The 144179-nt window shown below is 37.9% G+C and overlaps 1 protein-coding gene across 1 annotated transcript; it reads left to right on the forward strand.

Moving 5' to 3' along the window:
- Positions 1-1497: 1497 nt before the first annotated feature.
- RSPH1 (radial spoke head component 1) lies at positions 1498-48700 on the forward strand. The gene is made up of 9 exons (XM_072615096.1): positions 1498-1838; positions 9671-9784; positions 9865-9970; positions 15300-15390; positions 26054-26189; positions 32165-32236; positions 36235-36397; positions 36536-36655; positions 48532-48700. The coding sequence occupies exons 1-9, from the start codon at positions 1785-1787 to the stop codon at positions 48564-48566; spliced, it is 891 nt and encodes a 296-aa protein (XP_072471197.1). The 5' UTR covers positions 1498-1784; the 3' UTR covers positions 48567-48700.
- Positions 48701-144179: the final 95479 nt, after the last annotated feature.

Below are 144179 nucleotides of genomic sequence, written 5' to 3' on the forward strand. Positions count from 1 at the left end.
ACAGACCCAGAGAGTCCAATAGAGATGGCATGCCTAGAAAGGAGCTGACCTAGTGACAGAAGTGTAGTGATACCATCAGAAGGTGTCAGGGGTCCTACACTGTAGGAGGTTTGAGTTGCCCTGCACATATATGCCCCATGTGTACAATCATATGAATGCATGATCACTTTCCCCACTGATGATGTGTATATTTGTGTACCATAGGTTTAGGAGGGGAATGTTCTTTTGTAGATCTTTCTAGGCAAATTCATTAAGTAATTTTGCTCTGAAAAAATTCTGTTTTCTAGGTAAGGAAAAAAGTAAATACCTTACTGAGGAATTATAAGCTATTGTTCTGAGTGGATTTGGACCCATAGAGTACTTTGAATTTGGAGATCTGGAATTGGAAAATTGGAAAATGAGATTCCATATGCACCATAATTAGTATTTATAAATAGTGTTCAGCATTAAACACAGTAAGCAAAATTTTTGATGATCAACTATGACTGATTTAGCTCTTCTCAGCAATATAATGATCAAATACAATTCCAAAAGACTCATGAAGGAAAATGTTATCCACATCCAGAGCAAGAACTGATGGAACCTGGATGCAGATCAACACATGCTATTTCTACTTTATTTTTCCCCATGTTTTTTCTCCTCTTTTGTTCTGTTTCTTCTTGTACAAGATAACTAATGTGGAAATGTTTTAGATGATTGAACATGTATAACCTACTATATCCAGCGGCTTGCTGTCTTGAGGAGCTGGCAGGGGAGGGAGGAAAAAAATTTGGAACTGAAAATCTAATAAAAAGTGAATATTGAAAGTTGTCTTTATAATTAATAATAATAAAATTAGTTATTATACCTAATTATTAATAATTAAAATAAAATACTATTTACATGAAAAAAATTAGTGTTCAGAACCAGAAAAGTAAAATTCTGTCCTGCTCAAAATACATGTAGATTATTGTCTTTTATTTTAGGTTCCAAATATTAGGATGAACATTGACAAATGAGAGCATACAAAGGTAGAGCAGTCAAGTGACAGAACTGGAGACTATGTTATATAGGATGCACTAGGGATTTAGGGACTAGGGCTGTTTGGTCTGGAGAATAGAATATTTGGAGGTACCATGATAAATGTCTTTTAAGTATTTTGAAGGGTTGTCTTATGTGGAAAACAGGTTAGATTTGTTTTGCTTGATTCTGGAGAGCAGAACCTGGAATCGTGGATGGAAGTTACAGAGGCAGATTTAGGCTCCATGTAAGAACAATTTCCTAATAACTAGGGCTGCCCCAAATCTGTTGTTGGTCTGGGAGGGAGTTTACAATAGTTTCGGGGGGAGTCAAGACAAGTCTCGGTATCCACCTCCAAGAATCCGTTCTGTTTCTGAGTCTACACAGGTTTTCGATTCTTTCTTTGCGCTGTCCACTTCCCTCCCTATTTGGCTTCCTTTGGGGCAGTCAGGAAAATAAGACCTGTCTCCGTTGCCATGGCAACCGCTGTGTTTCCATCACTGCCTCCTTCTCCCAGCCAACCACACTCCCTTTCCTCCCCCACTTTGTGTATCCATTGTTCTCTTTCAACCCCTCGGTTTTGGCCACGCCTCTTCTCACCTCTCACTACAAGCACTCTCTTCCCCTCCCCAGGAAAGGAGATCCAGAGGTTTAGGGGGTGCCTAGCCCCGGGGTGAAGGCGCGAGCCTCCTCATCCTCACGGCGAGGTGACTGTTAACAGAAGAGTGTCGGTCAGCAGGGACTAAACCCGCAGGAGGCAGGACTGTGGTGGTGGTGTTGGAGTCATGTCGGATCTGGGCTCTGAGGAGATAGAGGAGGAGAGGGAGAATTATCTCGGGGTGAGGATGAGGATTATGGCTTCAGGGTGAGGGAAGAGGCTGGGTCGGGGAAGGAAGGTGCGGACGTTTGGGCCGGTCCTGCTTTGGACAATACCCCTGCCCCTTTCTCTTGGATTCTCCCGGGGCTTTTGTAACAGGGTTAATAACACCGTTAGGCGTCCAGCTCTGCTTTGCCTCCTGCCTTTCTGACAACTCCCCCTCTACTTCTTCATCCTTTCTGCAACATCAGCTCTTGTCCGCACTCATGTGTGCGTGTGCCCACATGATCTCTCTTTGAATCTTTCTGTCAACCCTCCCTTGGTGATCTCAGCTCCAATGGATTCAATTTTCTGTGTGGAGAAGGAAATAGTGCTGAACTTTGCCCCTCAGCTGCGAGTGTGGAGGTTTGAATTTTTATGGGCCATTTGAGAGTGTATGCTGAGCTGGTTCTCCCTGTGTAAGACCCACCCTTTGGAAGCCCCCTTTAACCATTAGTGACAGAGGGTGGTGGAATGTGTGATAGTCCACCTGCGGAGCCCCCTTTAACGTCTCCAAAAAGCCAACGATTGCCACTCACTTCTTTCTCTTAGCCTCTCCTTACTTTCTCCCAATCCCTCTTCCCTTTTCTTCCTAAGCAAAACCCATTTTAGGCAAAACTTTTAAATTTTGCATTCAGAGTTTCTCATCATATGTTTCCAGTAATACTTTCTATTTCCTTAATGCTTTAAAGTTTATAAAATGCAGTTAAAGTTAGCATTTTCTTTTTCCTCAAATTATATGTAAAAACAACTTTAACATTCTTTTTTCCCAAAATTTTGAGTTCCAAATTCTCTCCCTCCCTCCACATTGAGAAGGCAAGCAATTTGATATAGGTTATACATGTGCAGTCATGCAAAACATATTTCCACATAAGTAATGTTGTGAAAGAAAACACAGACAAAAAAAAACCACCAAGAAAAATAAAGAAATTCTTGAAAGTATGCTTCGACCTGCATTCAGATTCCATCAGTTCTTTCTTTGGAGATGGATATCATTTTTCATCATAAAGCCTTCAGAATTGTCTTGCATCATTGTATTGCTGAGAATAGCTAAGTTATTCAGTTGATCATCATACAACATTCTTGTTACCGTATACAATGTTCTCCTAGTTCTGCTCTTTTCATTTTGTGTCACTCTATGTTAACTGTTGCAGGATTTTCTAAGAGTATCTTGCTTGTCATTTCTTATAGAATGATAACATTCCATCACAATCATATACAACTTGTGCGGCCATTCCCCAATGGATGAGCATCCAATGAATTTCCAATTCTTTGCCACCACTAAAAGAGTGACTATATATATTTTTGTACATACAGGTCCTTTTCCTTTCTGTTTTTTTTTTAAATGTCTTTTTAAAATAGACCTAATAGTGACATTGCTGGGTCAAAGACTATGCATGGTTTTATAGCCCTTTGGGAATAGTTCCCAATTGCCCTCCAGAATGATTGTATCAATTCACAACTCCACCAACAGTGCATTAGGGTTCCAATTTTCCCATATCTCCTCCAACAAAAATGGCACATATCTAATCAATATCTAAAGCACAAAGGGATAAAGGAAAGAAAGGGAACTTTACACCAATATTTTTGATAGTCATTTAAGAATTTTAAATAAAATGACTATAGCTATTTATCCCAAAAAATCATTTACTACGATCAAGTTGCATTTTTACCAGGGGTGCAAAAATGGTTCATAATGCTTGACATATTATAGAGACTTAATAAATGCTTAATGACTTGAATTCCCAAAGCCAATATGTGCCAGACCTGGTACTTACACCCACATTTCCTGAATCTCAAGTTAAGATCAATGTTGCAAGCTATTCCCCTTCTCTGAATTTATGCTTGAACAAACTAGATTACTCTTCTCCAAGAATATTTCTTATTATCTCCCTGCCTTTGTTTACAACATTCCCTAGATTCAGAATGTCGTTCAGAATATGCCTACAACTTAAGCTTATCTGTCCTTCAAGACCAAGAACAAATGTAATCTTCCTGTTGTGACAATATTATAAGGTTGAAAGAGAATTGGACATGGACCTAGACACAGACAACAATGCCAGACTCATTTTCCTCATTTATAAAATAGGAATGATTCTCTTACCATGTACCTCCAAAATGAAAGCGTTGTATAACTGTAAACTATTATTTTGTGCTAGAGTTATTGGTGAATATCTTACCTCCTTGTAATGGTAAGGGAATTTGAAGATCTGCCTTGCCCTTTAATAGGCCCAGGTGACCTGCTTTCAGCTCTGGCCCAGCTCATAGCCTGAGTCACATGGAGCCAATGATGGGAGGAGCAGGAAGGGTGGAGCTGAGAGAGAATGAGGCAGAGCGGGGAGAGAGTGAGACAGAGCAGAGGCAGAGCAGCTAGTGTGAGTGAGAGAGGGAGGAATTTTGCCTAGGGGAGCTTGTTTGTGGGGAGGCCTAACAGAGGGAAGGCTTGGGAATGGTGTAACTCCCTATATTAGTAATGTGTACAAACTTTGTTGTTACCATGGTGGAACTGACTTTCTGGTATCTGAATAAATATCTTAGTTTTGTCTTTGAGGAAGAGCGTTTATTAACCCTGGAAATAACTATGCATGTCCATGGCAGCTGCTGTGGGTACCACACTGGTATTATAGTCTTTTACTACAAAGCAGGGATCATGTAAAGGAGGATTTAATATGGTTGATCAACAAGCATTGATTAGGTGCCTACTGTGTTCCAGGCACAATGCTAAACACTTGGGAATAAAAAGAAAGGTAAAAAACTTCCTGTCCTCAAGAAGCTCACAGTTCCATGGGGGAGACAACAAGCATACAACTATATGCAAACAAAATATATACAGGATACATTGGAGATGATCTGCAGAGGGAAGGCACTCTTACTGAACATTATGAAAGGTTTCTTGTAGAAGGTGAGATTTTAACTGGAACTAACCAAACCACTCCCAAGCCTGCTATCTACTTAGACTCTCTGTCTGACCCCTGATGATAATAGAAGGCAAAAGAGACATATGTGTCACCTCCACATATTAGAATGTAAGCAATTTATCCTTGTTTTGTCCTTTACTATTGTACAGCTGTGTTTACCTTTCTCTGTTTCTCTTCACTTCTGTGTTCAAATTTCAAAGTTTCTCCAAAGCTCTGATGTTTTAATCAGGAATGCTTGGAAGTCACCTATTTAATTAAAAATATATTTTTTTTGCCCTGAAGAATTATATTCAGTTTTGTTTGGTAAGTTATTCTTGGTGTTAAGCCAATATATACTTTGCCTTCTGGAATATTGTATCTCAAATTCTCCATTTCTGTACAGTAGTGACTGCTAAATCATATATGATTCCAACTGTGGGTTTTGTCTGAAATGTTCCTGAATGTTTCCTTTTTGGGGTTTCAGGAGGTAACTGGTGGATTCTTTGAATTTCTACTTTGTTCTTTGGTTTTAAGAAATCCTGGCAGTTTTCTTTTAAGAGTTTTTTGAAATATGATATCTAGGTAATATCATTCAAGTAGTGCAATGATTCTTAAATTTTTTCTCCTTGATTAGTTTTCCAGGTCAGATGTTTTTGCTTTTTTTTTAGTCTTTTGACTTTGTTTTAATATTGTTTGTTGTCTCCTTGTTTCACTGCCTTTTATTTGGTCCATTCTAATTCTATTTGGAATTTGTTACTTGATCAAAGTTTTGTATCTTTTGTGCCATGCTGTTAATTCCCTCTCCAATTTTTTCTTCCACGTCTCTAATTTTCATTGTTCCCCTCTAGCACTCTCATTTCATTTATAAAAAAAATTTTAAACTGCTTCTTTTTAAACTCTTGCTTCATCTCTTCCAGGAATTCTAGTCAAATTTTGTGTTGTTTTTGGAGGCTTTGCACATATTAGTTTGAAAATTATTCTCTTCCTCCAGATTTATGTCTTGAGTGTCCCTATCACTGTAACAGCTCTTTACTATGGGATTTCACCCCCTCTTCCACCCCAACACTTCACTTCACTTTGAGTTTTTCCAAACTACTTCTTACTTGATGTTAGGGCTAGGTTTCTGAGCGTTTCTGAAGGGAAAGTCTGGCCTGGTCATGTAAGTGTTTTCTTGGGGTACAGAGTATTGTGTTACTCCAGGATCTCAGGGCCAGCTCAAGTTGGGTGACCTGCACACTTTCAGTGTTTCCAAAATGGTCTGACCCAGGGCAGGTCTGACAGCTTCCCTCCCGATCTGATATTTGCAAGTCTTTGACCTGGTTTTGGGTCAGTAGACTTCTGTTAGTCTCAGCCCCTGTCAATCAGTTGGTTCAGCAAGATGGAACTGGTGGTCTGGGATTTCCTTCTCTGGTTATCTCTCTGCAGGCTTCAGACTGGGTTAGAAGCTGAAACTGAGACCCTCCTTGGCTCCAGGGATATGAGCCACATTACTGATGTTTGCTTCTGAACGTTTTCATCTCTTGGTACATAGGCTCTCATAGACTTGCTTATGGTTCCTTATCCCTGAATACCACCCTGGGTAAGTTTCTTTCCTTAGTCTATCCCAGATCTATGATCCACAACTAAGTAGTGAGTGACAAAGTTGCCAGATGGTACCCATTCCCAGTACACAGACTTTCCTATCGGAATGCTTTGAGGTCCTTGTCAGACCCTCTTTCCAGTGCACACAAACTTATCTGTCTTCCTATTTTGACCTGGGATAAAACAAAATTATTCATTTTGACTTTTTCATAGATTTCTAAGTCAAAATTAAGTCTGATGAATTTTCTAGCTCTGTTTGGAGGAATTTTGTTAGTGGGGAGCTAAGAGGGACTCACTGTAATTTTTTCTGCTGCTTTGGCTTACAAAGCACTTTTAATGACTCCTAACTTAACCTCGGAAGAACTCATTTAAAAAATACCGATATTCTACTGGTTGTACTGCCAGTCTCCTGTATCCAATGAAAATCATTCAAAGGGCAATAGAGATATGCATTTTGGATGTGGTAAATTGCAACACATCCTAACTCTGAAGAACTAAAGACTAGAATCTTTACTGGTAGAAAATGATGACTCAGTCACTTGGTGAGACTGAAGGATGGGCAGCTTTTGTGCTCCACGGAAATGCTTTCAACCTAGAGAAAGTCGTGAAAGGCCTCAGCACATTGGGTAAATCTCATTTGGCACCTGTAAGGTAAGCTGTATACATAGGTCACAAAAAATGGGCAGAAATGAATATACTGTGCTCTGTATCATGGGAAGAAACATCTACACTGATGTATTTTAGTCATCTTTCAGCTGTATGTAGGATGAATTGGAGGAAAGACTAAACATTTTTTTCCATGCTTCTCTTTTAAAAGTACATCACAGAATTAATTAATTAAGTTAATTAAGCATTATCATGCTTAATGGTGGCAGGAGTGGCTAGGGCTGTGTTTCTATGGGTGATCATGCTCAAAAAGAGTCCAAGGTGCTAGCTGTGCTCTGGGAGCTGTCCCGGTTGGTGTTCCCTGCTTAAATGTGTATGGGATCTCATTGATTTGGAAACTCCCTCTAATGTTGTAAATTCCTGGTTTGATAGCAGGATGAATAGAAATAGGACTGACCTTCAGAGAATGGTGGGATCATGGATACTAAGCCATGGATCTAGAATAATCTTTAGATAGAGATGTTCATAACATTCCAACGGTGCTGAACTAGATGTTGACAGGTTCAGACGTCTAGGAACTTTGTTGTCTCCAAGTAGAAGCAACATGTATATTTACTAAAAAAAAACCAATTATGTCCCTATAAATCAGACTTCCACGTTCCTCTCCTCAATGTCCTTAATTTTAATTTTAATTTTTTAAAAGCATCATAATTTTTAGGTTGAAAGTAAGTTCAGATTGTTGTGAAGAGGAGATGGTCCTTTACTAGCTTTGTTTTGTTTTTGTAATCTAGAGGCCACTGTTGGGAATTCCTGGGACTTTTCAGATGGGAGATGATATTTCTATCTGGTTTTGATCTAACCTTAGAAGGAAGGTAGAAGATGATCTACATTTTTACCTAATAGTTTGGAAGACTTTTGGACAAGATAGCCCATTGGAAGAGGGGACAAGTACAACTTAAGGATTTGGTTCTGACACTTTTCATAAATGTTTATTTTTATTGAGACATGAAAAAAAGTTGAGATTCTCAGAGACTCAAATACTTAACAACTAGGTGGTTGTTGCTTGTCTTTCATTTTTGAAGCAGACCAATCACATCATGGGGTGATGTCTTGACTTATGTGTGAATTGGATTGAAGTGAGGCAGAGTTGCCCAAAGTCATCAGTCTCACTCTCTCTTCGAGTCATCATAGTCCAGTGGCAGGACAAAAGTCAAGACAGCTGGTGATGGCCCAGGATGTAGTTAATGGCCTTGGTGTCTTCAGTGTCTGACCAAGCTAGTCACTCCATAGTATCTCCTTCAGCTGCCTTCATGACCTTTGGAACAAATTGTTCTTATCCATTGCACTGGGGGCAGTCTTCCCATGCTTGGGGTAGATGCTCCCCTGACTGAATGAAGGGTTATGTGGGTCAGTTACCCTCTACCCTATCTTAGTCTGCCAAGATGGTTCACTGGGGTGTGGCTGCAGCACATGCTCCAGCTTCTTGTAAGTGAGAGTTGTGTGCCAGGTAGACACCAAAGGCAGATGAGCCGGCCAGACTCACACCAGAGGCGTCTTCAGACGCTGCACACACCCTTAACAACTAGTGAGTAAGTGTCAAAAGAGGGATTTGAACCAGATCTTCCTGACTCCAAATTCAGCACATATTTCATTATATTTTATTGACTTTGGGGTTCCCCATTGGTCATATGCTGGTGGTAGTCTATTCCCTTTCACATTCCAGTGGATTTCATAAAATATATTTTGTAGTGTTCCAGGAATTACTTTGATTAGTGCAATTTTATCTTTTAATGTGAGTAATCTTATCATTTTTTTTTGTCATAGGATAAGTAGTAGATCTGGGGGTCAAATCCAGGTTCTGTGACTCCATATTCAGGGCATTTTTTTCTTTTACACCTCTCATTTTCCATGACATTAGTCAATACCTTAGATAAGCATAGGTCTTCTTGTTTTGTGTCTTATTTAACACTGAAACTAAATAGGTGATTAGGTAAAGTTATTTCTGTGATTCTGGATTGTATAATTTCTATACATTTTGTACATGGAGTCATATAATTTTTTCATGTGTGAGAGACCCCTTGTCTGAGTAAAGTCTTCAAGTTTGTCTTTTGTTCTACTGTTAAATGCTTTTTGAAAACCAGTTAAACATGAAACTGTTTTGCATTACTGCACATGTATAATCTGTATATAATTGTTTGCTTTCTGAAAGGGGCAAGGGAATGCAGGGAGAGAATTTGGAACTCCAAATTTTAAAAAACAAATGTTAAAATCTTTTGTTTACATGTAACTGAGAAAAAAAAATAAAAATTAGAAAAAGAAAACCAGTTAAATGCATTTAGTAAATGAGAGATATTGCAAAAATCTTATATCACTGTACTTCACTCACGTGTACTTATTTTCAGGAAAAGATCTGAGATGAGTTACCTATACTTAAAAGTGAGTGTAATACACTGTGTTACCTCTGGGTCCAGATTAGTCTTTATTTCTGATCATGGAATAAAAAAAGACTTTATTAATTAAAAGAAATTTCAGATCAGTTTGCATGTGAGGTTATTTTGGAGAATGAGAGATTTCAGAAGTTCTCTGAAATTATACATCATAAGCTCCTTTTTCTACCAGTCTTGCTAATATTTTACATAGTCAATGCTTTAAAAATACTTTTTAATAACTTAGTCTTCATTAATTCATTCATTTTATAAATCAATTCACTTTGCTTGTCTCATTCCTTAAGGAATATGAAGGAGAACGCAACGAGGCAGGTGAACGACATGGAAAAGGGAAAGCAATGTTGCCCAATGGGGATGTGTACGATGGACAGTATGAATTCGGTAAAAGACATGGTCAGGTAACAATGAATGTATTTCCTATTTTTTTTAAAGTGTTCTTTGAAGTAAACTTAGAAATGACAAGAACAATATATTTCAGGGGATGTACAGATTTAAGAATGGTGCTCGATACATTGGAGAATATCAACAAAATAAAAAACATGGGCAAGGCTTGTTTATCTATCCAGATGGATCAAAATATGAAGGTAAAATTGTATTGTTACATATTACTGTTTCAAGACAATCAGTTCAATTTTTCTTCTGGTGACTGAGCTTATCTGTGAATATTGAAGTGCATGGAAACTTCAAATTTTTCAGTTTAGTCAGTCAAAAGTAATTTACTGAATACCTATAATATACAATATCTGTTGTGGGAGTAGATAAAAATATAATTCCTTCCCTCAGTGACTTAATCTAGTCAGTGAGATAGGACCTTTAAATATAAAAGGATAGCCAGCAAGATAAAGTAATATTTAATAAATACCATAAAAAAATAATTGCTTTAAGAATTCATTTTGGGGTTGTGTGTTCAGAGAAGTAAAGAGAAGGACCCAAGCCCCAAGTGAGGGAAATGACATGAGCAAAGGGTTAGTTGGAGACATTAAAATTATATTTGGAGAGCAGTCTAGCTATGGTAGAGTGATTATGTTATGAAATAATCAGAGAAAAAGTTAGAAAGATAAGGTCTAGCTTGGGCCCTTGAATGCCAGGCTAAGGAGTTTGGGACTTCATATAGTAGGTAGTAAGGAACAGATGACAGATTTTGATCAGGTGATTGACATCCTGTAGGAAGAGAAGGCTGATTCAAGGCAACTGTGGAGAAAGTGAATGATGAGTTTCTAATATGCCAAAAGTTGGTACCGAGGCATGAGAGTTTGTGTGAGAATACTACAAGCTATTTATGCTGGAGGTTTCTTTCTCCCATAAGAAAAGCATGTGATAAATTCTTATCTTCTTGATAATTTCATCTTTATTGTAGAAGGTAGAGAAAGTATAAGGGAAATTACATTCTAAATGTAATATTGATCTACAAAGAACTAGTTGGTGAAGGAATATCAAGAAACATGAAAGGAAATAACTGCTACTTTTAAACTCAACATGACCAAAATATAGCTCAATATCTTGCCTCTCAACCCTACTTCTCTTCCTAATTCCCCTGTTTTATTAAGGATAGTAATTTTTTTCTGGGTCTGCAAGTTTGTAGCCTTAGAGTAATTCTTAATATTTCTCAATATTAACAATTAACATCTTAACAATTCTTAATCTCCCTCCTCACACATATTGCTATACCTTGTGGATCCTGCTTCCTCATTTCATATCAGTCCCCTTTTTTTGACTTACCTAAACTATTACAACAGCCTCCTGATTGGTGTCCTTTATGAAAGTCCCCCTCCTTTTCAAGTCATCCTTCTCAATGAAACACAGTCCCCCCAAGGTAATGTTTCCAAAGCATAGGTCTGATCATGTCTGCCCCTTGCTCAGGAAGCTGCAGGTTTTCTATTCCTACCAGGATCAAATATAAGGTCTCATGTTTTGCATTTAAAGCTGTTTGCAAGCTACATCTAGTCTGCCATTGCTGTCTCATTACATGTCAGTCCCCTTCAAGACCTCAGTCTTCCAGTCAAAGTGGTCTTTTGTCTGTTTCGTACAGAGACTGTTCCATCTTACTCTCTCTATGCCCCTTCTATATCTCGGAGGTACACTCTTTTCATCTCCACTTCCTGGAATCAAAGAATCAAAATTCAGCTCAAGTTCCATTTCCTACATGACACCTTTACTGGAACTCTCTCCCCTTCAATCCCTCTTCCCCCACAACTTGCTAATGCCTCCCACCTCTGCCTTATATTTACTTTATGCATTTGTGTGCATAGTATATAATTATATGTGTGCATGTTTTTTCCTTTAAAATTTTAATTGGTATCTTTTGTTTTTATACCACCCTCATTTCTTTCTTTTTAAATATTATTTTTATTTTTCAAGTAACAGGAACTTTTTTATTAATCTGTCCATTCTATGAACACTAACCCTAGCACCCAATAAGCAAATTAAAAAAAAAATCACTGCCACCTCCCCCAAATCTCTCAATATATAGCTGTATAGCCCATGAAGACAATGAGCAATATTTGAAAATGTGTGTTTCTTTTTGTGTTTTAAGTTCATTGCCTCTATCAAGAATGAGTTCCATGTTTCATCTTCATTCTTTTGGACTCTTGATTTATCAGAGGCCTAAAATCTTTCAGAATTTTTTTTCTCTCTAACGTTATAATTCTATAAACTACTTCAATAATTCTCACTTTGCTCTGCATCATTCAATAGAAGTTTCCCCAATTCCATTTGAAATTGTCAATTTCGTCATTTCTTATTGCATATGCATACCAGTCACTTAATAGGCACTTATTAAGCACTTACTGTTTGCCAGACATTGTGCTAAGCAATGAAGATTCAAAGGAAGGTAGAGTTTCAGATAAGGCTACTCTATAAATATGAATAAGACAAAGAGATAAGCAGGGGAATTTTATTATGTTTAAATAAATAACAGACAAATTAATACTAATACTTAATATATGTACACTTAAAGACATATTTAAATAAATACTTAAAGCAAAAGTTAATTAAATTGGAGGGAGAAACAGTAAAACTATAGTAGTGGGGAGAACTTAATTTGTTCTTTCAGAATAAATCTAACCAAAAGACAGACAAAATAGAATTTGAATATCTGCATAGAACTTTAGAAAAATTAGCTATGATAGATCTCCAGAAATTTCTGAATTGGAATAGAAAAATTGTATGTACTTCTCACCTACACGTGATAACTTGACAAAAATTGACAAGGTATTGGGGCATAAAGATCGTACCCCAAAATGCAGAAAAGTAGAAGTATTTAACATATTATCATAATGCAATAAAAATTATGTTCTGGTCAAATACAAGCAGAAAAAGATAACAATCACCACTCACACATCTAAGTATGAGTCATTCCAGATCACTAGCAATAAAAAGCCAATTCAATTCAACATATTCCTCTTATGTACAAGTGAGAAACAGTGTGGCCTAGTGGAGAGAGAACTAGGGCCACAGAGATGGCAGAGGAGTGCTAGAATGGTCCATGCTTCTGGCTGGACCCTGTCTCCACTGTCTGTCTCCCTGAGCTGTTCTGGGCTGGGAAAAATGTCTTGGTTTTCCCAATCAGAATTTGGTGTGGTGCACTTTTTAGATCATTGTCAAAGGAGACATGCTGGTTGAACTGGGCTAAAATGCTGCCTCTCATTCCACCATCTTGACTTTGTCTCCATCAAAAGCTTAGCATTACAAATGGCCACCACCAAGTTCATGGAAAGTGAAAAGACAAATTCTTGCACTTGACCCCCTTCATTGATTACTTTTTTGCCAGTTTAAAATTGCGTTTATAGAGGTATCTGAATTCTGAATTCATTGTCAGGCTTGTACTGTCTCATCAATTTGCTTCCAAGTTCAGTGAAAACCAAATAAGGATAGGATAAGAGCTGCACTCTCTTTTAGCCTCTCTCTGTTATCATTAAATAAACACACTCAGTGCCTAACATTTCTGAAGGCTAATAAGGTTTTATGCTAGGTAAATGAAATCTAAATGGAAAGTAACAGATAAAGGTTTTTTTTTTTGGTATCAAATAGCTCTGAGAAGGATTTAGTATCCAGGATACCTATATAACAGAAACATATATCAAAAGCCATTCCTGAGAAGATAAGTGTCCAAGGATATGAACAGTTTTCAAAAAAAGAATTGCAAACTATTAACCACCATAGGAAAAGGTGACCCAAATTGCTAAGTAAGTCAAAACAACCCTGAAGTTTCACCTCCCACTAAAAAGATGGGAACAGTCAACGATGGAGGAGTTGGGGAAAGACATGCATTGGAACCAGAGCAGTAAATCAATATGACCATTCTGGAAAACAATTAGGAGTTAGAGTATACAAATAATGCCACAGAAGTGTCCATACTGGGTGACCTAGAGATTCCACTAATAGGTACAGGGTTATTAACAAGAAGAAAAATTCCATATTCACCAAAGTTTTTAGTATTCATAGTGAATGCCAATAGTAATTGTTTCTCTTTTGACCAGCAACCCTGAGGATCTTTCCCTCCCTGTCTGATTTTGTTTTTAATTATGGGGCCATCCCTTGACTCACTTCTTAAAAAGGTCTATTCCCTGAATGGGTGTAACCTCACTCAAAGTGAGAACCTGAAAAGACCTTCTTAGCCTAAAAGAGCCAGCATCTCTCATAGCATTCTAAGCCATCTTCAGTCATCCTGATAAATATCTGGCCACTGGACCCAGATGGCTCAGGAGGAGAAAGTGAAGCTGGTGACCTTGCACAGTCCACCCTCCCTCACATCAAAGTCAACTGCAAGTCATGTCATCATTTCCCTGATGTCACAGTCAAAGGACAAACACAATATAGTAATACTTTTATGGTAGCGAAGAGCTCGAAAAAAGGCAGAACCCCATTTATTAAGGAATGATTAAAGAAATTGTATTATATGAATGTAACGAAATAGTACTCTGCTGTAAAAATTGAAGAGAAGTACAGAAAAACCCTACATGAACTGATACAAAGTGAAGTAAGCAGAGACAGGAAAACAATGTACACAATTACTGCAACAATGTAAATGGAAAAAATAATTACCACAAAGAAACAAAAAATAAATGTTGCACAATTTTAAAGTACTGTTTTGGTAGAAGATATAAGAGATATATAAGAAGAAACATAAGAAGGTACCTTCTCCTTGCCCCGCACTTCTTTAGAAGGGGGTAATGCCAGATTTTCTAATATGGGATATTATATAACATACAGGATATCTAATATGGGATAAATTTACATTTAGGGGATGTAGAAACAAAATACCAAATAAAATTTATTAAAAAGCATACAAGGCACAAGCAAGTCTGCATACCCAGTTAATTGGAAAAGAGACTTCACTATGTGACAGAGGTTGCTAGATCTGCCCTATTCCTTGGCTGGCTCTCGTTGCCCAGGAGCTGAGAATTCCTGATGCCATTATGCTATAGCACAGGTTCAGCCCAGGTCTTCTAACAGTCCCTCACAGCCTACTTATCTCTTGGAAGTGGTCCTTCTCCATGTGTCTGTGCTCACTTCTCTTCATCCTTCCTTGTAAAACTCTTCTATCTCCAATGTCTTTCATCTTCTCCCTACACATTCTTTTCCTAAAGGTGAGAGATTTAGGCTTAGGAGTCAAAGCAATTGTCAGTGCATTGGTCCTTCCTTCAAGGTTTTGTTTTGTTTTTTCTCCCAGAGTCAAGTTACAGTTACAAAGGAAGGTTTTTTGAATGGTGTTTTATTAAGAATAGACCATGGTGTAAAAATGAAAAGCATTGATAAAATATTTTAAAAGTAGCCTTATTTCACTTTCTGAGGGTATTTCCTCTGTGTGTGTGTGTGTGCGTGTGTATAAATAACATAGTAAATTGAAAACATTTAAAGACAGTCTAAATTGGATTGCTTATGCTGGCATTGTTTTTGAATTGTTAATTTTAGGAAACTGGGCAGATGACCAAAGGCATGGCCATGGAGTTTATTACTATGTAAATAATGATACATATACTGGAGACTGGTTTGCTCACCAAAGGTTTGTTTTTTACTGTTTCTTTAGTCTTATATTTTTAATTAGGCAAGCTAAAGGTCCTGTTATATCTTTAGAGTGATTACTCATTAAGAAAGAAAATTTAGAATAATAAAATCTACAAAACTAATTGCAAACTATTCTTGAATTAAAAATAAAGCATTGTGAAAAATATTCACTTCCATATGAATCTATGGTATCTGTATCAAAAGCCCAGTTTCATGATAATTTATTAAGGCATCCTTCCATAGGTTTATGCAGGAGAAGTTTTCATCATACAACTGGAGAAGGTAGCATGTGTATGCTACTCTCATTATCCACTGGGTACAAAAGAATCAAGTTAGTCAATGAACATTTATTAAGCACCTACTATGATAAGTGCTGGGACACAAATGTGAAAAAGATAGGACCTGCCCTTAAGCAACTTACAATGGAGTGAAAAAAGACTACACACAAAAGAAAACTGAAAAGGAGAGATAGAAGAGATGGGACCTGGCATGGGGGCATGGTGGAGAAATAAAAGAAATTCAAAATGAGTGCAGTTGGGTGGGAAATGAGTTGTCTGAGGAAAGAAGAATATAGATGCAGCATGGCATAGGGATAGAAAACTAGAACCAGATTAAACGGACACATAATTAGGTCAGTGTGATCAGTGTTTTGCTTCAGGTGCTAAAATTTGGAGGGTGCTCACAGCACTTATATACCTTCCACAACGTAGGAAAAACTGAACTTAGGACCTGGTTAAAAAAACAATTAGGAAAAATAGGACGCTATGAGATGGAATGTGTTTTCTCTTCAAACCCCAGATAGCATAGAGTGGCCATCACTGGTTCCTCCATTTTGTAAAACTTTCCCTGAAGGCAAAATGCTAGTTAGATCTCTGAATAGGCTGTGAATGGTATCCTCTGATAACTTAAGTCTGTGATCAGGGATGAATCATTTAGCCTCTTTAAAATCTTTAAAATCTGTAAAATGAGAACAGATAACATATATAATAGTTTTCTTATAGTGGTGTTTTGAGTCTTAAATAAAGTAAATAAATAACTTTGTAAATCTTAACATGCTGCACAAAATATTTTGTACTGGAGTTTGTCTCTAATAGTTAGCTTGAGGATAAAATTGGCTAAAACCAAAGGCATTTCCTTGAGAAAGATAGTAATAAAGCACCTTCTCCATGACTTGGCTTACGCTATACATACAAAGCATTTGGAAGAGTAGAATTCATACAGAAGTCCCAAGTAGAGAGGCACACATGTAGGAACCATGAGCAGCCAGGAGGGTGACTCATGCCTTTGATACTAGATCCAGCTGTTTCTTGTTGACCGTGGTTTCATAGCTACCACAAAATGTTGCCCAATTAATGATTTATCAGATGATGTCATACTGTTGCTGTTGTTTGTCCTTCATTTGAAGATCAATGACATCAGGAAGGTGAGGTTATGACTTACAAGTGAATTGGATTTAAGTGAGGCAGGGCTGTGCAAGGTCATCAGCCCCATTATCTCCAGAACTATCTGGGTCCAGTGGCAAGAGATAGATCAGGATGACCGGAGACAGCCTGGATTCAGTGGGAGACCTTGACATTTTTAAACTAAGGTCTTTCCCCTGTCTCAGTATGTCTAAGGCAATGCCCATTCAGTGATTAAGGCTAGGTAAGAAATGAAGTAAAAAAATGTCCTCTTTTGCCTAGCAAAAAACTATCAATGTGGGAGGTGAAGACCCTCAGGGTTTCTGGCCAAAACAGAAACAATTAATATTTAAACTCACTCTAAAACATCAAAACCCAAACAATGACCAAGTGAGGCTTGGGTTGGGACCTATTGTTGACCCATCAATGAGAGCCAGAGTGATTTGGATTTAAAGCATGGTGAAGTAGATCCATCTGAAATCCCATTGGATATTATCAAAGCCCAGATCTCCAATGCTGTATTTCAAGAAGTCATAAATGAAACTACATAGGGCAAAGGAGTCTATCATCCCAGTGTTTTCTTTCATCAAAAATGATGAGATAAATAAGTAGGGGAGAAAAAAAAGAAATCTAGCCTATAAACTTCAAGATAACCTGTGAGGGTTCAGTGATCAAAATCTATATTCCTTTGGGTAGAATACCCACAGGCAAGGGTATGATTTTCCTATGTGGACAGGGGGAGAGGAGGGAGAAGAGGAAGGTAGGAAGGAAGGAAAGAAGAAAAGAAGAAAGGAAAGAAAGGATGGGGGAAAGAGAGAAGGAGCTGCATTGTCTAACTGAAACCGACCAGTTGGGTCCCCAGTAAGGAAACTACTACTGCTCACAGATTGTTTGTCATTTGTTCTTGAAAAGGACCAATCACACCAGGAAGGTGATGTCTTGACTTGCAAGTGAATTGGTTTTAAGTGTATTGCACAGGAGTGTGCAAAGTTACCAGCCTCACTCTCTCCTCAGGAGTCATCTGGTTCCAGCGGCAAGATATAGATCCGGACAACTGGAGATGGCCTTGCTACTCTCAAGCACTTCTGTACTGGATGCAGTCAATTGCGCATCTGATACATGCCACTTTACTGATTGCTTATCTTCACAAATTCCTTCAGCTTTGGTCCCAGGGTACTGCCATAGACTTTTGGGAAAAACTGGATCACACGCCATGTCTCCAGGGTCTACTGTCTTCTGAGCTTGTGTTTAGGCAACTCCCAACTCCAGGTGGCCAACTCTATTCCAACCCAAAGAAAATTGGGAAAGCAAAAGAGAATGATAAAGGAAAAATGACCTTGCACTCCCAGAGGGACTATCTGGTCCCAGATGAGCTCCCAGAACACTGAGGTCTCTTCCAACAGGGATAGGGACCAAGAAGTAACTGAAGGTTGCCTTTCATCTTTAAATGAGAATCAAACTATCCTGCATGAAAATTCTTCTAATGGGCCTTTTTATTTAGTCCATATTTTCTCCAGTGGTTCCTTGCAAAAAATTGACATCTGGGCAAAAATTTCTCCAAAGAGTATCTGAACAAATAGAGGGCATTTGAAATTTTTCCAGTGGATCCCAGCAATACATAAGATAATTCATTATTTTTTATTCTTCCTTATCTAGTCTATTCCGTTGATCCACTTTTTAATAAAAATCAAGTGATTTTTATGACTGCTACTTTATAAATATAACTTGAGGTCTGAAATTACTTTAGACCTAAATTCCCTTTAGCCCTATATATTTTTCATTATTTCCCTTGATATTCTAGATCTTTTGTTTCTCCAAATGAATTTTGCTATTATCAAGTTCTACAAAATATCCCTCAGACTGTTTGATTGACATAGCATTAAAACTTCAAATCAACTTTTAGTGTTAATTATTTTATGATATTGGCATGGCCTACCCATGAGCACTGAATATTCCTTGGTCTATTTAAGATGTTCTTTATTTCTGTAAGAAATACTTGGTAATTGAATCTATGCAAGTATTTTGTATGCTTTGGTAAACTGACTCCCAAATACTTTATGCATTTTCTACTTATTTTCAATGGATTTTCCCTTTATAGTATTGTCTCTTGGATTTTATTATTACATTAAAATGTTTATTTTTATGGGTTTATTTTGTAACCTACACCTTTTTTTTGGAAGCTACTAATTGCCTTTATTAGTCTTTTTGCTAATTCTCTAGGATTTTCCAAATAAATCATCATGTCATCAGCAAATAGGGATAGTTTTTTCTCTTCTGTACCTACTTTTACTCTTTCCTTTGTCCCACTGCTATTACTAGAATTTCTGGAACTATGTCAAATAATGTTAGAGAGACAGGACATCATTACTCTTATATTTATTGGAAAAGTTCATCCCCATTACATTTAATGTTTGATTTTGGTTCTATAGAACACTTTTTATGATATTAAAAAGGTCCCTCTATGCCTTTACTTTGTAGGATTTTAGCACACACACACATATATACATATACATGTATTATAGAGAGTTCTTCCAAAGGCTTTTTTGTGCCTCTATTGAGATAATACATGGATTTAGATGTTTTTGTTTTTAGCATGATTAATCATGTTATTGATTATTTTCCTAATGTTTAAACACAGTTGCATACTTGGTCATAATGAATGATTTCATGGATGAATTATTGTACTCTGACAATTCATTAAAATGTTTTGAATCAGTACTCATTAATGATACCAGTCTCTAGTTCTCCTTCTGCGCTTTATGCTTCCCTAGTTTAGATATCAGGACTATTTTTGTATCACAAAAGGAGTCTGTTAGAATCCCTTTTCCCCTCATTGTTTTTGGATAGTATTAGTGTAGTATAGTATAGGATAGTATAATGCTAATTTTTCTTTAATATTTTGATAGAATTCTTGTGAATCCACCAGGACAGGAAGTTTTTCTCCTGAACTTTTCCAGCTTTGGTGGTTCCCTTACAAGTATTTGTATTTCCTTTTTGGAAATTGGAATATATAAGATTTCTATTTGGTTTTCAGTTAGTTTGGGCATTTCATATTTTTAAAAGTATTCTTTTATCTCTTTCATATTCTCAGTTTTTTTTAAAAGCATATAACTGCATAGTAGATTCTCACAGTTCTGGCTTTGTTGTGACTTCACCTGGGCTTTTGCTATTTTGTTGATTTGATTTTCTACCTTCCTTTTAATGAGGCTGGCTAAAGATTCATCATTTTTGTTAGTCTTTTCAAAGATCCAATTTTAGTTTTGTCATTTCTATAGTATTTTTAGTTTCTAATTTTTTTCTATTTTTTCCCTCTAATTTTGAACGTTTCCTCTGCTTATTTTGTGTTTGCTGGCTTTCTAAATTTAAAAAGGATGTAGTTCAGTTACTCAATCCTCTCTCTCTCTATTTGGTTATTGTATATTTTGGTGATAGACTTTTTCCCTAGCTGCAAGCCAGACATTTTGGCATGCTGCTTTATCATTAAATTTTCTTTCAGAAAATTACAAATTATTTCAATGATTAGTTCTTTGGCAACTCACTATTTAGGATTTTGTTCTGAAGTCTCTCTCTGGGTCTATGTCTTTTGTCTGTACTGTAAACTGATTACCTTTTTATTTGTGTGAGGGTCTGTAAATCCTACTATCTATCTGCAATATTGCTGCGCTGTAACACCTCATCAATTTTTGTAAAACTTATATTTGGTCCTCAGAAATATGTATATTTTTTATAAGCCTCATCTAGAAGACGCCATAAGACTTTTAACTTTTATTTCTCGAGCAGTTTGCTCATTTCTATAATTTTCCTTTTACTTATAGTTGTGTTACATTTGTCCAGAACTGAGAGAGAAATAAAAGTTACCTAATACTACAGTTTTACTATCTATATCTTTTCATAGTTCAGTTCAATTTTCCTTTATGAATTTAGATTCTAAAGTATGTGGAGCTTATGAGTTTACTGTTAATATTGGTTTGGTCTATAGTTCCTTTCACCAGAATGTGGTTTCCTTGTTTATGCTTTTTTATGTTGTAAAGTTTTGATTTGCTTTGAAGTATGTCTTCACTTTTCAGGTGTCCCCTTTGTGCCACTCCTAATTATAGATCTGTTATTAAATCAATTATTTTATTTATCTGGAAAAACATTCCACTCTCCTATGGCTCTGCTCACTAATCCTGTACTTTTCAAAACCAAAATATCCCTTCCAGGGCACCACTTTCCTTTATGTATTGTTTCCTCTTATTAGAATGTAAGTTCTTTGAAGTCAGTCACTATTTTTTGCTTTTACATTTCCATCCCCAGTCCTTAGCACAGAGCTTTAAAAATGCCTTTTCACTCATTCATTCATTCATTCATTCATTCATTCATTCATTCATTCATTCATTGCCATCATGGAGAGTGAGTGAGGAGAGAGAAGTCTCACCCTCTAGCTTTAACTCTCTGAGAGGCACAAGATAAAGGGTAAAGGATGATTTCTTAAACATATCAAGAATTGGTTTTGTCTGTATGGATGACTGTCTTTACTGACTTTGCAATTCATTTGTTAGCAGGATCAGGTCCTGTATTTTAAATTCTCATATCCTTCCTATGTACCCACATCACTGGAGGCAGAGAAAAGGGCCCTGAGGTGGATACCTTCTCTTTGTTAGTATTTAGGTTCAGTTTTTTTTTTTTGGCAACATCACCCACTAGTCTGGGCATAAGCTCTTAAATCTCAAAAAACAGTGTTGTTGTGGAAATTGGCTCCATGAGAGTATACCTCTTTCAGACATCAGAATAAAAGCCATAAGGGCAAGGACAGAAACACTGAGATGTAAGGGTGTGAGTCTACATCTTTTAATGAATCTGAGATTTTCAGTAACTCAATGGTATAGGAAAAAGCCAGCAGAGATGATGAAATATCATAGACTGCCTCACCATCTTTTCATAAGCCACCTAGTTGTATAGGCTGACTGGAGAAACCCCAGAGTCATTTGGCTATGATTATGTAAATGACCATTGATTTCTTGGTTATAGTTGAAGATTTATAAAATCGTGCTCATAAATTTGGGTGAAGTCTCTCACTAAGGGGACCCATCCTGAACCACAGAGTTGTAAAAGGAAAGACTGAACCTGAGGATTGCTGCTGATCCTGAAGCTGGAGGTGTCAAGTTTTCCATGAGGAGAAAGCCCAGCAGACAGACCTATCTAGCACAGATGTTATGCCTTGTGAACAACATGTGGAGTGATCTACCTGGGAGAAACACTGCACTGAAATGTAGCTGCAGGAAGATTCTAGAAACCAAGGACTTCAAGGTCATGAAATAAGAAGAGCTAGAATTACTCTTTGCCATACATGAATCTTACGTGTGTTCAAGCATACCATTTTACACTAATTCTGAACTCACTTTTCCCATGATGCTTCCCATGATACTTGTCCCATTATGGGAGAGTATACTTCAGACTTATGGGGGAATGTTTTTTTTTTAATCAAATTTTCTTAATATACCATCTTAATAAATCCCCTTGGTAAAAGTTAATTGTTTACTTTCTGATAGCTAATGGGAAGACTAGTGGTGGGGACTCAGAAACTATCATACTTGGAGCAGCCATCCACAAATTTAGTCCTGGAACCCAAAGTAGCAGACATATCTGTTTGCACCCACACCATGCCAAACCAAGTTGAGGGAATGATAGAAGGAAAGTTTTACTGTGTGGGTTTCATCTGAAATATATTTAGGTGTCCTTCACATTTGCAGGTCCCCTGGAGAGATTTTCTATCTGTAGCTCTCCTACTTGAATACCATACTTTTGTAGGGATCCATTACAGAAAAATCAGAATTTTTTCTCTTTTGTTTAGACTGATATTGAACAGTGTATTTTCTGGTGTTTCCTTTTCATGTCTAAACAGTTCTGTTGAGATTTTGTTTTCCAGTACTGATAGTCAAATGAATGAAGCATTTATTAAGCACTTACTACATGCAAAGCACTGTGCTCAGTCCTGGGGATACAGATAGTCTCTTATCTGAAGGAACTAACATTTTAATGAAGGAAACAACACATGGAAAGTTTCAGCTGTAAGTTGTATTCTTGCATCCATTACAAGTATGGTGGCTGAGATATGCATATTGCATACTTAAAATGCCTATCAAAACCCCTAGAGTCACACAGAAGACTCCTCGTGGAAGCAGTACCACAGAGATGAGGATACTGAGAGTTGATATACTATCAGTATTTTGAGAGAAATATGAAGTACTAATTAGGAATCTGTAAATCACTAGAAAATAGAGAGTGTTCTCAAATTCTTGATGAATCTCTGTGATCACTAACAGGGTCATGGGGTCCTTGGGAAATTGATGATATATGGATCATGGAATTTTAGAGATACACAATAGGGAAAGATCTAGGGAAATTTAATTTTGGTGGCTCTGTGTTGCATTAAAAATGCAAGACCAGTTGAGTGATCATCTTAGTAGAAGAAGGTGTTTTTGTTGTAAAAGTAGAATGTGGGAGGTATCCAATGAACAATTCACAGAATCCACATCATAGACCCCAGGACTTTTCAAGATGACTCATAGAAGATTCCTCTTTTTTGTGATAGGTTGCTTAACTGACCATACTTCTTACAGGCCACAGATGAATCAAACAATTAGACTTCCTGGGTTTGTTCCTTGATGGCAGCTGAAGTCTCCACCATCTACTTCAAAGCAGCTACAATGCTATGTATTTTCAGAAACTGCAGAGAAGGACTTTCAATTAGCTCAGCAGAGTGCTTGAGAGCAGAATAGCAGCAAGGCTGAAAAGAAGACCAGACTGAGTAACATCCACAGAAAGAAACTGCATTAAGGGAAGAGAGAGAGACAGAGAGAGACAAAGAGAGAGACAGAGAGAGACAGACAGAGAGAGATAGACAGAGAGACAGAGAGAGAGAGAGAGACAAAGAGAGAGAGAGACAGGAGAGAGAGAGAGAGAGAGAGAGAGAGAGAGAGAGAGAGAGAGAGAGAGACAGAGAGACAGAGAGAGACAGAGAGAGAGAGAGACAAAGAGAGAGAGACAGAGAGAGAGAGAGAGAGAAAGAAACTAGGAATTTAAAAACAATAGCAAAAGACTCCAGTGAGAAAAGCCCAGCCTAGAACTATGGACACAGATGCCTTCCAGCATGTAGAGCATGGATTTTAAAGTTGTGTGCTTAGTAGCATTGTGATTAGAGTTTGAATCAGGGATACCTGGAGACTTCAACTGTCTTACTCTGACCCTTGACTGGCACAGCTCATACCAGGAGGACAGCAATCAAACCATGCCCTAGATAAGATTACTTAAGGAACGAAACATCTTTTTACCTGCTTGCACTAAATGTGTGAAGTCCCTGAAGAACGCTGCACTTCAAACCCAGAGGAAGCAATTGCAAGATCTAAGATAGCATAAACTGGGGTCAAATAAAGCCCCAGTATTCCCTCTGGAGGAATTCAAAGTCACTCTAACACAAAGTCCTTATTAAGGAAGTAAGGCTAGAAAAATTAGTAAATAGAAGAAGGCACTGACCATAAAAAGGTCATCCAAGGATGTATGAGATAAAAATTCAGGAAAAAATTGAGAACATCTATATAAATAAAAGGATTGCTTTGCCACAAGCTTCAGTGAAATCCCTGGAAGAAATGATGCAAAAGTTTAAAAATAATATTACAAATTAAATGAAAGCTCCAGGGAAAAGAATTTAAAATAAAATGAAAGCTTCAGAGGAAAGAATAAGAAGGATAATAAATAGCTTAGTATAGGACATGCAAAAGTCACATCTTGCCAAAGTCACATCTTCCCTGAAAGTTAGAATGGGCCAAATAGAAATCAGTGACTCCTTGAACAAGATATACTAAAACAAAACCAGAAAGAGTGGAGATCCTTAGGATTGGCAGGAGTCTTTCCCATTCTACTCTTTCTGAACCAAAAAAAAAATGTAATCTAGACTGAAAGATATGGAATTTTTATAGACATGTTGTAAATTATCTATTTTAGCAAAATATTTGGCAAAATCTCTTGCATTGCTCTTGTGCATTTAGGCTAGAAATTAGTTTGTTTGATGGATCTGGGACCATTTGAATGACTGTAATCAAAGATTAATTGTTAAAAGCTAATGTCAAGTTGGAGGCAAAGTCAAGATGGTAGAGTGAAGGGTTGCAACTGCTACACTTCCTCCAGAAACTATCCTATGAGATGGGCACAGAAAATGTCAAGTCAAATTCGGAGCAGAAAAGTCAAGAAAAGTTAGAATAAATCACTGTTCTGGCCCAGGACAACTTGCATAGACAGACAGAGAGCCCTGCAGACACCAGGGTGGGCAAGAAGCTGGGGTCCTTGAAACTGTAGTATCAACAGCAGGAATATGGGGTATGTTCAATGCACAGGTAAGTAACTGAATAGCTGTCAGAGATGGCAGGAAGCTCCTGTGCTAGCCCTGGGCACAGGACCTGGCACCATTTGGCAGCCATGTGGCCTGTTAGCTATGGATAGCAAAGCTGGGGCAGAGAGGAATGATCACAGTTACAAGGGAGCATGATTCTTGCCTGGTAAGGACCAAAGAGAGCAGGAGGGCAGTAACTAGATCCCTCCATAGATCACACCACCTTGGAACCACTCAACACTATAGGCTCCCCTGCAGAAACTCAGGCCAGCTATCCATCTTACAGGTAAGCAGAGCCCATCCCTAACATAAAGTCCAGAAGTAGGCTGAATAAATGAGCACACAATAACAAAAAAGAACTTGACAGGGAAGCTCAAGATACAAACTCAGAAAAAGACAATGACTTGAAAACATCTACAAGCAAATCCTTAAAGAGAAACTTTGATTAGACACAAGCCCAAGAAAAATACCTAGAAAAGCTAAAGGAAGGGTTTTTTTTTTCAAAGAGCAAAAAAATGATTTTAAAGATCAAATTAGAACGATAGAGAGGAAAATGGGAAAAGAAATGAGAGCAATAAAGAAAATTATAAAAAGAGAAAATAAGCCCACTTACTGTGTAGATTAGAGCAGCCTGCTGGTCCCACAAATGCAAAATGATGAGGTTGGACCAGGTGATCAACAAGGTCCCTTTAAGGTTTAAATCTACAATGATTTGCCCAAGGTCACACAATAAATAGCAGAGCCAGGAAATTGCCCCAAATCATTTGACTCCCTTGGAAGTTGACTTTATTTTGGATTTTTTTTAACTTGTAAAAATTTATTTTCCAACCAGTTTTTAAAAATTCATTAAATTTTAACCTATGCAAAATTAAAACCTTTTCAATCTTAAACAGGCAGGGGCAAGGAACATATGTCTATGCTGAGACTGGCTCTCAGTATGTTGGTACTTGGATAAATGGACAACAGGAGGGTTCGGGAGAATTCATTCACCTCAACCACAGATACCAGGGCAAGTTTGTAAATAAAAATGTAAGTAATTTTAAAAGTGCAGCTTTTTAATAAGTGCATTAAAATACTCTCATTAAGAATCCTTCAATGTATAAAAATTACAAAATAAAAATACTGAAAACCAAAAACATTTTTTTAAAACATGGAGGTTTTCTATGAAATGGCAGTTTGGTATAATGTATGAGAACATTAAAACTTTCTGCCTCACTTTGTGAATCATTATCTTGCCAATTCTATTCTTATTATCAACTGAGGAGAAAGATGTGGATGGAGTAAGATTTTTTCTATGAGTATCTCAATAACATTTTTTCTCTCACATCTCTTTTCTTGTTATTTCATTGTACTTCTCCAAAAATATTAGTCATCATATTTTTTATAAATGTTCATTTCTCAAAAATTGGGAAATCAAATGTTTATTCTTCATAAAAGACTCTTACATACATATCATATGATTATAAGTAAACTTTTGGCCCTCATTCTTTCAAATTCAGCACTTCTCCGGGATATTCCCAATGTATTACAGACTGAGTACATCAAAATAAAACACCCCAACATTTCCACCTCAGAACAATATGAAATTCACCAAATAAAGTAATCAAAGAAAAAGAAATTATAGGAAACACCTCCATACAAAGTCTTTTGAAATAGCAGCAGAGGACTTGATTGTGATCTCACTCCCCTTCTTGTACCCAGTACATCTAACTCTTCCTTTTACCTTTGGCTGAGAATGTCTTCAGTCTTGTTCCCTCTTGACAGTGACTCAGACTGATCTTTTATGCTCACTTCTTAATGGAGGAAGTACAATGAACTTGGCCAGCTTTGAGGTGGAGAAAGAAACCAACTGAGGTTGGAGAAAAGATTGAACAATAAAAGAAGTGAAGATGTCTACAGAGATGTGACCAACTCCCTCCATTTGAAATTTCCCTGTAGCATGGACCCATGTAGAACCTGTACCGACTTCATAATGAAGTCTTTGAAGATGTCTACCCTCTATAGTATGGACAGGAGAAAATGAATAGTACTGGATGTGGAAGGCACCAAAGAGCAAAGGGTCAAGAACTGCTGTTGCATGAAATGGAAAAGGCACAAGAGAAGAAGAGGAAGGTTAGATAATAAACCCAGCTGCATGCAGCTAAACCACTAATGAAATTCACAAAGAGGGAAAATAAGGAAGCAATCTGGAAGAGTTCATGATAGAATCAATATGCAATGAAAGATGAAAACCTTCAATGCAAAAAAAAGGTAAGAGCATAATACTTTGTGGTATGCCCTGAAGTGAAACAATAACAAGAAACCATATTGGTTCAGGCTAGAAAAAAAAGGATTTCAAAGAAGAAAAAAGGATGAAATTAATGCAGAAAACAAACTCATCAAAAAAAATCAGTAAATAAACAAGAAAGCAGAAAATTTGAAACACTCCAAGAAGAATATCTTCAAAAGTAGATGGTTTTTGAAAAAGAGAATGGCAGATTTGAAATTCTAAAATCCAGGAATGGAGGAAAATTTGAACAGAATCAAAAGATATTAGGGGAAAATGTGATCTCTTTAGCCACAAAAAAACTGAACTTTGAAAGTAGAATGTATAGCGGTAACTGAAGGATCATAGATAACCTGGAAAAATACAGTAAGTACTCTGAATATCACACTGCAAGAAATAATACAAGAAAATTCCTCAAAAGTATTAGAAGTAGGGGAGAAGTAGAGATCAATAGAATCTATACCTCAACAAAAGAGGAAAACTCAAATTTGTATCCATAAAGATTGTATTACAGGGGGCGGAGCCAAGATGGCGGAGTAGAAAGATGCACTTACGCTAGCTCCGAACCCACATCCCATAGAATATCTGTAAAAAAGAACTCCTGGTGAATTCTGGAGCAGCAGAGGCCACAGAACAATGGAGCGGAGGAAATTTCTGCTCCAGAGAGCCTGAAAACCTCTTGCAAAAGGTCCGTCACACTGCAGAAGCGGAGCAGAGCCCAGCCCTGCCTTGGCGGCACGGCGCTGAAAGGAGCGGATCTGAGCAGTCTTCAGGGACGGAATCTCCAGCAGCCGCGTGGGTTCCCCCACCCACAGGTGACAAGGGTCGGTCAGAGGGTCTCTTTGGTGGGTCTAGAGGGGAGTGGGGTGCCCCCATAACTCAGGCCCCCTCGGGAGGCAGCAGCGGAGGCAGGAGCAGACCAGGGCTCCCCAAGCAGGCAGGAGCCTGGATCCATTGTTGAAGGTCTCTGCATAAACCCCCTGAGGGAACTGAGCCTGAGAGGCGGCCCTGCCCCGACCTCAGCACCTGAACTTAATCTCACACTGAATAGCAGCCCCACCCCTGCCAAAGCCCTGAGGCTGGGAAGCAGCATTTGAATCTCAGACCCCAAGCGCTGGCTGGGAGGATCTGGAGGCCAAGTGGGTGTGAAGAGAATATTCAGAAGTCAATTCACTGGCTGGGAAAATGCCTAGAAAAGGGAAAAAAAATAAGACTATAGAAGGTTACTTTCTTGGTGAACAGGTATTTCCTCCCTCCCTTTCTGATGAGGAAGAACAATGCTTACCATCAGGGAAAGGCACAGAAATTAAGGCTTCTGTATCCCAGCCCACTCAATGGGCTCAGGCCATGGAAGAGCTCAAAAAGGATTTTGAAAATCAAGTTAGAGAGGTGAAGGAAAAACTGGGAAGAGAAATGAGTGACATGCAAGGAAAGCATGAAAAACAAGTAAACAACCTGCTAAAGGAGACCCAAAAAAAATGCCGAAGAAGATAACACCTTGAAAAATAGGCTAACTCAACTGGCAAAAGAGGTTCAAGAAGCCAATGAGGAGAAGAATGCTTTCAAAAGCAGAATTAGCCAAATGGAAAAGGAGATTCAAAAGCTCACTGAGGAAAATAATTCTTTCAAAATTAAAATGGAACAGATGGAGGCTAATGACTTTATGAGAAACCAAGAAATCACAAAACAAAACCAAAAGAATGAAAAAATGGAAGATAATGTGAAATATCTCATTGGAAAAACAACTGACCTGGAGAATAGATCCAGGAGAGACAATTTAAAAATTATGGGCCTACCTGAAAGCCAGGATCAAAAAAAGAGCCTAGACATCATCTTTCATGAAATTATCAAGGAAAACTGCCCTGAGATTCTAGAACCAGAGGGCAAAATAAGTATTCAAGGAATCCACCAATCACCGCCTGAAAGAGATCCAAAAAGAGAAACTCCTAGGAACATTGTGGCCAAATTCCAGAGTTCCCAGGTCAAGGAGAAAATACTGCAAGCAGCTAGAAAGAAACAATTCAAGTATTGTGGAAATACAATCAGGATAACACAAGATCTAGCAGCTTCTACATTAAGGGATTGAAGGGCGTGGAATAGGATATTCCAGAAGTCAAAGGAACTAGGACTAAAACTAAGAGTCACTTACCCAGCAAAACTGAGTATAATACTTCAGGGGAAAAATTGGTCTTTCAATGAAATAGAGGACTTTCAAGATTGTATTAGTTAAATGCTAGAATTTCAGTGTTATTCAATACAGTTTTTGGGAAGTCAAGAGGAAGACCTTCAACTGTCATGGAAATCAACTGGGAGAGTCCAGGATTTTTCTTTGTTATTAAAGAAAATGATATGATATTCCAAAATGCAAAGGGAAAATAGGTACATCAATTTTGGTAGGATCATTTTTATTATATTGGCCCAGTTCAACCATGAGAAATTAAAACATCCTTCCATCGTACTTCAGACATAATTTTGATTAGTCAGAGACTGCATTATTCCATGAAATGGCATCTAGAATACTGGTGTCAAAAAGATTGGAGTTTGTTTATAGAGAAATTTGGAGTCATGGAAATGAGATTGCTTCTTTCCTTCTATTAAGTTTTGGTCCTAGCTACATTCTAAGACATATATGATGTATAAATAGATCAATTTAATGGGTAGATCCATCCACCAATGTAGCATAGTCTGGACATTTGACATCCAGTACATTTCTTCTGTGTAGGTGGTGTAGTTGTGAATTTCCAGTTAGGAAGATTTGCATTTTTCTGGGTCTCAATTTAATCAAATCAAAGTTATCCCTAAACAGATTATCTACAGTGCCTCACTATTTAAATCCTCTTTTATGTGGATTTCACGTAAGCTGTCTTCCATCACGAGAACCTTCTTCCTGTTTTGTGCCCCACATGATACTAATCAGAATGTCATTAAACAAAGTTACTTTTGTCATTAAATCTACGATCCTGACATTTACTTGGGAAGCATCCTGTTGGAGAGTCTTTAAGTGAGCATTTTGTTCCAATCACACGTGGAATCAAACACTTTTTAACAGTCAAAAGGCAATGAATACAACTTGATCTTGTGCTTTATGTACCTTTCAGTGATTTGTACAATTCTAAAAATATTTTTAGAGTTTAGCTATAGAATTTCATTGTGAAAAGCTGTCTGTTTTCTTCTTATATTGTTTATCTATCATGATATATATGTACGCCTGTGTCTGTGTATATAATACAAACATATGTACATACACACTTACATGAGTAGATCATTCTCATCAATACTTTTTAGAGGTGAGAAAGCAGGTATTAATCAATAATTGATTTCTTTTTGATCACCTTTTCATAAATTTCAAAATCATCCGTGATCTTCTTCACCCCAGTTTACTATTTTCCTCTCTTTTCCTCCTCAACTTCCTTAGTATTAAGTCACCTCAAGCACAGACCTCCACTGTGTACTTGGTCCAATCTAGTTAATAGTCTCATTTTTGTTTTCTTTAGTGTCATTGATACTATTTCATATAATATTTATAATAGCAAATTTTATATGGTGCTTTACTTTATACAAATTATTTCATTTGATTGTATTCAGCTGTGATGTTATAGTTTAAAAGTTGCTTATGTCTCCATTGTTATTGATAAAGAAAACGTTGATGGACGTATTAACAAATCTTTTATACCTTTTTGTTTATTTTTCTCCATCTAGTTTCATGTTTAGATGCTCTTGGGGGTGATCTGTCCTATCTGGATCTCATAAAAATTCAGATAAAATTCTTTACAGATAATATATGTCTAAATCCTTTCCTGACTTAAAAAATAAGTGTAGAAAAATTATGTCTATTGAGTGGTTATAATATAATGATGATGAGGAAAGCCAGCATTTATATAACACTTTAAGGTTTGCATTGCAAAATAATAAATATTTCATTATATTCTCACAAAGACCTTGGGAGGCAGGTGCTATTATTATCTGCATAATGTTTAATAAAGAATACTTATATTGTATCATTTGTTGTAATATTGTTTTTCAAGTGTCTTAAAATACACTTGGCATTTAGTATTTTGTGCATTTTTTCCCTTTTTCTTTTAGATTTTGAATTTCAATGTAAAATGCAGAAAACCTTATTAATTCTGAACCTCTTAGTCTGGAAATCATGGTCATTTGATCAGGGGATAAAACTGAACTTTACAGTCAGTTAGTTACAGAAAGAATTTCCTAAGAAAATCAATGGTATCAAGATTACTTAGGAAACATCCCACTTACTTGATAAAGCTGTCTGTTGAAATCCTCTTAAAATGAATGTAAATTAGTTTTATCTACTCACTTTATAAGGAGCTCTACTTTGCAACAATCATTAATTCATAAAAGTATCCAATAGCTAAGATTGTCCCTCCCCCAGTTGTCCCAGATTGTTAAACTTATGCTATGGTATGCTTTAGGAGAGGCACTGTGATATAATGGATAGAAAGGGTCAACCTTGTAATTAGGATGTCCAGGGCTCAAGGTCTGCCTTTTACACAAACTGATGGCATGAACATGGATAAGTCACTTAATCCGTTGCTGCCTCTGGCAACTTTCTAAGACTATAAGTTACAGACAAAATGCTGATCTACATTGATGGAGGAAGTTTCTACACTGAAGAAATTACAGGTCAGGGGGAAAAATGTTGTAAACCATACTCTATTTGTATTACAATTTGAACCATCATAATTGGAGGAAACATTTTATTTCTTTTTTTGCATAGCCATTGGGAGTTGGAAAGTATATTTTTGATATTGGATGTGAACAGCACGGTGAATATAAACTTGCAGATATGGTAAGTTGTATAATAGAATGTAATTAATCAGTACATTTGTAACACAGAATGTCTAGTTATATTGCTGCTATAAAGTTAGAAGTGATATGATTAAAAAACTTAAGACAGCTTTGGGAAATAGTCTACTTCTTAGTTTTATTTGTGTTCAGAAATAGAAAATTGAAATATGGATGATGTTAGAAAATTAAAATGTATCATATCTGTTGATTATTGTTAAGATCTAATCTGTCTTGCATGTTAAAATTAAACAGTTAATAGTTATCAGGAAAAGTTTGGGAATTAAGTCTTTGAAAACTCAAATGAGTTTTATAACATCATTACTCTGTAAATTACTACTAATCATTTCAAGAATTTGAGTGATGATATATCAAAACATTCTTTTGTTTTTCATATTAGTAAACATTAGCCAGACTGATGCAGCTGATAATTAAAATTAGCTAGCTAATATTACAATTTTTTTCAAAATTAAATTTTCCTGGTATGTTGTGTGCATACTATATTTACTATAATTCATATCTACCATGTCTTGGGACCATATTGATAATTTTTGCAGTCTTTTGATATTTTCATTTAACTAATGCCACTAAATTGATTATCCAGTCAATACAACAAGGGAAGGTAGTACTTACAGTGGAGATAAACTGGAAAGTCCTTTCAGTAAGATGAAGGATGTCTATTATTGACACATTTTTAGAGGCAGATCTAAAACCAGTAATTTCTCATAGTTCTGGTTAGATTTTTTTGATAAAATGAGCCACTTATAGATCATTGAACAGTAATTGAAATGGAAATTTGCTTTGTCATAACACATTAAGGATGTAAGACAAAAATACAGGAGCAATTTGGTACACTTGGTCTCTCTTACCTCCTTATGGAAATGTGTCTGGGAGAGTAAGACATAGTGACTTCCATGATCTTGGGCACCCACCAAGTATAAGAAGGCTAAGGTCTGATTAGCCTTTTTATGCTCTTAGATGAGTAGGAAACTTTATCAGGAAATCCCGACCAATCGGAACCCTGCAGCAATTTTGTCATCTTTTAGGGAAAGTGAATATCTACCAATACAGCAAAGGAGGAAGAGCCTGGATTTACCTCATATTGCTTTTATATATTCTATCATATCACTACTGCTGATATATGTAACTAGGAATATTGGATATAGCAGTAAGATATAAGAGAAATTGAAGGAATACATATAGGCAAAGAGAAAATAAGCAGCAATATGGCTCAGTGTATACAGTGTCAGTCCTGGAGTCAGGAAAACCTGAATTCAAATCTGGCCTCAGACATTTACTAGCTGTGTGATCCTGGGCAAGTCACTTAATCCTGTTTGCCTGTTTTCTCATCTGTAAAATAAGCTGGAGAAGGAAATGACAAATTGCTCTAGTATCTTTGCCAAGAAAACCTCAAATGGGGTCACGAAGAGTCAGGCACGACTAATTGGTTAAGCAATAAAAGAGAAAACAGTTATTGCTTTTTTCAGATGATAGTTTACTTAGAGAACCCTAGGGAGTCAACCAAGATTGATTAAAACAATTTCAGCATACAAAACAAATCCTTTAAATCATTAGCATTTCTGTATCTTGTCCACAAAACCCAGCAGGAAGAAATACAAAGAGCAATTCCATTTAAAATAATTACAGAATGTATAAAATACTTACCAACTAACACATAGGAACTATGTAAATACAACTACAGTATACTCTTTACACAAATAAAGACAGACTTAAATAACTGAAGAATTATTAATTGCTTATGGGTAGACAAAGTAAATATAATAATCATGACAATATTACTTAAATTAATTTGCTTATCCAGTGCCAAATAGAGCAAACTACCCAAGGATTATTTTGAAATTATGAAAAATGATAACAGAATTCATTTGTAGAAACAAAAGATAAAATTATCTCAAGGAAAATAATGAAAAAAAATTGTAGAAAGGGAACTTAGCCATACCAGGTCTCAAATAATACTACAAAGTGTTAATCATCAAAATGATTTGATCCCTGTTTAAAAAATAGTGAGATTAATATGGGGAACAGATAAGACATAAAATGTGTAGAAGCAAACTAACATAGTATTGTAATGTTTGATAATCCCAACACCTCAGTACTGTAGTAGGTATTAATTTGACAAAAACTACTGGGAAAACTGGTGTGACAGAAATTAGGTCAGCTACTACATACTTCTGTATGCCAAGTTAAATGATAAGCACATATGTAATCTAGACATCATAAAAAAATTAGATGAACAAAGGAAAAAAATGACTTTTCCTCTCTATGACTTGAAGATCTCATGACAAATAAAAGGTATGGAGAAAATCACAGGATGTTAAAATGGATAATATTAATTAAAAATAACATGCTTTTCCCAAACAAAATCAATGCAACTAAAAGAACAAGGAAAACAGTTAACTGGGAAACAATCTTTGCAGCAAGTTTCTCTGATCAAGTTCTCATTTCCAAGAAACATAAAGAATGGATTTATTCAAACTCATAAAATCATTCAGGAGTCAGGAAAACCTAAGTTAGAATCCAACCCCAGACACATGTTAGCTTTGTGACCCTGGGCAAGTCATTTAACCTGTGTCTGCCACAGTTTCTTCATCTGCAAAGTACAGATAATAATAACACCTCCTGTGATTATTGGGAGGAAAAGATTAATATTTATAATGTGCTTTGGAAACTTTAAAATATTATATTAATGCTAAAGATTTATTGTTATTATTCTAGAATTGAAAAATGGTCAAAGGATATGAATAGGCAACGCCATTTTCCAAATTTTAAAAAAAGAAAAAAAGCTTTCTTGTGCCAAATAATCCCCATCAAATAATACAAATCCTTACATTAATCATGTTAAAAAATCATATTCTCTCACTTAACATATCATGTCCATTACCTTTTTTGTTAGAGGGTGGTTAACATGTTTTGTCCTCTGGAGTTGTAGTTAGTCATTGCATTGATCATGGTTCTTAAATCTTAAATCTTTCAAAGTTGTTTTTCTTTATACTATTCTAGTTATATAGTATGTGGTTATGTTCTCCTAGTTCTACTCATTTTTTTCTGAATCAGTTAGTACTAGTTTTTCTGTTTCCCTGAATTCCATCACTTTTTTCATTTCTTACTATAACATTCCTCTACATATGCCTAACATAATTTATTTAATAGTTCTTCAATTAACTGCTATCCCCTTATTTTTCAGTTCCTCATTATAAAAAAAGTGCTGCTATGTATATTTTTGTGTATATCTTTGATATGTTATTATCCACATAATTGTTCCACATATATTATATTCTACATAATTCCACATATATTCCACATAAATTATCCACATATTGTTCCACATATAATAGAAATTTTTAATAGGAATATTAATCATCAATTCATCTTTGATCTTTTGGGAAGTATGAAGCTGGCAAAGACACCTCATTCAAAGGGGATGCACAATATTCCAGATTGCTTTTAGAATGAATGCACTATTTCATAGCTCCATTAGCACATCCCTTCCAACAATTTCTATTTTCCATTTTTGCCTTTGCCAATCTGATGAGCGTGAGGTATAACCTTAAAGAATTGTGAAAGAAAAGAAACTAAAAATAATAAAAATAATGAAAAACAACACAACTTTACTTTCACAAATATTTTTCTGCCATGGCTAAGTAGAATTTTCTAGAATTAAAAATATCAGCATTTATAAAAAATAATAATTTTAAAAATTTCCCTTGTGATCTTCCTTCCCTTTCCTTGACCCTTTTACTTACAATTATCTAAACTCTGTGGCCTCATTCCTTAGTAATGTCATAAAATTCTATGAGATCAACTACCTAAAATTTTGCCATTTTTGTTTCTTTTCTAAGATGATATTTATTTTTATTTTCCTTTTTTTCAATAACAACTTGTTGGCATTACTTTGGTGGGCTGTAGGGAGGAAAGAGAACTATTATCTTTTTTCCCCAAACCTTATACTTTGCAGATAAAACATATTTCCATTTAAAATAGGAAAGAGTGGAAGAGGAAGAGGAAGAAGAAGCTTCAACTGCTATTCCAAAATGGAAAGCTCATAAAATTACCCCATTAGAACTCTGGACACCAACTCCTGATGAAGAACCACCCCAGCTTGATGTGCCACAAGAGCCAGAAGAGCCACAAGCTTCCTCGGAAAGTATGTAGTGTTCCTGGATTATTCAAGTTAGGGAAACAGTTTTCAAACATCTCAAGAATCCATTAAAATCCTCTAGCCTGCTATAAAGAGCAGCATGATTGGGTTTTATATCTCATATTTTCTGTCATTTTATTTCAGTTGATGATGTGATTGAGGATATTCAACCTCTTCCTGGTTATTCAGAAATAGAAGACCTTGAAGCACTAATGAAACAGGCAGAAGAAATTGAAGAAACAAGAGGTGAAAGCAGAGAGGAAGGTAGAGTTGAAATAAATTATAACATAGATTGGGGGAGGAGGTAATTCCTATAGACCAGGGGTAGAGAACCTATGACTTTGAGGCCACATGTGACTTGCCCAGGGTCACACAGCTAGTAATTGTCAAATGTCTGAGGCCAAATTTGAACTCAGGTCTTCCTGACTCCAGGGATGGTGCTCTATCCAGTGTGTCACCTAGCTGCTCCATGGGTGAGGATTTTTATTTCCCACAGGGGGCTGCTTCTGTTGCCCTACCTTCTTTACTTTTAACACCAGTCTCTCCACTTAGCTCGGGATACTGGCTCTATTTATCAGCTTCATTTCAACCAAATCAAATTTCCCATCTGAGAAAGGCGAATTCCCCTGCTCTAATCTATATAACTAAACATTAAGTAAAATACAACAATTTGGCTTTCTCTTGGCCAAAAGTTTTATCAGATTTTAAGTCTTAGAATTGCAAGTCCCTTTCTGTCTTTCTAAGACTGTCAAATGTAAAAGAAAAGTAGGGATTTTAATGTTAACTGTTAATGTGCAATATATTTTGCTTCTAGGGGTGGGGAGGTGGGTGGGAGAGAAGGGAAGAAAAGGTGTCATGCTTTCTTTTCTTAGCTCATACTTAAGCAACAGTGAAGATACTTCCCAATTCATAGTTCATATTATGATCTTCTCTTTCCTTTTGAGCTCAGGAATCATAGCCACTTGAGTTAGCATAACCTCAGGCATCTCATGAGGTTCTTTTCTCCAGTTCTTCCTCACAAGTTTTGCTAACATTTTTAGTACAGTATTGAATAGTAGTGGTGATAATGGGTATCCTTGCTATACCCTTGATTTTCTTGGGATGGTTTCTAGCTTATCTTCATTACAGATAATACTTGTTGATGGTTTTAGAAATATATTACTTATCATTTTAAGGCAAGTTCCATTCATTCCTGTTTCCTCCAGTGTTTTTAATAGGAATAAGTGCTATACTTTGCAAAAAGCTTTTTCTACGTCAATTGAGATTATCATATGATTTCTGTTGGTTTTGTTATTGATATGGTCAATTACTCGGACAGTTTTCCTCATAGGAACCAGCCTTGAATTCCTGGTATAAATTCCACCTGGCTATAGTGTGTGAACCTTGTGATATAGTGCTGCAATCTCCTTCCTAGTATTTAAAATTTATGCTTCAATATCTATTAGAGAAATCGGTCTATAGTTTTCTTTCTCTGTCTTTGCTCTTCCTGGTTTTGGTATTAGTACTATATTGGTGTCATGATAGGAATTTGGTAGCACTTCTTCTTTGCCTCTTTTTCCAAATAGTTTATGTAGTATTGGAATTAACTGTTCTTTAAATGCTTTGTAGAAGTCACTTGTGAATCCATCCGCCCCTGGGGATTTTTTTTTCCTTAGAGAGTTCTTTGATGACTTGTCCACTTTCTTTTTCTAAGATGGTGTTATTTAAGTATCCTATTACCTCATTTGTTAATCTGGGCAGTTTCTATTTTTTGGAAATATTTGTCCATTTTGCTTAGATTTGCAGATTTATTGGCATATAATTGCTCCTGATAATTGTTTTAATTTCTTCTTCATTGGTGGTAAATTCACCCCTTTCATTTCTGATATTGGTAATTTGGTTTTGTTCTTTTAAAAATCAAATTATCCAGTGATTTATCTATTTTATTGTTTTTCCCCAATAAACCAGAATCTAGTTTTAATTATCAGATCAATGATTTTTTATTTCCAATTTTATTAATTTCTCCTTTGGCTATATCTCATAAATTTTGATGTGTTGTCTCATTGTTGCCATTCTCTTTAATGAAATTATTGTTTCTATTGCTTGTTGGTTAGATTTATCTAGTTCTGAGAGGGGACAGTTGAGGTCCCCCACTAGAATGGTTTTATTACTTATTTCCTCCTATAACTCATCACTTTTGACCACTACCTCCCCCAATCAGCCCTACCTTCTATCAGTACCTTTCTTCCTCCCCTTTCTCTTATCCCTGCCTCTCTTTACTTTCATATAGGGTAAGATAGATTCCTATGTACACCTGACTATGCGTATTATTACTTCTTGAGCCAATATTGGTAAGAGTAAGGTTCAAACATTGCTTGTATTTTCCCCTCCACTGTAATAACTCTTTCATGCCTCTCTTATTTGTGATATTTTACCCCATTTTATTTCCTCCTTCTTCTCCCAGTGCAATCTTCTTTCTCACCCCTTAATTTTTAAAAATATTGTCCCATCATATTAATTCACATGCACACCCTCTGTCTATGTATGCTCCTTCTGATTGCCCTTTTAGTGATAAACTTCTTAAGAGTTACAAACATCTTGCCATATAGGAATATAAACAGTTTAGCCTTATTGAATTGCTTATGTTTTCTTTTCTTGTTTCTTGTTTCTTTTTGTATATTTCTCTTGAATCTTATGTTTGAAGATCAAATTTTTTATTCAGCTCTGGTCTTTTAATTAAGAGTACTTGAAAGTCTTCTATTTCATTAAATATCTTTTCCCCTCCTGAGCAATTATACTCAGTTTTGCTGGGTAGGTGATTCTTGATTGGAATCCTATTTCCTTTGCCTTCCAGAATGGCATATTTCAAGCCCTCTGGTTCTTTAGAAGTTGCTAAATGCTGTGTAGTCCTGACTCTGGCTCCATGATATTTGAATTGTTTCTTTCTGACTGTCTGCAGTATTTTCTCCTTGTTCTGAGAGCTCTGGAATTTGTCTGTGATATTCCTGGGAATTTTCATGTTGAGATGTCTTTCAGATAGATAGATTCTTTAGTTACTACTTTGCTCTCTGGTTCTGGGATATTGGGATATGAGCTCTCTGGTTCTGGGATATTAGTTTTCCTTGATAAGATATTTCTTGAAATATGATGTCTAAGCCCTTATTTTAAAAAAATCATGGCTTTCAGGGAATTGTATAATTCTTAAATGATCTCTCAAGAATCTATTTTCCAGGTCAGTTGTTTTTTCAATGAGAAATTTCACATTTTCTTCTATTTTTTCATTCTTTTGATTTTGTTTTATCATTTCTTAATGTCTCATGGAGTCATTAGCTTCCAGTTGCCCAGTTCTAATTTTCAAGGAATTATTTTTTTAGTGAGCTTTTGTATTTAATTTTTTATTTGGTCAATTGTATTTTTAAGGAGATGCTTTCTTTAGTGAATTTTAATCCATCTTTTTTTATTTTTTGGGCTCTTTTACCAACCTGTTGATTCTTTTTTCCCATGATTCTCTTGCATTACTCTCACTTCTTTTCCTGATTTTTCTTCTACTTTTCTTATCTGCTTTTAAAAATTCTTTTTTGAGTTCTTCCTGTAGTTCTTTTTGGGCCTGAGACTAATTTACATTTTCCTTTGAGGTTTCACATGTAGCCACTATTGTCCTCTTACAAATTTGTGTCTTGATCCTCCCTGTCACCATAGTAACTTTGCATGGTCAATTTGCTGTTTTTTTTTCTCATTTTCCTACCTATTTTGTGACTTTGTACTTTCATGTATGAGTTGGGCTCTGCTCTTGCATTGTCCCGAGCTTTTTGTGCCAGGGCTCACAGACTTTCTGGTGGTTTGCACTGGAGGGGAGGCCTTCCTGCTGGCTTGCTGTAGGGATAGAGCCTTGTTGTTGGCCAGACCTAGGAGTTGGGTTTAGCTGCTAGCCTGCTCCAGGGTCAGAGCTTTGCTGCTGGCTTGCTCCAGGAGGTGGGGTTTTGCTTCTGGCCAGCAATGGAGGTGGGGTCTTGCTGGTAGCCTGCACTGGGGGTGGAGCCTCATTGTGTTGCCAATCTGCATGGAGTGCTGGCTTGGGGATGGGGGTGGAATAAGGGGAGTCAAGGCCTCATTGGCGTGTTGCCTCACTGACTAGCTGCAAGCACCTGGGGTGTCGCCTACTGTTGTTTCTCACCAACTGCACTCCCCCTCTATCCCAGTGAGATAGGCCTTTCCTGATGACTCTCCAAGTTGTCCTGGGCTGGTAAGTTGCTACTCCTAAACTGATTCTGAGGCATTTTTCAAGGTTGTTTAGAGAGGGCTTTGGGGAGTTTCTGCCTCACTCCACCATCTTGGCCCCTGGAAGTCTGCATTGTTTATTTTTAAAAAAAGTTGCAATCTCTACTTTGTGTATGTCATCTCACTATCAGGTGGTAGGCAATATGTCTCATCATTAGTCCCCTGGAATCATATTTGGCCTTTGGGGTAATCAGAGTTCTTAAGTCTTTCAAAATTATTTACCTTTACAATACTCTTGTTATTGTATGTCATTCTCCTGGTTCTGTTCACTTCACTCTATTTCAGTTCATAGAAGTCTTTCCAGGTTTCTCTGAGACTATCTCCTTTATTATTTTTTGTAGCACAATGGTATTCAATCACATTGATATACTAAAACTTGGTCAGCTATTTTCCAGTTGATGGGTACCCCCTCAGTTTCCAATTCTTTGATATCACAAAAAGAACTTCAACATTTCTTGAACATATTGTCCTTTCTCTCAGTTCTCCCTCCCTCCCTCCCTCTTTCCCTCTCTCTCTTTCGGGGTATAGATTTAGTAGTGATATTTCTGGGTTCAATAATTTTTTGGGCATAGTTCCAAATTACTTTTCAGAATGATAGAACCAATTCACAGCTCCATCAGCAATGTATTAATGTACCAGTATCTCCACAGCCCTTCAAGTATTTGTCATTTTCCCTTCTTGTCAACTCTGACACTTTGATAATGGGTGTGAAGGGGTACCTCAGAATTGTTTTAGTTTTTCATTTCTCTAATCATTAGTGATTTAGAACATTATTTCGTATGACTTTGGGTAGCTTGAATTTCTTTTCTTCTGACACTACGTATTCACATCCTTTGGCAATTTATTAATGATATAATGGATCTTATATCCTTTATTCTTATATCCTTTATTCTTATAAATCTGAATTAATTTTCTGCATGTCATCAAAATTAGATATCAGAGAAACTTCTTGCTGATTCTTACCTCCTCCAGTTATCTGCTTCTTGTCCTTTTTTTCTTTTCTCTTTTAAAATGATTTTATTCATTTTGAACTTAAATACAAAAAGATTTTTTAAAAAAAGTACATTTCCATATACGTAGCACAACATAAATAGAAAATTAAATATAAAACCATGAATGTCTATTTCAGACTGTTAACTTTTTTAAGAACTATGTAATGAATACTACACATTATTTTCAAAGTTACCCTACTTTTCTGTGCTTTCTTCTAACTTTTCTTTTGCTCTCTACTGCCTTTATCTGAAAGACTGTCTACAAACTTTCCCCAGTTTTCCTTCTAATCTTGGCTGCATTGGTTTAATTGTACAAAATCTTTTTTATTTAATGCAATTGAAATTATCCATTTTACACCTCACAATGCTCTATCTCATATTTATTCACAAATTGTTCTTCTATCCCTAAATCTGATAGGAATATGGTCCATGTTCTTTTCATTTTCTTGTGTTATCTCCCTTTATATCTAGATCATTAAACTTATCTTGGTACATGATTTAAGATATTGGCCTATACCCAAATTCTGCCAGTCTGCTTTCCAGCTTTCCCAACAATTTTTACCAAATAATCATTTCTTATTCCCAAATTTAAGTCTTCACATTTGTCAAACAAAAGGTTATTATAATAATTTTCTACTGTGTATTACATGTCTATTCTGTTCCACTTGTTTATCTTTCTGTTTCTTAGCCAGTACCAGACAGTTTTAATAAGTACTGCCTTATTATATAATTTAAGATCTGGTATTGGAAAAAATCTCCTTCCTTTACATTTTTTTCATCAATTTCTTTGAATTCTCAATCTTTTATTCTTTCAAGTGAATTTTATTATTTTTTTCTAACTCAGTAAAATTCTTTTTTTGGTAATTTAGTTGAGATAGGATCAAATAAATAAATTAGGTAAAATTGTCATTTTTGTTATATTGGCTTTGCCTACTCATGAGCAATGTTTCTTCAAATTTTATTAAAATTTAACTTTAACTGTATAAAGAGTGCTTTATAATTATGTTCATATTTCATATAGTTCATGGGTCTGTTTGGGCAGGTATACTCCCAGGTATTTTATATTGTCTACAATTATTTTAAATAGGATATCTCTTACTATCTCTTCTTCAGGTTGCTGTTAGTGATATATAAAAATACTGATAATTTATGTGGGTTTATTTTAAATCCTACTACTGTGCTAAAATTACTAATTGTTTCAACTGATCTTTCAGTTGAATCTTTAGGATTTTCCAAATATATCATCATATGGTCTTCAAAAAGAGATATGTTATTACCTCATTTCCCAGTCTGATTCCTTCAATTTCTTTTGATAGCATTTCTAAAATTATATTGAATAATTCTGGTGACACAGAGTACAGTTTCCCTATTATTCTTTTAATTACATCTATTTTAACTTTACCTTTGTCTGAGATTATGATTGCTATCCCTGATATTTTTTTACATCAGCTGAAGTATAATAAATTCTACTCCATGTGTATCTCTCATCTTAAAATGTGTTTTTTTGTAAAGAATGTATTGTCAGTTCTAGAATATATAGAGAACTGACCCAAATGTATAATCATACAAGTCATTCCCCAATTGATAAATGGTCAAAGGATATGAACAGGCAATTTTCAGAGGAAGAAATTAAAGCTATCTATAATCATATGAAAAAATGCTCTAAATCACTATTGGTTAGAGAGATGCAAATCAAAACAACTCTGAGGTACCACATCACACCTATAAGATTGGCAAACATGACAGAACAAGAAAATGATAAATGCTGGAGAGGATGTGGGAGAGTTGGAACACTAATTCATTGTTGGTGGAGCTGTGAGCGCATCCAACCATTCTGGAGAGCAATTTGGAACTATGCCCAAAGGGCTACAAAAATGTGCATACCCTTTGACCCAGCAATATCGCTACTAGGACTATATCCCCAAGAGATCATAAAAATGGGAAAGGGTCCCACATGTACAAAAATATTTATAGCAGCACTCTATGTAGTTGCCAAAAACTGGAAGTCAGGGAGATGTCCATCAATTGGGGAATGGCTGAATAAATTATGGTATATGAATGTAATGGAGTACTATTGTGCCATAAGAAATGATGAACAAGAAGACTTCAGAGAGGCCTGGAAGGACTTATATGACCTGATGCTGAGTGAAAGGAGCAGAACCAGGAGAACTTTATGCACAGCAACAACCACAGTGTGTGAGAGTTTTTTCTGGTAGACTTAGATTTTTGTAGTAACACAAGAACTTCTGAAAAAAAAAAATCCCAATGGTGGACCTCAAGGCAAAATGCCTTCCACACTCAGAGAGAGAAATATGGAAGTCACTCACATAATGTAGCAGATCATGTTTGTGTATGTGTATCTGTTTGTGTATCATGTTCTGATTTGTTATACGGATTCTTTCATTTATCTTAGTCTGACTACACAGCATGACTATAGTGAAAATATACTCAATAGGAAAGTAAAAAAAAAAAAAAAAAAAAAGAATGTATTGTCAGATTTTGACTTTTTAATCCATTCTTATATCCATTTCCATTTTATAGGTAAGTTGATTCCATTCACATTCAAAATTATAATTACTAGTTGTGTATTTCCCTCCATCACATTTTCCTCATTATATTATATTAATATAATTAATTATATTATTATATTATTATTTCCTCCTCACCTTATTTACTCTATCCCTCCTCACATATCTTATTTACTTCTAACCACTACTTTGACCTCCTATTCCTTAATCTTCCTACTCTTCTAAGAGTCTCTCCCTTATCCTTTTCCCCATCCTCCTGTTTCTTCATCTACATACCCTTCTAAAAGTCCCTCCCTCATCCTATCCCCTTGCCCTCCTATTTCTTTATCAATTTTGACTGTCATATCTTTCTAAATTTATATCTTATTCCATCTTTAGCCCAGTTCCAACATGAGATTTCAGTACTACCAGCCCTCCACTCCAACCTGCTTCCACTACAGCAGTTCTTCCATTCATGTTTTGTTTGCATATTACTCCATTTTATCTCTCCCTATCCAGTTTTCTTTTTTAAAATCATCCTATTATAGTTAACTCAGTCCCAAGCCTTTTATCCATACATGACCTTGCAAACTACCCAAGTAATGAAAATAGTCTTAAAACTACAGATAACATTTTCCCATATATGAAGGAAAAAGTTCAATCTATTGGGTCCCTTATAATTGGTCTTTAAAATTTACCTCATGTTTCTCCTTGATCTTATATGTCAAATTTTCCATTGAGTCCTGTTCTTTCTGTCATGAATAGCTGAAAGTCTTTCAATTAGTTAAAGTTTCATTTTTTTTTTTCCATTCAGTATTAAACTCAGCTTGGGTAAATTATTCTTGGTTACAAACCTAGTTCCTTTGCTCTTTGAAATAAGATATTGTTAAGTTCTTCAATCTTTTAATATAGAAGCTGCTAGATCTTATGTTTTCCTGACTGCAGCTTCACAATACTTAAATTTTTTTTTTCTTGTTGCTTGTAGTATTTTCTCCTTAACTCTGGAGCTTTGAATCTTGGCTATAATGTTCTTGTAAGTTTTCATCTTGGGATCTCTTTCAGGTGGAGATCAATGGATTTTTTTTGTCAATTTCCCCCCTCTCATTCTAGTACTTCAGGGCAATTTTCATTAAAATTTTTTGTAATATTGTGTCTCAATTCTTTTTTTTAGAAAAAATATAGCTTTCAGAGGCAGTCCAACCATTCTTATATTGTCTCTCCTTGATCTGCTCTTCAGATAAGTTGTTCTTCTAATGACATGTTATCTTCTATTATTTCAGTCTTCTGATTTTATTTTATTATTTCTTGGTGTCTTACAACATCATTAGCTTGCCCTTACACAATTCTAGTTTTTTAAGGGATTATTTTCTTCTTTAAATTTTTGAATCTCTGTTTCCAATTTGTTGACTTTCTTTTCACAATTTTCTTGATTTTCTTACTTTCCCCCCCAACTATTCCTCAGTCTCCTTATGTGATTTTAAAAGTCTTTTTAAAACTCTTTCAAGAACTCTTTTTGGACTTGTTTGATATTTTTCTTTGAAGTAGGATTTTTTTTAGCTTCATTATCTTCTGAGTATAGATGTAGATCTTCTCTTTCCCCATAGTAGTGATCTATGGTTGGATTCCTTCTCCTTTACTTGTTCTTGTTATAATAATTATTATTAGGAGCCTATTATAGTCAGGTTCTAGTCCCAAGGTTTGAGGGTTGATGCTTCACTCTTCAGGTTTTATGTATTGTTGCTTTCTAAGATCTGTCTAGGAGTTCAACCTTTATAGGCACACATATCTACCCTTGAGCCATGGCTAGGACCCCCAGCCACACAGTCACTACAAATTGTTCTCAGTGGTCCTTCTCCAAGCTGCAAATTTCATCTTATCCCTATACCTTGGAATGGGAAACAAAACTAGGGACTTTGCCCTTCTGCAAATGACCACTGCCAGTAGGGTTCTAGCAGTTCTGCTACTGTACTCAACAAATATGTGCTCATTCCTTGCACACAACCACAGCTCAGACTGTCTCTGTTCAGTGTATATGGCATCTGTTCAGTGTATCTGGGCCTGCTGTCCAGTGACCTGTCCAATTTTCCCCTACTAGGCTGTCTGACCCTGATACTGACACTGGAGTGAAAGTTCCTGTGAGGAGGCTGTTTGACCTTCCCTCTGCCCTCTGGTCTTGTTGTTTGTTGATACAGCAGAGTCTGCCTGGAGTATTTTGCACTTCAGTCAGGTCAAACTTCTGCCCCTGGAGGTTGGGTTTTAAGGTCCTTCCCAGTTGCTGTAGGAGGACAAATGTTTTACTCTGTAAATAATAGTTTCTGTAACTCAAAATTCTTTTTGTGGCAACATTTTTACTGTGTTTGCGGGAGAATTTTAGAGAGCCTGGTATTTCCTGTCTTATTCCACCTTCTTTTCAGAATCTTCTCTCTACCTGCTTCTTTTCTAAATTTAGCTTCATTGGTTTTATTTGTACATAAATTTTTGATTTCATATAATCCAAATTATCTGTTTTACCTTCTGTGATCCTCTCTATCCCTTGTTTGGTTATGAATTCTGCCCCTATCCATAGATCTGAAAGATAAAATTTTCTTGATGCTCTAATTTGTCTTTTATGTCCTGAGTGTTCATCTTTTATGTCCTTCTGCTGCCTTCACAGCTCAATCTGGGAGGCTGGAAGTTTCCAAAGTGATGTGATCTGGCAAGAAGTCTGTTCACTGCCTTTTTGAGCTGTGATCTTCAAGTTTCTGAACCAGTTTGGATCTGTTGGCTTATGTGCAATTGAATTTCAATAAACTGCTGCTGGACTCAGTTACAGTTAGCCTGCTGGGAGGTTCTACAGGTTTATAGTGACTGAACTACAGGTTCCCTCTTAGTTTTGGTTTCTTGCCCTGGTCTATTCTTCTGTAGACTTCTGTGTAGGACTAAAAGTTAGAACTGACTTCTCTCCCCACTCCTACAGTACCTATGATGGCTGTGAATACGCCAGCACAGTTCTGAATTACAAAATAGAACAGATTTGGCACATGGAAGACAGAACCAAAACATTTATTTAAACATCAGAAAGTCAGATCCCAACATCAGAAAACCAGATCCATCATAGCAACAAAGAAATCCATCATAGTAACCAAGAAGTCTATATACATTATCAGGCTTTTCCACAAACCAGATCCCCTAAGCAAAATGCCCTTCTCTCACTCACAGTCAGCTGCCTGCTTTTTCTGTCCTTCCCTACTGTGACTAGTCTGACCAACTTCCTCTTAGCTCTGCTCCAGACTTCTTGTTCCACCATTCAGCAAGCTCCTCCCACCACATGTGACTTAGGTTTCCATGAGATTTAAGCAGGTCACATGGACCTATTAATGGATGGGAAAGATCTTCAAATTAAGCAAAAATACATTAACAATGCACCCTCTTGGGCTCAGAACCACAGAGTTAAGCTCTTTGAAGTTTTTCCTCGTTCCTTACACATTTCTTTGTGACCAAGACTGCAGCTTATCCTTTCTGCCCTGGACCTGTGACCTAGAACTGGGTAACAGGTGACAGACCTGGGTTGTGCTCCTAATCAGTTCTTACCCCAGTGTCTGTAGGCATTTCTGTCTTTCTAAGATGCCTTGGTTGAGAAAAATGACTCACTCTGATTTTTTCTTAGCTTTCCCAATTAGAATTTGGGTTGGCTTGCTTTATAGGTTGTAGTGGAGAAGATTGTGGAGGAACTAAGGCAAAAATGCCACCTTCCACTCTTTCTTGATCCTGCCCTACCCCAAGTAATTGGAGGGCCATATCAATGGCTTGTGTCCTAGGTTCCCCAGACCATATACTGGCCTCTTTCTATGCCCTAAGTGATTGGAAAGCCATGTCAATGGCTTATGTTCTAGTCCCCTGGACCAACTAGAAATTCTCAGGAACAATTTCCTTGACACTTAGGGAAAAAAATCAGCCTAATTTATATGGTAGGTACCCTTGCAATTATTGCTGTTACCCCAGGGATGCATATTTTAGAAACATAGATTATTTTGTGTATTTATCTGCCTTGAATGTTTCCTTTTGGCAAATTTGATTTAATGGGTAGGAATTGTTCATTTTTGTCTTTCTGCCACCAGCACCTAGTGCTTGGTAGGGCAATATTTCTTGAATTTAATTGAAATTCAAGCTACCCTCACTAAATGACATTAAGAACATAAATGATGTATATATATATATATGTGTGTGCATATACATATACACATGCATGCACACATATATACACAATATATATGTATGTATATTCCTTTTCTCTTTTAGAACAATATATATTATTTAATGCTTAGAATCATTAAAGTCTTGCTAAGTAATTTAAGAATTTGAAAATATTTAAAATTAAACCATCTCACTCACATTTGTTTCCCAGCATTAAATGAGGAGGAGGAAGAGGAAGGAAGATGATCAGCATCACCAGATTAAAAAGAACTGATCAACAGAAAAAGAGAGCATATATTGGGCATATACATTACAGCAATCTCATTTTACTTAGTTTGTAAAATTGGTTTAAGTATGCTAATAAAGACTTCAATGATCAATTGTTTACAAAAATCTTTTCTGCACATTCTATAAACTGAAAGGTCCTGGATTGTTTTGTTCCAGGCAGCCTGGTATGGTGGATTTAGCAGCACACTTGGAATCAGACAACATGAGGTCAAATCCATCACCCACCTCCCATAATACAATCTACTGTAGGAGGGTTACTTGCCTGACTCTCAATTGCATTCACAGGTCAGGTCCTCAGGACATCTGACTTCCACTTCCTGACTTCTGCCACTTAAAAGGGCAATCCTAAGATTCTGCTACTGGCTTTCATGAGTTTTTGTGTGCCTCTTGTTGATTACCAGCAGAATTAATTAGCTTTTGTAAAGTAGGTATAGCAAGAACAGTTACACTAATAATTCCTCCTCATATGACCTGGGAGAACACTCTACCTTTGCACACGTAAGGTCCCTGTAGAAGGCTGGTTCAAACTTAAAACATATATGCACATATGCAGTGTGACATAGTGGATAGAGTGCTGGGTCCCAGGATCAGGAAGACCTGAGTTCAAATCCTGCCACAAATCTTAGGAGATATTTGAGCCTGGGCAAGTCATTTAACTTCTATCTGCCTCAGTTTTCACATCTATAAAAGAGGGATGATAATAATAAAACTTATCTCCCAGAATTATTGTGAGGATAAATTGAAATAATATTTGTAAAATGCTTTGTAAACCTTAAAGTGCTATGTAAGTGCTGTAATGTGCTACTAAGTGTTTAATAACTGACTGTGGGAAATACATATATACATACATGCATATATACGTGACATACTTTTAAGTTTAATCTTTATTGACACTTTCCCCATAACTTTGAGTATGGAAATCAACAAAACAATAACTTAAGCCCTGATTTTTAGGGTTTGCTAATTTCCAACTTGTGCTGAAAATTTAGCAATTACTTTTCATGAGCCTGTATGAGCTGCCTCCCCCACATCCCAATAAAGAGGTAACTAAAGGGTCAGCTAGATGGCAAAGTGGTTAGAGCACCAGCCCTGAAGTCAGGAAGACCCAAGTTCTAATGCTGCCTCAGATACTTACTAGCTGTGTTACTGTGGGCAAGTCACTTAACGCTAAATTTGCCTCACAAAAAAGGGTAACCTAGATCTTGTTAACTGGAAGTCCTTTTCTCCCTTCATAGAGTCTTTATTAGTTTTCTCTCATATTTAGCCCTCTTACAGAGCCATTGTGCTGACCTCATTGCTGTATGCCTGTGAAACCTGGATAGTATACCAGCGCCACACCAGGAAACTGAATCACTTTCATTTGAGTTGTCTTAGGAGATATTTGAGCTTGGCACTTGGCAGGATAAGGTACCAGACAGTGAGGTCCTTTTTCAAGCTAACCTGCCAAACATTAAAGCTGTACTGCAGAGAGGGCATCTCCAGTGGACTGGCAATGTTGTTTAAATGCCAAATGTACACTTGCCAAAAAGACTATTTTATGGAGAATTCACACTGGTGTAACAGCAAACATACATAGAAGGACCTGCTGTCCAGGTTCTTAGAATTGCTTTTCTAAAAGGAAAGTAACTTTTGAGGGGTCAACTATCTACTTTAATCAAAGAACATATATCATTCACTTAGTTCAGGGGAAAAAGTCAGCACCCTGAACTTCAGAGAAAATACAGAGAAATAAAAACCAACAGACAGGGCTTCCAACTGTCTGACCATAAGCAATATATCCATCACAGATCAACAGACAGATCCAGCTCTCTGACCATACCAAATAAACACTTCCAATGAGTAAGCTCCAAAGTAAAACCTCACTTCAGAGTATTTATACACTTTTCAGAGCTAGAGGGCAGGACCCTCTGACCCTGTGCCTCAGTAGAAATTAACAATAAGTATTGAGGCTTATTAATGTGTGGGGAAGATCTTTAACTCTTCCCCCGGCCCAGCATTAACCTTAAATGATCGTTACACTGGCCCTCAAGATCTTTTGAGTCCATTACATATGCAATAGGCATTAACAATTCTTAAATAAAAACAACATAATTCCCACAAAATAAACAGGATACATAACATAACATCATTCTTTGGGGGGGGTGGGGAACAGTCTTTGGGGAATGAGCAACCAGCTCCTTCCTCAATCCAAAACAAAATGTCCAAAAAAAAGTCCTTCTTGGGAGTGGGTCCTTCTCCTCACACTGCCACTACAGGTTTCCAAGTCCTGAGAGACGACTAGGCAACAAAGCCATCAGGGTAGGGTTCTTAAGGGTATACACATTCCCTCCCTTACCACAGGCAACTCCACCCCTGGATCTCAAATTGTTCCAGGAGAATGCTGCAAAAAAGCCCCCTCAGTGCCTTGGTGTGCAGTCCCAATCTTGCCCTGGGTCTGAATTCCAAGCTCCAGGGTTCCTCCAACTCCAGCAGGAGCTAGCTGCTCCCAGCTCCTGCCTGGGTGTGCAGGCAACTCTCTGCTATTGCTCCCCCCTCACCAAGGTAGACATTCAGTCAGTTCTCCAGTAATGCTCCAGGGCTTCACTCCAAACTCTGACTGCTCCTGACTTGGCTCTGCATACAATACAGTTCCAGGGCACTCCTGGAGCTCCACAGAACCAAAGCCACCACAACTGGGAAACAATGAACAATTATCCCAGCCCCCACACTTTCCTTTTAGTTTGCAGACATTATATTGCAGATATAAATTAACAGCAAGGAACCCAACACACATAGGAAGGTCTCCTGTACAAGTTCTTTGATCTACTTTTTTAAATGGAAAGCAACTTTTGAGGGGTCAACAGTCTAATCAAAGCACATATCTCATTCATTTAATTCAGGGGAAAAAGTCAACACCCTGAACTTCAGAGAAAATACAGAGAAATAAAGGCCAACAGATATGGCTTCCAGCTGTTTGACTATAAGCAATACGTATATCATAGATCAACATATTGATCCAACTGTCTGACCATTACATACATACATAGTTACCAGAGAGAGAAGCATCAACATCTGGATTTTCAAAGCTGGGTGGACTCCTTAGTGGCTACCCAGAGTCTCATCTGGCCAAACAAACACTTCCAATGGGTAAGCCCCAAACCTCACCTCAGAGTATTTATATGTTTTTCAGAGTTGGAGGGCACCACCCAGTGCCTCAATAGAAAATTAACAAAAGGTATTGAGACCTATTAATGGATGAGGAAGACACCTACCATTTTACCTTACGTTAACATTACAATAGAGCAAGTGCTCACAAGGTGGTCAGAAAAAGTGATACAAGGACACTCTCCAGAACTTTTGAATTGATTGTGTGGCTGAGAGACACTGGCATAGGACTGCACAGCATGGTGTGCCCACATCAGAGAAGGTGCTTTGCTCTGTGAACATAGCAGAACTGAAACAGTTCAAAAGAAATGCAGGATATGCAAATTTAAAAAATGTACCCCAAATGTTCATATGGACTATTTATGCCTAACCTGTGGTAGAACATCCTGAGCTTGTATTAGTCTGATCAGCCACAAGTGAACACATTGTAACTTGACTCCAACATAGTGATGCCATTTTGGTCTTCTGAGAATGAAGGATGACTAACTTCTCCACCTCACTTAGGGGTCATGTTTCCTGAAGTGTGACTTTCCTCATTGTGTCTGTTGTTGAGTCATTCAGTCATGCTGATCTTTGTGACCCCATGGACCATAGCACACCAATACTGTCCATGGCGTTTTCTTGGCAAGGATACTGGAGTGACTTTCATGTCCTTCTCCAGTGGCTAGATTTGAACTCAAGGCTTTTTGACTCCAGATCTAATACTCCAGGCGCTGAGCTGCTCCTTAGTCATCAGTGTATCAAGTTGGTCCTTAATGTGAGCCCCTGATACGGACACTGTCATCAGCCCCTGATATTCCTGGCACAGATCTACCTTTCCAAGGTCTAAAGGGCATTACTACCTTTCCAAGTTTATAAACAGAGAAAGGGAAGAACGAGAAACTCTATCCCTCAGAGCGATTTCCTCTCTGCATCCTTAAGAACTGGTTTGGAGCATTGGACTGACAGTGTGACCTTGAGCAAATCATTCAACTTCTCTGAACTGCATTTCATTTGCAAAACAGGAATAATTCTTTCTCTGAGGCCTAACTTACAGGATTGTGAGGAGCCTTGCCTACCTACGGTAAAGCACTCTGCAAACTTTAAAGTGTCTATTATCATTATTACTGTAATTATTACCATGGATTTTTTTTCTTCTTATTTTCCTTGATGCTCTAGGAAAGTCTACACTCAAGTTCTATACTCTAGCTGTCTCAGTTTGGTCTCGAGGGCAGCCTTGGCTTTGGAGGGCTATGCCAATGGCACCCAAGTTGTGTTTGACCCTACCAAACCAGAAAGACTTTAAATGTGTGACCTAGGGGGCAGGTATCCTGTTCCATCTGGAAAGCAATTCATGATGCTCATCTTAAGACTTAGAATGTAATCTGCTCCAGGCAGTGAAGAACATGCTCAAATCATGTAAAGTGTGTATGTTTTGGAGTTTCAAAGTGAAAAGTTCAAAATAAATCTGTAGAAGATAGGAGTCCCTAGAAAGGATTTAAACAAAGTGAGAGAAATAGCTTAATAACTTGCTAGCTTGAATCTTATACCAGTTATTATATACAAATAAATATTATACTCAGTTGATTATATCTCAATCTTAGTTGCTATTTTTTAAATGGAGAATTCTTTCCTAGTTATTATCAGTAAAAGCCAGATATGAAGCTCATCTTAAAACATCTTTTGTTTCAGTCATTATACAAGTACTAGGGGGAGATAGAGATTTTGCTTTCACGCCTGGCATTGCCAAACAATTATATGACTACCGTAAGTGGTCAGAAAGATGCCCTAAGTCATCTGTTATCTAATTAGTGTTTAATATAGTTTTGTTTACTTACTTTTTGAAGTAGCTGACCGTTTTTACTTACCTGACAAGATAATATTTGAGTCAAAACAAAAAGATGTATGATGATTTATTTAGTCTACTTCAAATTAAGTCCCTTTCTCTCTCCTCTGTGTAGTGATACCCTCCCCACAAATCATTGCAACTGAGAAAAATTATAGTTGTGTGTAGAATAATATATGGAAAATGTGTCTAAATATCTAAACCTCAATAAATTCAAAAGCAACCAAAAGTTGAGAAGAAATTGAAAAGAATATACAATCACGGAAGAACACTCTAAAGCTGCTGCATTAATTTTATTTAGCGTAATCTATAACTCTCATGTCTAGGATTATAGTTCTTAAAATATGTTGCATACTTATACTAAATTTTAAATGTCAGACATGAAGGCAATATCTAATATCACTTATCGTTTTATATCTCACTTTGTAATTAACACGGTGTTATGCATATAGAAAAGTGCTTAATATTTTATTCAAATGAATCCATGCCTTATGTGATTAGGGCCTTGACTAAAGTTATGGCAGTGTGGATGTGGAAGGGATGCTCATGAGCTATTTGAAGGAAAATTCAAAAGGGCATACTAATTATAAGAGATACTGGAGACTGATAAGTCAAAGATGGGATACTAACCAGAGGGAAAAGGAAGGAAGTGAAAATATGATGTTTTAAAGTGTGGCAAACAGCAAACACAAATATTTGATGTAAAGTCAGAAAGAGAAAAAAGCATGTATATTGGATGTACTATATAAATTTGGCATCTCCTGAGGGAAGAATGATGAAAAAAATAAGATATTTTAAAATCCCTAATAGCAGAAATAATTCAGTTGATCATGTCTCAGTCTTTTTTTTTTCACATTGGAGTTATTTCCTACAGAAGTCAAGATGTTAACCATAACTCCTAAAGATATCTTTTGCATTAGTCACAATATAGAGGAACTTTCAAAAAATAGAAAGTGTAACACTGAAGCTGACAATATAATAGGTATTAAAATATATATGCTATCCCACTAGAAATCGTTGGTTGAAATCCTTATTTAAATAGACATTCATTCAGTTTCTATGTATACATGCTTACTTGTCCAAAATGGCAGATTCAAAATGGTACTGGATAACAATATAAGAATTTCTAATCAAAATAATTATTTCAAAATAGATTTATTTGAAAACAATTCACAACATTAAACTTGATCCTGGTTCCACCACTTACTACCTGTGTGACCTTGGGGAAATTCTTTGATTTCTGAACCTCACTTTCTTCATCTATAAAATGAGAGTATGATTTTGCCACATGTACAAGCTACAAATGTTTACTTAGCAACCAAGAGGTGATCTGTAGTAGCATATTTCAAAAGTGAATTAAAAAATCACCTAAAACAAATACTCAGATTATCACAGTTTCAGATATGTGCCTCCCTCCATCTCTTAGTCTTCCATTTTACATTTTTTCCAGCTCTTCCTTTTGTAAATACATTTTAACTAGAGTGTAATGTAATTACATTAATTAGCATGACATGTTAACAGTTCCTCCAAAAGCTCTAAACTCAAGCTAAATTTGTAGTCAGTTGCTACAAAATGTATCTGTACATTAATACATTAAGTCTCCCGAGTCTTCACTCCCCACTCCCTCTGCCACTTTCCAGTTCATCAGTAACTTTGAAGAAAATAGTTTCAAATGAGTATCCATAAATTATAAATAGTAGAAAGGTATTGTAATAATCTAATTCAGAGGTGGTGATTTGTGAGAGAGAGGAGGCATAAAAAACAAAAGATCCTGTGAAACTAAAAATGGTAAGATCTGATAACTGATTAGAAAAGAAGAGAGAGAATATGGTGATAGATGTGTATCAATGGAAAGATGTTCTATATTGGGAATTACCTATGCTTATGAAGTTCACTCCCCACTTAAAAAAAAGTCTTTAGAATTAGGAAACTTGCTACCACCATCAAGTGCATACATATTGAAATCAATCTGGTACTCTATGTCTAAGTCATGTCAAGCACCAGAGGCTGCTTTGGGAAAATATCACCGTATAAATACAACCACTTCTCAACTAGGAGACTCCATTTATACCATATTCAGTCCTTTTGCCTAGTCAGGGAGTAGCCTGATATTTTTGGGGTGGTAACAAGAATAATATTTGACAACAGACTTCTTTTAGGCCAACTAGGTGGTAGTGGGTAGAGTGGTAGGGCTGGAATCAACAAAACTGATTTTCCTAAGTTCAAATCTGGCCTCAGACATTTACTAGTTGTGTGGCCCTGGGTAAGTCACTTTGCCCTGTTTGCCTTAGTTTCTTCATCTGTAAAATGAGCTGGAGAAGGAAATGGCAAACTTTGCAAGAAAACCCCAAATGGGGTCCCAAAGAGTCAAACACAGCTACAATGACTGAACAACAGACTTCTTTGGAGTCTTTAGTGACAATCTGCCAAACCAACTTTGCCTTTGGATAAGCTCTACTTTAACTCTACTTCATTGATAAAAGTTGTCTTCTATACTCCATTGTTGAGAACATATTTAGTTGTGATATGTTTGCAGAATTTTCATAGATTATCTTTTCTAAAAGCACTCCATGGCCATATAGTACTCTAGACCTGCCTCCACTTTGTGGCTAGTGTTTACTGCCTGTTTAAAAGCACTGATGAGGAATGATGGATGACTGAAGAGTTGATTCAAGATCATGAAAGTAAAGAACCAAGAAAGAAGGGTGAAGAAAAGGAAAAAGGGAAAAATAAATACTTTCGTGTTTCTATTAGATCTCTATAGCCTCTATGAGGGAAAGAAAGTAGCAGAAGGGGAAGACTTGCTGCCCTCCGAAGAACAATGATAAAGGTGCTTAATCTTCCCTAAATTGGAGGAGACAATGTGGTGTAGTATACAGGGCACAGGTCTGTAGGGTGTGTTCAGGGCAGATTAGTGCCTCTGATGTGAGGGCTGCTTTCCATCTTTGGGGTCCACTTGAATCACTCAACTCTCATCAGTGATTCTCAGAGGATGTAGTATACCCAACAGACCCACCCCAGCAAACTGTTTTCCCAGATAGACTAAACTAGGATGGGGGTAACTGAGGGGTCTCAAACCCTTTGGAGAGTTAGGGGAGTGTCTACCCTAAGCATATGAAGACTGCCCCCTAATGGAATGGGCAGAAAAGAACAATTTGTTCTAACAGCTATGAAGGTGGTTGAAGCAGGTGCTATGGAGCACTTAGAGCTTGATCAAACATCAAGGACACCAAGATCATCTACTGCATCCCAAAGCATTACCAGTCATCTTGACTTTTGTCTTGCCACTGGACTCTGATGACCCTGGAAGATGGAGTAAGGCTCACAACTCTGCCTTACTTTGATCCAATTAATGAGCAGATCAAAAGACATCACCCATACCATTTTGCCATTTTTACCTATCTCAGAGTCCTGTGGCAAGAGGCAAGTGACAATGCAGCAGGTATGGCTACACTGGGAGCTGTAGTCACGACCCTGCACATAGGCAGTCCAGGTTTATGGGTCATCTTCTCATTGGACTGAAGCAGCAGCGGGATTTGGCAGCCCCCTGGGTATCTGATGAGCAGCCCCTTTTAAAGGACTGCACTGCTCACCTCCTGGTATGAGGAAGGATCTACAAAAGGTGTTTTAAAAATCATCTGCTTCACCCAACCCTGGCCTGCTTGCCATGACAGTAGCTCAAAGGAAATGTGAGAAGCACAAATTTAGAGCCCATCTCCACTCTAAGTGTTCATATAGACTGTTTGTCCCCAAACTGTGGTAGAGACTTCCAAGCTGGTATTAGTCTAATCATCAGTAGTCAGAGACATTGTACTTTGAGACCAACATAGTGATGTCATTTTGGTCCTCTTTGATAATAAAGGACAGCAACCAATCAGCCAATCATGCAAACACTGAACTTGAAGCTCTAAAACCTAGATTTTCATTATAGTTCTGCACTAAATAATTGCGTAATTATAGGCATAAAAAGCAAGAGATTATGCAAAATGATTTCCAATGTCCCTTCTTTCTCTAAAATTTGGTGATCCTGCATGTGTAGGTGTAGGGAGGAAGGATTTGAATTCCTCTTTGAAGCAGGGAAATTAGATGTACATGACATGTAATTGTCATGTTGTCTAAGCTCAGCTCCCATAGTTCTTGTATGGAGTGTTGTTCCCAAGAATAAGCCCCCAAATCTAAAATAGTTTTAGAAAGATATTTGTTGGTTCATTTGGTAGAGGAGAGGAAGCTGTAAGGGAGGTGTGGTACCCTCTCATCCAGGCTTTGGAAAGTTTGCATTACATTGGGTTTGTCCTTCATTTTCAGAGGACCATGATATCAGGGAAATGATGACATGACTTGCACTTGACTTTGTTTTGAGTGAGGGAGGGCTGTGCAAGGTCACCTGCCTCACTTGTCCTCCTGAGCCCTGAGCAAAAGGTGGAGCTGTGGATAGCTTGCTGGGCCTGAAATCAGGAAGTTCAAATTTGGCCTCAGACACTTATTAGCTGTGTGACCCTGGACAAGTCATTTAACCTTGTTTGTCTCAGTTTCTTCATCTGTAAAATGAGCTGGAAAAGGAAACGGCAAACTACTCCAGTATCTTTGCCAAGAAAATCTCAAATGTGGTCATGAAGAGTTGGACATGACTGAAAATGACTGAACAACAACCAAAGTGAATCCATGAATACAAGATTAAAACTGCTTCATGACAGCAACTTGGAATTGAACCATAAGGGGCTCAGTTAGCTACATATCATATAGGATTTAGGCAAAGGTGTGGTTGCTCAGTCATTTCAATTATGTCCTACCCTTCGTGACCCTATTTTGGGTTTTCTCGGCAAAGATACTAGAGTGGCTACCATTTCTTTATCCAGCTCATTTTACAGAAGAGGAAACTGAGGCAAACAGTATTAAGTGACTTTCCAGGGGTCACACAACTGGTAAGCATTTGAGTCCAGATAGGAATGCAGGAAGATGACTTCCTGCCTCTAGGACTGGTATTCTAACCACCGTGCCACCTAACTGCCCTTAGACAAAGATTCCTGCACACAAATCACTTGTACGTAATTAAGCAAGTCTGCTGAGAGGGCAACTTGACAGCATGGTAGATTGAGTAAGTATAAACATTTAATAAAATGTGGGTAAAGCAGAAACAAAAGGGGAACCCCAAACACAAGTTTGGATAGACCCAAAACAAGACATGGGTGTGAAGACTCAAAACAAAAATGTTTTAGGTTATTCCGAGACTTTTGGGAACCCAAGATTCCTTGTAGCCTTCTCCAGCATTCCTGGAGAGTTACAGAGGTCAAGGTGACATTCTAGGTCCAAACAATTGCCAGTTTGATTTAAACAGTAAAATAAGTTTTCTACACAACATAAAAAAGCATTTTCCACAGGAGAGAAGCTAAAGGATTCCTGACTGAGGTACCCCTTCTGGAGCCACTTGAAAGGGTGCAGAGACCAGGGAAAATCACATCCTATGCTCCCTGCCTGCAGTATTTTGAAGCAAAGGAAATCAGACTAAAGAAAACATTAAATGTGCGTCATCAAATGGGAAAAGAAGTCACAAAAGGGTAGCATGAAAGATGGAGTGGGGTAGTAAACCTCACTCTTTGAGGTGATCAGTGGAAGGATAGGATTCTTCTTACATGTAGTTATTGGATAACTCAAACTCACCTTCTTCCACCACTAGTTGTTGGCTTTGTATTGGCATGGTAAAATGCTTCTTGGGTTTGCAAATGTCAACTAGAAATGAATGACTCAGTTCTTGAGAGTAGCGCCCACACAGGGAAAGAAAGAGCCCCATGTGTTGATAGAGCCACCTATGGTGAAGGGCTATCTTGTGCAGTTCCAAGGGAAGCAGAATAGACATCTTTAGATGTCTTCACCTCCTTCCCTTCTCCAGGGGAGACTTTTATTCCTCCCAGGAGGGAAAACAGGAAGTTGGGGCCAGAGGCCGCTCTGCTCTTCTCAGAGATAGGAGGTACCAGGCTAGAATTATATCTGCTAGCTAAAATATTATTCATTTAGAGGTTATGATCAAGTTGGAGCAAACTTTCGATTGTTTTACCATTTGGAGGGGAGGGAAGGAAGACACCAAGTTCTACATCCAAGGGTTGACCACTTTCCTACCTAATGAACACACCTAGAGAATAGCAAAGAAACCCATTTATCTAAATCATAGCAAAGCAGAAATCTGAGAAGGTACACACAGGAGAATGTAAACCAGACAATACATACTAAAAGAATTCTCCCATTGGGACCAAGATAACTTGGCTCAGCTGAGAGAGAGAGTCCTAGATCTCACTGAAGAGGAAATTCCCCTAACTCTCCAGGGTAGCAAGCTGGGGGATAGGGACCTGATGGAGATTGTCACGTCCTCCTATGTCTTTCCAGAGTCTTTTTCTTCATCAGTCTAAAGTTGTGTTGACTTTCCCCCTCTTTTCTGTTGAAGTTGGAAGCCAGGAACACCCGAAGTGACTCAGTATCACAAAGAAGACTCAAAGCTTGATGAATCCCCAAAGGAGACTAGAAAGGGACGGGCAGAATCTAGAACTCTCTCACCTACCACCAGCTCCAGCCTTCCTCTCCTATAGGTCAGAGCCTTCATCTCCACCAATCAGTAGAGTCTCATACCAGTGGGCTTTGGGACATGAATCATACCTATGAAGCTGAAACTTAGGGTCCAGGTGTTGAAAAATAAGATATACATCATTCTGTGGGTGAAATTAGTAATCACTGATAATTTATTTCAATTTTCCTGATAAGTGGTCAGCTAACCTTTGTCTGAAGGTAATTTGAGGGTCACATTGTTTGTCAGATGTGTGGGGCAATGCAAAAAGAACAAATCTAGGAGGAGAACACCCAGAATCTCATATAGTCTCTGCCACTTACTGGCACTTAACCCATATGATCTTGGGTTAACAGCCTTATTTCTTTGCACCTCAGTTTCTTTATCATGTAAAATGATGAGTTAGACAAAAGGTAATACAGAAAAATATTTTAATATAATAATAGTATCTGGCATTTTCAAGATTTGAGTACTTTATGGATATTATCTCATTGGATCATTACAATAATCCCGTGAGCTAGTTGATATAATTATTCCCATTTTACAGATGAGGAAACTGAGGACCAGGGAAATTGATTGACCTGTCCAGGGTCACAAAGCGATTGTCTCAGGGTTGTTTCTAACTCAACTGTTTCTGACTTCTGGTATGAGTACAGCGTTCTAGTACACCCCCAGAGTCACTTAGCTGTCTAAATATTTTAGCATAATGTCTAAGGCATAATGATGACACTATGAAATGACAGGCAAAAGAACTTATGGGATCTTCCTTCCCCCTTCCTCCTCCCCCCCTTTCCCCTTTTGCTGTGTTCAGGTGGGGAAAAGGACTTTTTGTTTAATTTGGTATAGGAAAATCCATCAATGTAAACTGACACCTGCTGCCCCTGGAGTCTTAGAGAGTTTCTTGGATTTGAGCCAGTGAAAAGCTGTTGGACCGGTATGGCCCACCCCTCTCACTACCCCAATAGCCCCATCAGCCTCTTGCTGGAAATGTTATCACAAGTGTTAAGCCTCCCACTTTTCTCCTCTTCATTTCCACTTTGAGCTCCACATTCCCTACTCATTAGTAGGAAATTGAAAGTTTTTGATAATTTGGTAAAAGGTAATTTAAAAAATGTTATTTTACTGGAACTATAGATAACAAGACAATGTCCCATTGGTATCATACTGGCTCTTTGTCTCCAATAATGTTTGAGTTTGAGCCTGGAGGGCCTCCAAGTTTTCAGCTGGGGTCATATGCAGAAAACCTGCCTGAGACACAGGTGGTCCTAAGGCCCGGGGCAGCACAGGGTCATATTAGAACCATTACAGGGACATCAAAGGGATTTTCAGACTCCAGGTTTCATCTGGTGATTGACCATGAAGAAAATGAGAAAACAGCTAGAGCTAGGATGGAGCCACCATTTGTTAAGAACAATTCTTTTCTCCCTTTTTGTGACTTCTGTTTTAGGGGAATGCTTAATAGTCCTCCTTTACAAAAGGGCTCTGGATGAATCTGTTCCCTGGGAAAAAGTGCAGTTACAAATGATTTAGGTCTTCATTCCTAGTTGCAGCTGTTGGGAAGTTGAGACTTCAGGCCTTTGTTGGAGTAGGTGGGCTCAGCTGCTCAGCAATTTCGATGCTGTGTCTTTTAATTTCCATTTTGTTTAGTAAATGTACTCTAATCTACAATATGATTATTTAGTTCTTTGTGCATCCCTAGACGCTAGGAAAGACAGTAGGTCTTAATGGTGATGGGGGCAGTCAGTTCAAGTAGGCTATGATAATCTTCATAATTTTTCTCCCTCAAGCAAATAAAATAAGATAGAAATGGCACTGATTTCTAAGATGGGAGATGGGGACCCAGAAAGTCTGGTCCCAACAGTGCCTAGGGAAGGAGCTGGATCAGCTTAAAATTTGAGCACCACCTGGTGGCTCATATAAACATTGCATCTTAAATGGCTGGGAGGCATTTGACACAGCTTGCCCACCCACTTATCTTCTACTTTTCTGCTTCTAGTGTCAATGTACAAAAGTCACTCCTGTAGAGAGGGGAAAAATCTATGACTGTATACAACAAATTACAATAGGGTAGGGTGACATTTTGGGCAGCTAAGAGGCGCAGTGGACAACGTGCTATACCTAGAATCAGGAAGACCTGAGTTCAAATGTGGTCTCAGACACTTGCTAGCTGTGTGACCCTGGGCAAGTCACTTAACCCTGTTTGCTTCGGTTCCTCCTCTGAAAAATGAGCTGGACAAGGAAGTGGCAAAACACTCCAGTATCTTTACCAAGAAAACCCCGAAAACGGGTCACAAAAGAGTTGGACATGACTGAAACAACTAAAAACAAAATGGTGGTATATGTTAATCACAATCTCTCGTATTGTTTTGCTTAGCTACATTCAGGGAATATACTTTGCTTTTGGAGAGAGGGCTAAACTTGAACTCAGCGTCAGATCGCAGATACTTACTAGCTGTATGACCCTGGGCAAGTAACTAAATCTCTCTGAGCCTCAGTTATCTCATCTGTAAAAAGAGAATTGTGGCCCTAACCTCTAAAGTCCCTTCCAGTTCTAAATCTGTGATCATAGATTCTTTCCTAGTCTGGATAACCTTACATACAAGGCTTCTTCAAATTTGAGTGCCTTGATAGCCTGCTGCACGTTGTTTCTGTTTTTAGGGTTTCCTTGGATCCCAGTTCATTGGTCAAGTGGAATTATCTCAATTTTCCATGGGGGTAGGGATGGAGCAATATTGGCTCCTAGAAAACAGCACAAAAGTCAACGTGACATGAATGTTGGTATGCTGAACCTATGGGAAATAGGGGATTAAGATCCAATGACCATCAAAAACTGAAATGTTTTTTGCTATAGAGGGCTGAAAATACACTGTTCCGCATATAATTCTTTGAAACAAAACAGTAATTCTGACAATACGCACTTTTCTTAACAGTAACCATGAAATAATCCATGAAATTCAGAGAAGAGGAGAGGTAACACAGAACTGAACCTGGAGGGTAAAAGACTGCAGTGGCAGAAGAACCTGAAGTAAAAAAGGGAAAAGGACAGCCTGTCATCTCTAATATCTGTTTTATTTCTGTGGCTGAACTGGGCTCAGATGAAAAGCACATGCCTTGGGGTGCATCTGCACCCCAATCCTCCCTTGGAACTGTAGGCCAGAGGAGGCCTGGTGGGCAGCACTGCTCTGTCACCCTGTAATGCTCGCCACCCTGAAGCTTGGCAAAGGGCTGGAAAGATGGCCATCTCATTCACTCACAAACCTAACTGTTTTCCCCTTTTTTCAATTCCTTTATCGCACATTTGAGAGGTTACTTTAGCACTTTCTGGAGCAGATTCACAAACACTTTTACAAACACTTACCTTCTTTTTGCTGATAGTATGAATTATTGATTCATTAGCACCAAACTCAGAGCTGACAGCAGCAGCAGACCTTTCGGCAGGAAGTTTATCTAACACCTTTATTTTCTCGCCAAGCTGCATCTTTGACATCGCACACTTGGACTTACAGCTCAAAGGACTTGCGCTGTGCTTTGGGGGCATAATTGCAACACAAAATTTGAATTTTAAAGGCAAACATTGAAAATATGTAACAAATGCATGGAGAACTCTTTATACCAGTGTAGTGAACAAGACTAGTGAAATGCCCAATAGGATACCAGCTACTCCACAAATTTGAGCACATGAGGCCTCTTTTCTCTACCATGCATTCCCATGAATTGTGCCTGGTTGCCAGTTCGAAATCGAAAATGAGATTACTAATAAAATCACACTAAAGGTTGAAGTTGTGAACGTTAACGGTGGGAATGTCAAGGATTGACTTGAAACAGACACCCTTTGGGATGAACAAATAATAGATCCTTTTTCCTGGTCCCCCTGCTTTATCCACCTCCCTAAGTACAGGGTATGAGAAAGACTTAACTCTATTTCCCCTCTGTTTCCAAAAGTGGCTTTATAAGCTACAAGTTTCAGAATTTAAAAACAAACAAATCCCCCTCCCCCCCTAAGACCCCCACACAATAATCTTAAACATAAATAAATGTTTACATAAATAACCTTAAGCACAAATAGAATAAAATTCTAGACAAACTTCAATCATAGTTTAACTATCACTATAAATTGACTTCCTCGATTCAGACGCCATTCTCTTCTGTGTCTCCCTAAAATTTTGTACTCTTCTTTTGGCACTTATGAATATAAGTGATACTTCTGTTATGAAACTTAAGTTTTAATGAAATTTGGTGAAGGTGCTTTGTAAATCCAGGTATGTGTAATGATACTCATAACTGAAGTGAATGGGAGTAACAGATTATATTCAGACAAATGGAGGGAAAGAAAAGTAAAGCATCTAGAATCCAGGGTTTTTTTTGTGGTTTAGTTGTTTCAGTCATGGATGACTCTTCAGGATCTGGTTTGGGGTTTTCTTGCCAAAGGCACTGGAATGGTTTGCCATTTCCTTCTTCCACTCATTTTACAGATGAGAAGACTGAGGCAAATGGGGTTAAGTGACTTACCTAGGCTCACACAGTTGCTAGAGTGTGAGGCCAGATTTGAATTCAGGTCTTCCTGACTCCAGGCTCACTGGTCTATCCATTGAGCCACTTTGTTGCCAAACTAACAACAGAGAAGGCCAATATTCCCTACCCCCTAATGGGGGATTATTCAATACTCCCTCTTTTTGAGTACCCAACATGCTCCTTGCAGTAAGGCTGCACAAGCCCACCCAAAGGATTGCAACAGAACTCAACTTTACACCCTGATCTCTGCCCCTACCTTCACCAGTGCTGAGGAAATCCAAACTCCAAAAGAGAAATTTGCTCAGGTTGTGATACCCCTGCGGCAGAATTCTGTGTTAACCACAGAGGATCAGAAGAAACAGGGAAGTACTTATGACTAGCCTTATAACTGAGTTCATTCCATATCCTGACATCCCCTGCCTTCTTCTAGGACCACTGAGATCCGAGCTCCAAATGACAGAAATTTGCTCAGGCTGCGATAGCAGCATGGTAGCACTCTCTGGCTGGACCAGAAAATCGAGAAATACAGGAAAGGAAGATGGGGAGTGGGGGAAGGCAAAACCTGGTTGGGTGCCTTATAGCACACCACTAAGCCTGAGGGAAAGAGGCCAGCATCTGTGTGGGGATAGTTCTGTTACACTCCCCAGATCCCCCAACTGGCTTGGGCAAGAGATATGGGCTGGTGAACTATGAATTGGCAAGTGTGGGAAGAGGCAGAGGTACTTTGACATCTAGCCCCCAGGGGAACCTCCATTAGAGGGGAGAGAATTAAAAAATGAACAATAGTGGTAAAATGACTGAAATTACCAGAGATACCAGGAGGAAGAAAACTCAAAAACCTTGAGCATAAGCCAGTAAACCAACAGGAAAGATCTTAGCAGCAGAAGGAAATATGGTCTCCAAATCTAGTAAAAGAGATCAGCAATCATTGAATAATACAGCAAAATAAAGAAAAATCATTCAACACTTTATGAGGCAGAGGACCTTGGGGATTTTGAAAAGAGCACAGAACCATAGCACACTGTTTCCAAATGGTTTAAAAGAGAAATAAGAACTGTGAGAACATAGTTCATGGTCCACAGAACAAAATATACTTGGCAGAACAGAAAAGCTTGAATCCATAGTAGCAAATCTTATCACAGAAATAAAAAGGATGACTGATTAGGAATGCAAATAACTGAAAATAAATGACATTCTGTAATAAGAGAAGCAAAAAGCAATAACTTTAACAGAGAGCACATTCTCCATATAAGCAAAACAGACTGATCTCAAAGACAAGATGTATAGTAGGCATCCTGGCAACCTCTGCAGGAGCCACAATGGAAAACTTCAATATGGGTCAATATGGCTCTCAGGTAGCCCACGTAGAAGTCAGAGCAAAAGACAAGGCCAATAAGGGCCCAGACATGCACTATTCAAACAATTTGCATAGTAGGACACAGGGACCATCACATAGTATAGTATATGTATGTGTGTTCATCCTTCGTTGCCAAAGAAGACCATGCCATCAGAGAAATGATGACATGACTTGCACTTGACTATGTTTAGAGTGAGGGAGGGCTGAGTATAGTACTGTATAGTATAATATAGTATAGTATAGTATAGTATAGTATAGTATAGTATAGTATAGTATAGTATAGTATAGTATAGTATAGTATAGTATAGTATAGTGTAGTAACCAGGCATCCTGTGCCTGTGCAGGAGACAGGGCTAGCATAGCATCTGAGGTCTCGAAGGAGACTTGCTACCAATGTAATTAATAACATTTAACTAGGGCCTGTCAAGGTCATAGCAAGGAATAGGAACCAACTCCAAGTTGGGAACTATACAGAAAGAAGTGAAGCAAGGGTCAAGGCTAAAATCTGGGTTGAGCCTCAGGAGATGGAGGCTCAGTCAGAGATTTCTGTAGAGGGTGGATTCTATGAGACCTAGACCCTCCATATAGAATATCAGAGGCAATAGCATCCGGATTATAGGAAGGATATGACCAAGTCAGACTTACTACCCAAGCTAAGACAGTGAGAGAGAGCAAAATGTGACTCAGACACAAAATCTCAGTCTGGAAACTAAGTCTGGAGATTATGAGAAAAAACAATACACTGAACACAATTAAAAAAATACTATGAGTTGAAAAGAAGTCCAATATATACGTATATATGCTATATATATGTATATGTGTGTATGTATGTATGTGTATATATATATATATATATATATATATATATATATACATATATACCTAGAAGAAAAAAGTAACTCCACATAAATTCAAGAAGATTTCAGATAGGAGTCACAAGGAATATAATAGTACATAGAAAAAATTTTCTAAAAATTATATGGCAACTCTATATTTAAATTGGACAGCTAGTAGAGCAGTGGATAGAACACTGGACTTAGAATCATCAAGATTCAACTTCAGACACTGACTAGCTGTGTGACCCTGGGCAAGTCACTTAACTCTGTTTGCCTCACTTCCTCATCTGTAAAAATGAAATGGAGAAGGAAATGGCAAACCATTCCTGTATCTTTGTCAAGAAAATTTCAAATAGAATCATGAAGAATCAGACAAGACTGAAAAACAAATTTAAAAGCTGAAAGAATAAATAACATAGAAGAGAAGGGTAGAAAACCTTACAAAAGTAACAGCATAAAAAAATAGATCAGATCAATCAGAACTCAGTAACTTCACAAGTTGATAAGAAATAAAATCAAAAGACTTCTTTGTGAAAACACAGTGAGAATGACAGAGTTCAAGTATCAGTAAAAAATCACACAAGACTATCTTGTGCTATATGATATAGTATCTTGTGCTATATGATAATATATCTTGTGATATATGATATAATCTTGGTTATATGATATTCCAAAAGGCAAAAGACAAAGGCTTACAACCAAGAAAATAATACCTTGAACAGTTGAATATAATTCCATAAGGTCAAAAATGTATCTTTAACAGAATAGAGAATTTTCAAATTGATGGCAGGACAAGAACCAGTTAGAATCTTTGAAATGCAAACACAGGAGAAAAGAGAAACCTAGAAAGGTAAATATAGTTGAGCAATGGGAAGGGGTTAAGTGATGATAAACTGCTAGCTTTCTAATAGAGGAAGAAGAAGCAAATGTCCCTTCAGAATCCTTCTAGGGTCACAGAGGGAGTAAAAAAGAAAGATAAACATAGGTCTGGGGGTGGCTAGTTTCCATACTGCTTGTTGTAAGAGAGGAAAGAAAGGGGAAAGAAAAATGTGTGCACCAAGGATGAAATGAGCAAGAAGGGGTAGGAACTTTTCTCATAATTGAAGTTCACAAGAAGAACATGCAAAGGTTGAGGAACAGAGGAGAGGAGCCATTTCATGAACCTCACTCTTATTTACATTGGGAAAAGGAGGATCAGACACATACATAAATAATTTGGTATACAAATGCACTAAATTCTTTAGGGAAATAGACAAAAAAATAGACAAAAATGGGAAAAAAACTGTTGTTGAGTCATTTCAGTTGTGTCTGACTATGACCCCATTTGGGGTTCCCTTGGCAAATATACTGCAAGAGTTTGCCATTTCCTTTTCCAGATGGAGAACTTAGGCAAAGAGGGTTAAGTGACTTGTCCAGGGTCATGCAGCTAGTAAGTGTCTGAGGCCAGATGTGTACTCAGGTCTTCCTGTCTCCAGGCTCTAGCTGCGCAGGGAAAACAATAGTTACAAACAAAACAAACTTTAATTTCAGAAGTTTATCATAAGGATTTGTCATAAGGGGAGTCAAAAAGAAAGGAAAAAAAGTGTAAGAACCAGTGATAAGGATAAAGACTAGGTGAAGAGAGGAGGGGCAGAGAAATAGGATAAAGCCATTTCAATTACAGATGACTAGCATCAACCAGATTCTTTTTCTTTCACCAGCTTCTTCATTTTTAAAGAGAAGAGTCAGGGTAAAGGGGGTGGAAGAGGATAAGAAGACATTATCAAAAGAAAAAGACAAATATCGATATTAACAGGGAATGTGAATAGAAGGAACTCCACCACAATAGTCCACATAAAACAGAGAAGGGCAACCGAATGGATTAGAAAGTAGAATTTAACAACATGTTGTTTATAATAAACTCTACTGCAACATAATAATTTACTCAGAGTTAAAATGAAGGGTTGGAGGAGAGAACTTATTGTGCTTTAAGCAATATATTGAAAGAGCAGCAGGGGCATTGAGAATATTAGAAGAGGCAAATAAATAGGTGTGCTTGAAAGAAATAAGCAGGGAAATTACCTTACATACCAAATAATGAAATAATATCATCACTCAAATTATATTCACTAACTAGTATAACTTCTAACCACTTAAAAGAAAAACTAGTGAAATTACAGGAGAAATAGATAGCAAACCTATATTAGTTTGGGACCTTAATGAATCCCCTTCAGACTCAGAAAAATCTAACAAAAAGCTAAACAAAAATGAAATTAAGAACCCAAAAAGAATTTTAGAAAAGTTAGATAAGGTAGAACTCTGGTGATTATTGAATGAGAATCAGAAGGAATGTACATAATTCTCAGTTACATGAAGCCCCTTTCCAAAAACTGACCATGCGCTAGGTCATAAAAACTTCACAAAATGCAAAAAAGCAGAAATATTCATGTCTTCTGCTATTCACAGCATAACAAAAATTACAAATGATAAAAGGCCTCTGGCAAAAGGATTCAAACTTAAATGAAAAGTAAATAATTTAATCTTAAAAACTAGTGGATCGAAGAACAAATCACAGTAACAATCGTTGATTTCATTTAAAAAAAGAGACAATATCTATACTTTTGGAATGCAATGAAAGCAGTTATTAGGGAAATTTTTTTATCTCTCTAAATACTTTCATTAATAAAAGATAGAAACTATACATCAATAAATTGAGTACATAGCAACAAAAAAAAAAACCACCCTAGAGAAACAAGTAATAAGACTAAGCATAAAAATAGAAACCTCAACATCAAAGGGAAAAATAAAATTGATAATAAAACCACTAAATTGATTAAAATAAGTAGTTTTTCATTAAAAAATAAAGAAACAACAAAATGTACCATTTGTTAAAATTGGAAAACCACATTGCCAAGTAAACAAACATTTGTTTATGTGCCAGGAATTATCCTAAAGGCTAAGAATGCAATGAAAGGCAAAAACTAAACAAAACCCCAAACCCATCAAACAAACAAAAAACAATTCTGTGGAGATGATAATTACAGGATAAACTGGATATGATTTTAGAGGGAAATCATTAGTATTGAAGGGGTACTGGGAAAGACTTTTTTTTTTCTCAGAAAGTTAGATTTCAGCTGGTACCTAAAGGAAGTGTTGACCTGAAAACTTGTTAAGAAAAGGCAACAGGCTAAATGCATACATTTTATGATTTAATTAATTAATTGATCAATTTCCCCATAAAGAAAACGGTTACATAGCGCTATGGAGCCAGGATCAGAACTGGCTGACTTAGTACAGAAATTGACTGTCTTAAGTACATTTTGCCATGAGAAAGGAGTTCTCTTAGATAAACACATTGTAAACAAAGTGGCATCAGTTGGGTTTTATGATCCCAAGCTATGGGCATCTTCATTCTGTAGCATATCTCTGTGATTTAAGATAAGGAAAAGGTCCCATCACCCAGATAACAGACAGGCCTTAATCAGGCCTTTGAAACCATGGTATCTTGACAGAGTTGACAAAGCTGAAGTTACAACCCCAGGTATCTGTGTTTTCCTCTAAACAAAGGAGACTATTAGGTCCAGACTCTTCTTAATTCAAACTTTGGCCCTTATTAAAGTCTAAAATTTATATTAAATATTGACAGAAGCAACAGAAACTAGGAGACAGAGATGAAGAGGTTTAGTAGCTATTGTCATAGCTTAGTGTAACAGCAAGGACTCCAGAACACACAGGAGGGCCTGCTGTACAAGTTATTAGAACTGCTTTTCTAAAAGGAAAGCAACTTTTCATGGGGTCAACAATCTACTTTAATCAAGTACATATATCATTTACTTAGTTCAGGAGAAAAACTCAGTACCCTGAAGTTCAGAGAAAATGCAAACAGAGAAATAAAACCCAATAGACAGGGCTTCCAACTGCCTGACCATAAGTAATACATACATCACAGATCAACAGACAGATCCAACTGTCTGACCATTACATATATACATAGTTACCAGAGACAGAAGCATCAACATCTGGGTTTTCAAAGCTAGAGGGACGCCTTAGCGGCTGCCTAGAGTCTCATCTGGCCAAACAAACACTTCCAGTGAGTAAGCCCCCAAATCAAGCCTCACCTCAGAGTATTTCTACACTTTTCAGAGCCGGAGGGCCCAACCCTCTGACTCAGTGCCTCAGTAGAAATTAACAAAAGGTGTCTGAGGCTTATTAATGAGTGGGAAAGATCTTTAACACTTCCCCTCACCCACCATTAACCTTACATTAACATTACACTTAGTATCTGGAGGCTCTCATTTTCTACCCATAGTATGCTACTACCCCTAAATCAAGACAATAGTCTGGGAGTCACTATGTCCTACTCCCTTTGTCTAGAGTAGAGGGAGAGTCAGGTATTTAATGGGGGATATTTTGTGAATATATGGAGACAGCTATGGTCTATTCTGTGGTTGACAGTAACTTATATAAAAGCCACTCACCCTTTTGTGATGACTTGAAATACTAGGGGGTATGGTCTGCTCTGCTGTATCAGGGGGAATATTTCCCTACCAAAAATGACGTTTCCCTTTAGAACCTACATACTGAAATAGCTGGACACAAAGGACTGGAATTTATGTCTTGAGGGATGGGAAAGTTATTGCTGTCTCCAGAAATAGAATAAGTGGAATTCTATTGCAGTAAAAGAAATATCAGTCATGTTGATCTAGGATGCCACCAGAGCCACTTCCAAGTCAGTCCCTAGTGCTAAAGTAACCCTGGTATGTGCTTCATACTTTAGCATTAAGTAACACTCTAAGCTCACACACAGGCCAACGAAGTTTGATTTTGTTAGTAATAGCTGATGTTTATATAACACTTACTCTATGTCAAGCCCTGTGCTAGGTACTTGATAATTATTATGTCATTGAAGTCTCACACCAACCCTGAGCAGTAATACTCATTTTACAGATGAGGAAACTGAGGCAGAGGTTTTAGTGACTTGCCCATGGTCACACAGCTAGTAAGTATCTGAGACTGCATTTGAATTCAGGGCTTCCTAATTCCAGCATGTTCCATTCACTGTGACATTTCTTAGGGAAGAGAGGATTTTGTGCAATGTCTTGTGTTTCCAAGGAATAGTTGAAGAAACCTTTTTTTTAAGTAAAAAATGAGCAATGAAAGAAGCCTGGCATGTAATCTTCAGACCTATGTGACCTTCATGAGACAAATCAACATCACCCTATGACTTTAAATTCACTTTTTCTTTACTAGCCAGTTGACTGAATCCTTTCTTACCAGGAAAGGATGAGTTGCCAGGGGAAACAAAAGCTTTTCTCTTTGAAATATTTTTTTAAACTGAGAAGTCATCCCTTAATACTTCCCCCACATACACATAGAGGAGTAGGTGATGAAAACCATCATTTCATTATTATATGAATTAATTAATAGAATCATTCCAAGAAGACTCTTTCATCCTGTCCCACACCTCTTAGTTTTTTTCTTTTTCTTTCTTTTTTAGAACTACATAAGATGCTCTTTCCGTGAAAGAAACATGGTACCTGAGAAGTCTGGGACTTTTGTCTTTGCTGTGTAAAAGTTTTTTTCCTTTGTATTGTGCCTGACCTTGTTCTAAGAATAAAATCTTTGTGGAGAGAGAGAGAGAGAGAGAGAGAGAGAGAGAGAGAGAGAGAGAGAGAGAGAGAGAGAGAGAGAAGAGAGAGAGAGAGAGAGAGAGAGAGAGAGAGAGAAAGAGAGAGAGAGAGAGAGAGAGAGAGAGAGAGAGAGAGAGAGAGAGAGAGAGAGAGAGAGAGAGAGAGAGGATATCTTGATGCTCCTAAATTCCTAAGAATTTTTGCCAACTGAAAACAGTTGCATACCCTGGAAATCTAGGACACATGGCCATCTCTTAATTGCTGTTATAACTGAAGACTCAGTAATGTTTCCTTGGAGAACCATGGGGCCGAGAGTGGAAGTTTTGTTCCTCTTCTCCCTCAGAGAAGGTGATTGTGCAGGAGACATCTCATGGGAAGCATGGTATCAAAGAGAGAGCAAGAAAGGGAACCATATTGAAGAGGTGGTAAAGAGCCCTAGGAGCTTGTGACCATCATAACATGGAAAGATCACAGCTGCAACAGAGATCAGAGGCAAGGGAGGCTGCTGCTGTGTCCTCTTCCCCTATAAGGAGTCCATTCCAATAGGTGAGACCAATAAGAGAAGAAACTACAAATGAGATACATAGAACCATGAGGAGTCTATTTGGAATGTTAAAAGAGCTAAGATAGATACCAACCTGGTCTTGGAATCAGGAAGGGCTGAGTGTAGATTCTACCTCAGATACTCACCAGCTATTCGATGAGAAAGTTGATTTATTGAGGCCCCCTACTCAAATTCTAATCAATTTTAATCAGTTCATTATAATTCTATAAGAGATCATGATTGTTAGTAATTATTTGAAAATATTCATCTAGTGATACATAATTAGTCAGTTATCTAATAATAGGAATAAGAATAAGCAGTGTATTAATCCATATTTTGTATAAGTTACATAGGAATATAGACTCTAAGACGAAGGGCCTAGAATAGGCCTCAAACTTTAATATAGTATTCATTACTTGTTTATCAGCTTATTTGCACAACTGCAAGAATGCTGACAAAGATATTTCATCCTGTTTTGCTCAGATTACATGACCAAATTGGGTTTGGGTGGTGGCATGGCACAGGAAGTTCCTCCCAGTCCCCCTCCCTGATATGTTCATGGAGCGATTGTATAACTTATACCATCTCATCTTGCCTAACCCAAGGAGGATCCCACCCATCTTGTGACCACCCACTCAGTAGAGATACTCCTTGCTTCATCCAACTCATGATCCTTCTGATAGATTATTTTTTCTTATTGTAGCTTATGTGTCATATGCCAATCAATGAAATTCTGTATTTTCCATGCCTATTTTGCATATTTGGGTATCAAACTCTATAAATGTAAGTTCCTGGAAAAGGGGGCAACTCAGATCATGAGGAAGATCTGAGGTCTACTTCATTAGAGGGACCATGGACCCTTTAATTAAGTGCTATTGTACAGAGCTCTGCCTCAGTCTCTTTTATTGCAGACTGGACAATTTTAATCCCTACAGTGTCCCTGAGCAAGTGACTAAACCTCTGTCTGCCTCTATTTATTCATCTGTAAAATAAAGATAATAATATCTCCCAGGGTTGTTGTGAGGATTGAATAAGATAATATGTGTAAAGCATTTTGCAAACCTCAAGGCACCATATAAATTCTAGCTATAATATCAATAGTGATTTTTATTTTTATTATTATTAAAATAGTATTGTTTTGCCAAAAACTCCCATTGTGAAACTTCTATCGTATGATCTCTTACCTCTTTCTGACTCTCTTGTACTGATCCAGTATATCCATTCTACATTTCTTTAAAAGTCTGTTCACTTTAAAAATTTTTATTGCCATACATTTTCAAAAGAAATTGTGTGTGTGTGTGTGTGTGCGTGTGTATGTGTGTGTGTGTGTGTGTGTGTCTGTGTGTGTGTCCTTAGGATAAAAAGAAAAGTAACTAAGCTGGAGGCTTTTGCTCATTATACAAACATAGAGAGGAGGAAACTTCCTTACTAAATTGCTGGGGTACCAGCTGGGGACTTGAATGAACCAAAGAAATTTTATTATAAGCATATTATTAAAATCCCCAAAATTAGAGATCAAAATAGATTGTTCATGGATTCCCATAGTCACTGTTCAGCTAAACAATAGCACAGTGCCTAGAACAAGCTAAGAATTTAAAGAAAGCTTGTTGACTGGCATAGGGGAGAGATGTTTGGTAAATGAGGATCAGGAGTTGCTTCCCAAAGAGGTAGTCTCCTTGGATGTCTCAGAAATCCCTTTGTTCTTCCTTGCCAAGTTTGAAGAAACTGCTACCCTGAGGAGGAGCTGAGGGTGGTGACTAGAGAGATCACACTTGAAGGGAAGAGTAGGGAACAGAGCTGCTCTGCCCATATGGGAAGAATCATCTAAAAGCGAGTAGATAGTTTTCCTGCTAAGCCAAACAACTCCAACCCTCAGCCACTGGTACTTCTGGGGTTTAACATCTACTTTAATAGGAATGATTTCCCTTAACATGCCTGATCTAATTCTAATTCTCTCAATTCCTCTGATTCTCTCAATGTCCTTATCCGTATTTTCCTTTTTCCTTTAAATTAATTTATTTAACTTTAGTTTTCAACATTCATTTCTGTAAGCTTTTGAGTTTTAAATTTTCTCCGCCTCCTTCCCTTTTCCCTCCCCAAGATGGCATGCAATCTGATAAAGGCTCTACATATACATTCCTATTAAACATATTTTCACATTAGTCATATTTTCCTTATGTTTTAGAGAAAAAAGTGACCCTCCTCATTCCCCAAACCAATACCTCTACCTCAAGCCTTGCTTCCATTCTCTTGTCCTCTCTATGATTTTGTACCTTCAATCACTCCTCCTTTCTCTCTCTCTCTCTTCCTCCCCTGTATTTTTTCTCCCTTTCTATTAGTTTCATCTTCTTAGTGAACAAATGTGCTTAGGCTTCACCTAATCTTAAAGCAGACAAAGAAACACACCTTCCCTTTTCACCTTTCCTTTCAAATGATCATGCTGTCTCTTCTCTTTTACTGCTTAATATCTAGAAAGAATAATCTCAGGGGCAGAGTCAAGATGACGGGATAAAAGCAGGGACTTGCTTGAGCTTTCCCCCAAGTCCCTCCCAACACCTGTAAAAAAGACTACAGAACCCAACCCAAGACAACCTGGAAGATCGACAGGAAGGGTATAGAGCACTGGGCTGGGAGTGGAGCACAGTTTAGCGTGGGCTGTGCCAGCATGGATAAGGCTGGAAGAGGCTTCAGGGGACTGAATCACTGGCACCTGTGGCAGTTCACAGACTTCTCAACCCATAAATACCGAAGACAGCATAGAAGGTCTGTGGGAAAACTATGGGACCTGGGTGAAAGAGGAGTGCAGTCTGGCTGAGGTCCGGCTCCAGCCCTGGGGTGGTGGCAGCAGTGGCAGCAGCAGCATCAGTGGCTGCTTCTAGAGTTTTGGGTCCACAGACTGTGGGGGAATGAGTAGCTATTATAAAACCCCTGAATCCATGAAGGACAGTATACCCATCCCCAGCCCCACTGGAAACAGAGTCCTACCTTGACAAAGAGTTAAAAAGTCAAGTATTTGGCTGGGAAGATGAGAAAACAGAGGAAAAAAACTCCGACTATAGAATTTTACTTTGATAACATAGAAGATCAAAACATACAACCTGAAGAAGACAGCAAAGTCAAAGCTCCTACATCAAAAGCCTCCAAGAAAAATATGAATTGGTTGCAGGCCATAGAAGGGCTCAAAAATAATTTTGAAAGTTAAGTAAGAGAAGTAGAGGAAAAATTGGGAAGATAAATGAGAGTGATGCAAGAAAATCATGAAAAATGAGTCAACAGCTTGCTAAAGGATACCCCCCAAAATACTGGAGAAAATAACACCTTAAAAATAGACTTACCCAAATGGCAAAAGAAATCCAGAAAACCAATGAGGAGAAAAGTGTCTTAAAAAGCAGAATTGGCCATATGGAAAAGGAGGTCCAAAAGCTTACTGAAGAAAATAATTCCTTAATGGAATTAAAAATTAGAATGGAGCAGAAAAATGATAAATGTTGAACATGTGGGAGAGTTAGAACACTAATTCATTGTTGATTGCATGCTGGAGAGTAATTTGGAACTATGTCCAAAGGGCTATAAAAATGTGCATACTCTTTGACCCAGCAATGGGAAAAGGTCCCACATGTACAAAAAAATTGTAGCAGCTCTTTTTGTGGTGATCAAGAACTGGAAATCAAGGAGAATGGTTGAACAAGTTGTGATATGTGAATATAATGGAATATTATTGCACTATAAGAAATGATGAGCAGGTGGACTTCTGAAAAACCTAGCAAGACTTATATGAACTGATGCTGAGTAAAATGAGCAGAACCAGAAAACTGCTATACATAGTAACAGCCACAGTGTGCAAGGACTGTTTTTGATAGACTTAGTCCTTCTCAGCAATGCAAGGGCCTAAAGCATTTCCAAAGGACTCATGATACAAAATGTCATTCATATCCAGAGAAAGAACTATGGAATGCAGAATGAAGCAAACTATTTTCTCCTTTATTATATTTTGCTTTTCTCATGGTTTCTCCTATTTGTTTTAATTCTTCTATGGAACATGACTAATATGAAAATGTGTTTAATAGAAACACATGTGTAGAACTCATATAAGATTGCATGCCATCTTGGGGAGGGAGTGGGGAGGAAGGAAGAGAAAATTTGGAACTTATAGAAGTGATTGCTGAAAACTGAAAGCAAATAAATTAATAAATTTGGGAAAAAGCAACAAAAATTAGAATGGAGCAAATGGAAACTAATGACTTTATGAGAATTCAAGAAATTATAAAACAGAACCACAAGAAAGAAAAAAATAGAAGACAATGTGAAATATCTCATTGAAAAAACCACTGACCTGGAAAACAGATCCAGGAGAGACAATATAAAAAATTATTGGGCCACCTGAAAGTCATGATCAAAAAAGAGCTTAGAATCATCTTTCAAGAAACTATCAATGAAAACTGCCCTGATATTCTAGAACCAGAGGGTAAAATAGAAATTGAAAGAATCCATATATTGTCTCTTGAAAGAGATTCCAAAAGGAAAGCTCTTAGGAATATTGTAGCCAAATTCCAGAGTTCCCGGGTCAAGGAGAAAATACTGCAGGCAGTCAGAAAGAAACAATTAGAGTATTATGGAAATGCAATCAAGATAACACAAGATTTAGCAGCTTCTACATTAAGGGATCAAAGGGCTTGAAACATGATATTCCAGAGGTGTGGGAGTTAGGATTAATGCCAAGTATCACCTACCCAGCAAAACTGAGTATAATCCTTCAGGGGAAAATGGATCTTCAATGAAACAGAGGACTTTCAAGCATTTTTGATGAAAAGACCAAAGCTGAATAGAAAATTTACCTTTCAAGTACAACAATCAAGAGAAGCATGTAGGATAAGTAGGAAAGAGAAATCATAAGGGACTTATTAAACTTGAACTGTTTATATTCCTACATGGAAAAATGATATTTGTAATTTGTGATACTTTTCTCAGTATTAGGATAGTTGGAAGGAATATATATATATATACATGTATATATTTACATATATGTATGTACACACACATTACATATTTATATGTGAATATATGTATACACATACACGTATATGTATGTATATATATGTATACACACACACATATACAGAGAGAGAGAGAGAGCACAGGGTGAGCTGAATATGAAGGAATGATATCTAAAACATAAAATTAAGGGTGAGAGAGGAATATATTGGGAGAAGGTGAAAGAGAGAGATAGAATGGGGTAAATTATCTCACATAAAAGAGGCCAGGAAAAGGTTTCACAATGGAGGGGAAGAAGGGGGAGGTGAGAGAGAATGCGTGAACCTTACTCTAATCAGATTTGACTTAAGGAGGGAATAACATACACACTCAATTGGGGATCTTACCCCACGGGAAAGTAAAGGGGAAAGGGATAGGGTGGATGACAGAAGGGAGGGCAGATTTGGGGAGGGGGTAGTCAGAAGCAAACACTTTTGAAAATGGACAGGGTAAAAGGAGATAATAAAATAAGTGAGAGGTGGAATGAATGGAGGGAAATACGGCTAATCTTTCACAACATGACTCTTATGGAAGTGTTTTGCATAACTACACATTTATAACCCATGTTGAGTTACTTGCCTTCTCCACGAGGGTGGGTGGGGAGGGAAGAAGGAAGAGAATTTGGAACTCAAGTTTTAAAAGCAAATGTTAAAAATTGTTTTTACATGCAACTAGGAAATAAGATACACAGGCAATGGGGTATAGAAATCTATCATGCCCTACAAGAAAGTGAGGAGGAAGGGGAAAAGAAGGGGTGTGATAGAAGGGAGGGCAGACTAGAGGAAGGAGTAATCAGAATGTATGCCATCTTGGGGTGGGGTGGAGGGGAGAAATGGAGAGAAAATTTGTGTCTTGAAATCTTGTGAAAATGAACATTGAAAAGGGAATTAATTAATTAATTAATTAATTAAGAAAAAAGAATGATCTCTTTTCACCACTTTTACTTTCTTGATACCTATTTACCCCTTGTAAAAGTAGCTAAGTAAAAATCTATAATCCATTATACATACGTAGAGACAAGAAGACTTTCTTGCTAAATTACTGGCAGTACCAACTTGAAGGCTTGACTGAACCAAAGATATTTTGTTGTAAACATATTCTTATACTCTCCAAAATTACAGATGAAAATGGATTTCTTTCTGTTCCTGTAACTTTGTTGAAAAAGTTCCTCATATATTCTCTAGTAACTTTCTTATAGCTTATTTTTTTTTTTTTTTTGCTTAGTAGAGCTGGATTTCTTTTGTTCCTTATCTTCCTTTATCTCTCAGGGGAATTTGCCATTGTGGACCACCCTTCCATGATGGCCTCCCCTCCCTTCTCTTTCATTACACTCTATTGTCATGGCTCTCCTTTGAACTTTCTAAACACTTCTCTGCCTCTTTTCTCATCCTTATTCTTCTCTGATTCTTTAATGTGGCTCTCTCTCAAGGCTATGTCTTTGATTCTTTTTTCATTTTCTATACTATCCTTTTCTCAGAGATCTTTTCCACTAATATCGCTTTAAATATCACCTCTATGAAGAAGGCTCCAAATCAATTATTCCACATCTAAACTTCTCCCCAAAGTGGCAGTTTCATATTTTTTTCCAGCTGCCTGTTATACCTCCACCTGAATGACATGGCCAGCACCACAGATTCAACATATCCAAAACATGTTATCCGCTTTCCTCTAAAGCTCACACTTGGCCTCTGACTCCTCTATTTCTGTTCATGGTACCATTTTGTTTTCTACAACTCAGAGTGTAAATCACAGAGCCAGCTTTGACCCTTCATCTCTCTTACTCTTTAAATCCCATTATTTACTAATTCTGGTCAGTTCCACCTCTATACTATTTCTGATATCCTCTTTTCTCCTCCCACTTTAATCACCTTATTCAGGTTCTTTTTTTTGTATCCCACAATAATAAGTGACTTTTCTGCCACTAGCATCTCCTACCCAATTAATCCTTCGCATCACTTGCCTTAGAATTTTTCCTAATGTGCTATGCTATAATAGTTATCTAAGTCATTTAACTTTTGTCTGCCTCAGTTTCCACATCTGTAAAATGGGGGTGATAATAATATCTAAATCCTAGTTGTGAGGATAAAATTAGATATTTGTAAAAGTTTTTGCAAACTTTCAAGTGCCATATAAATTCTAGATATTATTAGCTATTATTATAATCACATCACTTTTGTACTTAAAAAAATTTCGGTGATTAAGGAGTTTAAACTCCTGATCTTGGTACTCTAGGTCCCTCACAATCTTTCCCCAGCCTACCTTTTGCCACCTTATCTCATACCACTCTAGGTTTTGGGCAAACTGGATTATTCTCCAGCCCCATCTCTAGATAAGAGATATAGGCTATTTTTGGGCCTGCATTTGAAGCCTTTCACAGTTGATTCAAATGACCTGCCAGAGGCTCTGACAGAGGCTTCAAAATCTTGGGGTCATCTCCACACCATGCTGATGCATCCAAGGATTCTGGTAAAGGTTTCATATTAATGGATGAAGGAAAAAACACCACCATGAACTACTCCAAAATATTTGCACAATATTCACATTTATGATGTGCTCAGTAAATATGTGTACTAAAATATTCCTTTGATTATAAAGAAGGGAAAGGTATACAAAGCACAAGGCAAACCACATCCTCACTGAAATACGTTGCATAGGGCATGCAACCCACAAAATACAATATGGGGCATGTGTTTCAGGAAGAAAGGCTGAAATGATTCTTTGATGCTGCTTAGTGAAAGGACCAAAGCAAAAGAGTTGGTTGGAGCTCTACTCCTATTGGGTGTGTAGGCTTATGAATTGTGTATCTGTCTAGTCCCATGGACTCATATGAACAGATCCACAGTTAGCTTCGCTCTTTATCAAACGGCTGGTAATTTTACAATGTTTTCATTTTGTACTCATAGAGCACAGGATGTCAGGAGTCTAACCCAAGCAACATTTTAGATTGGAAAGAGGAATGTATTCCACAGAAACATAAAGTTGCCTTATGCTGTCCAATTTTTCCATGTGTATTTGTAATAAATTTTTTAAAAAGATCTTGCTTGGGAAAAGACAAAAGGTAAATATACTGTGAAATAAATATGTGAAAAAATATTCATTAAGTGCTTACTTTTGCTGGGAAAGGTGTTAAGAGATGCAAATAAAAGCAAATAAGTCAGTTATTGCTCTCAAGGATCTTGTATTCTATGATCTAGTAAGACATTAGTTGAGTACTGACCAGGGATGATTGTTTGGTAGTGTTGATTTGGTTATTGTCTTCAGAGCCAGCACTGGAAATCATGGGACCAGAAGTGGTGTAGATAGGAGGTGGGATGAGGCAAGGCTATATCTGCAGCAGCATGACATGAAGAACATTGGGAAAAAGCAAGGGGAGTTCTCCAATAAGACTTAGCATCCAAGGAGGGACGTTAGTTTGACATGCAGGTTGAAGTGCAAGAATATGGCCCAGAGGAGCCTGGTAGAGGTATCTCTGAGTTAGATGTGGTGATTACTTACCAGTAAAAAGATCAAGGCCTTTAGACAGGAGCTTAGAGTACACTTATCCCTTCCACACTGCAACTTTCCCCATCATGGTTTCAATATATCGCAGGTTGGCATAGAAAATTAAAGGAGAATTTTTTGTGAGTTTTGCAGAAGCCACAGACAACACTCAAAGACCAGCAGATGACACAGAAAAAGTTTAGAAACTCAAAAATACATAAAATATATGTATAGTTCTATATAATATCAATGTATTTTGTTTTTTAATAATAATCAGACTTCTTCTCTGGTATTAAAGGAGGGCCAAAAAATTTTACATGATTTTTCCAGATCATGGGGTGCCATTCCCCTACCCCCTCCATGTGGAAGGGATAGCTGTACTAGGATGGAGGTGGAGTCAGGATCACAGGAGAAGGCCAGGAAATAGCAAGGTAGACCTGGGTCCAGCCTATATAATAGTTTTGTTTTGTTTTTTTTAAACTAAATCTATTGTGGGAAAAAAAAGAAAAAAATTCTTATGAAAATATGCAGTCAGGCAAAACAAATTCCCACATTGGCCATGTCCAAAAATATATGTCTAAATCTGAATCTTGAGTCTATCACTTCTCTCAGAAGGTAGGTGGGATGCATTATTGCTGGTCCCCTAGAGTTGTGATTAGTCACTGCAATGATCAGAATTCTTAACTCTTTCAAAGTCTTTAAAATATTGTTAAGGTAAGAAATCTTCTCCAGGTGATGGTTACTTCCCATCAGCTCATACAAGTCTTCCCAGATTTCTCTGAAACCTTCTCCTTCATCATTTCTTACAGAAATACAATACAATAGTATTGTATTACATCCACACACCATAATTTGTTCAGTTGTTTCCCAATTGATGGACACCTCTTAGTTTCTAGTTCCTTGCCACCACAAAAAGAACTACTATAAATATGTTTGTACATATGGGTACCTTTTCTCTTTCTTGGATCACTTCGGGGTTATAGGCCTAGGAGGGTATAGCTGGGTCAAAGCCATGCACAGCTTCATCATTCTTTTATCATAGTGCCAAATTGCCTTTCAGAATGGATGGACCAATTTATAGTTCCGTCAGCAGTGCATCAGTGTGCCTTTGGGGCTAAATATAGTGAATATTTGCCAATCAGAAGAACAGAGTCCCAAGATAGAAGCTTGGAATACTGGGTTTGGGTTAAGAATCTTAGCCCAGGAACAATGACCAGGAAGTAACCTGGATAGTTTGAGTGAGTGATATACTAATAGACTATTGTTGGAGATATAAATAGACTTAGGCATAATGGACAGTGATCTGAAATTGTAGTAGGAGGGTGACTAAGCACCAGTACCTTTTGACTCACAGATCCCACTGCCTATACTGCAAGGATTCCAATGAGGGAAAGATGTCTCCCATGCACACCAAAATGATTAAAGCATCACTTAGAAAAAAATAGTAGCAAACAACTGGAAACCATGTATATGTTTATTTTGGGGGGAATGGATAAACTAATTTTGGTATCTTAATGTAATGGGATATTATTGCACCAGAAGAAATGGTATATATACAAAGAAGCATGAGGAGACATTTAAACTGATGCAAAGTGAAGTACATAGAACTAGGAAAATAGAACAGATGTCAGCTATGGGCCATGGTCATGGTTATTCCTCTTCAAAGAGGGACTTCTGAACTCAGATCCTGATCATGGAAAATGGAAGAGGTACCACAAAACTGAAGAAGGGTAAATGTTGTATGTGTGAGAGAGAGAAAGACAGAGACAGCAAGAGAGACAGACAAAGATAGAGAAACAGTCTGCAAATTATAGACCAGTGAGCTTGACATCAATTCTTGGGAAAATAATAGTACAGATTATTAAAGAGATAGTTGGTAAATATTAAGTAGAGACAGTAGTGATTACAAAGAGGCAACATGAATTTGTAAGTACAGGTTGTTAGATTAGCCATATTTTCTTTTGGATTATTAAACTAGCATATGAGAAGAATACCAAGGATAACAGCTTACCTGAATTTTAACAAAACTCTTCATGAAGTTTCATGCCATTCTTGTGGAGAAGGTAGAGAGATGTGGATTAGAAAATCATGCAATCATATGGAGATTCAGAATTGGCTGGAAAGTCAAACTCTAGAAATTGTTCGTTTTTCAATGTCAGTGTGACAAGAGATCATCAGTGAAGTTCCTCCAAGGATCTGCTGTTGGCCCTGTCTTAAATCAATGACTTGAATAAAGGCTTAGATGGTATTCTCATCAAATTGACTGATGACACAAAGTTAGGAAGGTTAGCTAACACTGTTGGACAGAGTCAAGGTCCAAAAGAACTTGACATGCTAGAGTGTTGGACTCAATGTAATAAGATGAAATTCAATAGAGATAAATCAAATGTCTTGTGGCTTGGATTAAAAAACCCAACACCTTCCAAGTACAGATAGACTTGGTTGGACAACAAATGATCAGAAATAGCTCTGAGTGTTTCAGGGAACTGTAAGTTCAGTAAGAGTCAGAGTGAAAATGGCAGCCAAAATAACAAACATGACTTTGGGTTACATTAAGATGGGCATAACTTCCAGGAATAAGGAGGCAATAATTTCACTGTACTCTTCTCTCATCATACCTCCTCTGTGATTTGTGTACCATTATGGATGCAACGATTTAAGAAGGACATTTATCAGCTGAAGAGTTTTAAGAGGAAGATAACTGGGAAGTCCATAGCATAAGAAGACTGTTTGAAAGAACTGAGCATTCCAAAAAGTTATCAAACTTTGCAAACCCCTTTACCCAGTGATACTATTACTAGGTCTATATCCCAAAGAAATCACAGAAGGAGGAAAAGGACCCATTTATACAAAAACATTTATATCCTCTCTTTCTGTGTTGGCAAAGAATTAGAAACTTAAGGATGCCTGTTAATTAAAGAATGACTGAACAGGTTATGGTACATGAACATGTTTGAATACTACAGTGCTATAGGAAATAATGAAAGTGATGGTTTCAAAAAAACCTGGGAAGGTTTTTATGAATTGATGCAAAGTGGAGTGAGTAGAACAATATACATAGTAGCAACAGTATTTAAAGAAAATCAAGTTTGAAAAACATAGGAGAGAATACTGGGAAGATGGCAGAGTAGGTCAGAAAACTTTTGACTCCCCAGATTTCCTTCACAAAAAAGACAGAACATCACTTCAGAGCAGAAGAATACATAGGGTAAAGCAGTTGTCCTTCAAAGACAACTTGAGAAGACCCTAGGAAAGACCCAAACTCCAAGGGCAGAGGTTTGACCTGAATGAAATGTAAACACCTCCAGGTCAACTCTGCCAAATCAGCAAACAGCAAGACCTGGGGGCAGCTGGATGGAGAGACAGCTTCAACCTTAAAAAACTTTCTTCTCCTTGACAATGTGCAGGTTTTATAACTGAGTGAGAGATGATTGAAGGACTTTCCCTTGTCCAGGGCTGCTAAGCACAGTTGTGTTGACCAGACACTTTTCAGGCTGTGACTGGAGGGAGAAAGAAATAGCACATACCTGGTGAATGCAGTAGCAAGGGGCCAGGACTCTCTTGGCTGTAGGCACTCACAGGAGAGCAGAATCCCTGGTTTCAGTTCTGGGGCAAAGAAGACAGCTATAGTTTGCAGCCACCATAGAGACTGCAGGGAGAAAGATCATTTGTAAGACAGCGTGACTATGGGTCCTGGCCATGGCTTAGGAGTGGAGAGGAGAGCCCAAGGTTGGGTTCTGAGGTAGACCTAAGAAAATAACATTAAGAAGGACCTGAGGCTTGGAGTATCATTCCCCATAACTCCAGACTACAATTGATTACACTAATAGCTGCTAAAACACACACACACACACACACACACACACACACACACACACACACACACAATGAGTAAACAAAAGAGAAAGAACAACCATAGGTAGTTACCATGGGGATAGAGAATATCTGGGTTCATATTCAGAGGAAGATAATGGAGCTTAAAAAAAAAATCAACACTCCTTTTTCAATGAGAAACATCAAGTGGTCCCAAGGACAAAAAGAATTTTTGGAAGCACTTAAAAAGGACTTTAAAAATCCAATAAGAGAGACTGAGAAAAATTTAGGAAAAAAATGAGAGCAATCCAAGAAAATTAAGAAAAGAAAGTCACTCAATTAGAAATAGTCAAAAGCTTAAGGAAGAAAGTAATTCCTTGAAAACTAGAATTGGGTAAGGGGAAGTTAATGACATTCCAAGACATCAAGAAAAAATAAAACAAAAGCAAAAGAATAAAAAAAAAAGAGAAAGTGAAACATCTCATCAGAAAAACAACCTATCTGGAGAACAGATTGAGGAGAAATTATGACAATAGTTGGACTACCTGAAAGTTGCAATAAAAAAAGACTTTTGATACAATATTACAAGAAATTATCAAGGAAAATTGCTCTGAAGTTCTAGAATAAGAAAGCAAAGTAGAAATAAAAAAAAAAATCTACCGATCACCACCTGAAAGAGATTTCACCAGGAAAACTTACAGGAATATCATGGTCAAGTCTCAAAGCTCCCAAGTTAGGGAGAAAGTTTTGGAAGCAACAAGAAAAAATTAAATATCATGGAGCTACAATAAGGATTACACAAGACCTAGCAGCTACTATGTTGAAGGATCATAGGTCTTGGAATGCTATATTCTGTAGAGCAAAATAGTTGACATTACAAACAAGGGTAACTTACCCAGGAAAGTTAAGTATAATCCTGAATGAAAAAAAAAATATTTAATGAATTCAAAGACTTTCAGGTTTTTGTGGCAAAAATCCCATAACTTAAGGGAAAACTCAATATATAACATCCAGGAGAACTATAAGGTAAACATAAGGACTCAATAAGGTCAAGCTGTTTACTTCTTACATATGAAAATATTAGTAGTATTCTTACAATTGTCATCATTATTTAGGTAGTTTGAAAGAAAGACATGGGCTGAGCTGATTATCATGAGCTGATTCTTAAAATAATATTACTGTGTAGGGAGAGATAAAAAGGAGTAATTACCTCATACAAATGAGGCATAAAAGAAAAGAAATTGATATAAAAGCTAGTAGGGAGGTGGATGGGTAATTCTAGAACCTTATTTTCATCAGAAATGCATTAAAGAGGAAACAACAAATATATCTAGAAGGGTATAAAAGTCTAAATTCAGAAAGAAATAAAAGGTTAAAGCAATTGGGTGGGGGGAGAGGATAAGGGAGGAAATTTTAGAGGGGTGAGTAGGTTAAAGAATAGAAGGACAAGGTAGCAGGTAGAAGTAAAGCAGAGGAGTGAGGAGGGATAGGGTAAATAGGTTGAGAAAGATAGTGAAGGAAAATAAGAAGGAGGAAAATACACAAATAATTGTACCTTAGAATGTGAATGGGACAAATTTACCTATAAAATGGAAATGGATAACAGGTTAAAAATTTGAATTCAACAATATGTTTCTTTCAGGAAACATTATGAAAATGAGAGACACAAAGATAAAATAAAGGACAGGAGTGGAATTTAGTATGCAAAAAAAAGCAGACATAGTAATCATGATCTCAGACAAAGTTAAAGTTAAAATATGCTTAATCAAAAGTGAAAAACAAAGAAATTACACTATGTGTCAGTAATATTCAATATTGTTTTAGACTGTTTAAAAAACTTAGATGGTATAAAATACCTGAGCATAGACCTGTCAAAACAAATGCAGGAACTATATAAGCATAAGCATAAAACTCTTTTTCTACACATAAACTCAGATCTAAAAAATTGAAGTAATATTTATTGTTCATGGGTAGGTAAAGCCAATACAATTTTTAAAATGATAGTTTTACCTAACTAATCTGTTTATTTAGTGTCATCCCAATTAAATTACTAAAAAATTATTTTACTGAGTTAGAAAAAATAATAGCAAAGCTCATTTGGAAGAACAAAAGATCAATAACTTTAAAGAAACTAGGGGAAAAAAGATGTAAGAAAGCAGATTCAGCAGTAGCAGACCTTAAGCTATTTTATAAGGTGAGAACATTGTTGTAGTGTAAAAAGGGTAATTTTGATTATTTTAAATTAAAATTTTCTTGTATAAATAAAATGTATGTGTCCAAGAATAGAAGGAATGCAGAAAATTGGAGTGAAATCTTTCATAGACAATCTCTCAGGATGTGATTGGATTGGCGTGTGATGTGGTGTAGATAATGACCAGCTAATCGATTTAGAAAAAGACTTTGAGTTATGAAGGAAGATGACATCCATCTTCAGATAAACATATGATAGGAGGAAATAAGCATAATCCAATCTTACATATATGTTTATGTGTATGTTTATAGATATAAATGTATATGTATATATATATATATCCATATTTAATTTAAAGAGGGTGAAGAGGGAGGGAAGGGAAAAAATAAAGTAAAAACTGCCCAGTAGAGAACAATAGAAAACCCTTAGGGAAGCAAGAAAAATTGGGACAGTTTTGAAAACAATGTGTAGTATTTATTACATAGGTTTTCTTGAAATGGAAATTTCTTATTTTATATAGACTCCTCTCTTATGGTCTTCTGTGCACATGACAATTTTTTTCTTATTTTGTGTTCACATTTAAAATTTTTAAAAATTTCCAAAAACAGATAAAAGGAAAGACATAGGAACTTTGATCAATATGATGACCAAACACAATTCTAAGAGCTCATGATGACATATGCTCTCCTTCTCTAGAAGGAGAAATGATGAACTCAGAGAGCAAACTGAAGCACATCTTTTCATTTCTTTTCTTTTCCTACTTTTTTCCTTTCCATTCTTTTCTATCTTCCTTATTTTTCTTTTGGACATGACTAATACAGGAATTTGTTTTGGGTTATTATGCATATTTGTAATGGGCTTGTGTTTTCTTGCCTTCTCAAGGGGTGGGGGAGGCAAGGGGAGGGAGGGAGAGAATTCAAAACTGAAAATAAAATAAAATGGATTTTTCTTAAAAGAAAGAAACTGAGCATGTTTAGCCTGGAGAAAAGAAGACTCAAGTTGACCATGATACCTGTCTTCAAGTGTTTGCAGAGCTGTCATGTGGAGGAGATTTCTTCTGTTTGGTCTTAGAGGACAGAATGGGTCCTCAATGTGTGAAAGTTACAAAGAGGCCAATTGATTATTGATCTCTTTTTGAAGTCTTTATTCAGTCTGGATGTCCACTTGTTGGGCATATTCCTTTAGAGTAGTTATTCCTTTCATGTATGGATTGGATCAGATAGCTGCCATGGCTCCTTAGAACTCAAATTTTGTGATTCTGTGGTTGAAACAGAGCAAGCCTAAATTCACTAAAATCCCTACCTAAGCAACAGGATCAAGTTCTCATTCTAGGCAAATATCCTTAAAGCTAAAATCTGACTCACATCTAGGAACTCCAAAAAACAGATTAGGAGGTTTCTTCTAGAAAAGTTACTCAATGTGCCAAATGGTGGTTAGCAAGTATAGAACATCTGTTTATTTCTTCCATTACAAAAGACTCATAAGCATACATTAACAAATACTTAAAACATGAAATAATAACCCACCACTCCCATTATGCTCTCTTGGGAGATAGGAGAGAGTCCTGGGAGCCTTGTGGGACTATTAGATGTATTTCTCACTACCTTAGTCTGTACTATCCAAGCTGTTGTTTGTTCTTCATTCATAAGGAGGACCATGACATCAGGAAGATGATGCCATGACTTACAAGTGAATTGGATTTAAGTAAGGCAGGGCTGTGCAAGGTCACCAATCTCACTTTATCCTCCAGAGCTCTCTGGGTCCAGTGACCAGATTTAGATCAGGACAGCTGGAGATGAACCCCCAAGTAGCAGTTCTTCAAAGGCTGATGTCTTCTGGGAATCCAGGCATTTGGGGCTCATCCTCCTGGCAGCATCCATCTTCTCTTTTGAGAAGAGGCATAGTTTCAAGAACTACCTTCTGTTGCCTGCTCTTAATGACTCCAGAATTCTAGAGCTCATGAAGTAGCTATTTGTACCCCAAAGCAAAACTGGAAACATCTCAAGATCACTATTTCGTCATCTATGCTCAGAAAAAAATACCAAAAACCACACTCACAAAGCTGAAGAGGCAGCTACAAACTTAAGATCCAGCTTTAAGCAAGTAGCCCCAGCTCATGCGGAGAGAGGGGAAAGGAGAAAGATTTCCTTTTCTATACCCTTGCTGCAAATTCCAGTGGAAAGCTGTCAGAGTTCCGAGCCACAAAAGGAAGGAAGAGAAGAGCAGAAACATTGGCTTTTCTATTTAACCAATCAATCAATGAGTATAAGGGCTGGGAAGTAGGGATCTGGTGAGCAGACCTCAGACTTGTTAGCTGATGTAATCTCTCATGGGAAAGAAGCAGCGGAGCCTGTTTCTAAAGAGGCATGATGATGTGTAATGGAAATGCCATAGAGAGATTTGGAGCATGTGCAGATGTTCTGTAACTGGTTTTGGTCTGTTAGCCATGCATTGAAGAGAAACCTTTTGATTGCCTGGATAGCTAGAACGGAGACTAATCAATCTGATTTCTTCTGATCTGATGAAAGTAGAACAAAAATTCCACATGGGAAGGGGCTTTGGGCTACCTTTCGTGAGACTGACATATGACCTTTGAAATGCAGGCCTCAGTTCTTTGCTTGGTATTTTTTTTCTGCTTCCTTTTTTGTGCCATAGACCCCTTTGGTAATCTGGTGAAGCCTGTGGACCCCTTCTAAGATTAATGTTTTTAAATAAATAAAATAAACCACATTAAAAAGGAAACCAATTATATTGAAGTGGTTACCAAAATATGTTGCTTGTCCTCTGTTCTTGAAGAGGACCAATGACATCATGAAGTTGCTATCTTGACTCACAAGTGAATTGGATTTAAGGGAGGCAGAGCTGTATAAAGTAATCAACCTCATTCTCTCCTCTAGAGTCACTGGAATCCAGTGGACATAAGTCAAAATGACAAACAATGACTCAGGATACAGTGGGAGACTTTGACCTTTTTAAGCCAAGGTCTTTCCAAGGTTGGGGCAGCTAGGTGGTGCACTAGATAGAGCACCAGTGCAGGAGTCAGGAGGACCTGAGTTCAAATCTCACCTCAGACACTTGACACTCACTAGCTGTGTGACCTTGGGCAAGTCACTTAACCCCAATTGCCTCATCCTGGGTCATCTCCAGTCATCCTGATGAATATCCAGTCACTGAATTCAGATGGCTCTTGAGGAGAAGTGAGGCTGGTGAGCTGCACAGCCCTCCCTTACTCAAAAAAAACCAAAACAACAAAGTCAAGTGCAAGTCATGTCATCATTTCTCTGATGGCATGGTCTTTTTTGGCAACGAAGGATGAACATACACAATGGGACCCTTTCCTAGATCTCAGTTTGTCTGAGGCAATGGCTATTCAGTGACTAAGGGCTAGGTAAAAATTGAGACAAAAGATGTCCTAGTTTGCTATCACAAAAGAATTATACTGGGAGAAGAAGACCTTCAGAGTGTCTGGACAGAACAGAAAACAAATGCTATTTATACTCACTCAGAGCCATCAAAACCCAAACAATGAGCAAGAGAGGCTTGGGCTGGATTCCAACCTATTATTATCCAATCAATGAAATCCAAGGTGCTCTATTTGAGGCTTTTTCAAAGCCTGTTTTTCAGAGCTATATTTCAAGAAATCATAAATGAAAATTACAGAGACAAAAGAGTTAATTGCCCTAGTTTTTTAAAATAAATGATAAGATAAACAAATAGGGGGGAAAATCTAGTCCTGAAACCACAAAATACCTTGTAAAGTATAAGTAATCAAAAATTATATTCCTTTGGACAGAATATCCATTTGTAAGGGTACGATTCCCCATGTGAACAGAGGGACAGAAGGAGAAGGAGAAGAAGAAGAAGGAGGAGAAGAAGGAGAAGGAGAAAGAGGAGGAGGAAGAGGAGGAAGAGGAGGAGGAAGAAGAGGAGGAGAAGAAGCAACAGCATTGACCAACTTGAACTGGTCGGTTAGGTCCCTAGGGAGCAGCCACTACTACATACAAACTGTGGTTAATCTTTCATTCTCAAAGAGGACCAATGGCATCATGAGGGTGATGCCTTGACTTATGATTGAATGGGTTTAAGTGAGGCAGAACTATGCAAAATCATCAGCCTCACTCTGTCCTCCATAGCCATAGGAATCCCGTGGCAAGATAAAAAGTCAAGATGACTAGTCACACACACACATATGTATATATACACACATATAAATTTAAACAAATTTATAGATCGTGGGTTAATAACCCTTGCTCTAGATGAAGGAAGGATATTGGAGATGGTCATGACCTCATGAGCTTCAAAAGGTGACTAGAACCTCTGGGGTAGAACTCATGCTGAGTTTTGTGATCAGTCAGCTGAATATCAAGGTCCATAGGTGCGGACCAACCTTTAGGACCCAGTCCATTGCTAGCTGAGTGATATCTTATAAAGTGGCATTTAAATGTGAACATGATGGGACCAATGCTATGGAGAAACTTGGGGTATATGTAAATGGATTTGAGGTACAGTCTCAGATTCACTTCAATAAGCATATGTCCTCACTACTATGTGTGTAGAGCTACCAAAACTGCTACTAGAGAGAAGAAGAGAGGAATTTTCTCCATCTTCACTAGAAATTCAAATGAGAACTGTCAGAGTCCTGAGACTGATCTTGAAAGAATGAATAGAAGTTGTTTCTCCTCTTAAGCTTACTTAGTGGGTGATTCTTCCTGCTTAGTCACCAAGCATTTTCAATATGGCTTCCAGTGATGGGACCAGATGGACTCAACCAGGAGCCTCTGGTTGAACATGTAGCTAATTTATCAAGGGGCCCACTGGAAGTTGCCAAAATGCAAACCCATCCCCACACATGCTCCATGGGGTGGTCCCTATAGTTTCCAGTCCTGTATATAAGGAAGCTCCCCTAATTACTCCTAGTACATATACAATGACTAGAATGATGTGAATGGAATGAACGACAAAATTATTAAAAATCAATTTTGTCAAATTATAAGGATTGAATATGACATGAAAAAAGAGATGACAACTTGCCTCCCTTTTTTTTGTAGAAATGAGGAACTATGGGTTTGAGGCTAGGCAATGGCATATAATGTTGCATTTCATTAATGTATTGAATTTCTTTTTCTCTTTATTATTATTTTTTTTTAAATAAGGGAGGCTGCCCAGGAGGGGGAGGCTGCGGGTATGTGTTAAGAAATGTAGGTGATACTATTTGACAAAAATTACTGGGAAAATTGGAAAGCAGTATGACAGAAACTAGGTATAGACCAACATCTAACACTATTTACCTCCCTAAAAAGAGTCAAAATGGGTACATGGTGTAGATATAAAGTGGGATGTCATAAACAAATTAGAAGAGCAAGGAATAGTTTATCTGTCAGATCTACAGAGAAGGGAAGAATTTATGGGCAAAAAGGAGATAGAGAGCATTATGAGATATAAAATGGATCATTTTGATTATATTAAATTAAAAAGGTTTTGTAAAAACAAGATCAATGTAACAAGATTAGAAGGAAAGCAAAAAGCTAGGAAACAATTTTTACAGCAAATGTCTCTGATAAAGGCCTAATTTCTCAAATATATAGAGAACTGAGTCAAATTTATAAGAATACAAGTCATTCCCCAACTGATAAATGGCTAAAGGTTATGAACAGGCAGTTTTTGTATGAAGAAATCAAATCTCTCTATAATAACATGAAAAAATGCTCTAAATCATTATTGATTAGAGAAAATGCAAATCAAAACAACTCTGAGGTACCACCTCACACCTAACAGATTGACTGATATGACAGAAAAGGAAAATGCTAAATGTTGGAGGGGATGTGGAAAAATTGGTACACTGATGAGTTCTTGGTGGAGTTGTGAACTGATCCGACCATTCTAGAGAACAATTTGAAACTATGCCTAAAGGACTATAAATCTGTGCATACCTTTGGACCCAGTAATATCACTAATGGGTCTGTATCCTAAAGAGATCCTTAAATAAGGGGAAAATACCTACATGTACAAAAATATTCTTTATGGCGGCAAAGAATTGGAAATTGAGGGCACACCCATCAAATGGGCAATGACTGAGCAAGTTGTGGTATGCGAATATAATGGAATACTATTGTGCTATAAGAAATGAGAAACAGAAAAATTTCTGGAAATCTGGAAAAACATGTATGAACTGATTCAAAGTGAAGGAAACAGAACCAGGAAGACAACGTACACAGTAACAGCAACATTGTGCTATGATCAACTATTATTGACTTAGCTCTTCACAGCAATGCAAAGATCCAAGACAATTCCAGAAGACGTAACGGAAAATGCTATCCATATCCAGAGGAAGAACTATGGAGTCTGAATGCAGATCAAAGTATACTATTTTCATTATTTTTGGTAGTTTCTTTCTTTTTTTCTCTTCTTTCACAACATGACTAATATGGAAACATGCTTTACATGATTGCATACATAGAACTTATTTCAAATTGCTTACTGTCCTTAGGGGACGGAGAAAATTTGGAACTCAAATTTTTATTTTAAGAAATGAATGTTAAAAATTAGGTTTACGTGTAATCGGAAAAAATAAAATATTATTTAGAAGCAATATAGGGGATATTAAAAACAAAAGTTATCAATAAAATTTTAAAAAATAAATTCAAAGTATAACTGACTGCTATGAACTGCAGTATGCTTCTGTGGCTGCAAGATCTGTGCTGCTTCCGTTTGTCTGCATACTCAGATTTATCTTCTAATATAGAAAGCTAGGCTGGAGTCAGGCAGTAGAGCTTGGAGACTGGAGCAGCTGTCAAGTTTAGGGTTTGAGGGCGAGGGATTCATCAGAAACCCAAGCAGGTAACACTAGGGAAGAAATAATATGAGAAATTGGTGATGAGGAGACTATTATAAAAGACAACATGAGGTCTTATTCTAGCATGTGGCAGCAGCAGTAAAGAATGTGATGGGGAAGGAGGAGTAGGATTTTGCTTTGACCATGGCTACAGATATAAGCTAGAATTCTCAGCCTCTTGCCAGTACTTTGATTGCCTGATATGGCTCCACTCAGACTTTTCTCTAGTGGGATGTCTAGAAGGGTGGAGAGGATAATGGAGAGGATGGTCTGACGTCTGTCATTCAATAAACATCTAATAAGTGCCTACTATGTGTGAGACACTGTGTTAAGTGCTACTAAGTAAAAGTTGAAGAACTCTTCAAAAATTAAAAATAAAGAACACTTGGAGACATTAGAAGCTGGGATGACATTACAATCACATTGCCTGCTGTTATCAGACCTATGTTCAAGGTAGTATTAGCTCTAAAATCTTTGAGCATTGTCATGTTCCAGCAAGGAATGGATTAGATGGGTGAGGGAGACCTGAAAAGACAAACAAGTACTCAAACCAGACTGATGTACTAAGTAACTCAGGACCCCATAGGGGGTGAACAAGGTCATCTGTTGGCCATAGAAATGGCGGTGGCTACAGTAAAGTCCATGTACCCAGGGATTTGGTTTATTATTAATAGAAAGACCTGAGTTCAAATTCCACCTCTGGCACTTCCTACTTATATGACCTTGGGAAAGTCACTTTCTGCTTCTAGGCCTCAGTTTCCTTATCTGTAAAATGAGAGAGTTGGACTCAGCAGCCCCTTAGGTCTTTTCCAATGTTATATTTATTATACTGTAGTATTTACCAGTGGTAGGGGTGATGGTGATATTCTCCTGCTTATTCATGTTGAGGAGAGAAGAAAGGTCTATAATAAGAGACTGAATATCTGGGTTGACTCTCTCTCAAGAAAACCCCAAATGGGACACAAAGAGTCAGAAACAACTGAACAGCAGTTACCCTGGAAGGAGCTCTTACACAAGTCCTATTGCAAGACTGTAGACAACTTTGGCTGAATAAGCATCATCTTTGACCGTTGGCTACACAGACTGACTTCTTCCAGAGTATCATGGGGAAACCAGGAAGGTCACTTTGATTCCTCCTCCAAAAAGATTTGGTCCCAAAAGATCCAGCATTTAGCATACTGTCTAACACATGTAAAATCATTTCAGTCACATCCAACTCTGTGTGACCTCATTTGGGTTGTTTTGTTGGTGGTGGGTTTTGGCAAAGATAACTGGAGTGGTTTGGCATTTCCTTCTGCAACTCATTTTACAGTTGAGGAAACTGAGGCAAACAGGGTTAAGTGACTTGCCCAGGGTCACAGCTGGCAAGTGTCTGACACATAGTAGGCACTTAATAAATGTTCATTGATTGACCCTCTCTAAAGCAGAGATGTGCAGAGAATCGTGACTTTTCATTCAACTCTTCACAGTTAGAAATTCTTTGTAGAAACACTTAGTAGAAAAGGGCCCTGCTCATCTATATCCTTTCTCCCCTGTAAAGAGAGTCCCTGAAGAAAGAAAAGTGGAAGTAATAAGGAGAAAATACCGAGAAAACAAATGATATCCAGCATTTTACCTTATGGATGCTACAATAAGTTCCTTTTTCCCTCCATCTTCTAAGTAATGTAATGTTCAATTATATTAATTTTGCAGGGTGCAATAAATCCTGTTCTCAATAACTATTCTTAACTAGTTGAAACACATGGACAAACCATTGCACCTATGTGACTTTGATTTTCCTTAGATATGAAATAAGGGTGGCCTTTAACATCTTTTCATTCTGCGATTCTACCACCTTGAGATGTGACAAGGTCCCAAAGTATGGTCTAAGTCAGCAAAGAACTAATTCATTTCAGTTCAACAGGCATCAAATCAACCTCGTCTATGGACAGAGCACTGTGCTAGCCCCTGGTGGAGTTTTAGCGCTATATTTTATGACACTGAAATCCTTTGAAAATTGATAATCCATATATAGCTTAAAACTGAAATGCATTTATCTGCAGAGAAGATTTTTTTTAAAAGAAATTAAGCTCCTTTAGATATTAAGGTTCAACCCCATTGCTTCCCTAAAACCTCATAGCATGGAAAATAGGTCACCATTCCTTTTTCTAAGTGGAGAATAGCTGCACTCAGAGTCTGGATTCTTCTCTCATTTTCTTGGGTACCTTGATGGATCCTTTCTCAGTTTCACTTGTTAGGAGATTCCAGGCCATAGGAAGAAGCTGAAATAGCCAACCCTTTGGGGGAGGAATAAATCGATCTTCCTCCTTTTGCTGAAGCATGGAGTAGACTCAGTTATACAACCTAATTAATGTTTTTTAGCCTAATGCTTTTTTTTCTCCAAATGAGACTCTATTGGAACCCTTTTAATTCAGGCCAGTCCAGTGAGTCAGGTTTGGGATTGAAATTAAATGAGACCAGGGCAGCTATGTGGTACAGTGGATAGAGCACTGACCCTGGAGTTAGGAGGATCTGAGTTCAAATCCAGCCTCAGGCACTTGATATGTACTAGATGTGTGACCCTGGGCGAGTCACTTAATCCTCATTGCCTCACAGGAGAAAAGAAAAGAAATAAAATAAGATACTTGTAGACTGTCCACTGCTTAACAAAAAGTTAATTTAACTGTATTATGGAAAGGATATTCAATAAGGCTGCATCTCTGTTTCAGAGAGATAGTACCATTGCCTACCCCTCTTATCTCCCTATGTAAACATGTCTGGTCAGAAGGCTGTGTTGATTTTCATGGATGTGAACCATTCATCAAACCTGAGGAACTTGATGCCTCATAGGCTTGCTTTTCTGTGCCCCTTCAATGGCTCAAGGCCTAGTCCCTAGACCACTCAAATCTCTGGGACTGTTTCCTTGCCTGATAAAGAAAAATTGACCTTTGTTCCTACCATACCTCAGAACTTGGTGGGAAGATTCTATAGTAGTGGTTCCCAAAGTGGGGGCCAGGACCCCTGAAGATGTCATGGTTTGACCCCAAGTAGTTTGTTGTCAGACAGTAGGAGGATAACAAAATGGGCCACATCCCACCATCTCTACCGTAGCCAATCACAAGGTTTGTCTCCAATACAACCATATGAATCCTTATTCCCCCAAACTCTGATACTCTGCTGCCAACCTCCTTCTATGTAAGATTTCCATCAGAAGCCTTTATGTGTGTGTGTGTGTGTGTGTGTGTGTGTGTGTGTGTGTGTATGTATGTGCACCTAACTATAATTCTAGGCAATATAAACTACTCCCAGCTACAGAAGTAATTTGGAAAATCCACCTCTCTCTTTGCTTCCTGCCCCCTAGATCATCCTGTGACTGTGTCCTTCAGAGACTCCTTCATTCCAGGGCAAAGACCAGTCAGTGAGATCTATACCTGGCCCCTTTTTGTTTTGAGGGGATTGAGGGAGTCCCACAGGATTAGAGGGCAGAGATTGGTTGGAAATGATCTCAGATCTCATGTCACTTTTCCCCTTAAATCCACTTTTCTTCTACTCTTACCTATTAGAATAAAGGGCATTTCCATGCTTCTGGTTACTCCAAATCACAATCCCTTTTATCTTTCATACCACACTCTCCCCCATTCTACAAATCTTACCACTTCTGTATCCAGCCCACATATTTCCCTTTCTCTATAATCACATGGTCATCACCCTAGTTCAAGGATCTCTATCACTTTTTATCTTGATTCAGATAAAAGCTTCCTCAATAATAATACCTAGAATTTATATAGTGATTAAAGTTTGCAAAGTGCTTTATTTGTTTTTAAACCTCGCAACAGCCCTGTGATGTAGGCACTGTTAACTTCATTTTACTGATAAGGAAATAGGTTCAGACAAATTAAACAACTTATCCAGGGTCCCATAGTTTCCGAAACAAGATTTGAACTCAAGTCTTCCTAAATCTCTGATCCTGTCACCTTCCATACTTTATAACTCCAATGACTCTATTGGGTCTAGAAGAGATGACTATTTCACCTTTATCTCATTTAAAAAAAATTCATCGTTTGTTTGTAAGCTTTCTAATATACACAATTGCAGTACAGTAGGACATATTCTAAGGGCAGCTAGGTGGTGCAGTGGATAGAGCATTGGCTCCGGAGAGGGATATATTTCTAAGTAATTAATAATCAATTTATTATTAGGCTACCTAATGATCAGAGAACCTGTGTTCAAATCTAGCTTCAGACACTTACTAATTGCGTGACTGTGAGTAAGTCACTTAACCCCAATTACCTCCAAAAAAAAAGGATCCATTCATATACATGTATGTGTACACACATACACACACACACACTCACACACATACCCTTCATCAGAATGTAGCCCTGCATCAGAGTAACTGTACAGATTCAGATGCTTTCCCAGGATGCAAATGACTTCATGAATTGCATGGGATTGTTTAAGGGTGTTGGAAGGGAGATACCAGAAGGAGGAGATGGAAACAGGTGGAGTGTGTGGGAACATTCTCCATCTTGGGAAAATGTAGGGAGATGTTGACATATGATGATTAAGCATTGTGGCTGCAGGGTGAGGGTGATGAGGGGCTACAGTGCCTAATACTGAACAGATATGGCTCAATGAGACTGCCCTTTTAGTGACATTTTCCCTTTCTCTGTAGCTCTGAGTGGTGAAGAATGTGCTACATTGATTATTCCAGCCCTCCCCCTTCTGGTGTCTATTCAGGAATGATCTCTCATTCAGAAAGTTAGCTCTGGCTGTAATATTTCCAAAGCACAATGCTATACAACACCACTGCTCCCCTCTAGGAACTGGAGTTGGTAGCAGAGATAGTACCAGAGATATTAGTACAGTTATCTCTTCCACATTGGTGGGGTTAGGGGTGTGGCACCCCTTCCCCCCACCATCTGAAAAATTTGTGTAAAATGTTTTGGACCTCCCTTTGTATCACAGAGGAAGTCTGCCTTTTTTCTTTTTCTTTTATGGTACCTTATCGTAAAATTTGTGTTGTGTTTGGTTATATGCTCTGTGTCATCTGCTGGCCTTCATCTGTTGTCTGTGGCTTCTGAAAATCTTTCCAAAAATTCCCATTTAATTTCATATGTTGACCCTTAATAGATCAAAAGCATGACAGGGAAAGTCCTGATAGGGAAGGGATAGCTGTAGTTCAATTCAAGAGAAGAAATGCTTACAAGGAGATGAGGAGAGGCAGTTACAACATCTTAAAGGATTTTGACCTATTGAGATTGGAAAAAAAGCATCGTCTCTTCTTAGTGGAGTGCTGGTAAATGTTTAACAATAAGATCTCTTCCCCAAAATGTACAGTCAACACACTTTAAATTTTTATCTACATTATCAACATTTTCTCCGTTACTTTCTTAAGTCTCTAGGCAATCAACAAAGCAATAAATGAAGCCCTGATTCTGATTACTTTGAAAATTTAGCAATTGGCTCTTGAGAACCAGTATGGGCTGAGTCCAGCACACTATTGTCCATCCACTTATTCCTATTTCCCTCAACTCAAACCCCCACCCTCTAATATTCCATCTTAAAGCTACTCATTCCTTCCACTGTCCTCTCTGTAGTACCTATCTGCTCCATAGGCTAAAAAACTTGCTTTCATCTTAAACCTTTTCCTTTCTCATTTCATCCATCTTCTTGTACTCAATGAGACCTGGCTCCCTTCTGATAACGCAGCTTCCCCCGCCTCCCTCTCCAGCACTAGTCACACTTTCACTTATACCCCATGAATCACTAGTCATTGTGAGAACTGGAATACTCTTGGCTCCCCATTGCCATTTCCAGGCTCTCTCTCTACTGCCATCACTCAATAACTCTCTACCTCTGAGGTTCATTCAATCCATATTTATTTTCCAGTCAAGATTCTGATGGCTGTTGTCTGCCAACCTCTAGGATGCTCTCTACCCTGCCTCAACAAGTTCAGTGCCTGACTCAACTTATATCTCTCTTCCCCTAATTTCTGCTCTCATGCTAGAGCACTTTGCTGCGATGAATGAAAAAAAAGGGACATATTTCTGAGTAATTAATAATCAATTTATTATTAGACTAACTAATGATCAACATATTGATAGTTAGTGGGTTTCTCTTGGTAACCAAAGACAAAAGACATGGAGAGCCTGAAAGCTTTAAATAATCTTTGAAAAGAAATTCCCTTGACAATTGAAAATCAACCCCAATTGGTGGACATTTAATAAGGATGTAGACTAGACATCTTCAGCTCCGTCTGCTGAGAATATGCCTTAATCATGAGACTCAGACACTTCCAGCAATTTGGATGGGAGAATGCATTTCCATCTGGACCACTCTAGTCGGCTTTCTCCTTCATGAGCCTGGTCGCCCTAAACTCTAACAGAGGGGCATAAGAACCAGAGCTCATTTCCCCCCTTTAAATACTCACCTAAACTGGATTCTATTTATACTCTATATTGATGTATAATCTCATCAATTGGGAGTCCTCTCCAATGATGTAGTCCAAAACTCATCATCCATGCTGGTCCATCTTGTGTGGCTCTCATCCATGTTCTCCCAAAAAGGTCACCATGAGGAGTCCACTCAAAGTCCACCTTTCCTCTTTTTCTCAGAAGTGAGATTGGCTGACCACCTGGTGGAATTCGCTCAGTCTTGCCAAGTATCTGGCCCATCTTCCATTTCAGTTATAGAATTCCTTGATTTTTTATTCCTTTTTGAATTTCCTCATGGTTTTATATGTTGTAACTTGCTAACAACCATGATGTATCTCTGCATTGTACCTCTGTGTGATGCTTACCTTTAGTTCTTTGCAAGGAATATTTTTTCCAGGTCAACTTGCCACACAGAAACACTGATAAAATGCTTGTATTTAAAACATGTGCTTCTGTTGTTTTGGGAAACTTAGGCAGATTGATAAATAAAAGGCATTTATTAAAAGCTTACGGTATTCCACTTACTGTGATAAATGCTGGTGATATAGATAGAAGCAAGCAAGACAATCCCTGTCCTCAAGCAGTTTATTTTCTATATTTATTTTGTAGGATTTCTGGAAATGGATATTTATTGCTGTATATTTTGAATCCTCTCTTATGCCGTGCACATGGCAATCTTTATTTTTTCTTTTCTCATTTTATATTTGTTTCAATATTTAAATTTATGATGTTTCTTTTTTATTTTCTTATTGTGTATTAAAGTTCTGTATTTAAGTTAAAAAAAGGCAAAAAAAGAAGTCTACTTTCTAAAGGAGAAGACAACACATAGAAAGTACTGGAAAGGAGGAATGGAAGTATTTGTTTGGAGACATGAGGAAGAGACAGATAGGAAGTAATATGAAGGCTTAGGCTCCAGAAAGATCAGCAAAAGCTCCTTTATCAGGACCAAGGGATCCAGGGGGGAGAGTCCAAGCTGCTGATGGGAGGAGGAATGAGGATGCATGCCAGAGAGGACAATTTGGTGAGGAAATGGAAAGAAGTGTGGAGATGGGCCTTAATGAGATAAGGCAAAACAGCACACTTGTGAGGGTCAAGGGGCCTAGGTCGGTAAAAGTTTTCTGAGCTTTCCCAAAAGCGTTCCAATGTGTTCCAGAAAGGGGAAAAGGAAAAAAAATGCCCAGGCATAAGACTTACGTGTCCCAAAGAGACTTAGTAGAGAATATCCTTTACATCTGTCTGGAAATAGAAAGTTTTGCAGTGGCTCTCCAGATCTGCACCCAAATTGAGATGACGGAATGGTATGCCAGTCTCCGAATAGGGCTTCCCTTTTGTAAAGAAAAAGTCCTTTTCCTTTCTGATGATTGTTAGAAATGCTCCCTTGTTTAAGGGGATGCTAGGATGGTGATTTAGAAGGATCAAGATACTTTTACTTCCAGATCTACATTTTGGGATTTTTTGATCATAGTGACTAGTTGAGGCATATGGTCTTGAAATCTCTCTCAGTTTACTTGGGGTTAGTGAACAAAGGAGATATGGAGGAGCTTGTCTATGATTCTGGAAGGAATAGGTCACTTGGGCCCAGAAGGGAACTTATCTTTGAAGTTATGGGGGAAATGGGGGGAACTTCTTGTTTGGTATCTTTTATACAGTTTCTCTTTTGTAACTAGTTCCAGGCTCTTTGTGTCCTTCACATGCTGCTATACTGCTTCTTGTCTGATCATCAGCCTTGTTTCTTTGAAAACCATAGAATTCTACAGAATGCTGAGGTGCCGTATGATATAAGTTATTGTTTGAGAAAAAAATTCCTTTTTTCCTTGGATGATGACAGCAGAAGAGAATTTCCTGCAAGGAACTTGTCCTGCATGACTTCAATCACAGGCTTACAAGTAATAATTTCTATCCATGAACCTACTCTAATGAAAAATGTACAATCCCAATCCTGGTCTTTGGGGGTCCCAATCTACTAAGGTCTCCCAAGTGTTCTAGCTTGTCTTCTTTGCTCCTTATCACCTATGACTCATAAGCTTACTTTGAGTTTCAGGACAGGTTACTTTGAAATATGGCCTGCCCTATATTTTAAGAATGATCAATTACAATATAATGTATCCTCATGATTAACTTTCAGAAGGGAACAGTAGTAGCCATAGGTAATTGCCTGTGATTATCAGTTATCTGAGATCTTTGCTTTAGCCATCCTGGTTCCTAGAGTTCATCCATTCATTCATCATTCAACAAATATTAATTAAAAAACCACTAGGTGGTGAAATAGAGAATTGGACCTGAATTTAAGAAAATTCATCTTCCTGAGTTCAAATCTGGCCTCAGATGCTTATTAGCTGTGTGACCCTGGGCATGTCACTTAACCCTGTATGCCTTAGTATCCTCATCTGTGAAATGACCTGGAGAAAGAATGGCAAGCCACTCTAGTATCTCTGCCAAGAAAATGTCAAATCTGGTCATGAAGACCTGGACATGACTGAAAACAATTGAACAGCAATGAGGAAGATACTGTGCTAAGAGATACACTGAATAACTCCTCAGTTGTATGTAGTAACTGACTTCACTCTGACTTTGGGAGCAAAATCTGAGCAGTGTGTGGGAACCAGCCCCCCCCCCCCCCCCCATTCCTTTTTTTTTTTTAATAGAACCTTGGGGAAATTTTCTTGTGAGAACTCTGGGACCTCTGATGACTATGAAAAGAGATATGTGGATATTGGAAGCTCAAATCCTTCCACTTATCCCATTCCCAAGATGCACAAATAAACAGTGTCAATAATGAATATATAATGCAATTCCCAGAAACCATCAAGATAGTTCTTTCTTCACCCCTACTCTCCCCCATTCTCTTCAGAATGGCTTTAATTTCTTTTTCCCAATGTCTTTCCATCTTTAAGCCCTGCTCTTTGAACAACTAACTAATCCAAGGAGCCATTTTCCTGAATTTATTTTTAGTGTTGGAACTCCATATTTGGTCTTTAGACCAAAGGGCTCTGAGTGAGGAAGGGCTCACTCTGTGCAGTATTATGTGCTCCCTCCATTGGAAAATGGCTGGCTTTTAAAGTCCATTGTGTGGGAAATTCATAGTGTTTTTTCTTGGGAGGGGGTCTGGGGGTGGTGGTGATGGAAAATGGCTACCAACTAATTGCTGACTATCGCATAATCAAGTCATTTGGGAGCATGCCAAAACAGGCAAGGAGAGAAGAAGGCATGTTAGCCATGGCTGCATCACATAGCAGCACAGTTTCCAGTTGATGTTTAAGGCAAAGGGGGTTTGTACTGTCACATTCTCAGTCCCCACAGAGAATGCTTATTAGAGACAGAAGTTGCCTAGACACTTGGTCTTTACCACTGGGGTTTGATGATTCTACATGCACACAAGAGAGAAACCAGTCTGGGCTTGAGATGGATGAGCCCAGTCAAATTCAGATGGTTTTTCAATGTTTGCTGATTTTCCTAGCTAAATCAAAGCAAGACAGATTACAAGTCCTTACTGAGGAATTGGATGGGCAAGGCACAGTGGTAGGTATTATGGGAGATACAAAGATCTATAAGCTATAGTCTGTCCTCTCCACGAGTGTGTATGTGTAATGGGTCTTGGATGCCTGCCCGGATCACCTACAATAGAAGCACTCATGTGGGAGATGCCAGAGACCTGCTTTTGGGATAAGACATGCTCCCCTACCATATGGGTTGGTGTAGCTGCCTTCTATTGGTTATGTAGCAGGAACTGCTGATGTCTTTTAAAAACCGTGACATTGGAACAATCTTGCTCTTTTTCTTTCAGTGGTATGGGGGGGGGGGAGTCTTATTCACCTGCAGCATGGGTATCATGCACTAAGCTGGGTGGGGGAGGTCCACTTCAGGTGCTATGGCCCTTAGAAATAGGCTGCAGGGGTTGGTCTTCTTTCTTATGTCTTTTTCAGTTCTAGATGTGGGAATGGAATCCAGAACCTGGGCCACAGAGATTTGGAGCCAGGATTTCAGGCCAGATATTGTAGCACAGAAACCCTGAGAAGCTAGTCTTGAGACACAAGCCCAGGGGAACTTTGGACCTGGAACTCCGTGTGACTGGTGATATAAAGGAAGCGAATTATGCTTGTGAACCTTATCTGCCTTCCCCGCCTAGAGAGTAGGGAATGTTTATATGCTTGCTTTAGCTATACTTTTGAAGTAAATATTCCTTTGCCAAAGCTAATCTGATTGTTAAGGGGTTAAATGAAACTGGGTGCTGAGGACATTTAAAATTAAGGACACACATTTTTGGGGGACTTGAATCAGTGATGAAGATGAGAATTTCCTTAAGGGTACTGGAGAATCCTAGGGGTGGGGGTGGGGTAAAAGGTAACATACCTGGCCTTCAGGCAGCAAGGGCCATGGTAGTCCTCATTATATGTTGTCTAGTTGCTTCTAATTATAGTGTAGAATTTTTGTAGAAACTGAGATTCAAGGGTCCCACCTTTTTTGCTGAGGCGGACCTATCTGGATTATCTTAAAGTTACTTATATAAAAGCTATCCCCATAAAAAATGTGGGGGACAGTTCTTCCCCAAATTATCAAGAATGTCACAATTTGCAGGTAAGGGTCTGTGACAAAGAGCAGGTGGTAGTGAAAGCTGAAGACTTGGTGTCTCCTTCCCCAGCAGTCTCTCCCAACACTGGTTGATATGAAGGACTGGGAACAATGGATAACTAAGTTAACATATGTATATTTGTATATATGTACAGATATCTCTAGGAAACAATACTGGATGGCAATTTCTTTTGTTGTCCTGAACTATGATTTCGTTGGTTTAGGGAGCTCCTGATAGAGGAACTCTTTCCATTAACACAGATCAATACCTTTCTTGTAATTTGCAATGGTAGAGAGTTGCTGGGGACACTGAAAGGTTTGGTGACTTGTTCTTGGTCATGAAGCTTGATCCTATGAGAAGGAGATCCTTTGCTTGGGATGGATGGGTGAAAACCACTGACCACCGAGAGGACACTGAATCACTCAATTCTTATTTTCTTTCTGTTTTCTCTGCAAAAGAAGAATGATCAAAAATGACAGAACAGAAGCAATTAATGGAGCTGATACCCCACCTAAGATAAGGAAGGAGAGAGAGTTACTTGTAATATAGTAAGTAGATGTAAGAGATAGTTGATCTTGAATTAAAGTCATCAGACACAGATCAATTATATCCTTCAGTTCAGAGAGATGTTTGCTGAACTGTCAGTAAACTGGAAAGCTCCAGAGAGGTATCACAATTTTGAAAGGCAGGAGAGGTAAACACAACAGTTAAGGGCAAATGTTGGAATTTCTTTAAAAGAGCAGAATCTGACGATAGGTCAGTGAGCTTTGCTTCCTGGGGAAATTCTAGAATGAGTCTTCCTGGTGATGATCAGGTAACATCTACCAGGGGAAGCAGTGATTACAATGAGCTAGCATGACTCCTTCTGGAGTAGATCACTCACCATTTATTCCCCCTCTCCACTTTTTTTTTTTTTGGCAGGATATTAAACTAGAAGACAATGAGAATGCTGCAGCCAAATTTTTAGTATAACTTTGGATAAAACACCTCATACTGTTTTCATGGTGGGGTTGCTGAATAGCACAGGGCACAGGGCAGAGAGTGCTGACCCTGGAGTTGAGGACTGGAGTTCAAATGTGACCTCAGAAAATCACTAGCCGTGTGACTCTGGGCATGTCACTGAATCCCGTTTGCCTCAGTTTTCTCATCTGTAAAATGAGAAGGAAATAGCAAACCAGTCCAGTATCTTTACCCAGAAAACCCCAAATGGGGGTCAACAGGGATTCTGAAATGACACAACCATCTTATGCAAAGTTATGGACTGGTATAAGTATATTGACAAGATAGTGTCCAGAGGAGGTCTGGAGTCCATAATCATATGAAAATCTGTTGAAAGAACTGTGCATGTTTACCTGAGAAGAAGAGAGGGAGGAGGTTTGAGTAGGGGGGATAACAGTTATAAGTATTTGAAAGGTCTTCAGTTTTCTCAAATATAAAATGGGGATAGTAATAGTAGCTAACTCCCAGGATTACTCTGAGGATCAAATGAGATCACTCACATTTTTAAAGCCTTTAGCTCAGTGCCTGATATATAGTTGGTGCTTAATAAATGCTAGTTCCCTTCCCTTCAAGAGTCTGGCACCAGAGTTTGACTCCTGAGGCCAAGTGGGAAGAATAGGAGTGATTCTGTTTGTTGGGGGAAGTAGGGTAAAGGTTGCTAGTTCTACCCGTTCCACCCACTCCTCTTTGCCCTGGCTTGATTTGTGTGGCAACCAAGGGCATTACAGGAGCTGAAAAGAATCTCTTCACCCCAGCTCCAATGAGCTTCTTTGTAGTTTTGCCAAGCAGAGCCCTTGGGATAATTTGAAGGGAACCCAAATGAGGGGTGTGATAGGACTTAAAGGAAATTTTTGTACCATAATTCAAATAAAAGTTTACACTGAGACATTTCCCCATGCCCTCAAGCCCTATTGACCACAAAAAAAAAAATTTCAGAAGAAAGACTTTAAAATGCCTAGGGGTTCTTCTACCTAGGATGAGGCTGGTTAAACAAAGCCTGTTAACTCTAAAGAGTTGGCTGACCCCTGCCCGGAGGGGTATAAGTTGTGCTGAAGATGAAGAAAAATTGGTGGCTGGAAGTTATGTATGCAGATGTCTGCATAAGTTGTATATGCAGAAGTCTGTAGCCGAAGTTATGTAGGTAGATGGCCCCTGCAATGAGGCTGCGTCACAAGCTGTGGCAGCAGATGGCAGCAGAGAGCAACACAGTACAAACATCCAATAAGAGACCAGCACAGTAGAAACGTCCAATAGAAGAGCAGTGGGATGACATTATCAGAGAACATTAGTAGCTCAGCAACACGAAAATACTCATGTACTCTGGCCACTCTATTTCCCAGGAATGTTCTCTAGTCACACGTGTTCTCAGTGGATAGAACGCTGGGCCTGCAATGAGAAAGATCTGAGTTCAAATCCATCTTCAGATCTTTTCTAGCTGTGTGACCCTGACTTAGTCACACAGAACTGAAGGGCTGAATGTCTTCAATCTGGGGTAGTTTTGGGGAAGGCTCACATATAAGAACTACCATGGTGCCGCATCTAAAGATTATACAATATCTTGCTTAGCATCTCCCTGCATTACACATGTGATATTCATCTGTTAACAGGTTGCTTAACTTGAGCCTTATGAAAAGTTGCCAGTCTCTTACTCCAACTCCTAACTGGTTCTTCCACATGAGTTTCAGAAGACAGTAGGAATTTTTAGGATAGCAATTATTTTTCCAGTCCCAAGACAATATGCCACTTTTCATCTTTAAAATGTAAAAGAATTATTTCTTAAGAAACTCTTCTTCATTTTATCCTTGTTATAAGCTAGAGGGAAAAATGGAAATTTTTCCATCCATAGTAGAAAATAGAAGAATATAGGAAGATAAATGATAGTGTTGGAAGGAGCTTGTAAACCCCTTAATATTTTAACTTGAAATAAATTTTGCATAAGAAAAAATAAGTCCAAAGATAATATTGACATATTAAGCTCCCTGGGTTTTCCCCAAACCATAAAATCCTCCCTTTTTTGTGGTTGACTAGCTCTGTCCACCTGCTGGGATCTTAGCAGAAATTGATTCCCCAGATTGCAGTGTTATATAAAATCTATTCAGGACAAACAGAAAGCAACTGTTCACAGAACATAGCTTTTCCTCAAGAAGATGGGGAGCATAGTTCATTTAAGCATTAAGGTCTCTGATTAATCTTTAAAGGGCTTTGATAGAAAATGAGAAGGTAGGTTGCGACCAGAGGGCCTGGGGCCAACTTTTAAGGAAGGGTAATTAAAGATCGAAGTAAAAGGGAAAAGGAAGAGGAATGGTTATCTTTCCGTTCCATCTTCCTTTTTGTGTCTGATGCACACCTCTTACCCTGAGGAGTATAAGTGAGGTAGATGGGGGGAAGAGACCGGAAGAAAGAGAACAAAACAGAGAATATTTCAGAATGACTTTTACCCATGAAGAAATGAATGAAATTACACAAGACTACCTTGCCAAGCATTTGCTACCTTTCAAAGTGCTTTCACAAACATCTCGTTTCATTTATATTGCTTAGGAGGGTCATGTGATTTAATTGAAAGATAACTAGAAGATGGGAGTTCACATCTCAGTTTTGCTACTTTACAGCTTCATGCTAAATTTCATTTAGAGGCTAGTGAATATAAAGATTATGTTTTCTCAGCTAAGTTGATTATCCTTCTGAAATCTATAGAGGGTCTGTGGACCCAGGTTAAGAACTCTTGAACTAAAGGATCTCTAAGGTTCGTGGTCGCTTCTAGTTCTAATATTCTACAATTTCATAATATTTGGATTGGACAGCTAATGTCCTTTTTTTTTTTTTTTGGTAAGGCAATCAGGGTTAAGTGACTTGCCCAAGGTCATGTAGCTAGTAAGTGTCATGTGTCTAAGGCTGGATTTGAACTCAGGTCCTCCTAAATCCAGGGCTGGTGTTCTATCTACAGTACGACCTACCTGCCCCTCTAGTGTTCTTTCTAGCATTACAAAGTCTATGACTATATCCTCATACCAAAGCTAAGAAGTAGGTAGGACAGGTTTATCATTTCCACTTTAATGATGAGGAAACAGACACACAGATGATAAGGTGAACTCATCCCCTTTTCCTTTTTGACTTTGTATCCCTAGTATTTAGCAGTGGTACTTGAGTGGCTCTAGCCAGTTAGTAATAGATTTAGGATTAGAGCCCAGATTTTCTGATGTACCATCCTTACTTCAGCCTACTATTCAATACTAAAACTTTTAGAGCAAATAGTCACAGAATGAACCTTTAGTCTTTTCTAGAGGGTTCACATGGAAGTTATGAGTAACCAAATAGAATGTTACTTCCTTTCATTCTACTCCTAATTCTAGAACTGACTGTAGCAAAACATGAAAATTCAGAAAATCCACAAGATTTTCTTCCCCTTCAGCTTTGTCTCTGTTGTCATTCAGATGGTTACAGCCACTCTGTATTGAAGATAACAGCAGATGAATAAAAATTAGCCACTTCAAAATTGTCAAATGGGGAACAACGTCATACATTTTGCACAGACTTTTATTAGTGTTGGGTATTTCTGTACCACTTTCCTCTGAAATGACCTCATATAAGAAGGAACTCAAGATCAGAATAGGAAAAGAATATTAACGGTTTCTCTCATAGGGAACCACCTGTGAAAACATCTTAGTATGTGAATGGCATGCTTTCTGATCAGAGAAAGAACTGTACCCCGTAGGGGTGAGACCATTTCCCTCTTAGTTAGGAGCTTGCAGATTTCTATCCTGTTTTCAACATGTTGAAAATGTTCTGCCTTGATTTCTTTCTCCATAAGGAGCCACATTTTCCAGTTCACAAATTACTTTCTAAAGGAAGCCACAAAACGGGAATTTGATTCATGCCCAGGTCACAAGATGGAATCATCTGAGAGAGAGATATGCAGGACCTTTTTCAGCATGGCAGAAAAACTAGTGGATCCATGGAGATTCTATGCTAGCCTACCTTGTGGTTGGGAGCAGTCTTTTTCTAATGACTGGATAGCCAGAATTGTCTGCATCTTTAAAACTAGACTGAGGAAATTCTCCCTCTTTCTTTCAATTAGATCTAAAACTGAAGGACTCCTTCATTCACAGCAGGTGACACTATGCTGACAAGCTGGTCTGAGAGTCAACTCCCTTTTCCCCACCACTTTAGCTCAGGTTACCCAGAGAAATGGGCTCAGGGTTTTGTTTTTGTTTTTTTGGTCTTTCTCAGTTCTAGATCATTCCATAGGGATCCAGACACAGGGATCAGGGACCTCAAGAATCCAGGCTCAATGTTACAGTCTGTCCAGTAGCAACGGTCTAGAACACTAGAGTTTAGTGGGACTAATGCTATAGAGGACATGAGTTAAGAGCTATGAACCTTAACCCTTTCCTCTTCCCAGAGATTGAGCTGTTATAGGGGGGATTATGCCCCCAAATGTTGGGGAAAATATTTGTATGTTGCTACATCTTTGAAAAAAGTATCATTTTGTAAAAATTCATTGTTAAGTGTTTGAATGGAACTGGGGTGCTACTCACTGGCTCCCTAGAAAAGGGGGAAATAGAATCAGCGGGGGCTTGAATTATTGCCAGAGAATACCACGGTGGTTGAATAAGGCATTATAACAAACCTGGTCATCAGCCAGTGGGACCAAAGCAAACCCATGTTACACTAAAATGTGTAATAATGGCTCACAGTTCCATAGCACTTTGAAGTTTACAACTAATTTTACTCAAAGACAATAGAGTACGGTTGTAGTATAAGGATTTTTGTCCATATTTTATAGATGTGGCTAAGAGAGGAGGCATAATAAAAGAATGTGAAATAGCAAGGATTAGAAATTGGTATGGTTACTAGGACCTTGGGCATAAAGAGACAAGGGTTCTGGAGAAAAGCAGAGAGGTAGAATGAAGTGTATAAATCTCATTGCCAGTTGTTCAGTTGTCTTTGACTTTTTGTGACCCCTTTTGGAGTTTTCTTGGTAAAGACACTGGAGTGGTTTGCCATTTCCTTCTCTAGCTCATTTTATGAATGAGGAAACTGAGGCAAACAGAATTAAGTGACTTGTCCACAGTCACACAGCTAGGAAGTGTCTGAGGCTAGACTGAAATTCACAAAGATGAGTCTTCCTGACTCCAGGCCCAGCAGTCTATCCATTGCTCCATTTAGCTGCCCCTAGATCTCATTAAATAACTGGATTTCATCCTGTGTTTCTGAGTCTTTTATCCTTCTTTCTACTTCTGTCTAGTAAATAAATACAGCCTCCCCCAAGTGGATCCAAAGAGCCGTGTTCAGGGACATGGAAGGAAATACATGAGAATCAATATAAGGTAAAATGTCGTAGATATCATATTCACCTCTCAAATCACAAATCTTTTAAATAATCATTTTTCCTCAGAGTAGTTAACCACAAGGATTAGGCAATAGATGACAAAAGAATAAAACTAGTTTCAAACAGCTATGACCTACAGAGAGTGTGCTATATTTGTATTTCAGTCACTACTATGGAATGTCTATGTAGACTGAAATTACATGTTAGTTTCTGATCTTGAGAAGAAAATTAAAGGGCTAAAGAAATGTATGTCTACTTTCCAAATTATTAGGGAGAAAGGAGGAAAGCAAGCCATAGAAAGATGAAAAAAGGCACATGAGAGTTCTTATCTCTACAAGGAGGTTATTTCGTTTTCTATAGTACCTTTAAATATAATGTAATATCTCTGCTTATTTCTTTTGGGGAACTGGGTGATACATTCAATAGAGCACCAGACTTGGAGTCAGGAATCTCTAAACTCGAATTTGGCCTCTGAAAGTTTTTAGCTTACTAGTTGTATGATCCCAGGCAAGTAACTTGACCTCTGATTGCCTCAGTTTCTTTGTCAATATTTTATATATAGGGACAATAACAAACCCTGCCTTAAAGAGTTACTATGAGGATCAAAAGAGATGATATCTGTAAAGTGCTTAGCACAGTTCCTGGCATATAGTATATGCTACATTATGGTAATTGCTATTGTATGCTCTTATTACTATCATTCATATTTATTTTTTATTAATATCATCTGAGATCATAATTGTTAGTCTTGTTTTTTTTTAAGATCTTCTGAATAACAAATTTTGCTCCAACCCCTCAGTTTCATTCCGTGTGAAGAATCTTTATTTAAAATGTTTTGCTTGTAAACAACCTGTTGTTGGATTTTGTTTTCTAATTTATTCTGCTCTCCTTTTCTGTTTTATGGATGAGTTTTTTGCAATCACATTCATAGCTGTGATGGAAAAGTGTCTATTTTCTCCTCCTCCTTTCCCGCCTCTTTATAGGCAAGAAGAAGGTGGAGTAAGGGAAAGAATGTGAACCGTGTTCATCATCTGCTTCCACTCCATTATCCCCATTCTCTTCTCCTAATGCATACCACAATCATGGAGTCTTTTACTTTGCTTTCTTTTCATTTATCCTTTTATGATCCACCCCCTGAAGGTGAAGTTTGTTTTGCTTGTGACTTTACCTGCCTTCTTAAAGCACTTCTCTCCCCTTTCCTTGTCCCTGACTCTTTTATCCAATCAAACTCTCTCTCTCTCTCTCTCTCTCTCTCTCTCTCTCTCTCTCTCTCTCTCTCTCTCTCTCTCTCTCTCTCTCTCTCTCTCTCTCTCTCTTCCATCTGTCTTTGCCTGATTCAGATGAGGTGAAGTTCATGGGATAATCACCTCCCCCCCAACTTTTCCTCTATTTTACATATTTTTCTCACGAATTCCAATCATGAGATATTACAAGTTCCCTTTTTCCTTGTTTCTTCTCTGGTGTATTCCCTTTCCTCTCCTTTTTCTTTCCTCTCTTAGGATAATCAACAAAACTACCCCCAATCCTTGTGCCTGTCTTATTTAATTTCTTATATGATACGTGGTATATGATTCACTAATATTCTGATTTCTTATATGATCCTTGAGATTATTAATATTCTGAAGTATATGCTTGTCTCTTCTTCCCCCTATTAGAATGTAAGCACTTTATCACCATTTAGTCCCTTTCGATTATTCACACATATTTACCTTTATGGTTTTCTCTAGTGTTCTGTTTGCATTTTGGTTTCCATTCCACTCTAGTCTTTTCATCAGGAATGTTTAGTAGAGAAGTCCTCTACTCCATTAAGGAGCCACAGAGAGATCTAAGTGGTAGGATGGCTAGACTGCTGAATCTAGAGTAACAAAGAATTGAGTTCAAATCCTGCTTCAGAAACTTTCTGACTGTGTGATCCTGTGCCAGTTGCAACCTCTTTTAGCCCATTTTCTTTCTGGTAAAATTGGCATGATAATAGCACCTACCTCCCAGGGTTGTTGTGAAGAACAAATGAGATAGCACAAGTAAAGCTCTTTGCAAACTTTAACGTATCATATAGATAACAGCCATTTTTATTTTTCCCCTACTGAAGAACACTCAGTTTTGCAGAGTCAGTTAGGTTTTGCCCTTTTTAATTCTGTTTTCTAAGCTATCATTAAATAGCTGCTAAGTTTTGTGCAATTCTTTGAGTTTTTCAATTAGTTCTTTTTTCTTGCTTGTTTTTGTCTGGTAATTTAATTGACCCCTTCTTTTATTCTGTTTCAGTTAAGTCATCAGGTAAAATTACCTTTTCTTCTACTTCCCTTCAACTTGTTTTGTTCATTAGTTTTTTCCATTTAATTTGCTGCATTAAAATTTCAATTTAATTTTCTTTTTCTTAAAGGCATTTCTGTTCTTTAATCTCTTCATTATTCATCTTCCCTTTCTGTCCATTATTTGATTCATGGCCCTTATATTGGAATTAAAACTTCTGAGGTGCCTGTTGGCATCACTTTTAAACAGTTTCTATGTTATTGGCTGGTGGATCTTGCCTCCAGCCTGTTCTTTTTATGTTTCTTTTGTGCCTCCATCTTAAAAATTCCATTTTCTGGCAGGAGATAGAGAGAGCATTGTCCTGTGGTTAGAATTTTACTATGGCCCTGATTGTGTAGTTCATTGTTGACTTGTCCGCCTTTTGGTAAATTTTCCCCGTTTGCCTTGAACTCTCTTCTCCGGATCTACGCCCTTCCACTCTTCTGGGTGTTCATTGTCTTCAGGACCTCTGATTCCCTTTCTCCAGGTTGGGTGGTCTCTGTAAGTACCAAATTCACGCAAACTGTACCCTTGTAAGGTCTTGATCCGGCTTTATAGCTCTCTTCTCCCATAGCAGATTTATCAATGGCTGAAACAATCCCCCCCTCACCCCTTTTGCAATATCTCCTTTTGCCTCCTTGATTCAGCTCCTGTAGATTCTCCTTGAGAGAGTAGAGGAGTTAATTGTCTCTCCATTGTTAGCTTTTGACTTCATTAGCCTTGAATCTTTTTCTGGAAGCAATCTATGGATTCCAGGATCCCAGAAGGTGCTATAGAGGTGAACCACCCATGCCTTAGTATAAACTATTTCCTGGGTCTGATACTCCTATTGCAATGGAAGTAGCTATGATAGCTGTGGTGTTGGTGGACTAGTTGTGTTCCAAAGAACGATACCACGTTTAATGTAAATACAGATTCACACAGAGGAAATCTTAGTTCCACGGATACAGATTCTGCCTGTAATTCAGTCCAGCTGGTTTGTCTGAGTGTCGTCTGTCATAAAAAGGACTGGACATCCCATTTGGTTCTAAAATGCTATGACCATATGAGAATTTAGATGATTTGGCACAGCTCATCTCCTGAACCGATGGTGCATTAGTCACATCTTGAGGGTATCAGTTCTGGTCAACACATTTTAGGAAGAACATTGGCAAGCTATAGCACATTCAGAGGGGTGCCAATGTCCAAGCCGTGTCATATGAGGAGGATCAGCTGAAGGACCTGAGAATTTTTCACTTACAAGAGAAAAGACTTGGTGGAGGACCTGACTGAGAGTGATCTGTCTTCAAATATTGGAAAGGCCATCAGATGGACAAGAATTTTTGTTTGTGATATCAGAAGGCAGAATGGGGACCAATATTAAGGAACGCTGATTTTGGCCTAATATGATGAAAAACCTCCTAACAAAGCTGTCGGTAGTGAGCTCCTTGTTACTGGAAGTATTCAGCCAACAGCTTGATCCATTTGTCCAGTGTGGCAGAGGGAATTTATGCATCAGGTTGGGAATAAACTAGATGACTAGCATGGTCATTTTTTCCAGCACTTAGCCCAGTACCTGGCAGATGTTGTTATTATTCAAGTCATTTTTCAGTCATGTCCAACTCTTTGTGATCCTATTTAGGGCTTTCTTAGCAAAGATATTGGAGTGGTTTGCTATTTCCCTCTCCAATTCATTTTACAGATGAGAAAACTGAGGCAAATAGGGTTAAGTGACTTGCCCAGGGTCACACAGCTAGCATCTGAGTCCAGATTTGGACTCACGAAGATGACTTTTGTGACTCCAGGTCTGGCACTGTGTGCCACCTAGATGCCCACCTAGCACATAGTAGGAGCTTAATCAATATTTGTTGGTTGAGGTCTCTTCCAGCACTGAAGTTCTTTGATTCACAAATAACAGTATCATTCTACTATTTAAAAAACTATATGCACTCTGTTCCTGCTCACTTTTACATGTTTGTGGTACAAATGAGTTTGGCAGCCAAAGCTTCTAGATGAAGGCAATCATTCTGGAGATGGAGTGTTTGGCTTGGAGTCAGGAGGCCTGAGTTAAAATCCCATCTTAGAAACTTGCTAGCTATGGGATGATAAACACGTTACTCAACCTACATCTGTAAAACGGGGATAATGATATTTTGTTACTTATCTGACAGGATTATTGTGAGGATCTAATAGGATAGTGTAATTTGAAAAAATCATTCTCTGAAAATTGAAAAACTACATTTTGAAAATTGCACTTTGAAAAATTACTCACTCCTATCAATAAAATTTTTTGAGCTTTTGCCATCAATATATGAATATTTATTTATGAATTACATATATCTTTTGCTACATATTAGTACTAATACATACACAAAAATAGATAAGATGAGTTAAAATTAAATAAAAACAATAATACAATAATTTTTGTTTACCAACAATAGCAAAAAGGTTTATTTTGCTCACTAAAAATATTTGTATTTCTAGTGAGAGCAATATGATGGAATATGCTTAACTATTTAAAAAAAAATCTTGGCTTAAAACTTTATGATACAGTGATTTGAAGGTCTGATTCTAAATTCAGTATATTTTTATATTTGGTATAAATGTCTATCCAGGCTAAAAAAGATAAAAAGTTATATAGATCCAAATGGAAGAAATACATCATTGGCTACGCTAACTAAATCATGATATGCATTTTTTAATCCTAGTGATGAATTATACAAAGGTTTGTGTTGAAATTAAGCTAGTAAATTTCCATCTTCCCTGATCACATGGAGCAGGAATGGACTCTAGAGGTTGAACTTTAGGTTTGTGGCAGAGAAGATGGTAACCCATTTGCCACTGTGTCACTGTGATCCCAGAATATGAAGTTCCAGTATAGAAGGAGACTAGGGCCTATGGTTGTGTATCTGGGCAGGGAGCACAGAACAGGGGCATATTGAAAGCTTTTTGTTTTGCTGCCAAAGTGGAATCTAGAACCTTTCAACCTAGTCTTGGAGCTAGCACCTCAGGCCTATGAACTGGAGCAGAAAGTGCAGAGCAGGGGCAAGTTCACAATATTGATACCCTGTAATTCATCTGCTTACAGGGCAGGCAAATGGCACAGGTGGCACTGGACTTGGAATCAGAAAGACATCTTCATGAGTTGAAATCTGGCCTCAAATATTTAACTGTGAGACCTTGGGCAAGTTACTTAATCCTGTTGACCTCAGTTTCCTCATCTGTAAAATGAGCTAGAGAAGGAAATGGCAAAACACTCCAGCATCTTTGACAAGAACACCCCAAATGGGGTCACAAAGAGTTGTATATAATTGAAATAACTCAGCAACAGCAGCAGCAGAATTACAAAACATAGCAAAAATAATGGACTCCCTTTAGGGTCTTGTCCATGCCCAGGTCACCTAAGATACAGTCACCCATATGGGAGTTGTGCTAAAAACCTACTTCTGGGAGAAGACATTTTGGGTTCCCCTACCATGTGGGTGGGAACAGCCTCTCTCCATTCATTATATGGCTGGAAAAAATTGTATCTTTAAAGCTACTAGTCTGGGACAATTTTTCTCTTCCCAGCAGCATTTAGTAGTAAAGGTCCTATTTGCCCACAGCATAGACTCCATGACAGGGTACTGGGACTCTTAGAAATAGGCTTGGACTTCTGATGGTCTGTTTCATTTGTACTTTCCAAGTCTAGGTACAAGTGGCAAGGTTTCCCTAGACCCAGGAGCTTCAGCCATGATGACCTTGGAGGCAGGATTCCAGGACAAATATATAGCCAGCCAGTCTAGAAGGGAAGCCCTAAAAAGTCAGGGTATCAGGACTTAATCCCAGGGGAGCTTTGGACTTGGAATCTGATGGGATTGAGGCTATGTAGGAATTGAGCAAAGCTGGGAACCTAATCTTTCTTCCCTCCCAAAAGGTAGAAATAACTAGATTTCTAAACACATTGGATATATAGAATAAGAGTGAGGAATTGAGTATGACACTGAGTTTGTAAGTCTGAGTGATTGGGAGGTTGGTGGTGCCATGGATAGTAAAAGAAAAATTCTGAAGATGGGAGAAAGATAATGATATTTGTTTGGGACATGTTGAGTTTTATACCTATCGAATATCCAGTTTCCTTTGTTTAAAAGGTGGTTGGTGATGTCTGAGTAGGAATCAAGAGAGGGACTAGGGTTGGACATAGTTCTGGGAATCATCTACATAGAGATGATAGAACCTACAGGAACCAATGAGATCAACCAAGAGAGAGAGAGTATCAAAGAAAAAAGAGAAGAGGGCCCAGGACAGAGCCTTGAATGAAGATCTAACAAAGGAGACAGAAAGAAATGGCCAGGCAAGAGAACCTGGAGAAAGAAATGTCCCAGACCTAGAGAAGGGAAGGCATCTAGCAGGAGAGAGTGCTCAACAGTGTTACAGGTGACAGTGAGTATTTATAGCTGCTATATATTGTAGCAGCAAAGAATTGGAAATTGAGAGAGCATCCATCAATAGGGGGTTGATTGAACAAGTTGTGGTATATCATTGTAATGGAATAGTACTGTGCTATAAATACCACTGTGCTATAAGAAATGACAGGCAGGCTGATTTCAGAAAAACTTGGAAAGACTTGCAAGAACTGATGCAAAATGATTTAAGCAGAACCAGGAGAACGCTGTACACAGTAACAGCAGTATTGTATGATAACCAACTGTGAATGATTTGGCTATTCTTGGCAATACAATGATCCAAGTAATGCCAAAGGATTCATGATGAAAAATGCTATGCACCTCTAGAGAAAGAACTGATAGAGTCTAACTGCAGATCTAAGCATATTGTGCTTCACAAACCAAAAAAAGGTTTGTGTTCTCTTTAACAACACGACTAATTGTTTTGCATGATTACCCACGTATAACCTACTTAGAATTGCTTCCTTTCTCAAGGAGAGGAGAGGAGAGAGTGGAGGGAGAGAATTTAGCACTCAAAATTTCACAAAATGGATATTCAAAATTATTTTTTACATGTAATTGGGAAAAATAAAATAGTATTAAAAATAAATCCTATGGTCCTGAGAATTAAAAAAAAAGGTTGCAATAAGGTCAAGAAGGATGAAGTTGAGAAAAAGCCATTACCTTTGGTAATTAAGAGATCATTTTGGGGGGCAGTTTTAACTGAATGATGAATTTGAAAGGCAGATTTCAGAAGATTCCGAAGAGGGGCTAGACACACATAGAGAGAGACAGTCACTAGACAGTCACTACTGTTCTTACTATGCCATTTGAGTAATGATATGTAGCTTTCTGGTTTGTAAAGCACTGCATATACTATCTCATTGGATCCTCACAACAACTCTGGGAGGTTGGTATTATTATCTCCATTTTACAGATGAGGAAACTGAGGCTCGGAGAGGTTAAGCAATTTTCCCAAGGTTGAATAGCTAGTAAGTATATGAAGCAGGATTCACACTCAGGTCTTTCATATTCCCAAGTCTAGCATTCTAGCTACTGTGCCACCAAGACTTCATTAAGCACTAAACAGAGCTACATAGCACAGTGACTACCATTCTGGACTTAGAGTCAAGAAGATCGGAGTTCAAATCCAGCCTCAGACATTTAATAGGTTTGTAGTCCTGGGCGAGTCACTTGACTATATCTGCCTCAGTCTTCTCAACTGCACCTCATGGGGTTGTTGTAAGGATAAAGTGAGATAATATTTTAAAAGTGCTTCACGAACCTTGAAGTGTTAGCTTTCATAAATGTTAGCTGTTATTGATTGCTGGCATTCTTGTTAAGAAATAATTGAGTTAATTGTCTGACTGTCAATCAGAAGCACACTTGGGAGCTGTAGTAGCTAGAGTGGCTTCCCACAAGGTTACATATAAAACTGAGGATATTTACTCTTGTGGAGACCCAATCTATGAACATGATTAAAAGCTGAGGGGGTAAGCTGTAGCGGGCATTCTAACTGTATAAATGTGAATTATTACTTCCAAGAATTGTTTGTTGGCAAACATGGCCATTAAAAAAAAAGCAAGAATGTAGAAAATTCACCTTCTCATGCTAAATCTGTTTCTATCCCTCATCCCTACCCCCATCTTGATTCCCTTCTTGTACCTCTATCCTACACACACTCACACACACACACACAACACACACACACACACACACACATTCACCCACTCACTCTTTGATTCAATTCAGTTTGAAACAAGTGACAAAGTAAGAGAGCAGTCACTGCCTTGTGAGTGATCAAACCTTTTTTTCTCAGTCCCAAGTGACATCACGGCAAAGCCAAGTAAGGGAAGAAATGGGAAAAGAGAGAATCATTTCAGTAGCAGAAAAAGTAAGAAAAGCCCATACTGCACCACAGAGGCATGAACTGCTTTGAAAAGTATGATCCCTATTTTTCTTAAGACAACTCTTTAAAACAAACCACCAGTCCCTTTCATCCCTTGCCCAGTCCCAACTCCCTTCAGGCTGAATTTTTTTTTGAACATTATGTACAACACAATGTTCTGAAAGTTCCAACCTTGATAGAAACTCTTAGGGATGCTTTAAAAGAATGGAAAGCCAGAAAATCTCTGTTTTAAATCTGGATCTTTTCTTAAATCATCCCAGGACCGTAAGCACCTCTGTTGTCTAATTTTTCTTTCTTAAGATCGGGTAAAGTACTATGGCTATGTTTTTCAATAAGGGAACTAGAGGGCATTTCGCCCAATGAACACTCAATGACATTGAGATAAAAGAAATCCACTTTAACTTAACAGAATAGCTTCTGATGTGGGAATTTTTTCACAATGAGCAGTCAAGTCAGATAGAACCAAAGCAATTACTTCCGGAAAAAAAATGGGATGTAGATAAAAATAAGGACAATGGCTCTGGTTATGACCATTTCTTGTAGAAGCTTAATTAATATAAAGCAATTACCAAGACAAATAAGCCAGAAAGAGCCCAGAAAATATATTAGTAAACCAATAGCTCATCATGATAAGTAGAGAAACATGATTAGCTAAGAGCAACATTGGTTATAAGTATAAACTCATTTGAAAAATATTGTGGGAAATGCCCCTGTGTTTTTTCCTCATGCTCTCTAAATTGGCAAAGATGACAAGAGATGGGAATCGTCGATATTAGATGAAAAGATAAACATAATAGTGCATTATTGATGGGAAAATGTTATAGAGGAGGATGGTGGAACAAAGCTGTCATGTCAAGGAGAAACCAGCCTTGTATTCAGCTGCAGAGCAAGGTGGAAGTTGCAAAGAGGCTAAGTTAGGATTCATAAAATGAACAAAAAATCGTAACAGAGCTATGCAAAAGTGAAATGAGCTTTATTGGAAGAGGGTGTCAGAGATTAGTGGTTCCCATTCATTGGGCACCTTTAAACAAAGAATGAAAAACTACTTCTTGAGTATGTTGTAAGGGAGACTTGTTCAGATGTGGGCTGGACCATATGGCCTCTAGGTTTCTTTCCAACTTGGAAATTTTGTGATTCTACCCTTCTGAACAGTCTCACCTTGCAACATAGGAAAGAGTGGTGGAGGGGAACATAAGTCTGCAGAAAGCTTGGCATGAGATACAATTAAGTCAGATTATTATAAGGTTGTGTCACATGAAATTAAGAATAGGAGAGAAAATGGATGAAAAATGGGGCAGGTTTTTATAGTGATTTGTCTTTATTATTGAAGACAGTGGAATAACTTCTGCACTCTAACACTCTAGTCCCCAATGAGGCTCTTAAAAGATAACATTGGAAAGAGGAACTCGACAGGATCATTTAAGCACAAAATAAATCTGCGTTGAAAGTGACGCAATTTTGAAAACTCAGAGTCTTCACGTGATCTGAAAGAGAAGGTAGCAAATGGTTAGAAAAAAAATTATAGATTGTATTACTGCCAAAAGTAAGTGTCCAAACAAATAAAACTACCAACTCATCCGTCTACTTTCTCATCTCTATAAAATCTTTATGAGAGCAGTCTGTGTGCATAAAAGGGTGTTATCCTTGATGAAAAAAATGAGAAGGAAGCAGACAAGTTTTCACACATGTTTTTCTACAGCAGACCACATACATCTTCATAACCACACTGAAAAGTGTAGAGAATACATTATTCCACTGCATTTATTGCTCATAGACTACTGTATTATAATGCCAATGAAGACTGGACAAATTTTGGGGAGAGCCGTCTAGAAATGTAAAAATGATCCACAAAACTGAAATCTTTTAACCCTGAAATCTAATTGCTAGAATATTATACTGAAGATTTTATGAAAAGGAAAGAAAATAACCTACCATGTTCATGTTAGAATTAAATTTTTTTAAAAAAATTATTGATCCAATTAGAATAATTTAAAAAGTTAATTGGAGTGTGTGATAGGATCAAGATCTGCCATAGTCCCCCCACTCATTTAAATTAAACTAATTTTATCTCTTAAAGGGAAAAAGGAAGCTATCCCTAAGACCTGAGGTCCTCAGAGGCTGCAGCTCAAACTGAGTCTCCTATATTGTAGCTTCAATATTTCTTCCTGGTTACTTAAGGGCATAAAAAGACTCACCCAAATGGAGTAACTTGGGGGAAGAAGTTCAGATCTGGAGAAGGTCCTAAGCCCTCAGAGTCACTACAACTTTCCCTCATGATAAGGTCATTTTCCATATGGGGGCAATGGGTAAGGAGACTATCTATCAAGCTAAAAGCTGTAGTGTCCTTGATGAATATCCTTTCTATGCTATGGCTAATTAAATCTCATTTTGTTAACTTGTTAAATACCAGGAATGTCTCATATTGATCCTGTGTCAAACCTAAACTAACAGGAAACCATTCTGAGTCAGACCTGCCCCTACTGTGTGAGTATAGACTTATACTCATTTTTCACTGTTCCATTCCCGATTTTTTTTTCCAAATTCTTTTTTTTTTCAGAAAATTCATAGTCTTTTTCAAATATGGATTTATCAAACAACAATCTCTCATGTGTATTGGTTTAAGTTTAGTTTTCTTTTATTGTATTACTCCATTTTTCTCTTTCTCCATATATATGTGTGTGTACATGTATACGCATATATGTATGTATGCATGTGTGTACGTATGTGAACTTGAAAAATGTTTTATAATATATTGTAAAACCAGGTAAAATCTGAGATATCACCTTAAACCCATTAAACCAGCCCAAGTTAGATTCATTCTTTTTTGGGGGGAGGGGTAATCGGGATTAAGTGATTTGCCTAGGGTCATACAAATAGTACATGTTTGAGGCCAAATTAGAATTCAGGTCCTTCTGACTCTAGGATCAGTGCTCTATCCACTGTACCACCTACTTGTCCCAGAAAGAAGGAGCTGTGAGAAGCCAAGCGTGTGAATTCACTGTTGGTTCGCAACTGGTTCAATTGTCCTAGAAAAAAAATTTGGAACTATGTAAAAAAATGACTAAGTCATACGTGCCATTTGGGGTTTCCTTCCCTTCTCGCTCCATCTGAAGCTCTATCACTTTGTAGTTTGTTTTGCTTCTATGTACAAACTGTTCTGTCTCTGCTATAATCCCTTTATGTCACTTAATATATTTCCTTGTATTCTTCATATTTGTCATTTTTATAACAACCTAATATTCCATCACATGAATATGCTTCAATATTTCAAGGCTGTGTAGTTTGGATGGCATGAATTCTCTCTTCCCCAGTAAAATTCTCAATCTACTTGAGACTAAGATAATTTTCAGGACTTCAAGACTTGAGTTGAAAAATTCAACGTCTTGTGGTCAGCCTCTCTGACTTGGGCAAACTTTGTGGTCTTCAGACAGTGCACAGTGGTTCTCATTGGGTTCATATTCAAAACATTTTAAAATTCTTGGGACACAGTTCTATTCAACAGTGCCTTCTATGTATAAGATACATTCTAGGTTCTGGGAATGAAAAGACAAAACCAAAAAGTCTCTGCCCCCAAGAAGCTTCCATTCTATTGGCAATTACAATGTATATAAGCAGATTAATCAATGCAAGACAATCTGAAGAGTGAGAAAATTCTAACAACTTGGACTGGGAAAGCTCCCCCCACCGCTGGAGGCAATTTTTGTTGCTGTTGATGAGTTATTTCAATTGTATCCGAATCTTTGTGACCCCATCTGGGGTTTTCTTGGCAAAGACATTGGAGTGGTTTGCTGTTTCCTTCAACTACCTGAGATAAATCTTTTTTTTAAATTTTAATTTATATATTTTCAACATTCATTTAAAAAAATTTACTTCCAAATTCTTCCCTTCCTTCCAGTCCCTACCCGACCCAGTGGGGAGGCAAGCAATATGAGCTCCATTATACACATGAAGCCATGCAAAATATGCTTCTATATTGGCCATGTTGTAGAAAAAAGCTATAAAAACTGGAAATAGAAAAAAAGTGAAACAAGCATCCTTCAATCTGCATTCAGTTTATCAGATCTCTGGAGGTGGATAGCATTTTTCATCATGGGTCCTTTAGATAGTCTTGGATCATTGTCTTTATCAGAATAGCTAAGTTTTTCACAGTCGACCATCCTTACAGTATTACTAGTACTGACTAGTACTGGTTCTCCTGCTTCTTCTCACGTCACTTTGTATCAGTTCTCCTCTCTATCTGGACCAGTTCACAACTTCACCAACAATACATTAATGTAACTGTTTTCCCACATCCCCTCCAGAATTTGTCATTTTCTGTTTCTGTCATGTTAGTGCATCTGAGGAGTGAGGTGGTATTTCAGAGTTGTTTTAATTTGCATTTCTTTAATCAATAGTGCTTTAAAACATTTTTCATGTGACTTGATAAGTATGACTTCTTTTTCTGAAAACTGCCTATTCCTATCCTTTGACCATTAATCAATTAGACAATGGCTTTTATTTTTATAAATTGGCCCAGTTTCATATATGTTTGAGAAAAAGACCTTTATCAGAGGAATTTGCTGTAATTCTTCCCCAGTTTCCTATTATGTTTCATCTTCTAATTTTGGCTGCATTTGTTTTATTTGTGCATAACTTTTTGAATTTAATGTAATCAAAACAAGCCATTTTATTTTCCAAGAGTCTCACTATTTTTTATTTGGTCATAAAATTTTCCCTTATCCATAAATCTGACAGGTAAGTTGATCCCTGTTCCCTTAATTTTTTTTATATCACCTTTTGGGTATGAATCTTGTATCCATTTTGACCTCATCTTGGTATATGGTGTGAGATGATGGTCTATGCCTAGTCTCTGACAAACTATTCTCCAGTTTTCCCAGAGAACTGTTTTTTTTGCTAAATGATGAGTTCTTGCCTCAAAAGCTTAGATCTTTGGGTTTAAAAACTATAGAATTTTGTTGCTGACAGATATGCATAATAAAGACAGGAAAATGGGCTAAGTGAAGGGACAACTATGACCTTGCATTCCTCTCCAACTCTCCCTCACACCTTTACTTTTTGTTTTGGCTCAAATTTATTTGCGTGGTAAATCAGGGAGAAGCTTTGGAACTTCTAACAATAAGTCAGATAATTATCTTAAACATAGGACTGTGATTTCTGTTTCCCACTCTCAGATATAACGGTTAAGAAAACCCAGTCAGCCTAAGGGCACTCTGCTTAACTTTTGTTAGCTGAGCATGATCTGACTATGTGTAAAGAGCTGTCAGTATGCTTCTAACAGAGGCCTCTCTAATCACCTCATTCTAGCAAACTGGAGCTGAAATTGCTGGCAGGTGGCTCTGAAGAGACAAAGTCAAGAAGCAGGTAGTGGTAAACATTACCCAGAAGTCTTCTGAGACTAGAAAAGCAGGAGACTAGCTGGGGGAAAAAAAGAAGTCCATGAAAGAGTGAGAGGCAGTGGTTTTACTATGCCTAACAGATTACAACTGAGACACAAAATCCAAGTGTAGGACAAAACCCAGAAGACAGAGGGCTTCATTAGAGAGCAAGCCTGGAGAAAATAGCATATGATATCACCAGAAGAGACTTTCAGGCCTACATCATCAAAGGCATACGTTTCCTTTCCACATACATGTCCTGAGCATTTTTTTGCTCCCTATTTGTGTACCATCCTATGTAAACCTATCCTGCCCATATCCATTTTTGGATAGTGAGTTCTAGGTTTGTAGGGAATTTCTATTGGCTCTTTTCTTACTAGACTATGTCATTTATGGTAATTATTTAAGCAAATTGTATCCTCCGGTTGACCAGCATGCCCTACCTGCTACATTGAGAGAGTTTCCAGGATTTTCACCTTAGTTTAGTGGGGACCCATTAAAAAAAAAAGTAAACATATTGATGAGGGCTCATAAGGTATAATATTGGGTAGAAGCAGATGTACAGAATACTTGGAACATGGAGTAGCTCTTCTGGAGGCCCCACATGCAACAAGGTTGGGGTCACACCCATGCTATCTTTAAAATTATAAATTAAAATTTATATTTATATGAATTTTATTTATATTTAAATATATAATAAAATAAAATTTATTTATATTTAAAATTTAAAAAATTATAAATTAAAATTATAAATAATAACCACCAAAGCAGTTGAGTAAACATAAAGAAAATGATCATGGATAAAACTACAATGATTCGTACTATATATTTTAGCAAAACAAAATATATTAATAAACAAAGTAGTAGAAGGCATGTTTGCACCGTGTTCTCTTGGTAATCTGTCTGAAACTCCATTGTTTTTGGCTTTATTTTCCTTTCTACATTTTAATAACAACAATGCAAAAAAATTTCCTTACAGACTGGAAGACATTAGATTTTATGACTATACTATATTTGCTCAACTCAACCATGAAAAGGGATCCCATTCACTTATTTAGTTTTTCTTGATTTCTATTAAAATAATTTAAAAGTTGTCTTTATATAAGTCCCTGGTATTTCTCTATGAGTTAATGTCCAAATATGTGATTTGTTTTGTAATTATTATAAATGTTGTTTCTCTTTTTATATCTCTCTCTTAGCATAGTTGATAGAATTGACCTTAGAATCAGAAAGACCAGGAAATCAAGCCCTACTTCTCACACATATTGGATATACAACATGGGACAAATCATTTAATTTTTCAGTGCCCCAGATACTGTTTATTAATTGTGGAGCAGATGTTGATTTCATGTTTGGCTTTTGTTTTCAAGAGAAATGGCCTCATGAGGTGATGTCTTGACTTGTGCATGAATTAGATTTAAGTGAAGTAGAGTTACACAAAGACATCAGCCTCACTCTCTCAGTCATCCAGGTCTAATGGCAAGACAGAAGTCAAGATAACTGACAATGGCCTGGGATGCAGTGGATGACATTGACATCTTTGATGTCTGACCAGACTCTAAGTAAGCACTCTACACTGTCTGCTTCCAGCATCTTCATGGCCATTGCAACAAATTATTCTCATTTGCCCATTTCAAAAGAAGAGGTGTTCCCATGCTTGGGGTAGACATCTCCCTAAGTCAGTGATGGGTTTAAGGCCTGTCAATTACCCTCAACCTGTTTTACCAAGGTGTGGACATTGTACATGACATAGCTTCTTGGAGCCACAGATGTGTTCGGGGAAGACTATCACCTCGGTGTGAAAACTTGCCATTCCCTTGTCAGGGCTACTCATCCATCTTTGGTGTCTACTTGATTCACCTGTGACTGATCTCTACTAGTAGAGGCACACTTCTCATCGAGAGTTCCATCTACTAATTTAATTCAATAAACATCTATTAAGCTCCTACTATGTGCCAGATACTGTTCTAGGGTCAAGAGATACAAATAATAAAAAAGAAGACAGTTCCTATTTCTGAGGAGCTTACAGTCTAATAGGAGAAGACAACAGATCAAAGAAAGCTGAAAAGGAGGGATGCACAAGGGAAACCTGGCAGGGGAGCATAAGATTCCTGGAGTCAAAACCAAGCAAAGAAACTGATTGAAAATAAGAAAATAAAATGTTCTGAATCCTTTATATGAAGGAAGGCTTTGGGAAGAGTTTACTGCTCTACCAACTAGCCATAATTTAGAGGGGAGAGAAAACTGAGGGAGCTGAGAAGATGTTGAGCATCAAAAGCTGAGTTAATCTTCATGATTTCTGGTAATCGGCTTTTTCTGGGAGAGTCATATTTTTTTTTTTTAAATTGAAACCAAGTGAAGTGGAAACCAAGTAGACCTGCTGGTGGAAAATGAAAAGTAGTACCAGTGAAGTCATAGTCATTAAATCAATCTTATATCCTCCTACTTTTGCTAAAGTTTTTATTAGCTCAATTGTATCTTGAGTGTTTGAGTCTTCTAGTTTTTTCTCTCTCTATATAAACATATCATCTGCAAAGAGACATAATTTAACTTTTTCATCACCAGTGCTCACCTTTTAAATAATTTAATGTTATTGTTAATATTTTAGAGGTTATGTCAAATGGGAGTGACCCAGAAGAGACAACATTGCTTTATATCGGTTTTAAGTGGGAATATTTCTAGTTTTTTTTAATCACAAGTATTTTTCCTTGGAATTTCAAATATATATGTTTTATTACCATTATAAAAGAAGATCTTCTATTTCTATATTGGTTACCATTCTTAGCATAAGTGATACACTGTTTTATTGAAGATTTCCTCTATATTTAATAAAATAATCATGTACATTTTTCTCTACTTTGCATTATATGATGTTGTTTCCTGGAATGAAATCAGCCTCGAATCACCCTTTTTTCTGAGGCAATTGGTGTTTAATGACTTGCCCAGGGTCACACAAGTAGTTAGTGTTAAGTGTCTGAGCCCAAAGTTAAACTCAGGTCCTCCTGACTCCAGTGTCAGTACTGTATTCACTGCATCACTTAGCTGCCCCCAGTTATAGATCTTACTTGATCATAATGAACAACATTTTGATGTGCTACTGCATTCAATTTAAAGTATTGTATTGGAAAGTAATTTGGAACTATGCCCAAAGGCAATCAAATTTTATACCCTTTGATCCAGCAATACCACTACTAGGTCTATAGCACAAAGAGATGATAAAAAAGGAAAATGGACCTACATATTTATAGCAACTCTTTTTTTGTGGGGGCAAAGAATTGGAAATTTACGAAATGTCTATCAATTGGAGAATGACTGAACAAGCTATGGTACATGAATGTAATGGAATACTATTGCGCTATGAGTGATGATGAGCAGGTGGATTTCAGAAAAATCTGGAAAGGCTTCCATGAACTGACGCTGAGTGAAGTGAGCAGATCCAGGAGAACATTGTGTGAATATTAACTATGATAGACTTAGCTTGTCTCAGCAACACAACGATCCAATTAAATTCTAAAAGACTCATGATGGAAAATACCATCCACATTCAGAGAAAGAACTTATGGAATATGAATGCAGATCAAAGCATACTATTTTCACTTTCCTTTTCCTCTATGTGTGTATTTTCCTTTTGTTCCATTTCTTCTTTCACAACATGACCAATGTGGAAATATGTTTAATATGATTGCACATGTATAATCTATATCAGATTGCTTGCCATCTTGTGGAAGGGGGAGGAAGGAAAAAAATTTGAAACTTAAAATCTTATAAAAAATGAATGTTGAAAACTATCATTACATGTAATTAGAAAGAATAAAATACTTAAAAAGAATTTTATTTAATATTCTTGAATTAAAATGCATTAATGTTGTAAACATAATTTTCTCAGAGTTATATTAATGGCTGACATTTGTATAATGGTTTGCAAAGGACTTCATATGTATAATCTCATTTGATTCTCATAACCTTGTGAGGTAGGTTCAATTATTATCCCCATTTTACAGAGGAGAAACTTGAGACTCTTAAATGAATTGAATATGATCACAAAGGAGGTATCTAAGGGAATAGTTGAACCTCAGTTTTTTCATGTCAGGTTCATTGTTTTGTCCGCTATGCCACTCTGCTTCTACATTATCTTTGATAGGTTTAGGATTCAAAACCATATTTGACTTCTAAAGAAATCAGGTAGACTACCACTGTTTTTTTCTTGCTTAGAAATAGCGGGTATATCATAATGCTTGTCCTTTAAAAGTTTGATAGAATTCACTTGTGGAACCATCTGGACACAGTGCTTTTTGCTCTAAAGAATTGCCTGATTCCTCCTCCTAACACCCACTTATTTAGTTTGTCCACTTTGGGGGAGTTAATTTCACTATTTTATATTTCTCATAAAATTACCTACTTTCTTACAAATTATCAAATATATTAGCATGAAGTTTTACAGATCAATATTCATTATTGCTTTTCTCTTTGTATGATTTCACATTATTATTTTAATTTTGGTCATTTGGCTTTGCTTGCATTTTTTGTATTAGATTTATCAGCTTCATTGGTCTTAAATATAACTGTTATGGTTATTTCTTATTTCATTTCTTCTTGTTTACATATTCGTCTCAGTTATTATTTTCTTTATCTCACAGAATTACAAAATGTAGGAGCTGGAAAGGATATCAGAGGCCATTTAATGTGAAATCATTAGCTACAGATGAGTAAGAATTTCTTTCACATCTTTAGTAAGAGGTTCAATATCTAATTAAAGTGAGACTGAATCCACCACCAGCTGAAGTATATCACTCTACTTTTGGGTAGCTCTAATTCAATTTCTCCCTTTCTCCTCCCAATATTTCTCTCTCACTGCTTGATTTCATTTTTTTTTTAAGATATGATCCCATCCTATTCAATTCACTCTGTGCACTCTGTCTCTATGTATGTGAGCATGTGTGCATGTGTAATCCCACCCAGTACCCAGATACTGAAATGTTTTAAGAGTTACAAATATTGTCTTTCCATGTAGGAATGTAAACAGTTCAACTTTAGTAAGTCCCTTATGACTTCTCTTTGCTGTTCACCTTTTCATGGTTCTCTTCATTCTTGTGTTTGAAAGTCAAATTTTCTTTTCAGCTCTGGTCTTTTCATCAAGAATGCTTGAAAATCTTCTATTTCATTGAAAGACCAATTTTTCCCCTGAAGTATTATACTCAGTTTTGCTGGGTAGGTGATTCTTGGTTTAAGTCCTAGTTCCTTTGACTTCTGGAATATCCTATTCCATGCCCTTCAATCCCTTAATGTAGAAGCTGCTAGATCTTGTGTTATCCTGATTGTATTTCCACAATCCTTGAATTGTTTCTTTCTAGCTGCTTGCAATATTTTCTCCTTGACCTGGGAACTCTGGAATTTGGCCACAATGTTCCTAGGAGTTTCTCTTTTTGGATCTCTTTCAGGTGGTGATCTGTGGATTCCTTGAATACTTATTTTGCCCTCTGGTTCTAGAATCTCAAGGCAGTTTTCCTTGATAATTTCATGAAAGATGATGTCTAGGTTCTTCTTTTGATCATGGCTTTCAGGTAGTTCCATATTTTTAAATTGTCTCTCCTGGATCTATTTTCCAGGTCAGTTGTTTTTCCCAGGAGATATTTCACATTATCTTCCATTTTTCCATTCTTTTGGGCTTGTATTGTGATATCTTGCTTTCTCACAAAGTCCTTAGCCTCCATCTGTGCCATTCTAATTTTGAAAGAACTATTTTCTTCAGTGAGCTTTTGAATCTCCTTTTCCATCTGGCTAATTCTGCTTTTGAAAGCATTCTTCTCCTCATTGGCTTCTTGAACCTCTTTTGCCAATTGAGTTAGCCTATTTTTCAAGGTGTTATTTTCTTCAACATTTTTTTGGGTCTCCTTTAGCAGGGTGCTGATTTGTTGTTCATACTTTGACTTCATGTCTCTCATTTCTCTTCCCAGCTTTTCCTCCACCTCTCTAACTTGATTTTCGAAATTCTTTTTGAGCTCTTCCATGGTCTGAGCCCATTGGGTGGGCTGGGACACAGAAGCCTTGCCTTCTGTGTCTTTGCCTGATGGTAAGCATTGTTCTTCCTCATCAGAAAGGCAGGGAGGAAATGCCTGTTCACTTAGAAAGTAACCTTTTATAGTCTTATTTCTTTTCCCTTTTCTGGGCATTTTCCTAGCCAGTGACTTGACCTCTGAATATTCTCCTCACACCCACCTCGCCTCCTGATCCTCCCAGCCAGTGTTTGGGGTCTGAGATTCAAATGCTGCTTCCAGCCTTAGGACTTTTGGCAGGGGCAGGGCTGCTATTCAGTGTGAGATTAAGTTCAGGTGGTCAGGTCGGGGCAGGGCTGCCTCTCAGGCTCAGTTCCCTCAGGGGGTTTATGCACAGACCTTCCACAATGGATCCAGGTTCCTGCCCGCTTGGGGAGCCCCAGTCTCCAGCTGCCTCTCAGCTTCTACCTCCCGGGGGGGCCTGAGTTATGGGGGCACCCCACTCCCCTCTTGACTCACCAAAGAGACTCTCTCACCGACCCCCGTCACCTGTGGGTGGAGGGACCCACGTGGCCGCTGGAGATCCCATCTCTGAAGCCCGCTTGGATCTTTTCCTCTTGGTGCCGCGGCTGCGGCAGGGCTTCACTCAGCTCCCAGTCCCGGCGCCCAGTCCGCAGCGCGAAGGACCCCCGCGAGAGGTTTGCAGGTCCCTCCGGAACAGAAATCTCCCTCGCTCCAATGTTCCGCGGCCTCTGGGTGCAGAATTCACCGTGAGTTACTTCCCTGTAGCCGTTCTATGGGTTGTGGGTTCGGAGCTATATGTATGTGTGTCTTTCTACTCCGCCATCTTGGCTCTGCCCCCAGCTCTAATTCGTAAAAAGTTTTTTCTACCAAAGTTAATTTATACTTTTAGAGCCATGCCAGACAAATCATCAAAGGATAATTTACAGAACTTGGTAAAATAATAACATGAATAATATAATATAAATATATATAATATGATATAAAACAAAAACAAAATTTATTTGGAAAAAATAAACAATCTTGAATATTAAAGGAATAGGATGAAGGGAGAGTAGCACTTCTAGACCTCAAACTATATTATAAAACTATAGTCATCAAAATTATATATTATTGGTTAAAAAAAAGCAGAGAGGTAAAATTTTGCCTTAAATAAAGCCAAAATCTAACTCTTTTGAGTTTCCACTTGTAGTATGCCTTCAGAGGCTGTTGTCCAACTCACACTTGAAAGTTCCAAATTCAAGTTATTCTTTGGGCGAATAATCCTAAAACTATAGCTAGTGAGCCCCCATTGGTATGTTTACCTTTAACAGTTATCCAGAAGAAACAATTAGTTCAAAGCAAGGGCCACTAAGATGGAATCTTAAGAACAGTAGCTGCAAAATGTCCCCCTAAAATACCTGGGGCATACTCTTCCTCAAGTATATATAATATCAGTGGGATGGTATGCTAATAGAGAGGGACATATGTAGAGAATATATGTGTATTCTCTACAGGCAATTCACCTCTCTGTGAGGCCCTGATGTCCTTTGCCATTTCATGGTATCCTCAGAGAACTCCGCTGGATATAGCATCTCTTCTGGGCACATCATTCAGATGAACACTGACTCTTTTGCCTTCTAGTACTCAACTCCTAACAGATAGGGCTAACCTTTTCTTAATTCATAGAGATCATACTATTTAGAGCGGTCTCTTTTCCCAGCTCTTGGCTGAAACCTTATAGAATGTGACTTTTTAAGGAGCCACTATAGGCATGGCCCAGTCCTTGACTAGCCAATAACTATCTATTCTCTAGTTCCATCCATTTTGCCTGGAGAATTTCTTTTTAGGGTGAAAAAGTATAAGCCTTTCTTTATATTTCATTAAAATTTAAGCACCTGATTATCTTTGTTACCTGCTCCCCCTTTTTTCCTGTGATTCCATTAATTAGGCTGGGATAAAATCTCCCCCTTCCATTAAGTCACCCTAGTTAAGCATTTGCTACCACAACAAATTGACAGAACTGCTTTTGACACACTTGTCCATACTGCCAATTCTGGATAGTGTTCTCGTTATGTGGGGAGTCTTTAGAATCATCATCCTGAATGCCTCCCTTTCCCCTCAATCCCCCCATTCCTTAAGCTAAAAGTTTCCACAAATTGCCTCCAATTCTCAGGCAATCTGAAAATTAGTCTTCCTCAAGGCTCTAGGCCTACCTTTTGTGTACCCTCGGGACTGGAGATAATCCTCAATCCCAGATATATGGTTATGCATAATAGGGATACAAGCAATAACCAAATGTATAGATCATGTACAAAAACACAGTACATGTACTTAGTATATGCAAAACTACACGTTTGAGTACTTTCCAGAAGAATTTGTCAGTAGGACATGCAGAGTCTCGGATACCAATATGCATATCAATCCTGTACTCACATTAATGAAACTTGTTTTATATGGGCTAGTGGAACACATTAAGTCCTCCAGTGAGTTCCTTCTGGCTATGAAAGTAATTACCTCCCCCATTTTTCCTGAATCACCATAAGTAAGTCTGTTCACTGACTGAATAGTTCTGGCATTATTATTATTCTCTCCTTAGCTTACAGATGGCTGACTATCAACATCTACAGACCTGCTGTTCCAACCCTATGTTTGTGGTTGGTTCATGAAAATTACTGAAGTCTTCCATGGATATTTCTATTTCCCAGAAGCCTCTGCAACTGAGATATTAGGTTGTGTGGGAGCTGACTCCATGTCAGCCTATATTCCTATTCTGGAGCTGGTGGATGGCCCAGGGTGGTTATTAGACTTTATAACGGGTACCTCTCATTGTTCATGAGCCTCTGAAACCACAGTTTGGGGTTAGGTGAGAGTTGCTTATAGATTTAACTTTTTGATCATCTGCACACCCATTGCTTTCCCTGATGGTTGAGATATATTTGATTTGAGTTCTTTGATTTCTTGATTGAATCACTATCTATTGGCAGTCTCTCCAAAGCAGGTGAACAGGTCTTTCTCAAGGTTGGTTTGACTACCAGTCCATCACTACTTTCCACTCATCAGGAAGTTCAATCAATTCCTCAATAGATAAGTAACTTTGATAAATTGTTTGCCATGGAGCCTTGCGCATTCTTTAGGCCTCCTTTGTATAAGCCAGTTCCCCAGCCTCTCCACAATTTGGAATGGGTTGGAATTCAATCAGTTGGCTATCTTATACCTTTCATACAAAGAGTTCTTAACATAAGCCTATCACTGTATTTTGTTTTTCTTGTGTTCTCTGTTGGGAGTGGAGAGCAGGACAGGGATGGTGAGGAGGCAGATTTTGATTAATTAAAATAAAAATTAAAAAACATAAAATAAAATTTAAAAAAAATTAAAAATTAAAAACTCATAATTCTCTCATATTGTTGAAGGCCACAGCTAAGTGGTAAACCCCTATCTCAGTTGATATAACTCATATGTATGAGTTATAAGACTCTGTATTCTTTCTATTCTATGAAATTGCAAAGTATAAATCAATAAGCAAATGTAGTTTTTAGTAAAACATCAGCGTGTATGGATTAAAGCCTATGTCATCTTTCCCAAACACATCGTACGCATGCACCAGAAATGCCACATGATAACTTCATATTCATTTCTGCTGATTTTGAGGTCCCAAGCATATTTAGCAAAGTACAATTGAAATACTCAAACTAAAGGTGCTAATGTGGGATTGCAGATTCTTTTACTTCTGTGAGGTGGATTTTTGCTACCTCAGTCTCAGTCTCTGCTCCCATGTCACACACTTCTATCCTCTCTATTAGAATTCTCTGTCTTTCTGTTTATCAGCATCTCCTTTGTGATACAGTATGTAATCATTTTTTGTATACATTTCATGTGAATTTGAAAAATGGGCATTTTTTTTGTTTTTATCATTCACTTCTCTCTGTATAGCTGCATTGTTTGTGACAGAAGTTATCTCCTGATTTTAAGTACACTTGGGGACCTCTGAATTCTCTGCTTCACAGCCCATACTCAGAACTTAGCGAATATTAGTATTTGGCAGTCCCATCAAAAGTCATCAGCTTCCCTTACAAGCATTTAGAATGAGAATGCCCAAATACAACAGTTTTGTTTTGGGTTTTTTTTTTTTTTGGAGGTAATTTGGTTAAATGACTTGCCCAGGGTCACACAGCTAATAACTGTCTGAGACTGGATTTGAACTCTGATCCTTCTGACGCCAAGGCCAATGCTCTATCTACTGTGTCACCCCACTGCCACAATAGGTTTATTTTGAAAGTAATGAATACTGAAAGGATTCACATCCAACTACATAGAGGCAAGAGTCCTTTTGCCCCCAAGGTCCATTCTCTTCCCAAACTTGTACAATACTTGTGAGTTATAACTGGGTATGCTAGTAAATGTTTAACAACTGACTCACCAATAAAACTATAGGCATGACACATTTTTAAGTTTAATCTGCATTATTAACATTTGCTCCATAACTTTCCCAAGTCTAGACATTCAACAGAACAATAAATCAAGCCCTAATTTGTAGAGTTGTTGAGATTTCTGAGTTGTACATGTTAACACTGAAACTTTAACCATCAGTGCCATATGAGATGGCTCCAGCCACCTCTGGGTTATGACATTGTCCAGAGTGACAGTGGGTTCCTCCTGCTTTTTTTTCTTTGCTCCTAGTAAGTGGTGGTCCCTCCCTACAGGGACAATTTGCTGTCTTCCATGAATCCATAGCCATACTACAACAAGCATTAAAAATGGCTAGACATGAGTCTTTAGTCATTATACAATTAATAATATAAGATACAAGCAACACACCTAACAGAAATTACATGTTTTTATTTTTTCTTTCAGTCTGTGATGATTTTATTCCCATTCTCCTTCTTTACCCTATACTCTCCATATGGTGATTCTAAATAATTACTTAACAAAAATAAAACCAGATCTTGAAAACTAAATATAAACCATGAATGTTGTTTCTCTTGATAGAACAATAAGGCGTTGAAATTTTTTCTTCAGATATTTTTTTAGTCTCCGTTAGGAAAGGAGGAAGAGAAGAAGCAGGGATAATCAAACAGATATTAGAAGATAAAACAGCTCTCCATAAGAACAATAATGCTGAAGTTGAGCAAGTCTGTGTCAACAGAAAAAAAACAAAGCAAGTAATAAGTTTGTGCGTGTGTATGTGTGTGTGTGTGTGTGTGTGAGTAGACAAAAACCAGAGAGAGAGAGAAAGAGAGAGAGAGAGAGAGAGAGAGAGAGAGAGAGAGAGAGAGAGAGAGAGAGAGAGAGAGAGAGAGAGAGAGAGAGAGTCAGCTTCAGTCTTCATTCACACAATTTCAGACTTGGAAAATACTTCAATGACTATCTACTCTGACCCATGCCTGAAGAAGAACACCCAGACTCCTGATTCACAGTGGGAACGTTGAACTTTGGAATCATGTGATAAGAAATCAATTGAGAGGTAGAACAGGGAGTTATCATCTTTTCCTGTGGCAAGGACCAAATCCTCTATCTATAATTAAACACACACAATTGAAAAGGGATAGAAGTTCGCCTTACACATCCTCACCAAAATGCTCCAATGGAACAGTGTCCGGAAGAGTCTTGGGGAAAGGGGAAAAAGAAGGATCCTAGAGGAATCAGCAGAAGTAAGGAAAACCCCAAAGGTGGAAGAGGATATTTGCCATGAAAAGTGTTTTGATCTGTCCCAATTTTGTCCTTCTCTACTATGACTTTTCCTCCTTCACCTTGCTAAATGAAATAAGAATCAAATGCAATACTAAATAATGAACAAAAACTTCCATTTGGTTATTAGGGTCAAGGATGACCACATATTAAATGCGCTTGTTTAAGTTTAAGATTAAGCAAAAACCAAAACTTGTTTTCAGGATGAGTTAGAACCTTACTCATAACCATTTCCCATCAGAGAAGTGGGTTAATAAGGTATCTGATACTCATTAATTGTGTGACCATGGGCAAGTTATTTAATCTCTCAGAGTCTCAGCTTCCTTATCTGTAGAACAAAGATAATAGTACCTGTAGTACTAACCTTCCAGGATTGTCGAGAGGATCAAAGGAGATAATGTGTGTACAATGTTTTGCAAACTTCAAAGTGCTAAATAAATAGCTATAATTGTTGTTGAAAATTTGTTCTCTTTTGTTTGATGGAGTTCAGATAGAAATAGTCCCAGGACAGGTCTCTACCTTGCTCTTTCTATAAACAGGGTCTGAAGTGTCTTTTCATTCTGTCAAAATCACTGCTACTACCTCCAGTCACTAGTGGGTCCTCTAATTGTAACTTTGACTCTTTCAAGTTCACTGTCACCTGTGGGTAGAAGAGAGGGTAAGGGGGAAGAGAGAGAGAAAGAGAGAGAGACAGAAATAGAGACACAGAGAGAGGAGAGACAGAGAGAGAGGAGAGAGAGGAGAGACAGAGAGAGAGGAGAGACAGAGAGAGGAGAGAGAGGAGAGACAGAGAGAGAGAGGAGAGACAGAGAGAGAGAAGAGAGAAGGGACAGAGAGAGGAGAGAGAGGAGAGACAGAGAGAGAGGAGAGACAGAGAGAGGAGAGAGAAGAGAGACAGAGAGAGGAGAGAGAGGAGAGACAGAGAGAGAGAAGAGAGAGGAGAGACAGAGAGAGAGGAGAGACAGAGAGAGAGAAGAGAGAGGAGAGACAGAGAGAGAGGAGAGACAGAGAGAGAGAAGAGAGAAGGGACAGAGAGACAGAAGAGAGAAGAGAGACAGAGAGAGGAGAGAGAAACAAAGTCAGAGATAGACAGAGACAGAGAGACAGAGAGGAGAAAGAAAGAAGAGAGATGAGAGAGAGAAATTATTTCCCTTTTTAGAAGTTTCTTTTCAGGAGCCTTGACTAGGGCTCTACCACCAGACTGGTCTATACCCAGACTATGTGATTCTGAGCTGACTTGCTTTTTTATATAAATATGTCAGAAATACACCTGACACTTTCAACAAATTTTTTATATGGTGTCATCTACCTTCTCTAACAATTCGAACACTTCATTGCTCTCAAACTGATTAAAGACTTGTTCACACCTAGTTGATACTTCTGATTGATTGATTAGAGCTGTCTAAGTTTTCTATGATTACATTAATTACAAATGTACATTCAACATTGTAGAATCAGAGCTTGAGGGCATCCCAGCAGACATCTTGTCCAAGTTGGACCCAGTTGTGAATCATCTCTACATGTATCTGATGTGTGATCACCCAGCATTTAGTTGAGGACGCTTGGTGATGTGGAACTCACTTCTTTCTGAAGCAGTCCATTCCACTTTTAGAGAACTTTAATTGTTAGGAGGAATTTCCTTAAATTAAGCCTAATGTTTTTGCTTTTGTAATCTCTATGCATTGTATCTGGGGCCAGACGGAAGAACCTATGAACTTGTTGCTTGAAATCTCCTTTTCTTTAGACTAACCATTTCCAGTATTTTTTTAAAGCAGGTTTCACATCTCATGAATTATAGGCCTTTTATAATGCTGAGTAGCATGGACATGTAGGCTGTTCCCCTCCTTCCAGTCCAGTTCTGTTCTGTTCTAGTTCCGCCATTCTTCCTACATTTTCAAAGAGAACCGATAGCATCAGTGGTGATGTCTTGACTTGTGTGTGGATTGGATTTAAGCGAGGCAGAGTTGCACAAAGTCATCAGCCTCACAGTCTCTTAAGTCACTGAAGTCCAGTGGTAAAACTGAAGTCAGGATGATTAGCGACAGCTCATGATGCAGTGGATGACCTTGGGGTCTTCGATGTCTGACCACACTCTAAGAACTACAAGGAATGGAGAGGGAGCTGAGCAGGTACAGAAGCATTTTAAAATTTATATAGAGGCATATTCCACACAACTGAGCCTCATTTTCTTTTTTTAATGGAAAATAGGGATAATTTAATCATACTTACATAATTAATAACAATGAGATAATACTTTTGATAATATAATATTTCTAATATCTATCTCACAGGACATCTGTGAGGAAAGTACAACGCCAAGTAGTATTATTACCATCATTGTGTTAGGTGCCTTGGATTGAGGGTTGTGATTTCTACAGTCATTAGACCCTCTCCTTTAGGAAGTCCTGGGAAAATAGGGTTATTATATCCCCAGCCTCTGGTAAATGAACTCAGGGCAAGATATAAGGAACCACTTAATAGAATTAATGAAGTAGAGGGCATCTAGTCTTGTGCCTGGTTAAAACTTGGATTGGTCTTAGAATATGTATTGAGTATACAAAGCGTACAAAAGATATATGTTTGTGTGTTGAAGAGTTGGGGAATGTTATGAGCCTCATGATAATATTGACCAATAGCCTACATTTCTGTATGCGTTTTACAAATGCTTTTATTGGATCCTTATAACAAACCTATGTGGTAGGTAAAAGGAATGTAACTGTCATCATTTAACAGATGAAGAAACTCAGGGTCCAAATATGGAAGCACTTTGTCTACAGAAAAGTAGGAACACAAACAGAGGAAATGGGCAGTTGGAGAAGGAGGCTATTGACTAGCGCAACATGGATATCTATGTCCAACATACAAATGCACAATGAATTGAGTCTTATGAGGATAGTAGAGGTAGTAAGCGTTTTTATTCACATTTCACAGAGGGGGAAACTTTAGCTCTGGGAGAATCATAAAATCACAAAATATTAAAATTGGAAAGGATCATTGGTTGTTGTCCATCTTCGAAGAGGACCAAAATGACATCACCATGATAAAGTGAAATTTCAGTGTGTCCAACTGCGACTGATCCGGTCAATACAAGCTCGGAATGCTCTACCACAGCTTGGGCACAGATAGTACAGGTGAATATTTGGGGTGGATATCCCAGATTTGTGCATCTTGCATTTACTTTGTGCTGTCTCAATTCTGCTTTGCTCATAGAGCACAGCACCCTTTCTGATATGGGCACACCATGCTGAGTGGTCCTGTGCCAGTGTCTCACATGTTGCACAGTCAGATCCAAAGTTTTTGAGAGAGACCTTTAGAGTGTCCTTGTATCACTTCTTCTGGTCACCATGTGATCGTCTGCTCCATGCGAGTTTTCCATAAAATAGTCTTCTTGGCAAGTGTACATTTTGCATTCGAACAACATGGCCAGCCCATCAGAGTTGCACTCTCTGAAGCATAGTTTGAATGCTTGGCAGTTCAGCTCGAGCAAGGACTTCAGTATCTAGTACCTTATCCTGCCAGGTGATCCTCAGAATCTTCCTAAGACAGGTCAAATGGAAGTGCTTCAGTTTCTTGGCATGGCACTTGTAGACTGCCCATGTTTACAAGCATATAACAATGAGGTCAGCACAACGGCTCTGTAGACCTTCAGTCTGGTAGTCAGTCTAATACCTTTTCTCTGCCAAATTTTTCTTCGGAGCCTCCCAACACTGAGCTAGCTCTGGCAATGCATGCATCAACTTCATTGTCAATGTGTACATCCCTGAAAAGAACACTACCAAGGTAAGTGAACTTTTCCACAGCATTCAAAACTTCTCCGTTTGTTGTAACCCAGTGCAGGAGTCAGGAGGACCTGAGTTCAAATCTCACCTCAGACACTTGACACTCACTAGCTGTGTGACCTTGGGCAAGTCACTAACCCCAATTGCCTCATCCTGGGTCACCTCCAGTCATCCTGATGAATATTTGGTCACTGGATGCAGATGGTTCTGGAGGAGAAGTGAGGCTGGTGACCTGCACAGCCTTCCCTCACTCAAAACAAAGTCAAGTGCAAGTCATGTCATTATTTCTCTGATGGTACAGTTTTCTTCAGCAACAAAGGATGAAAACACACATTTGTTGTAACTGATGGTTCCACGTATGGATGGTGTGGTGGTGGCTGATAGAGCACCTGTGTTTTCTTGGTGTTAATTATTAGGCCAAAATTAGCACAGGCAGCAGAGAATTGATCCATACTTTGTTACATCTCAGCTTCAGAGGCTGCATTGAGTGCACAATCATCTGCAAACAGAAAATCGTGCACCAACATTCTCTCCACTTTGGTCTTGGCTTGGCTTAGTTTTTCGAATTGAAGAACTTCCCATCAGTATGGCAGTTGACCTTGATGCTGTGTTCATCCTCAAAAAGGATCATAGAGATCAATCCAATCCCCTCATTTAACAGCTGAGGAAACTGAGGCCCTCAAAAGTTAAGTAACACATAAGGTCACACAGGAAACACTGTTGTAATAGAGTATTGAACTTGAAATGAATCCTGCATTTGACATTTGATAGTTGTGTGACCATAGGTGAATCACTTAGGTTGTATGACAGTGAATTTTATCATTTGCAAAATGATCAACAATAAGTACAGCGGTATTATCTCATTTGTTCTTCACAATTTCTGTTCTATTTATTGTTCCTATTTTATAATGGGGAAAATAAGATGGAGAAAAGTTAAATAACTTCCTCAGAATAACACAGATCTTCTTGACTCCATGTCCTGCATGGTATCAACACGATTCCACTTAGCATACCTCTAAAAACAAATATAGTACCCACCTCACAGGGATATTGTGAAGACCCCAGAGGCTCACATGTCTAAAGTCTTTGTAAATCCTCTTTTCTTATTGACATAATCAGGGTTAAGTCCAGGGTCACACTGGTAAGTAGCTGAGACCAGATTTGAGCTCAGGTTCTCTTGACTCCAAGGCTAGTGCTCTATCCACTGCACCACTCAGCCTCTCCTATTCTTCCTAGCTCTTAAAGCACTTGGTAGTCCTTCATTTCTGAAGAGGCCCAATGGCATCTTGGGCCAATGTCTTGACTTGTGTGTGAGCTGGATTTAAGCAAGGCAGAATAGCACAGTCATTCTCACTTCATCCTCTCTTCCAGAGTCATCAAAATCCAATGCAGGACAAAAGTCAAGATGACTGGGGATGTCTCAGATTGCAGCAGATGCCTTTGGTGTCTGACGTCTGACCAAGCTCTAAGAGCTCCACAGTTCCCACTTCAGTCACCTTCGTGGCTGTTGGAACAAATTGCTATCAGCCTATTCTATAGAGGAAATCTTTGCTTGCTTGGAGTAAATATCCTCCAACTCATCAACAGATTTGAAACCTGTTGAATACCCTCCACCTGGTTTGACCCATCTGCTGAGATGGCTTACTGGGGTAAGGCCACCCATGCTATAGCTTCTTGGAGGCATGGGTGAGAGCTGGGTGGGAAGTGGACACCAAAGGTGGACAAGCAGCCCTGAAAAGGGTTCAGCAAGCCCTCACACCAGAGGGGCTGGTCTTCCCTGAACATTCCATACACCCTTCATACTTCATCACTGTCAATTAGTTATACTCAAAAGCTGAGATTGAAACTCAGGTTTTTCTACTTCTAAACTCAGTGCTCTTTTTTCCTATAATTACCAAGATCATGTAGTTAGTAAGTAGCAGAGCCACCACTGGGACCCAGGTGTTCTGACTACCATTATTTTAAGCCTTTCATTTGGTATTATGGAGACATGTACTAGGCAATAAGCACAGCGGATACCTTCCTTAAATATCTTTAATTAGAGGAAATTCAGGGTTATCTTTCTTTGGGAACAAGCCCTTTCCCTCAGGTTGTTCACAGCAATTCTATCAAATGAGAAAGATGGGGAGGAAACCCCAAACTCCAAAATTATCATTCACCTGAGCTTGTGAGGTGTGTATGTGTGTGTGTGTGTGTGTGTGTGCATGTACACACATCTGAGAATAATTTGTTCCAACGGCCATGAAGGTGGCTGAAGAAGGCACTATGTACAGGAGGAGGTTAGAGATAAGAGAGACAGAAAGACAAAAACAAAGAGACCGAAAGAGAGATGATTGAGGAGGTGATCTGCTGAAAAAGACAAGAGGAAATGGAATCAAGGACATCTGTAGAGGGCTTGGTCTTGCAAGAGGAAGGTTCACCCTATTATCAGAAGCTGAAATGAAGGAGAGAATGTAGGATGATGCCAAAGGATGGTGAAATGAAGAGAATGTGAAAAGAGGAAGGCAAATGATGTCATTTTTCTTTATAAAAGTCCTCAACTAAAAGGGGAGGTATGGAGGGAAGACCAGGTTTGGAAGAGCTCTTCCAGAGAATAGGTTAAAGAATCATTTAAGCAAGAGGAAAGGACTGTCTACCTACAGTGAGGACCCATTTGAGGTTAGATAGCACTGAAATTTGGACTGAACCCACTCGGCTTGAGTGCATCACTTCCTCTAGCTCTGTACAGCTTGAGCAGGACCGAGGAGATAGGTGTTGACTTTGGGAAATGGCAAGCCATAAATGGTGAAAAGACAGGAAGTCAAGGGTCTGGAGAATAGAGAGCAGTGTAAAGTTGTAATGGTTAACTAGATGGTTTAGGCTTGATGGGAGAAAAATGGTGAAGGCAAGGCTAATGGCCTGAGAAGGTACTGACAGTTGAAAGGATTGGAGGTCTTGATGAGAATGAAGAATAGATGTAGGAGAGATCAGGTATAGAGAGATATGGGATAATAGGAGATTATGATTGGACAGAGCAATGTCAGATTTGTTGATCATGAAAGTGGAAGATGTAGGTGAGGGAAAGAGCTAGGGTTTGGCTGTCCCTGTATGTGGC

This window comes from Notamacropus eugenii, chromosome 5, assembly GCF_028372415.1.
Source record: "Notamacropus eugenii isolate mMacEug1 chromosome 5, mMacEug1.pri_v2, whole genome shotgun sequence".
Taxonomy (NCBI): domain Eukaryota; kingdom Metazoa; phylum Chordata; class Mammalia; order Diprotodontia; family Macropodidae; genus Notamacropus; species Notamacropus eugenii.

Excerpts from the sequence above, each read along its gene's own strand:
- RSPH1 (XM_072615096.1), top strand. The coding sequence starts at position 1,785 with ATGTCGGATCTGGGCTCTGAGGAGATAGAGGAGGAGAGGGAGAATTAT. Across the intron at positions 26,190-32,164 it reads GCAAGTTTGTAAATAAAAAT|CCATTGGGAGTTGGAAAGTA; the intron begins GTAAGTAATTTT and ends TTTTTTGCATAG. Across the intron at positions 36,398-36,535 it reads GCCACAAGCTTCCTCGGAAA|TTGATGATGTGATTGAGGAT; the intron begins GTATGTAGTGTT and ends ATTTTATTTCAG.